Here is a 122,141-nt window from a genome sequence, read left to right on the forward strand (position 1 = left end):
TAGGCCCAGAACAGTTCTCAATTTCATGCGCCTGTTATCACCGACATTGTGGCTAACCAACCAAGCTGTAAGTTTACTGAAACTTACAGCTTGGTTGGTTATACAGCTTGGTTGGTTCTTATATATGACATACAAACATACAGTTGGGAGCATCTTTAGTCATGCACAAATGAAACCAAAACAAGAAATGGTAAAGCAGAACACCTTTTGCAAGTACTAAATCGAGAGCGTGATTTCATGCTGCTATTTCATTATCATCACCAGCCTATATTCATGTCCGCTGAAGGACTAAGGCCTCCGCCTGCGACCTCCAATTACCCCTGTCGTGCGCTATTTATATGGTTGCCAAAGATGGTATAAGCCCCCAGTAGGCGTAGAAACCATAATCATATTACATGTATTGCTGAAATTATAAACAAAAGAATGCGCCCAAGCTAGCCCTAGCTTATTCGTATTTCAACTGTCTATGACTGTACATGTAGAGTTGTTTCAAGCATAACTTTCTGTTTTTCGCAACTTTCATAACCAAGCAATGCACATGATAGCTTGCAGCATCGGCGCATAATCGTTAGACAACTAAAGCTCGGTCAAACTACGACTTCAATGGCAATTAACTGGCTAGAAGGGAGAAGTTTCTCAGTATGTACTTTTCCTTCATGTTGTGTTAACATTTTACTAATATGTAAAATGTTATTCAGCAACACTAGCCGCTTCACTGCAGAACATTAGCTGCTTCACCCATCACCTACCATTACACATTTCACGCAAAGGTGTGGCGTGCATTTGCTAGGCTTCAGTATCTCCTCCCAAAAAAGTGCTCGCCTATCTAGATTACACCGTTATGTGATGTTAGTTTGTAATTCAGATGTAATTGCTTCTGTGAAAGGAGGATCTTGTTAGTGTATGTATACACATATCACAGGGCTGCATCAGAATATGTTGCAAATCAGTGCTTGTCCTGGAACCTTCTTCACCTTCGTTTTTTATCTGTTTGTGCTGTTATACTTCATAATCCTCCATAGATACCTGTAGGTAATTTTGGTGATCATTGAGGATGTCACGAAGGATTACAAATGCATTCACCACTGGGGTAATCTCGAACAGGAATCTATTCGAATATGTACTCACTATTAGTGATATCATTTTACTGTAACATTTCTGTAGCTGTGGAGAAGTCTTGAGTAATAAGCATGTATTCTTCCCTTACTTGACATAAGTATGTTAATGGAGGTGTAATATGCTGAATTGTATTAAATATGCATGTCAAAGTTACTGAAACCAGCATTGGAGTATCTTAAAGCCACCCACCCATTTCTGCAGCTTAATATACAATTAACGTCTCATGATGCACTGCAATCCATATACAGGGTGTTTCAGCGAACACTTTGAAAATTTAGTTAAGGTTGCCTGTGGCAGATAGCCCAATTCTACTTAATGAGCAGGTCTACTCGAAGAGGCGGACATTACTTGCACAAAAAATTGAAATGCATAATCGACTAATAAACAAACATTTACTAATTAAGTTTTTAACTAAATACCTGATGGCCCATATTGCAATTTACAAATTGTAGCCGTGGAGTTCGCAAGGCGGATCCACTTGGAATGAATTCTGAGGATGACACCAGTTTCGAGATATTAATTCCCGAACTTTGCAGAGAAATGCATTGGCATTCCAGTGAATTGTTTGCTTCAATGTAAAAAGCGACGTTTTGTTAAGAATCTTACTATATATATATATATATATATATATATATAAGCGTGTTACGTACCGTACATATATATTTAAATAAAATAAACAAGCACATTTAAATTATCCTGCGACAGTATTGTGCAAAGGGCCTATAGCACAGAAGCCCAATGCTCTGACCATTAAACCACATATGCTTGCCTCAGCTAGTGAAATAGCACACTGTAAAAATTTCCCTCGTGCATGAGATGTTTCGTAGCTGCCAGGGCACGATTCATTTTACCCAACATGAGTTGCCTTGTATGCTGTGTCGTGCCAATGTGTCGCTGCATATATTTTGAACACAATTTCGGGAATTGTTGCACATCACTGTCAATGCTTTGCCCTTGAAGCAAACCTGCCAGTTTTTCTAACTTGCCATGTATATTACAAACGCACTGTACTGTCAGCCTATGGTTCAGCACTTCGCATGGATGCTGCCTGCCACACATTTTGGTCTTGTACAAACCACTCTTGAACACAGGCACTCAGCAGACTGATGGTGCCATCTGGTTCTAGCTGCAGACTGCTTGTTGAAAAGTATCCATAGCATAAAAGATAAGTGGTTGGAGAATTTCATTTGGACTTCAGCATGAACAGATACACACAACACAAGCTGACAGAAAGACTAGATGAAAGGACTTAGGTGTTCCGATTCATAACATTTGCCTTGGAGGTAGAATATGTTGTCTTCAGTCATAATTTGCATTCCAAAACACAGATTGGAACTTTTGCAGATACTCACTGAAACTTTGCATTACCTTTTGAAATGCTGTGATCAGTAGATGGTCTGTCAACCTTTGCTACATTATTTCGTGCAGCTGTAATCCATCTCCATTCAGCTTGCAGCACGTGAAAGTGACAGAGCAGCTGGCAAGCAGAAGGCCAGCTTTCATGCAGAGCATCCTTCTCTGGGCGCGAATTATCAGCCATGAAAGCTGATGGTGCCTGCATGTAAGAGAAGCGTTATTAGGTTATCGCGTACTGTAATTTTCGAAACTGTCTAAGCTCTAAGCTGCCCGTGCTTGTAAGCCCATTAGAAAGGAAAGCATCCATATGAAATGCTTTATAATTCTAGGATGTTGCACTAGTTATCAGTCCGATTCATATTTTCCCAAGATGAAATTTATGCAATCGTTGTAGAAGTAACTAAAGAGACTATGGCAAATCAGTTCTGCGGAATCCCGCAAGATGGAGAAAGTGTCATGAAAGGGAAAACCTTTGGTCATCCACCCGAATTTAACAAGAAGCTACAAAGGAAACTCGTACGGGTTTCTTCTAAGAACGCTTCACAGTTGAGGAAAAATTCGTCCTGGTCCGGGATTCGAACTCGCCTGCCCAGGGCGGTCACTCTACCATCTAAGCTAACCAGGAAGCTAGCAGACTGCAGTGCGAAGGAGAATTAGTCGACAACTCGAAGCAAAAGAATACAGAATATGGCAAATCAGTTCTGAAGAATCTCGCAAGGTGGAGGAAGTATCATGAAAAGGAGAAATTGTCATCCACCCGAATCTAGCACGAAGCTACAAAGGAAACCTGTGCGGGTTTCTTGGAAAGGAAGCTTTGCAGTTGAAACATTTTTCCTGTTTGTTAGTGTTTCTTTTTTTTTTCATAACTGCCTCCTTTCTTTTAATGAGTGAAAGAAGTTAATGTATAACATTCTTTTCTGTCAGACACAGCATAACATCATTTACGGTAACTGTCAATTACTTTGCTATGTGTGATAGTTTTGTTATATTAAAATAAATGCATAATAATGACATAAGCAGTTTATTTGTGCATGAAATTATCATAATCACCTTGAGCAACCTTCATGTATTTATAGAAGCAACCCAAGAAAAATTTTCATGCAGTTCAAATCTCCCGAACAAATTTTGCTTTGCATGTCCTGTTGTCTACACTTTTTCGGCTTTCTCTTTCACGGCAGCTTCGTCTGAAAATTTTGAGTGTTGCTTCACGGCAGTGCAACTCCTATTGCAAAAAAAGCGCACTATATCCTTTTCTGTCATAATTTTATAGCTGAAATTGGTAAACTATGTTTTGTGCATTTGTATTACAAAAGATGGGAGGGAAATTCTCACTGCAATTTTTGGCAGCATATCTAAGGCTTTTCTCTAGGGTTGTGCGAATAAGGAAATTTTAAATTGAATACAAATAGAAAAATAAACTGGCTTCGAATATCAAATATTTGAAATTTTTGAACAGTGGGAAGTATAAAAACTAAATGTAATCTGTTTGACGACAAAAGATTTATTTGCAATATTTGATACCTGTAATATGCCGTTATCAACTGGACTGTAGCTGATTTGAAAAGCTTGTAAATGAGAACAAAGGAAATGTGACTGTATCTGGTGCACTATGACAATGACGGTCATTAAACAAAAAGCACATCAGCAGATGCCTGTAGGACTGCAGTGCTCATTGAAAGAACAAACCGCATTACCATACCGTACAGCACATAATTTTTAAGACTTGTGACCATTACAGGAAAAAAGTAACTGATTACAATTACTTCTTTCAAAAATGCATTTGACTAGTTACCAGTTACTGGCCCACGAAAGCAATTGAGCAGTTACTACAAAGTAATCGATTACATTACCTACACTTTCCTCCCTACCTTTATTATCATTGCACGAAAATAGTAAATAGAATGAGTTGACCTAGCTTTATAGTATGTCCTCTGCAGCACTTCATACAGGGTGTTTCAGCGAACATTTTTCAAGATTTTTAAAGTTGCCTGTGGTAGATAGCACAATTCTGGTCCACAAGCTGGTCTACTCGAAAAGGCGGATATTACTTGCACAAGAAATTGAAATGTATAATCGACTAATTAACAAAAAATCACTAATTAAGTTTTAAACTTAATGATCCCATATTGCAATCTACAAATTCTAGCTGTGGAGTTTGCAAGGCAGATCCACTTGGAACAAATTCTCAGGATAACACCAGTTTCGAGATATCAATTCCCGAACTTTGCAGAGAAATGCACTGGTGTTCCAGTTACTTTCTTACAAAAACGTCGTTGCATTGAAGCATAAAAGCAACTTCCTGTTGGGTTTTATGTTGGAGCAACCGAAGCTTTCTTGCGCTGTTGTGCATGGCACTGTGCTCTTAAATATTCGTCTGCGTTACAAGTGTGCTTAGTACCTTCAGAAAAAATCGGGCATCGATATTTAATTCGCGATGTACTCTTCATACCTGAAGGTAAGCGAATTGCCACGGCGTCATGCGTGAACTTTCCGCAGCCTGCGTAGCGAGGTGAATATTTATTGCATATAAGTTTACATGCTTTATTGGTATACAGCTGCATATGGCCATCGTTATCCTTGCTTCCAGGCTTGATGAAAAGTGAAATTGAGACCACAGCATGGGTATCCCAACCACAACTTGCGACGTTATGTGCTGCAGTTATCGCTATATTTTTAAACGGTGTCGCATTTGTTGCTTCTCAATAACAGCCCATAGCATATTGGATTTGCCTGGTTTGTTCAATACTTCGCCATTGGAGAAGCCCGCGTAGGCGTGCACTGATTTCGCTGTCCGTTAGCTACAAAAGTTCTGGAATTTCGCGGATGACGTCAAGTGTTTTATTGAATAACGCGGAGCTGAGAAGTGCAATCTCACAGCGAAGTTTCAGTGAAAACAAACTTTGCGGGCTCGGTTGCTGCATGTAGCAATCTGTCCGGTTGTAATATGACCCAGTCATGTGGCAAATATGGTTGAGCTGCTTGTTGCAGTCGAGAAAAATCATCTCTCTGACTGAAATAATATTTGCGTATGTTCACCTCTTTTAAAGTCGGTGGCTACGCAGTTTCAGGAAGCTGGCACTGAGATTACTAACATTTTAGTAGCGAGATTCAAGGTACTAGCTGAGACATTGTCAAGAGGACTTCAAGGTATCACTGTGTTGAGCTTCATAGCTCTGCGTCTCGCACATCTGTCACTAAAATGAAAGAACTAAAGTGTTGCTACTATCTGTGAAACAGAGCAAGCTTGCCCTATGTGAAACATTCAGCTGCCCTGAATGGTGCTGTCATGTGCACTGACGCTGTCAGGTGCTGTCACGCGAAGCATGTGGCATGCAAGGCAACCCATAATATTTTATAAACACAATGTATAACCGCAGTAATCCAGAACGGCATTCATGAATTCTTTTGTTCGTTTTTTTTTTCTTTCACCACGCAGCTGTATAGAAAGCAAACATGCTAGCTTTTTTGATATTGCATTTTGCGAAGTTCGAGGGAAATTGGTTGCAAACAGTAACTCATCTGTTACCACTTCATGCACTTGGGGACCACTCTTGTTCCGATGTCGTGTTCTCATTGTGATCCATCCCTGCTGGTGCATGTATCTAGACTTTATATTACGATCAAGCAGTCCGACTACATTTTGCATGCCTAGTGTTTTAAACAAGGTGAAAGCTTTTCACTCTTTTTTGCTAGTGCAACACAAGTAGTAGTAGTCTCACTGCCACATTTACTGTGAACATGATTGTGCTCAGAACAAATGTGAATTTATAGCATATCAAGGGAAGTTGTAAAAAGAAGAAATGTATCCAGTCTGTGTTCTGAAACTAAAACAGGGTCTTGAAATGTTGGTCTCAGAAGAAAAAGAACATGTATTTTCCAGAAAATTAGATTATGATGGAGTCAACCGTGGTGCAGTGCTTACACATGAGTATGTTGAAGGCATCGTCAGCTATGCCTTTCAACATGTGGCCAACCTTGTCCGCCTCTGGCATGACTTTGTCAATTGTGCGGCACCTACCGTGGTTGCTTAATGGCTATGATGTTGGGCTGCGAACCACGAGGTCGTGGGATTGAGTCCCGGCCACGGCGGCCGCATTTCAGTGGGGGCGAAATGTGAAAAGACCTGTGTACTTCGATTTAGGTGCACGTTAAAGAACCCCAGGTTGTCTAAAATATTCTGGAGTCCCCCACTACGGTGTGCCTCATAATCAGATCGTGGTTTTGGCACGTAAAACCCCATAATTTTTTTAAATTGCGCGGAACAAGGCTAGCACATCTTGGATGTATGCGACATTCGATTTCGTGGACGTCTGAGCTCTGGCCGCCAGCTTGTGCCGGGCTGTCATTTGTTGCGCGGCCGATCGGCCAAACAGTGCGCGCATCTTCTCCTTGCATACGTGCCAACTTGTCACTTTTTCGTGCGTGTTAAACCACACGCGAGCTGGGCCCCGTAGGTAGAAAATGACATTGGCGAGCATTAGCGTCTCCTTGTCGTGCTTGCTGACTGCACTCGTACAATAGGAGCCAATCGTCGACGTCATTGTTGTCCATGCTGCAAAACGTGCCAGGGTCGAGGGGATGTGAAAAGACCACGGTTGCCGGGGCCGCGGGTGCAGGCTGCGATGACTGCGGACTATCATCTTCTGCCATGGAGGCGGGAGAAGCGTGGCGGCCGCTCCGAAAATCCAGGGTCGGGAGGAATAGAACCCGCAACCTCCACCAAAAAGATGTTACGGGGAGTGTTTACCGAATAGCAAATGGCTAGCGCTTGTCTAGTCAAGACTGCACAGAGCGCACAGGTTCCAGCAGGTTTTTAGTCCGACAGGAGGGCCTCTGACCCAGCCCCACTACGTCTGTCTTCGCCATTGCTTGTGACAATATATACAGGACTCCTAACTTTATTGTGGGAATAAGTCCTTGATTTTCAAGTGGCATGATGATGTCAGTGCTGTGTGCCGCGAACTTGTTTTTGGTCAACGTTCAATTCATTGCATCTGTTCATCTGGCCTTCATCTGTTCATCTGTCTAACCAAACTGAAGATAAACTGTTATTTTCAGCTGAACCGAACCAAAACCTGTCAGAGGAACTGTTCCCAACTGGTTTGACCAACAGGGTCAGCCCAGGGTCATCAGTGCTAAAATTATAACTGTGCATGCTGCTAAGATGATAGCACTTTAGCATCAGTCTTGTGCAGTGCACTGAGTACTGCCTTGGAAACAGTTATGTGTGTGATGTGTGAAGTGCGCAACACGGTGCAGTGGATTGACAGTCAAGAAGCAGACGACAAGGATGCGCGTGCGGACACGAATTCCGTGCTGGTTGAAAGACGACAACGTCAAAAACCGTCCGGCACGGGAACATGCGGCGCAAGAAAAGAAACAAAAGAAAAATCGGGCATCTAATTGCAAGAGACCACGGAGCTTCGAGCGGCCAATGAGCAAACAGCGAATCGGCCAGAGCGGCAGAAAACTGAGGCGCGCTGGCAGGAGACTGAGAGTTCCAGGAAGCGACGCCAGGAGAAGGTCGGCCACCGGACTGGGAGTTGAAGACGGGCCATCGTGTTCCAGACCCGAGCCACCAGGACTTCACCCGACAGGGGCCTCCTGCCAACTCGTTCCTGGGCATCGCCACTCTACCCTATCGTGAACTGCTGCCCGAGGCCAGAGAGCTTCTGCGCCCGTGGGCAGAATGTGAGCAGTCGGGCTACGGGCCCGAGTTCCATGCCCAGTTGCCTGGCCAGAATGCCGCCGCCATCTGCCCGTGCCGCCAAGCCGCCTGCCTTCTCTCTCCAAGCCAGAACAGCCACGCTCTGATAGCCTGGCCAACGGTCCAAAACGCCGACCTTTGGTGAGACGAACGCCACGTCTTTTAGTCGCTTCACCATCTCCCATCCTCTGCGAACTAGTACGTGCCCTAACGCATTACCTCAGCCCAAACTTTGTGTGCTATTAATACCATGAGTGTGCTGGGTGTTTTTCTTTTTTTTTTTTTGCCGGGATATTTCTTTATAATGGTTACTTTTCGTTTTCAGTTATATTACACTTTGTTTAATATAACTGAAGAAAAGAACCTGCATCATAATGTGGTTTGCCACTGTGATCTCATAGGCTCACTAAATCCCCGGATTTTAATTTACTGAGTTCACGTCATTTGATTGCGATTGTATGTTGCTTTAGTTGATGTGCAGTTTCATCACGGTTCCACATGCAATCTTGTCGACTTCGTTTGATTATCAAAGGTTTTGTCTGGGCTTACATTACGTGAAGTGGCACAAGTACTGTAGTGTGTTCCAGGGTGCACCACACAAAGAGAATGTCTGTGCAGCCTGCAGCGATTCCTTCCACGCATTAACAAATTTAATGCTCTAGGCTGCATTTTGCCCGGTTTTCTTTTGGATTGTCAGGCATATCTGCGCTATAGCTACCAAAAGTGATTAAAATTGCATAGTAAAACAACTCAGAAATGAGTAAATAGTAAGTCAGTGGAAATGTCAGGACGTCTCAGCTTTTATTTCGCAGGTCTCATCAATGATTTTAGTTTTGACATTATCGCAGGTTTGCTACACAGTTGAAAGTTGTTTGCTGCCAGCGACTTCTTAGGGCAGTGGTTCTCAGCCATGGATGTGTCGGGAACCCCTTGTGGACCGGTGGAAATGATGGGGGAGCCCTTGCAATAAGCAGTGACGAGGGGGGGGAGTGCGCAGAGGTGTATTCTCTTTTTGACGAAAAAAATTTACAATTAGCACTGTGACGTCTTTCTTCATTAATTTTTTTATATCTTGTGCGGATTGCTGCCGCAGTTATGAAAGCAGGTCCTGGAACTGGGAATGAGTCAAGGCTAAAGAGCTAGATTTTTTTATATTATATATTTTTATATTATATATTATACCACATTAATGCCCGTAACCTCGATGGCATTTGACCCTGTGCTAGTCGTCACTCATCGTGCTTCCTGTCGAGCAATAAGCCCAGAATTGGGGGATGGCGTTGTGAAATTAAAAAAAAAAATAAGAAGTGCACCCTCGCTGTCCGTAACCTGTGCCCTTGCTACTGAAAGGCTGGCTTTCCCGCAATGTTTAGACGTTTAGTGGCTAAGTGTGCTTTACAGGCAAAATTTTGCCAGCAGTACGAAATTGTCACAGAATTCAGCACAATATCGTTTCAGTATTTGTAGATAGAAGCAAATGCTAAGAACCGTGTTTGCTCCCGCACAGTGAGCAATATATTCTAATATTCATATCCAACGGAATATTCGACCATTTTCAAATATTAAAAATATAATATTCGCCCATCCATATTTTACAGGCCTGCGTTTCGCAGACCGCCAAAAAAGCTTCGCGGACCTCCATTTGAGAACCACTATCTTAGGGCATGACAGTAGGCATGTTTTTCAGAGCATCACTGTGTGCACGGTCCATGCACATTGTCTTGACAGCATCACCATCGCTGCATCGTTTTGGAGGAAAGTACTTGTGCTCGAGGCATCTGCTGCATTCAGGCACAGTAGCAGAATGGTTGGCCTGTCTGATGCACATGTAGTTTTTACAGTACCATTGATGACTGCTAGCGCTTCTTCAGTGCGATTTAGGTTTCATATAAACTCTCCATGGCAAGCACAGAGTGTGACAACATATAAAGTCAGTCAGATAGGCAAGTGGACTTTGTGTCGCTGTTCTTGACTATCAGTAGGCAATATTGTGGATTTATGAAACTGTATAGGCTTTCTCTATAGCATTTGGGTGATATTCTTTTTTGATTGTGAGGCAACTTACGTGTGCACTTCAGAAAAAGCCACGATGCTACATGTACGAGGTGTGTTCAAAAAGAAACTGAACTTTTGCTGTAACATCTTTATTGCTTATTGTACAACATTTTAAGCACTGCCCCCCTCAAAGTAGTCCCATATACTGGCAATACACTGTTCCCATCGTTTCATCCATTTTTGGAAAGCCTCCTGGAACGCACTTTCTGGGATGGCATGCAGGCCTCTTGTCGCATTGTTCTAAATCTCATCTATGATTTGAAACGACGTCCTTTCAACATTTTAGGTTTGGGAAACAGGAAAAAGTCTGCTGGGAGTAGGTCCGGAGAATACAGTGGATGGGGTACAACGGGAGTGTGTTGTTTTGCTAGATAGAGATAGCTGCGGACAAGGAGCAACGCTTGATGCAACATCCAAGTTTAGTTTTCCCACAATTCAGGCGTCTTATAGCGCACAGCATCCCTCAAACACGCTACAATTCCCTGGTAGACTTCCTTGTTTACCATTTGACCAGCGTGGTACAAATTTCTGATAGACAATGCCTTTGCAGTCAAAAAACACAGCCGACGTCATCTTGATATTTGACGGACTCATGGGTGCTTTTTTTGGACGAGGAGACCTTCGCCCCACCCACTGCGACGACTGCACCTTCATTTCAATATCATAGCCATAAACACATGTTTCATTACCTGTTATGATCTTACGGAAGTTTTCATTGTCATTGGCAGTGGCAAGCAGTTCCTGGCTGATTCTGATCCTCAGTCAACAAACGTGGCACAAATTTTGCACTGTCACCCAAACTTTGATGGCATGATCCTATGCTGATGCCCTCTTCGCCAGCTACTTCTCGAACTGTTAGACGACGATTTCCACGAATCGCACTATGGACTCTCTTTACATGGTCATCATCTGTTGATGTGGAAGGTCGTCCAGGCTTGGGATTGTCACTGACCGACATTCTGCCATTTTCAAAACACTTAAACCACTCATAGCACTGTGTGCGACTCATACAGTCCTCCCTGTATGCTCGGCTAAGCAATTGAAATGTCTGTGAAATTTTTGCCATGTTTGTAGCAATATTTTCCGCACGCAAATTCTTCGACCTCATTCATTGGCACTTTAGCACTAATCTGACGGACAGCTTGTGTGCGCACTCAGTTGACATGCTGTAGCTCACCAACTAATAGAGCGAAATGCGGAAAATGGCAGTTTGTTGTCTAAACCTAGTATAACATGCGCTCAATAGCCACAGCGCACTCCCTCTGCCAGTTGGCACACTATTTCAAAAGTTCGCTTTCTTTTTAACACACCTGGTATTGTTTAAAAAATGACAAAGGTTCAGTTTGTCCTAGATCTACATTCATGTGGCTAAATATATCAAAGTGTGAACAGACTTCTATGCCACATTTTAGTTGCACTTACCTGATTTTAGTCGACATTGGAATCTGTAAACAAGTTTTTAAGTTATTGTCTATTCTTTGCCTTTTTTCCACTGCTATGGACTTCAGTTAAAATGCTAAATATTTGTTCAGTGCTTTCGCTATGTTAGTCAATTATTCCCCGAGGGAACAAATCATGTAGTGAAAGCCTTTTTGGGTGCAGGGCTGCAGGGCTATAAAATAATTGATCTCTGTCAAATTTTAGCAGTCCACTAGGGTTGCCATCATTTCATCATTCTGCATAAGCTCTTCATAATTTTCTGTATTGTGTATGCTTCTACACGTCCACAGTGGTACCACATATTTATTTAAAAATGTCTTACAGACTACCTGCAGAGCATTGAGTAAGGGGGGCATCAAAGAGGGAAAAAGAATGCAACTGAAAGACAATTAATGCTGAGTATCAGTAAATACAGAAGTACACCGAAATGCAAGAACTCGTTAAAATGAGTGGGAAACATGATTGCAAAACAGGTTTACAACGAACAAAAAGTACTAAGAACATATAAAACATTAGATAATTTTAGCATATACATTGCTTGCACACATAACATGACAACGTAGAGAAAGTGCAGGTTAAACACACAAACAAAAAAAGCCAGCATCACATTACATGGTGATACATAGCACGGCATACAGAATAACACAATCTTGAGACCAAGAATACAGGGTCAGGAGTTCTCTAAATTTATCTTTGCTTGTGCGGCTGTGCTGTGACGAAGGGAATTGAACAAGCGAATGACTTGTGGCAATGTAGAGAAATTAAATGCACCTGCCAACATACAGATTAAGTACTCATGATGTACAGACCAAATCGAGGATGCAAATTCGAGGTGCGAGTGGACAAATCTTAGGAATGCTAATTTGCGGAGTTACGCAAGTTGCGATGAATGTTACCTAGCAATTTTGAAGTATTCGCACATATGGTTGGGATAAGAGAGACCCGTATTGTACCGTGCATTTCAAGACAAAGATGTTAGAGATGTACTGTGGGAACACAGTATGCCACGCTTATTTCACTTAATAGGTTATATGCTTTGTATTTATTGAGGCCAAATGATTACTTTCTTGGACATAATTGAAGGCATAAGTGTAGGCATGTATATGCTTGATACACCAAACACGAAACAGCAATCTGGAGGGTTATTCTGTAAGAGTCCACCTAGTGGACTGTCCACTTTGGCTGTCGCGACTGGCTCCAGCAGCACAAGCGAGAAGGAGACTGGCTGGCTCCTTCTCTTTCCGAGTCTCCTTCTCGCTCGTGCTGCTGGAGCCAATCGTGACAGCCGAAGTGGGTAGTCCACTAGGTGGACTCTCACAGAATAACTCCCCTGGTCACTATTTCATTGGGAGGTAGGTAGTGCTTTTCTCGGTAAACTGAAACATCCCTTTGCTATGATATGGCACTTTTACATGTAGGCCTTAGGGCGCTGATGTGCATGCTGCCAAAAAACCGCTTTCACTTGTGCAGGTGATGTGTAGCCCTTGTTTTTGTGGTTGTATAATTAAATAAGAGCTGTGTTCCAACATCTCATCCATCATCGTGGTCCTTAGAATTCCCCATTTATTTGTCCTTTTCATCACTTGACAGTTGTGCATTTGATGCATCCCTGCTGTGATATTGCACAATCCTGGTTTGACCTGTACAGCAGAGGCTTGGCAAACTTGTTTGCACATTTTCTTACCAAGTTGATGCAACTTTCCATGATGCACATTTGTGTTAATGCCTATGTCTGCACCTTGGCTGAGTGCTGCAAATGTCTTTCAGGCCGCTCCTCTCTGAACAAGGTTGTGCCAGTGTATGTATGCTACTCTTTTTACACGAATGCATCTGTTTCCTTTGACACATTGCTTGTGCAGCTTGTAGATGTAGTGCACGGGTATTTCTGATGGTGCTGCAACAATCCTAACTTATTGTGGTTCCAGTTGTACATATCAAAAAAGGTCTTTTGACATGCTCACCATTTCACTCATTAAGCTGTACATTGCTTGTTCATTGCCTCCAAAATGCCAATAAAAGTTGCCATGCAGGAAATTTGTCTGTTGTTTTATTTGAACACGACATAATTCTAAGCACATGTCTGGTCTGGACCGGTTAATATAGTTATTGACCCAGCATATCTTTTGAAATAAAAGGCTGTATACTAGGTGCACTAGATGTCTGAGAACAAAATGACAACTTCACAATTAGCAGTGAAGCAATTAGTAGCTTCACAATAGCCTTATTCAAAGGCTATTGAATAAGGCAATCTCCTGCATCAATTGACCGGTTTTATTTAGGTTTGATACTGGCAACATGCTCTTGTCACATGGTGCATGTTAATGTTGGGCAGTGCCTCCACAATAGAAGCTTCTAGCAAGTATTTGACCATGTGTGGCTGCTAGTTTGTCTACCTTTTCATGGCAGTGCCCATACATAGCAGTGTAGTGGGTTTTTATTAGGAACTAGGTATATGCCACATTGAGGTTGACAGCCACAAATGTTCAGAGCCAGCCACTCATAGATTGTGCAGGCACTCTTGGAGCCATCAAATAATTACTTGGAAGTGGTGCATAATGAGTGTGCACAGAAAACTTGGCTGTTGATTCTGCTGCTTGAAGCTGCTCAGCAATGGCGATAATTGTCCTCTCACTCACCATGGCCTCCACTTTCTGGAGAAACTCAGCTGGCTGAATGGCATCTTGACATCTGCCAGTGCTCATTTCTCTGACTCAGATGATCATTGGCCATCAGTGGTTGTCTCATGACAAAAAAAGAAAGGCTTTGGACATATTAAAGAAAGTAGCAATCTCTAAGTCACTTTGGCTTGCATGTAAGGCAGCTAGGACAGCGTATGGCTGCATCTACAGTGTCGAACTGAAAGCTGATATTTTGAAGTGTGCTAGGAAGGTGACAGAGGGGTTAGTGACGATGAAAGTTAGCTGCCTAGATAGATATAATAATGTTGATGTCTATGGAAACTTGAAGCTGAATTCTCAAATACCTCACGCTAGCAGTATACTGTACTGGCTATACTACAACCTGCATGTCACTCTTGCAGGTCCTCGGACCAATGTGATGTATTGGCAACAGGACGGGCTGTGTGCAGCTGTCAAATTATCCAGCCTTTGGTGTGGCCAGCTTGTATTAGTGATGCTTTAATGTATATCCTGAAAGCATAAACACTACTGTGATGCGATAGCGATTTCTTTGTATGGATGTGCCATAAACTTAGTGCGTGTTATAGTTCATGTGCATGATGAATGATGTTGAATGTCCTGAGAAGTACAGCCTATGCAAGCACAGTCGGAACACCTTCCTAGAGAACAAGTAACATTTGTGCACCAATTTTTTTTTACCTCGGGCACCTTTTCTTTCTCCAAGAACCTGCAGGGACAAAAAGAAAGACCTAAAGTTTTTGCATAAAAGTGGCTGTTTTCCCTTCACTCTTCCATAGTAATCCAGAATATGAAAAAGTACACTGTTAAGCCACACACGAAGTTGCATTTGGTAGACTGGAATGGTGTTGACTTTCAGTGCTTCTGCATTTGCTGGTGCAAAAGGAGAGGCCTGATTATGTAATCAGGAGGGACTAAAACTGCACACACACACCAAATTCACTGGTTTAGCCTTCATGTAATGAAAACTTGCCATGTGCGGCATAGTTTCATAATGCAAGAGGAAGCAGTTATTTTGCAAGCACTAGTGTGTGACGTGCTCAGTGTCTGTGCCAAGGTAAATCGTCAATGGTTCTGGAACTCCCAGTAAGTGGGACTACTTACCCATTTTGCAATTACAGGAGCTGTGTCCGCCAGAGCACCTATGCATAATGTGACCAGATTCCTCCAACGTCAAAGTGGGACAGAAAATGAGTTGGGGGGGGGGGGTACTTCAGAGATCAAAACAAGATTCTGCATTTATTCCAAGTTTTGTTTGTGTGAAAGGAAACTCTTTTCCAAGCTGTTTAGCGAATTTTCACCTTGCATTGTGGCATTCCATGTGCTTCCAATACTACATGCATGACAAGCAAGACGGCATAAAGCACTTTAGCTTCTACCGCTCGTTAGCCAATGCAGTCATAAGTGGTAGTGCATTCTTGGAAGGGTGAATTCTTAACAGCTCAGAAGGTTTGCCCCTTATGTTTGCTACATAGCAGCAGTGTTACATGAGAGCTCTACCTGTTGTGCTGAAGGCCAGTCAGAATGCTGCCTGCATGTGCAGATTTTTAAAAGGTAGACATTTTTTTTAATCGCTCATTTCTTAAAAACTGCATGAAGCGTAAAAACAGGAAATTCTTGTTAAAGGCCTGCTTAGCAGCTTAGTGCTAAATTCACAAGGACTTGGAGAGAATTTTTATCAGATGCACAATGCAAGAATACAATGGACATAATGACTTGGCTGCCACAAGTATGCTAAGTTTTAAATTCTGAGGTTTTACATGCCAAAACCACAATCTGATAATGAGGCACGCAGTAGCGGGGGGCTCCGGAATAATTTTGACCACCTGGGGTTCTTTGTGCACCCAATGCATGACACATTAGAGTTTTTGCACTTTTCCCCCATTGAGATGCGGCCGCTGCGGCTGGGATTCGATCCCACACCATCGGGCTTAGTAGTGCAACACCATAGCCACTATGGGGCGGGTCACAAGTATGTTGACTTAAAAAGGATATGCACCCTCAGTTTTACGTTATTGGCCCGTGTATAGAAATTATGTTGACGAATATTGAGAAATTTTACGATATTAAAGCAATCAAGATAACAGCATTTCTTAAAAAGCTGGAGATTTAATGCAATTGCTAAAGCGAAATAGTGATTTCATTGCAACAGCTGTCGCCAGCACACTCCCCTAATCACTGTGATGTTTGTCACAGGAATCCAGTGTTTTATGAAAAGCATACAAGAAAATGATTAAAACCCGCAGTGTCCCAGAAGTTAACTCTGCAGCGCCAGATTGCCTGTGCAAGTTTTTTTTTTTTTTGCTGCCTGTTTGATGCAGCACAAGGACATTTTTCAAAATCACTGATCACAAAAAAGAAAGAAAACAGATTCAACATAGATAAGTATTATTTTTTTTAATTCTGCCATCGCTTGGCTCGTTTTTCCAAATTAAAATTCTTTCGAAGTTACTTTCATTACGGTAAAAACTATGTGCCAGGGCAGATGACACGAAAGTAGATCTCAGTAGCTCTGCCAATGCTACAGCAGAAAATACTGCACATGGAAGGCCCGGTGGCATCTATTATAGGCTAATCCCATGTTCTGTCGTGTTCATACATATGTAGAGCATTTGCAGAAGGGTGAAGTTGTGAAAGTTGCAAGGCACACTTCAGCGTTCGAGCGAGATAAAGGAGTGGGGCACTACAGGGCTTGATGTGAACTGTTGGAGTACTCGTACGCGTTAGCAGTCGTAGAGGGGCATGGCAGCGAAACTGTGGGTGGATGCGGAGTAATGAGTTGTATTGATTGACCCATGGAGATGGTTGTGGAGCCTCGAGGAGAGGTGTCAAGCACTCAAGGCAGAGCAGTAGGCACGGTGTCAAGGGCTATGGCATCGGGCACTATAGCGAACAGCAGCAAGGTTCAGAAAGTGGTCGGAAGAGATTGAGCCTTTAGTTCTGAAAGGCAGACTGGCAGCCAGCACAAGATCCCAACCAAGTGAATGTGACAGCAAGGCCACTGTAGTGTTGTATAGCAGCAGCAGGAGGTTAAGTGCATCAAACTTGCAGGATGGTTGCCCACAGGGTGTCTAATGGTCAATGTTAGAGCAGAAAGACAAGGTACAAATGTTTGTTGGCAGCATCTGCCACAGCACAGAGTGCTTTAAAGGCTGCACCACAATGCCATTGAAGTGAACTGCTGATCAAAGAAATGTGGACACCAGGGGATCTTAAATTTTCTTGATCTTCGACATAGACCCTGATACTGAAAATTGCAATTGAGACTTGGCATTCCAAACATTGCAGTGCATTCATCAATTTCATGTTACGAGTCGGAGTTCTCAAGAAATTGCTTTTTCTACAGGACACTTGGTCTGCCTAATTTTTATCACAGGTGTATGTTACAACTTCCAAGCTGTTCCAACAAAGTGTCAAAACAGCTAAGACAAAACCATGCAAGGTGAGGGCTGAAACATGGTCCAGCAAGACGTCCAAAAACATGGCTCCTGCGAGAGTGTCTGCCAAATGCTTGTGGCAGGCAAAATTGTTTCAGCTGTGCTTTCAGAATGTGTCGCAGAGGGCCAGGGTCCTCCAACAGTCCTTGGCACTGCAAGTTGTATAACTCTGCAGAACTTGGCTGCAGAGAGAAGCCATTATGTGCAAGAGCCACAACCCATTGAAGCGAACCATGTGACAACACAAGCGTCCCAGCTTTATGCTGCCTTTTTGTCTTGGCTAGAGCTGTCTTCCTAGTGCAGGGAATGCTTTTTGCATTCTGTGCAAGGATATACTGCAATGCCCAAGATTACGCTGAATACTTGACCTTTGCAGATGATTTTAATTTGGTTGCCTTACTAATATAGATTGATGATTCAATTGCATTACAGCAAGCATTTTGTGCTACAAATGTTACCAGTGCCTCTGCCTTGTTGCTGTGAATGGTAGGTGGAAGAAACAAGTTCAGTTGCCATTGAATGGCACACTTGCGGCGGCAGGATTTAACAGTACCCGGCTGGGCACACAATTGCAAGTAGCAACTTGTATTTATTTGGCATACTTTCCTGGCCAGAAGGCATTACAGAAAGGAGTGGCAAGTAAAAAAAAAGTAAACAGTACATATTTGTACAATAATAGGTCTTACAAAACGGCAGAAAATACAGTAGTCTTGAAATTGTCAATGTCAGAAATCGCAGCGATGGAGGGAGGAAGGTCATTCCAGTTGGCGCTGGTCTTGGGAATAAAAGAACGATGACACATTTTTGTTCGAAAACGTGGAACACCAACTTTAAACATGTGATCGAAACGGGATGAAATGTATGAAGGGCGAGTAATAAGATGATCCTTTAATAGCAAGTTGTGGTGATACAGTCTGTGGAAAAGACAGTCTGAAACATTTACAGTGCAATGAAAGGTCCGGTAAAGTAAGTGGATTTTTCATGGAAGCAATGCTGGCATAACGGGAATAGTTAGATAATATGAAACGTGTTGCGCGATTTTGGATGGATTCTAGTGTGTTTATCAGTGTGATTTGATAGGGATCCCATACTGTGGATGCATATTCTAGCTTTGGCCGCACTAATGTTTTGTAGAGAGTTAGCTTTATCTACATAGGCGCAGCAGAGAAATTTCAATGCAAGTATCCAAGAACCTGGTTAGCATTATTAGTGACTTGTTTGATGTGCGTATGCCATGATAAGTTACGTGAAATATGAACACCTACGTATTTGTACAAGTTGACGGATTCAAGGGAAGTATTGTGAAGTAAACACGCATGTTGTCAGTGTTAGTGTGACCCGATACATGTATTGTTTTACATTTATTAAGGTTTAGTCGCATGAGCCATTTATCACACCAGTTGGATAAGCTTGTAAGATCGTCTTGAATTTTATCAGAATCAGTGTGGTTAGTTATTTTGAGATAAATGACGCAGTCATCTACAAAAAACCTGATAGATGAATGGGAATACATTTAGGAAGGTCATTTATGTAAATCAGGAAAAACAGAGGTCCCAGTACAGATCCCTGTGGTACACCGATGTTACGGGAGTGTGATAGGATGAACATTCATTACCCGAAACGTACTGAGTTCGATTAGACAAAGCTTTTAATCCAGTTTAGTACATTAGGGTCAATGTTAAGCATGCCAAGTTTAAGAATGAGATCATATGAAACAGTGTCGAAAGCTTTCTCAAATGCCAAAAACACGCAGTCTACATTGAAGCCACTGTCAGTATGGGTAAATAGGTCATTAGTAAAACATATCAGTTGCATTTCACATGAAAATGTTTTCCTGAAACAGTGTTGTTCAGTCAAAAAGAAGAAATTGGACTCAAGGAGATCAATCAGATGAGAATGTTTAATATGCTCCAATATTTTGCATGGTACACTTGTCAGTGATGTAGGACGATAGCTATCGAGGGGAATGATTATTACCAGATTTTAGGGACTGGAACATTCTTGCAAACCCTCCAATCACTTGGAAGTAACGAGGAACCTAGAGACTGGGAAAAGAGCATCGAAAGCATAATAGAGGAATATGGTTCAGTAATTTTAAGCATTTTGCAGTTGATTGAATTTTTACCTGATTAAGATATTTTCAGGTTTTCAATCAACTTTTGTATGCCGACTCAATCTATATAAATGGAGTTCATGGGTAAATAGGAGCAATTAGTTACCGACGGTAGAGTGGTAGGAGCACATTTGTGAAAAACGGAAGCAAATACATCATTTAATATGGAACAGCACTTTTGGAGGCTGGCCTAAGCACTTAGCATTTAGCCAGCTCTTCCAGGTTGAGGAAAGAATGAATGGCAAATGAAAATATTTACAAATTCAAAACTCTAAGATTACTTTATCAAAGTTTGCTTCCAATAAAGCACCTACATCAACCAGAAGCTGCAGTAACAATGATGACAAAGTTGCAGCTAGTCCGAAGAGCAAGGACAGCAAAATCGTGCAGTCCTACCTTGACTGCAAACTTTTTTTCTTTTATGCCACATAAGTGTTGCTGATTGAGACTGATTTACTGTTTTGTGCAATGCCTTTGTCAACAGCCGAGCCCACAAATAAATCAATATGAACACGTACAACGTAGTCGAATTATACGAAAATAGGTTCGGTTTTCAACACTTGATACTTTATGTGCAGGTCCTGCGTGTGCGAGACCCATGCAAACGAGAATGTGCTCGTGCACAACCAACCATCTGCACTCAATACATGCGGAATGTAAAAGGCAAATATAGCAAAGGGGGGGGGTACATATGGCACACTTGTTCATAAGTTCACTAATGTGCACTAAACACTCTTAAAACGTCACATAACACCCACTTAACGCGTTTCAATACATCAAAATGGTAACATAGTAATCGCGAGCATGGCATTGCTGGTGCAGATCTCCGGCTGAGAATCGCAAAGTGATGCGGCACCCAAGTCTACCAGGAAGGAATGCTGACAACACACCGCAGTGTTAACCTGAAACTGTGTCAATTCGGTATGTGCTTCAGAGCATGCCGACGGCATGTCTCTTCACTTTGGGTGGCTGTGGTGTTCTCCCTTGACGTCAAGAATTATTATGGCCTCTGCTGTTAGCACTCATTTTTTATCGGTGAGGATTGACTGCACTGTAATAAAAAAGAGCCCAAGAATGAACTTAGCAAGTTTTAAAATATTTTCCTGAGCCACAAAGGCTCAAGTACGACAAGGTACGTTTAAGGCCGTGATGTAGCGGCGGTGAGTTCAGGCACGAAATTCGAAAATTCGAACTCTGACCTGTATTTTCTCTTCTGAAAATCACTTTATCAGTACAAACTGACCAAGTTGCAACTGTGATTCTACGGCTAACCCACTGGCATTGTACCCCCCATCAGCTTGCTGTGATCAGGCTATGGATATCAGCTCCTACCAGAAGCTGCACAAATGGAAATTGACAGTGTAGATTTAAATCACAAACACAGCTCAAAATTCTGCAGCATTGACTGCAGCAGGTAGATTTCTTTTCCACCAGAGGAAGTGAGCACTGAAGCCATAGAATATGCTATGAATAGCGAAGAGCCTCACTCCGCTTCATCATTTGAGAGACTGCAGAGTGCCGAAGACCCTGTTCCACGAGCATGCTTTTCATCAACCGATATAGCTACCATTCCTGCTGACTTTGAATTCGTGGAAGACGTTAGATTGTCAACATCTGCAGTAAAGGTACTCCTCTGGATCATATGAGACACTACAGCAGCAGAGCAGCGGATGCAAAAATATAGTCCCCGGACCAACACGTCTTTGATAGTGAAAAATCCAAGCAAAAAAATGCACAACGTAAACATTATTTCGGTGCTGCGGCAAATGTAGATGCCTGTTTTCACCTAATATCAATGTATTTGCCACATCTGCTTTCCTTGCCCTGGCAATAATGAAGCGCTATGCTTAATAGAAGGTGTAGACCTGAGTATTTGATATTCAAGTTGACATTCGAAGCTCGTCGTCTTTCTCCAGAATATTCATATTCAATTTTAAAATTTAATTATTGTACAATTCCAAAAGAAAAGCCTTTGATGTGCTGCCAAAAAGTGCATTGAGAATTTTCCCCCATTTTTTGTAATTCAAATGCACAAAAAAGGATTTTTTAAGTGGCTTTCCTGAAATAGGGCTTGCACTGCCATGAAGCCACACCCGAAAGGAATAGTCACATTCCAGATGAAGCTGCACTGCAACAAAAGCATAAAAAGTGTACAGAATACGACGTGGAAACCAAAATTTCTTCACAAGATTTGAATTGCATGAAAATTTTTCTTAGGCTGCTTTCATAAACACATAAAAGCTGCTCAAGGTGATTATGATCAGTTCATGTAGAAATAAACTGTTCAAGACATTCAGGAATGGTTTTGGTACACATGTATAATAAAACTTTTGCCCACAACAAAGTAATTGGCAGTTGCGGTTAATTTTGTTATGCTCTGTATGACAGAAAATAATGTTATACAGTAACTAACTTATTTCACTCACTAACAGAAAGTAGAGTTACTAATCTCTGTTCTCTTTAGCAATGAAATAGTACATAGCGACTTTTACACTGGAGATAAGTTATTTTTCCTTGAATATATTGTATGTATACTGGCATCTTGTAACACAATGTGCAAAAAGTTTGTAAATACACAGGTTATTTGCACGATCTGTACACTTGAAATCTGCACATAAAATATATCAACATATTTATTTACTCTTTATTAGCCTACTATGATGTTTCAATCGAGAAATACATTTGGCTGGTTCTTTCAGGCAAGCATTAATTGCTGTATCATATATGATGCAGCATGCACTTATGGAAAATTGGGCGAACTAGTGTTGATTCATGGCAGTGGGCAGCACGAACACATGGAAAAGCCCCCTTTAGTACTAGAAATGAATTCGAAAGAACGGAAAACTGGGAGAGTTGTGTTGATTCATGGTAACGGGCAGCGGCAATGAGTAACATCGATTGGAGAAGGTTTCCAGCAATTATAATCTGGAAGCAGTGTTTTTGTCACGCTGCAAGCTTGGTACAACTTGCTCAGCAGTAAAAGCACGTGCCCGCACCAGTGCTACCGAACAAGGCACTTGCAAAGTCAAGCACCACATGCATATTGTGCCTTGTAAAAGTGGGGTGGTATACTGTCTACCAATTTCCCGCGGTCCAATATACATAGGTCGAACTGGGAGATGTATAGATGTACAGTAGCCGACGGATTTTTCGGACTCCAAAAATTCGGACTTGTTGGATGAAGCGGACTACTTCTGGAATGTGAAAAGAAGACGAAGAAGAGAAGGGAGAAGAGGAAGAAGAGGGGTCGGCGGAGAATAATATTAAATGGCGGACAACACCCGTCTTACCGAAGTTATGTCTGGTGATTAGTTATTCTACCCGGACCGCTACATATTTTGGCGCAGCCGACGATGAACATGTGGGTTACGTTCTGCATCGACCAGACGTCGCCGCAGCATGTTGTCTTCAAGAGTTACCAAGTGCAAGGTGAGCCATCAACTGACCTTCCACGTCATGTTAGTTCAGCAGACCTCATCGACACAGTTATGAAAGAAGCCTCCATAGGACGCGAGCAACTTCTTCAAATGGAATCGGTGAAGGTGAATTTGTCACTACCGGCACTGGAACAAGTGATCCTCGAGCCAATGCAATGTGGATGCTTCACGCAAGGAACCACTGCGGAGAAGGTGAGCATCGTAATGAAAATTATTGAAGAGCAGCAGCGACAAATGACGCAACACGGTCAACTAATGAAAACTCTAGTTGAGTCACTCAGCTTAGACAAACCAGTGCAAAAGCTTGTGGAGCCGAACATTTTTGAAGGCAACCACCAAAGTCCTCACCAATGGCTATCCTTTTATGAGTACGCATCGGAAAAGAATAAGTGGATTTCTGATGTTGAAAAAATTAAAAACATGCGATTTTATCTTCATGCCACCGCCAGGAAATGGTATGATTTGCAGCTTCTTGACAAGGCAGCCCCGTGTTGGGAGAAATGGAAAGTGAGTTTCCTGGCTGCTTTCGAAATCAGTGCTGTAAAAAGATGGGATGCTGCTCTAGGTTACCAATACGCATCAGGATCTCCTCTAGAGTATGTCCTTGAGAAGCGTCGTTTGCTGCATGCCACTGAACCTAGGCTCGCCTCAACGACAGTTCTTGCCTTAGTTATGCAGGGTCTCTGTTTGGACATTCGAAATGAAGTTCAGATGAAAGCCCCGAAGACCCTAGACGAGCTTTTTCAGTGCCTCCAGAATCTGTTACCAGGACCAGAACTCGAACAGGAAGGCTCAGTGTGGAGGAGACAACTGGTTTTTAATAATCAGGACGTGAATAAGTTGAGTCGCCATAAGGAGTGCCTATCCTCGAACAGCTATGCAGGTAACTACATTCACAGTTCGGGCCAATCTGCTGATAATGCCTGGAACAGCGTCGAACACCATTCTATCAGTGCACAGGATCAAGCACCCTACCAACTACAAGCAAAACTCGGTGAAAGTCATCGGCACCACCGTAACGATCACCATGAGACGGTGTGCGTAGCGTCGTCAAGTTTACTACAGGTACCGGTCAAGATAGATGGTGTCGAAATGAAAGCCTTGGTAGACAGTGGAGCTTCAGTATCAATTATGAACAAGAATCGATTGGATATCAGTTGTTTTCACACTGGCAAAGCTGTTCGTGTACAAGGATACGATGGTTCGGTGACCTTACACGAGTGGGCGTCCATAGTAATTGAATTTCAAGGACATTCAGTCACCAGCCAAGTGTTAGCAATCCCAGATGTTACATATGACTTTCTGCTGTCTCGCCCTGACATGAAGAAACTCAAGATTAATCTTTATTGGGACGACAAAGTGCTCGTTGAAGAAGACTCAACAGTGAAGGCAAATGCTGAGGTACCTAGACCACTACGAGTAATTCAGTGCGATGAAGACATAAGAGCTATGTATCCGGAGCTCGTTTGTGTGGGAAACTACCCGCCAGCGATGAAGTCACATGCGGTTCCATTTGAAATTGCTGATAAAAAGGTGGTACGAAAAGCTCCATACAACATGTCAAGAGAAAAGAAAATATGGCTTAAAAAGGAATTGCAAGCAATGTTAGAGGCTAATATTATTCGACCTTCCGTCTCACCGTTTGCCTCACCCATAACAATTGCACCCAAAGAAGATGGCACCTTCCGTCTTTGCACTGATTATAGAGCCCTTAACCAGCAAACGGAACTGATACCTTTCCCAATGCCAAAGATAGATACCATTATTGACGAAACAGGTGGATGCCGCTGGTTTTCTCGTATCGATCTTTGTAAGGGAGGGGTTTTGGCAAATTCCGCTTACTGTGGACACAAAGAAGTACACCGCATTTGTTACGCCTTTTGACAATTTGAGTACAATCGCCTGCCGTTCGGTTGGAAGACCTCTCCGGCTTGGTTTCAAAAGATTATGAATGACATATTGGAACCGCACCTAGGTATTTTTTGTAATGTCTACATAGATGACATCATCGTTTTTTCGAAGACTAAAGAAGAACACGAGAATCATCTCTTTCAAGTCCTGAGTGCCCTCAGCGACGCCCACCTTAAAGTCAACTGCAACAAAAGCGCATTTTTTCAAGAGAAAGTTGTGTTCCTCGGCAGGGTGTTCGACGGGTCTACTAAAAGCACGAAGCACGACTCCGTTGAGAGAATTTCAAAGTTGGTGAAACCATACGATGTCCACTCTCTCCGGGTGTTTCTAGGCCTTGCTGGACATTTCAGGTCCTTCATCAAAGACTATGCGGTCAAGACCAGGTGTCTTACACATTTGATGCAAAAGGACGTGCCTTTCCAATGGGATCTGGAGTGTGAAAGGGCCTATGGTGAACTTGTCGAACTGATATCGTCAGATCCCATCCTACGCTTACCAGACTTCTCGTTGCCTTTCATGCTCAATACTGATGCGTCGCACTACGCAACGGGCGCAGTTCTATATAAGAAGCCACCACGACATTCGGATCATCAAAAGCACTACGTTGTTGGATATTACAGCTATACATTGAAGCCTGCTGAAGTCAATTATACTACCACAGAAAAAGAAGCGCTGGCAGTTTTAAAAGCTGTGCAATATTTTAGAACCTATCTAGAAGGCGCGAAATTCACTATTTTTACCGATCATCAAGCTTTGACTCATCTCCTAGGCATGGCACAACCAAAGGGTCGAATCGCGAGATGGGTTAATTACCTACAACAGTTCGACTTTGACGTATCACATCGGCCTGGCCCACTACTGACAGATGCGGACGCTATGTCTAGATTACTTGTCCACGAGGCAAGCGAGCATCCACAAGAAATAAATCACGTAAAGTTGTGGGAAGGCACTGAGGAAATGAAGTTTGTGGACGGAAGATATCACGTGCCATCGACAATGGTTCCCAAGATACTTCAACTATACCATGACAGTCCAGAGTCGGGGGGACATGATGGCTTCTGGCACACTTACAACAAACTGCTGAAAAGGTTTACTTGGCCAAGTATGAAGGACGACATCAGAAATTACATTCGCACGTGCCACCTATGTCAAGTGAACAAAGTGAAATTCAAGCAGGCGACAGATGTGATGATAACCCCAAAGCATTCAAGCATCCCATTTGAAGTCATTCACTTAGACTTCGCGGAACTTGAAAAGAAGGGAGAAGGCACAAAGAAAACTCAAGCGTTTTTACTCAGTATCGACGAATGCACAAGAATGATCACTGCCAAGGCAGGAAATGAAGACGCCAACAGTGTTATTGCTCTTCTTCAAGCTCAATGCTTCCAAAATACAAAGACGATAGTGTGTGACAATGGCCCGGCCTTTCGGAGCAAAAAGTTAGCCAACTGGACACGAGATCATGGGATAACAGTAAAATTTTGCTCACCCTACCATCCTGCAGCAAACGGCCTTGCTGAACGTGCTATAAGGGACATCAAGCAATTCATGAAGATGTACCCAAAATTCCGAGGTGGCTGGAAGTGCTGCCTGGAGGCTGCTACAAGACACCACAACCGTTCCTATACGAGTGGTTTAGGATGCAGTCCTATCTTTGCCACTCCTGGAATCGTGCCTACTCTTCCTGCGGATAGCGAACTCGGCATCCTGCAGAAGCTTACGCTTAGTGAAGCCAAGAAAAGCGAGAAACAAGAAGACGCCTACAGACAGCGCATGAAGAGGAACTTCGACAAGAGGCGGAACAGCGACATACCAGATATAGAAGTAGAAGACCACGTCCTAGTCAGGAAAGGAATTGGAAGTACCAACGCTACGTTTTACGGACCCTTCCCCGTGGTTAAAACGGCATCGCAGCACGGTGTATTGAAGACTATTTGGTACCTGGGAGTCACCGGCCAAACAGAGTGCGCCTCAATCGGCAATGTGTTCAAATATTACACCAGGAGGTGTAAACAAAAGAAGCCGGGGAGGGTGAAGCGGACTACTTCTGGAATGTGAAAAGAAGACGAAGAAGAGAAGGAAGAAGAGGGGTCGGCGGAGAATAATATTAAATGGCGGACAACACCCGTCATACCGAAGTTATGTCTGGTGATTAGTTATTCTACCCGGACCGCTACATTGGATATTCCGGACTTCATAGATGTACCGGCAGGATTTCCATAGAGGTAATGCATTTTTGCGACCGATTTTTCGGACGAATCTAGGTGCTAATGTTCGATTTTCCGGACTAAATCGCTCGCTCCGAGCCACGCTACCCGATCTTGGAGGCCGCCATGTTGGATTTTCCGCTGGCTTGGCCGGGCTTGGCTTCCAATGCCCCTCTGTATAGCCTTCAAGTTAGGTAAACTCACGCTATCCATCGTCTCCGAGGCCATGCCCGCTCTTCCATGGCCGACAAAACGTTCCAAAAAGCGGCACCTACTTTTTTTTTTTTTTTAAGTTTCGGTTGCGCCTTACGCTGTGTGCGGGTGAAAGCTTGCGAGGGTCAGCCGGCAACCGCAATTTAATCTCACGCACGCGAGAGAGGAATGCGGCCGGAGGCGCGCGCGGACTTCGTTCGCTTTCGCTCGCGGGGCACGGGGAGAAGGTGACGGAGACGGTGGGGAGTTGCATTCAGCTCGTGCGGCTACTGCCGACGGAGCTGCCGCGCAGGCACCGTATCTTGAAAGCGATCTGCTATGTGGCCGAAGTGTGCGCCCGCGATCTGCGATGGGTACAAAGGGCGTGCGCCGAGTGCCAGTAGCTTCGTATGCGCCGTTTTTTTTTTTTCGTTTTTTTTTTCGACGTTCGCGTTGAATCGCGAGAATACACAGCGCGAAGGTCAATTTGCCCGCGGTCATCGAGCGAGATTTGTTCATGTAACCTGTGCGCGCGTGACACCGTGCTTATTTCGTTAGTAAGCGCATATTTACAACTTTATACGGCAGATAAAACTAACATCCTTACTTCGTATCGCTGTCTATAAATTTGCTATCGCAATCGATGCTCCGCCTTTTGGGCGAAACTGCGACATTTTTCTTAAGCCGCTCTAAGCCTCATAATTTTTTGTAGCGTTAGCTACACTGGCCTAGCCAAGCCCGTTTCGCGCGGCACATCAAGAGCCGTGCTGCGCATGCGCAAGGATCAGTGATGTCACACGGCTTGCCTACCGGAGCCACCGGAGCCGGCACCTCTCGCGCACTCCGCCGCCGCCGCCGGTCTGCGCATTCCAGAGGAGTGACGTCGTAGCCGTGGTAGACGCACTGGCGCCGGCGCGCGCTCGCTGTGCAGTCGCCGTCTGACACTGCGCTGGAGCCGCTGCGCTTCTGACTGGCGTTTGCCAGTGTGGTATAGCCATGGAGAAGGAGAGCGCAAATGCTGCTCAACAGCGCAGAAGAACGGAGAAGCTTGACTCATAAGAATAATCTTATCTTAAGAAGAATCTTACGAATAAGCTAAGAATAATCAGCTGAACCTTTGCTAACGCTACGTATATCCTGGCATAGCCGAGCTAAGCCACTGCAACTTTTTTCTCTGGGGGGGGGGGGGGGGGCGAGTTTTCCGGATTGTTCGGTTTTTTTTTTTTGGACTGCTCGATTTTTCGGACTATTTTTCAGTCCCCGCGAAGTCCGGAAAATCGGTCGGCTATGTGCATTCCCACTTGGCCTTGCACTGCAAAAGTTGAGATTGTGCACCGACACTTAGTGAGGCTGAAGTGCTTCTCCAGCACAAAAATCGGAGGGTGCGTCAGCTGCTTGAAGCATACAACACAAAGAAAAGAGGAAGTGCGTGCATCAGCCAGGCGTCGGTATCACTTTTACAAAGTGAAGTAACCGTGTTAGAAAAGGGCTAGGCTCATGGGCAAGATTTTACAAGTGATTCCGAACTAGTGTGTCACGATTCATACCTGGTATCAACATGTAAGTTTTCTTATGCTTTTAAGTCTTTGTTATCTTTGCGCTTTATATTGTTTTTCCTTTTACTGTTGTCATGTCGTATGATAGCTGGGCTTACATAATCTTGTTTGTATTTAAAGAAGTTTTCTGTTTATAAAATGTGGTTGAAGTTCAGCACGCGTCCTGTGTGGTTCTTTTTAGTACTCATTGTTTGTGCTGCCCGTTACCATGCAGTTACAGGTTGTTTTGTGGAGGACAAAAAGATGTTTTCTCATGAAAGAATGAGCTTTGTGGCAAAATTTATTTGTTTGCATCAACTGTACTTTTTATTGGAACCATTATTGGGGCAGCATAGGTAAGAAAATGAAAATGCCAACAGTGTTAACTATGAAAATAGCTTGGGGCCTGCCATGTTCGAGAAGCTAATAACAATAGAAGTAACAAATAAAAAGTTGCAGTGGCTTAGCTCGGCTATGCCAGGATATACGTAGCGTTAGCAAAGGTTCAGCTGATTATTCTTAGCCTATTCTTAAGATTATTCTTAAGATAAGATTATTCTTATGAGTCAAGCTTCTCCGTTCTTCTGCGCTGTTGAGCAGCATTTGCGCTCTCCTTCTCCATGGCTATACCACACTGGCAAACGCCAGTCAGAAGCGCAGCGGCTCCAGCGCAGTGTCAGACGGCGACTGCACAGCGAGCGCGCGCCGGCGCCAGTGCGTCTACCACGGCTACGACGTCACTCCTCTGGAATGCGCAGACCGGCGGCGGTGAGTCGCGCGCGGCGGCGGCGGAGTGCGCGAGAGGTGCCGGCTCCGGTGGCTCCGGTGCGCAAGCCGTGTGACATCACTGATCCTTGCGCATGCGCAGCACGGCTCTTGATGTGCCGCGCGAAACGGGCTTGGCTAGGCCAGTGTAGCTAACGCTACAAAAGAGGTGTTCGTTGGGCGTGCGTCAAACTCGGACTATGCATAGCAAAAGTAAACATAAAACCCCCAGGTCTATAAATGGTCTGTAAAAACTAATAATTGAGTTAGCCACTCAAGGATCGACGACATAAAGTTTTAGAGAAACTTGCACACTGACTGGAATGAGAAATGCACTCAATCGTGTAAAGCAATGTGTCGTCATTTCAATTGGTTCTGATCTTTTTTTCAATTTTTCAGCAATTTTCTACCGAGCGTGCTGATCAGCTATCAATCCTTTGCGTGGTCTAAAAAGGAAACTTCTTTTTCTTGAAAGGCTACTGAAGGCTGACTAACTGGTTGTGCTAGCCTGATTGTGCAGCACCAGAAAACCAATCGTTGACAGCCGAGCAGCACGCTGCTTTAGATTGTTGTTAATTTATTATTTTTAGTATCACCTGCTATAACCACGAATGATTGTCATGAATTGTTCACTGCCTTGCAGGCGCATGTGCAGTTTACATGTATACTAACTCGTTCATTCAATAAATTTTACAGTTGAAACTCAGCACTTGTGTTGTCTCCACATCTTCCATCTTCGCTTTCAGTGCGCTGTTGCTTATTTGCCATGAATCAAATGTATTTTGTATGGTCAAAAATATACCCGTAACTGCATGGTGTATATCATATGTGACAATTCTTGCTCATAAATTTTCAACTAGTCATTTCTTCATCTAGCCTTAACTAGTCACTAGTCATCTAGCCTAAACAAAGATGCGTAATCAAATGCGACAGCTTATTATGTACAAGCGCTTCGTCACTTCTACAGCTCAGTAGCTTCACCGAGCGTGTGTGTTTATCCTATTCTGCGTGTCGCGTAGAAATGCTATAGCTACTGTCAGGTTACTTCGTAAAGGCAGAATCTCGAAATGCATTTATACGCGAAACTCGCAGTGTTAGATTCACAATATCGCTTCACAGCGTGCAAATCTCCAGCGAGACAAGCAATGCTTCGGCACCAAAGTCAACCTGAAATACTGATACCGCGTCGTTAATTTGAAAAGTTTTACTCACCACTTTGCGATTATCGAGTTTTCATATGCCCCCATCGCGACCGAGAAAACACGTTTTACGACCGCAGAGCACGGCAGTGCAACCAATGCAGCAGGGCGTGACTTCTTCGCGGCGCTGTTTTAAGTTGTGCAGCCAGCGTAGCTAGGGACGAAGCGGTCGAGGGACCAGCTGGCCTGGAAAATTAAAAATTAAATTATGAGGTTTTACGTGCCAAAAGCACGATCTGATTATGAGGCACGCCGTAGTGGGCAACTCCGGAAATTTCGACCACCTGGGGTTCTTTAACGTGCACCTAAATCTAAGTACACGGGTGCTTTCGCATGCCCTGGAAAATGAATTACGCGTAAGCGGCATGACAGCAATGCGGCTACTCTCCAAGCGCGTCATCGTGATGAGCGAGGTAAGGTTACAAACATTTCAAAAATATATTTGTAAATCCGTACCGCTGGAATAACGCGGTTACCCGCCGTGGTTGCTCAGTGGCTATGGTGTTGGGCTGCTGAGCACGAGATCGAATCCCGGCCACGGCAACCGCATTTCGATGGAGGCGAAATGCGAAAACACCCGTGTACTTAGATTTAGGTGCACGTTAAAGAAGTGGTCCAAATTTCCGGAGTCCCCCTCTACGGCGTGCCTCATAATCAGGTCGTGGTTTTGGCACGTAAAACCCCATTTTTAATTTTAATTATTAATAACGCGGTTAACACGGTACCCATTTGCATGAACTCGTTCGTTAGCTGTTCATTACGACACCGTGCTGCTCACTGCTCCAAATGCTCGACGCTGCCAGGCATTGTGTACGACGCAACATACCTTATTTCGTTATTCGCTTACCTAAATGCGGCCTTCTGTAACTCTGGTTAAATGTAGGCGTAAAAAGTAGGTTCTTTACATCTTTCTGTTTATGCGAGTGAGCCAGAGACGCCGACGCTCCTCCGACAACACTATCGTGCGCTCGCATTACCGAGTTCTAACTTTCGGCAAGCCCGGTTCCTGGCTCCGTGTTCGTTTTCTGTGCGGCAGACTGCTTCTCGCACTGAAGCCGATCATGGCACACATCGGCATTGCGACGCTGTACCGTATTAGAACACGCATAGCGCGAAAGTATCGCACCCGGCACACGCAGCAAAGGCCAGCGCCACGGCAGTAGTTGTCCGTAATGGCGGCCACCTACTCGATCCATACGCCCCGGTTGTGACGTCCGTGAAAACTATGTATATACATAGTGTTCAATAGCCGCACGCAGAACGATGGGCGTGAACCGGGCAGGTAAAGTTTAGCGGTCACACGCAAGTACAGTCGCTTGAAAGCAATAACTGTCCAGCAACTTGCCTCGCACAAGCGGGTGTTCTTCGAGGGCGCGAAGTTTTTGCGGCCAATTCTGTGGAGCCACGCAGAAGTCGTTACCGTCGTCCTTTCCACACGGAATACAGAAAAATGCCGTCCCGGACTCCGTTCAGTTGCTACACCCGAAGGCGCTAAAGTTCTTATATAGGGACTTTAGAAGGCGCAGCAACCAGGCATGATGATGGGTTATTTCTGACGCCTGTGTTCGCAAGCGCCACGCAAGCGTTGAACGAAACGGCCAAGTGCTCTCCGTGCGCGGTGCGTACGCTACGGGTTCGACGTGGAAACTGAAAGGGTTTGAAAGGAATATAGCCAGGGGGGTGAATCTTGGTTCTTTTATAGCAGACGCTTTGTCGAAGCTAGCGCCAAGGCGCACTTCAGTTAGGCCCTAGCGGATGGATGACGGTACTACAGTGGCGAAAAAAGAAAAACAAAGAAAAGTGGCGCGATTTTTTCCCTCCCCCTTTCGCTATGGAACTTTTTTTCTTCCTTTTTTTATGATAACGTTGTTCCGCTCTTTTCTCCTTTCCCTCTTGACTTTCCTACTCCTCCTCGCAAGCCTCCCCTCATGCCACGCGCAATGCTCTTTTTTTATTTCTTTAGCTGTCCGCGGCGCGCTTTTTTTTTTGTCGCGGGCGGTAGTTAGTTAGCTCCTAGACGAATCGGCCTCAAAGTCCAACCAAAGACTAGCTATGGACAGGATTCTGCACGAAGCCAGACGGGTAGGCTCCACCGTGCAGGACATTATCCAATCGTTGGCCGACAGATATCTACCCACAGGCCCCTCGGGCGACGCGGACTATCCCCGCTACCGGGGTCTCCAGCGGGAGGACCTGGACGCTCATTTCTCTAAAAAACGAGGTTAGGGAAGCGCTTTTTACCCTGAACGGCCGATCGGCCCCGGGGCCGGACGGAATTTCGAACAGGCTTCTTCGAAATTTGGACGAAAATGGCATCTCCACGTTAACGGACGAGATCAATCGCGTGTGGGATTCGGGTGACGTCCCGGACGATTGGAAGCTCGCGTCGGTAGTTCTGATTCCAAAACCAGGTCGAACTCCCGGACTAAACCTGCGACCAATCTCGCTCACTTCGTGCGTGGGAAAGGTCGCGGAACACGTCATTCACAACCGGATATCTAGGTACATTGAGGAACGCGAACTCTTCCCATACAACATGGTGGGCTTTCGTCCGTCCCTGTCATCTCAAGACGTGATGAAACTCATTAAACACCAGATCATCGATAGGGACACCAGAGACGTCAGGGGTATCCTAGCACTGGATCTTGAAAAGGCCTTCGATAAAATTTCCCATAGGCACATCCTTGATTCCGTTACGGAGATGGACCTTGGATCCAAGTTTCACGGGTTCGTCAGTTCGTTCCTTCGGGGCAGGCACGCCACTCTCAAGGTGGGCGAGGTAAAGTCTGATCCCTTCGAGCTGGGGGCAAGGGGCACCCCTCAGGGGTCGGTCATCTCGCCACTTCTCTTCAGTGTCGCCATGCGCGGTCTCTCAGCTCGTCTGTCCGAAGTGGATGGCGTTAATCACGCTCTTTACGCCGACGACATCACGGTGTGGTGCGATGGCGGCAGTGAAGGCAGAGTCGAGGAATCCCTACAGGCAGCCCTGAGCTGCACGGAGGATTTCTTGGCGGGCACGGGGCTCCGGCTCTCCCCGTCCAAGTCCGAACTCCTTTTGTATCAACCGACCAGGAGGGGGCGCATCCCCAAGGGTCAGGTGCCTCTGGAAAAGGTTGACATCTCCATTCGCACGGCCATCGGGCAGGTCATTCCCAAGGTGCAGGTCATCCGCGTACTCGGTATGCTCATCGAGGCAAATGGTTGTAATGGACAGACGATCGCTCGTATCGCCACCAAAACGGATAACATGGTCAGGCTCATCACTAGGGTCTCCAACAGTCGCGCATGGCTGGGGGAGGACAACCTCCTCAGGTTGTACCACGCCTTCCTAATGAGCCACATCACGTACGTGGCCGCCGCGCATCGCTGGCACGGATACGAGAGGACAAAGCTCGAAGCGCTGATGCGCAAGAGCATCAAAAAGGTGCTCGGCATCCCCATGGCCGCCAGCACGGAGAAGCTCATGCAGCGGGGAGTCCACAACACTCTCGACGAGGTTGTCGAGGCACAGCAGACGGCCCAGGTCGTCAGGCTCTCTTCCTCGCCTGCGGGGAGGCGGATCTTGGAGGCGCTGGGCTGCAATCCCACTGCCGTCAGGGAGAGGCGGTGCGCGCTCGACGCGGATACGCGGGAGGCCATCACGGTCTCGCCGTTCCCGCGCAACGTGCACCCGCAACACAATATAGGCAGACGCAGGGCCCGGGCGGCCGCACTTCTCAGATCCGTCGCTGGCGATCCGCGATCGGTAGCGTTCGTCGACGCCGCCCAATACGGTTCATCCGACCGATTCGTGGCGGCCGTGGTAGATCACAGGGGCAACCTCCTTAACGCTGCGTCGGTGCGGGGCTCGTCTCCGGCACTGGCGGAGCAGGTCGCGGTGGCCCTCGCCCTCCGGGACGGGAGCAGGCCGCAGATCTACACGAATTCCCGGGCGGCGGTCAGGGCCTTCGCCACGGGTTCGGTCTCGAGAGAAGCGGCCTCCCTGCTTTGCGGCAGGAGCGTCTCCCCCCACGTCATCACTTGGTTCCCGGCCCACATGGGACCTCAGGTCTCCACCGTCGTTCCCAACGCCAACGAGCTGGCCCACGCCCGCGCGCGCGAACTCACCCACCGCGCCGGGGAAACGCCGCTCGAGGGCGCGGACGCGGGATTCCACAAGGACTCACTCCACACGTTTAACGAGATTTCAAAGCACTATCAGCTCGGCAGGAGGGTCTATCCCCCGCCTCACGCCAAGCTCTCCAGGCCTCAGTCTTCCACCCTTCGCATGCTGCAGACCGGGTCCTATCCCAGTCTAGCCAGGGTCAGTAGGTACGCGGACTCGTTCGAGCCCGATTGTCCGGATTGCGGCGATCCCTTCTGCACTTTAGAACACATGCTCTGGCGGTGTCCCTCGTTACGGGACCACGATAATCTCACCACGGAAGAAGAGTGGGTGGAGGCGCTCAAGAGCTCCGACCTCACCGCTCAGCTACGGGCTGTCCAGAGGGCCCACGACGCGGCGGTCAGGCACGGCCTGCCCGTCCCAACGTGGGAGCGGCCCGCGGTGGCTCCTCCCCCGTAAGGGGTTCTCGGAGTCGCTCCTCAGGACTTAAAATAAAGTTCACTGCCTGCCTGCCTGCGGGCGTTAGTAGTAGTAAGTGGTTCGTATGGAAAGGAAAGGTAGACGCTATCTTCTGCAGCCCTTGAGGGAGCACGGCTCAGCGCCAAAGGGCGTTATCAGACGCACCACCGGACCGAAGCGCGTCCTCCGCGCTCCTCTCCTGTCCGGCCGTGCCATTCGTGCATTCGAGCTGCGTGCTTGTGCGCAGTGGATTCTTTTTGCGTTTTCATGCACGCAGTCCCGTTCATTATTAGTATCAAGCAATCATGTGCCCAAATTATATTTAAAAAATAACAGTTCTTTGGACTCACTTTATTGTGTTCGTTTGCGAAAACCAGAATTGGAGCAGACAGTGCAACACACTATAGTATGCAACGCAACACGGATGGTGTTCCATGTACGCACATGTGAAAAACATTTATTGTAATTGATCTAATGGCCAATGCGCAGAATAGCTTCTCACGGCCTGCTTCTCGCTCGGTCCATAAAATCCACCTCCGTGAAGTGCACCGAGCATATTCTGCGGTTGTTGACCTTCTCTCTGGGCAAACCCATTAGCTCCATCCTTCCAGCGTATATAGGCTAAAAACGCTTCCATCCTGAAGAACAGTGAAGATCATAAATTATAACATCGCAGTTGGAACATACAAAACAGAACTCGTTTCGATCGCGGCAGAGTACTAGTTGTGATATGTCAACCTTAATTCTCCGAAGCGCATTTTTAAACGATCTCGACTAATTAGATAGAAATAAGTGCAAAGCGCACACCTACACACGTGTAATTCCTTGCGATACGCGCACAGGTGGTACTATATTTATCAGGAGATTTATGTTCGCTGCTTGTTGGCATAACGATTTACTGCATCGTTGTGGTGTTTTCAAATCAGCCAACTGCTGCCTCACCACCGGACAGCCATGTACGACTGCGCAGAATTACTATCACAAATAAAAACCGGGAAGTAAACAGCACGGTGCTCACCTGTTGTTTTTAGGGATGCGGTAGAATTTCACGTCGCATGGCTCACTTCGTCTTGATGTGTTCGTACACCACTGAACCACACACGAACAGCGACAGCTGCGAGACATGGCGGAAAAAAAGCCGACAAACGTGCAACGGTAGGCTACCACAGGGACCACACTGCTAGCACGGAAGGCGAAAAACTGACCGTATAATCATAGCGAAATAAATTCAACTCTTTTCTCTATGGTATAATGCCAGAAAAATTTTTTCTGCCGTTTCGGCCGTTATCAGCACGGCCGACGATGAGCGCGGACCGCGCCGCCGATAGTTGAAGGCGAGAAACGACAAAGTTGAGAGAGGGTTGACAAGAAAAAAAAAGAAAAGCGATTTTGGTTCCGCATCCATCTCATGGATGGAGCTGCAATTCGCGTGGACATAGGGTGCCTCGATGCCCAGCGCCGCCGTCCAGGGTGGAGACAACCCCGCTGGCGCCGCCATATTGAGTCACACGAGCCGACACTCAGCTATGCTTGCGTTCATAAATAGTGTTACTCGCGGCGCACTTCCAAGTGCTTTGCCTTGATGAGGATTTTTTTATCGGTATCGCATCTGCACATCTTTATAACCAATAGCCGTTAACTCGTCGAAGGTCCAAGACGTAAATGTATGGCGCCGGGAACATGCCCCAAGTTGCCTAATTCAATTTACATTTAATATGCCGTGTGTATGTTTGAAATACGCACTATTTTTTTGCGCTTCGATGCTTGGTATATAAGGTTTGCGACACCCTGTGTGTGGAAGTTTTTCTTTTTCGCTGTTGTATTTTGGTTTACACGTCACGCCTCCTTTACCGTAGCCAGCCACTCGGCCGCGGCGGTTAGTTTCCCTTGTGTTTCGCGTGCTCTTCGCGTTCGTTGCAATTATTTGACGATATCTACGCGCAATTTTGCTTTTTTTGCCACAAAACTGTGTGCTGACAGGATTAAGCTGGTGTAAAAATAACTGCGATGTGAAAAAAAGGTTTTGTTAGAGCTGTAGAGAAAAATGTAACGCAACTTGTCTGTGTCAATCTTGCGTAGTACACACAAGAAACCAAACGATGCACAAAATACATTTACTTATAATGTCTAGTACAATCAATCATGAAAGAGATATGTACATGAAAAATATATGTACTGTGTGGCGCCTGAAGGTTATGTTGAAAGACGAGATAAAAAAAAATTCGCAAGGTAGGCTCGACACACAATTCGGGATAGTGAGAGTTTTTTTTTTAATTTATTCATTACATGGGGGGGGGGTTCAAGTGAGTACGTCAACCTTATTACACACAATATAAATCGAAAACAAGAATGCAAACTAGAAAACGCAACCGTGGGTAATATTAATCAAGATATCCAGCCAGAATACATCAGCTACCATCGAATACGTCGCATCAGCCAAACACATCGATGGCGAGTACACAACATTTTATAAATAACCATTAGAACACTGATAACTACATTGAAAAAATAAACAACACTGCTGTGACGTGTTTTGTTGTCACTGATCTCGGGGGCGTGCAGGTGTTATGAGAGATGGATAGGGAAGAGGCATGGCGACACAGCAAGCAGATATTTAATCACACTCGAAACCAAAAAACCTCAAACTAAAAACAATCTACAACAAATACACAACTTAATAAAGCGATAAACATGCCCTAAATTCCTATCCACGATAGTTCTGGGCGTTTCCTACACCAAAGTCTGGCATCACTGGCCTACTGTTGTGGCGATGCAAGAATGGAACGCTCTTACTGAGTTCGTCACTGTTGTTCTCGTTGCTCGTTTCTTCCCGGCGGCAATCTCGTTGATCCTTTCTCAATGTCGTTGTCTTTTCGCCAACCGTCGCATGAACCTTGCTGCGTTGAAGTCGGTTCGTTCACCCGCTCATCTTCAGAGCCTGTTTGACCCGGTCGCTGTTGCGGACGTGGCCGGGAGAGGTGACGGGTTAGGCCTAGCCATGTGCTCGGCCGCCGCTTCCGTCCAGCTTCTTTCCCGAGTGCCGACGTGGCGTTCCGGGGATCATCGAACGTGCCGGTCTGCCGTGGAAGAGGGGTCCTTTCTGGGGTGCCCGGTCCTGCCGTGAGAGGCTGCAGCCGGTCCAGGAGCCTCACTCGAACTTGCCGAGGTCGACGGCCACACCATGGACGGCCAACGTCACGGACTCGGCCAGACCCCCCAAGTCTCCCGTCGCCAGAGCGGAGCTGGCGATGCGACCTTCCTGGCCCGGAGCCACGTCGATAATGCTCGCTCAGCCTTGCTTCTCCCCCGATGACAGCTCGGATCACGCGCCTCGCGCGCTCGCGCCGTTCGGAACGCTCCGATCACATCGTCCTTGTCTTTTATGGCGCCGCCGGCGTCTTACTCATGACATGGCTCCCCTTTTTAAGAGTTTTTTTCCAAAAAACTGCTTTCTCTTGTCCTTAATTTTCCTACTGGACTCTTCTTCTGAGACTTGCACACTTCACTTGTGCTCGCGGCTCGCTTGTCACCACAACATCTACGCGCACATTTCACCTTTCACCGCACAATACACTGCATTCAATAGTTCATAATGTTCATTTTCCCAAACACTTTATAAGAATAAACTTGGTATCTACACATATTTTACAGTACTCCAAACACAATATACATAGGTACTGTTTCAATGCTTTCTCTCAATCCGCATTTCTGAACACTGAAATCTTCCGTATGCCATTCCTAAACGGTATTCCTTTCGTATCCTACCGGTTATACTGCTCTATTTTTTCCGCCTTTTTCGGAACTCCCACGCTTCTCTACGTGCCACCTGTCTCCTTCGCTTTCTTGCTCTGGCACATTTCTCGTGCATCTTGGAGTGGCTCTGCCTTAACTGTGGCTTCATCAACTTTCTCATTGACGCACATATCTCATGCGCACGCGTTTTCTTACGCTGCTTTTCTTTACATCTCCTTTGACTCTTCTTCCTACCCGTACGTGTTACACGTCTAGGACGATTAGGGTATCTACCAGCTTTATTCTTTTTCTTTCTCCTCGACCCGCTCATCTTCTCATGCACACGCGGTTTCTTACGCCGCCGTGTCTTCAACCTCCTAGGAATCCTTCTACCGTGCATTGCGTTTTTTAGGTGGCTAGGGCGTCTATCGTCCTTCTCATTTCCCTCTGAGGTTGGCTGACTTATCGATTCTGATGCTTGGCTATCCTTGAAATCGTTTTCCATTACAAACCCCATGTCGTTACGAGGTGAAGCTACTTCTTCCTCTACAACCCTCGGCTCCTTGGTTACGCAAAACTCGGTCGGGATGTCGCCCATCCTCATGTCATAGTCCTTACTCAAGGGTTCTCTAGTCAAGAGCCTTTCCTCTACGCCATCACGGGCGCTATCTACTCTTTCTGCGTCTTCTGACGTCCCTCTGCTTTCTCAGGCTGCTCTATTACGCTAGTGAGCCTAATCTCTATCTTTAACTCGGACTCACTCTCTTTCATTTTCGATGCTCGTGCTCTTTCTTGCAGCATCTTGGTCTCTTTCTCTAGGAACTGTTTCCTCTCTTCGTAAGCTTTCGTAATTGCAGCAAGTTCTGATAATCGAGCGGCCTCTACGCGCTTCCTTTCCTCCTCGATTAATTTGAGGCCCTGCTCCTTGTTGAGCTTCTGTTCGCGAATAGTGGCCGATATCGCCTCCCAATCCATCTCTGCAACTCCTGAGTATCAGTGACTGGGCTGGATAGAATCCGGGAACGGATCCTGGCAAGCTCGCCAATTGTGATGTGTTTTTGTCACCGATCTCGGGGGCGTGCAGGTGTTATGAGAGATGGATAGGGAAGAGGCATGGCGACACAGCAAGCAGATATTTAATCACACTCGAAACCAAAAAACTTCAAACTAAAAACAATCTACAACAAATACACAACTTAATAAAGCGATAAACATGCCCTAAATTCCTATCCACGATAGTTCTGGGCGTTTCCTACACCAAAGTCTGGCATCACTGGCCTACTGTTGTGGCGATGCAAGAATGGAACGCTCTTACTGAGTTCGTCACTGTTGTTCTGGTTGCTCGTTTCTTCCCGGCGGCAATCTCGTTGATCCTTTCTCAATGTCGTTGTCTTTTCGCCGACCGTCGCATGAACCTTGCTGCGTTGAAGTCGGTTCGTTCACCCGCTCATCTTCAGAGCCTGTTTGACCCGGTCGCTGTTGCTGACGTGGCCGGGAGAGGTGAGGGGTTAGGCCTAGCGATGTGCTCGGCCGCCGCTTCCGTCCAGCTTCTTTCCCGAGTGCCGACGTGGCGTTCCGGGGATCATCGAACGTGCCGGTCTGCCGTGGAAGAGGGGTCCTTTCTGGGGTGCCCGGTCCTGCCGTGAGAGGCTGCAGCCGGTCCAGGAGCCTCACTCGAACTTGCCGATGTCGACGGCCACACCATGGACGGCCAACGTCACGGACTCGGCCAAACCCCCAAGTCTCCCGTCGCCAGAGCGGAGCTGGCGATGCGACCTTCCTGGCCCGGAGCCACGTCGATAATGCTCGCTCAGCCTTGCTTCTCCCCCGATGACAGCTCGGATCACGCGCCTCGCGCGCTCGCGCCGTTCGGAACGCTCCGATCACATCGTCCTTGTCTTTTATGGCGCCGCCGGCGTCTTACTCATGACAACTGCGTACATATCGCGTACAAAAACCGTAAATGAAACTAAGACAGTCAAATACAGATTAGCAATGTTTTTCACTTCGAAAATATAGTCCAAGATGATGTAGGGCTGTTGACTTTAACAGACGGCGCCCATCCTGTCGATTTCCCTCGTACTGGTCCTCTTCAAAGTGTTTCTAAGTACAAGTAAAACAACAAAAGGGATTATTGATATGAAAAGTTGCCTTGTAAATACAGAGAACCCATTACAGTGCTTAAAAATAAATTTTCGCGGAAGTAATGCTGTATTACCTCGCTTCACACGTTTCGAAGAAATGCACAGGCTACAACTAACACCATGCCAGAAAGCGCCGAAACATTTTGGTCCCATGATGCCCCTTAACTCTACTACACCTGGGCATACCGTGCACAGGCATTCAAAGACCGCCACAATACCCACTACGATCGAGAATGAGCACGAATGACCATCGGCTTACGAGCACCACGCTACAAATATATTCGTCTAAAAAATCACCTATATCACGTAACAACCTAAGATCCGCAAGATATCTGCTGAGAATAGAGAAAATCACAATGCTTCGCTTGCCACGTACACAACAGCCGCTCTCCCCAGAAGAAGCACTGCGTTCTTTAGTCCCAAATAACGAGTAGCGAAAAAAGAAACTGAGGAAAAAAAAAAGAAACAAGAGACACACGATGTGTGCTTCCCGTGAAAAAGTAAAATAGGTGGTTTACATGACGATTTGTAGCTAATGTAAGGCTATTTCGCGGCGAAGCATTTTCGTCAGTTCTTAAAAAAATGTCGCAGTTTCGCCCGAAAGGCGAAGCATCAATTGCGATAGCAAATTGGTAGAGAGCTATTCGGAGTAGGGATAGTAGAATAGTTTTATCGGCCGCATAAACTTGGACACATTCGCTTTCTAACTGAATTGACAAGCGTGGTGTCATCGCGCACAAGCAAACATGAATAGATCACACTGAATGACCGCAGACAATGACTGTCAAAACGCTGGCGCGGCCGCTGCAGCGGGCGAAGAATCGTGCGGTCTATCGCTTCAACGGAAACTGAGCGGCGAATGGACAGCGGATAAAGGTCAGAGCCGTGTGGAAACACGGCCGGGCTCGACTGGCGCGCGCGCTCGCTCGCTTCTTAAGAAGCGAGTGCGCGCGCCAGTCGAGCCCGGCCATGGTGGAGATAAAGAGACGGTGCGGGCGACGGCACCACAGCCAGTGCAAGCGTATTTGTTGGCAGAGTAGAAGCTGCCTCCCCCTGTCCCTCCCGCGCTGCCTCCCCGCTTTTTTTTTTTTTTTTTGCTTTCGCGTGGGAGATTGCGTTGCCAGTTCTCCTTGCGCTGGGTTGCAAGATAAGCATTTGGTGCCGTAGCACAGCGTCGCCCCGCCTCCCTCCCCCCCATACCCCCACGGCCTTTTGGGCGACAATCGCGTTTGCTTTCCGCCGTGCGTTGGCTCTCCGTGATAGCGCGCGTACCCCGCGCGCTTTTACTCGTACGGCGCGCGGCGACGATTTTATCGCCCTTGGAATCTATACAGAACCTGACGCGACGACGACACCGACGGCAAAAATCCCGTAGAAGTGTCCATATAATTGCTATCGCAATAATAAGGGTACTCGCATAGACTGCGCCGATCAAAACTGCAAAAGCCTATGCGACGCGCGCTCGCAAACCATAGGCTACTCAGCATCGGTGCAGTGCTTAGTGCTTAGTGAGCGAACGTAGGTACGCGAGCGAGGATAAGAGAATACTTTCTTATTTAAATGAAAAACACGATGCGATAGTCTAAACTTTCTAAAACCCGGACCAGGACGAATTTTTCTCCAACTGCGAAGCTTTCTTTCGGGGAACCCGGTTGGGTTTCCATTGTAGCAAATTGCGACATTTGGGTGGATGTCTCAGTTTCCCTTTAATTACTTATCTCCACCTAGCGGATTTCCGCTGATCTATTACGTCATATACTTGCCTTTGCTTCGAGTGGTCGACAAATTCGACTTCGCCCTGCCATCTGCTAGCCGCCTGGTTAGCTCAGATGGTAGAGCGGCTGCCCCGGAAAGGCGGTGGTCCCGGGTTCGAGTCCCGGACCCGGACGAATTTTTCTTCAACTGCGAAGCTTTCTTTCGAGGAACCCGGTTGGGTTTCCATTGTAGCAAATTGCTACATTTGGGTGGATGTCTCAGTTTCCCTTTAATTACTTATCTCCACCTAGCGGATTTCCGCTGAACTATTACGTCACTAAGCGAACTTACGCACAAATTGTGGCTCAAGAAAATTTTACGAAAAAAGCGTATTCACAAAGCTAAAAGTGCTCGTAAGATCAGCAATCTTGCGATGCCCGCAAGCTTGCTTGTAAAAAAGCGTGTATACGTAATGGCAGCACAGGTGCGAACTTCTGTGCGTGGGCCAATAGTAGGCGTAAGTCGATTCACAAAAACTAAGCAGCCGTCGCAGCTGACGACATAAGAAATTTATACGATGGGGTTATACGGTAGCAGTCTTACGAACATAATTATGTCTACCTGAGCCGCTCGAGCAGACGCGGGTAAGCGTCGGAACGCGCTGTTGTGGCCGATTGGCCAGAGGCCACAACTCTACTCACCACTTACACGGACATCCTCCAGTACTACCGACTCGGAAGATGCATATATCCTCCCGCACACCGTGATCTAACAAGGCGCGAGGCCGTTCAATGGCGCAAACTACCAACAGGCAGCTTCCCACACCCCCTCTTATACAGTAAAATCTTTCCGCAACAAATAACGCCTCGGTGCAAACACTGCTCAGCTCCCGCCACTCTCATACACATGGCGTGGGCTTGTACGCATTACAACACAGACAAAACAAACACCCCAGAGTCGTGGGAGTCCCTCCTGCGTAGCTCCGAGCCAGCAGACAAGCGCCGGCTCATCCAGCGTGCGGTGGAGGCCGCGGAATCCCAAGGGATCCCCGCCGACCTCCTCTCAGTCAGCGCAACCGGTCCTTGGACTGGTCCCCTCTTTTTGGGCGAAATAAAGAATTCACCACCACCACCAGAGGCCACAACCGATAACCACCGATGGCACTGTGATGAGCAGGTTCTTTTGTGTTAATGTTTGACGGTTCTATGAGGCGAAGCCTCCCAGAACCCAATCGAGGACAAAGCCGTTGGTTGGGAAACACACAAACTTTTAATAAAACTAGAAACGAAAATTAACCCATAAAAACGAACACACAAAGATAACATGAAAACACGTAGCTGGAACGCTAATGTTATGAGGCAAGTTCGGGCAGGCTGCGGGTGTGCGTATGCACTACAGTCTCGACGCGGAGCAGCGGAGACGAGACGACGAGATAAGCGGTGTTGGTCTCACCAAAAGTCGTGTCGGAACGTCGTACAGGCTACCAGAGCGTGGCAGCTCTGGCTCGGTGGGAGAAGACAGGCGGCTCGGCAGCACGAGCCGATGATGGTGGCGTTCTGGTCGGGCAGCCGATCGTGGCACTCGGGCTCGCAGACGCAGACGCTCACCGGCCTCGGGCAGCAGTAGTAGATTATCGGGCAGGGTGGCGATTCCCGGGAAGGCAGGCGGCTTGGCAGCAGGGGTTGACGGCGGCGGCGTTCTGGCCGGGCAGCTGGCCGTGGAGCTCGGGCCCGTAGCCCGACAGCTCTCGTTCTGCCCACGGACGCAGACGCTTGCCGGCCTCGGTCAGCGGTTGACGATCAGGAGGAGTGGCGACTCCCAGGAACGGGTTGGCAGGAGGCCCCGGCCGGGTGAAGTCCTGGTGGCTCGGGTCCGGAACCCGACGGCCGTCTTCAACTCCCGATCCGGTGTCCGACCTTGTCCTGGTGCCGCTTCTGGAACTCCTCCTCCCCTACTGCCAGCGCGGCTCCTTTTTCTGCTGCCCTGGTCGATTCGTCGACTTCTCATTGGCTGCTCGAGGCTCCGTGTTCTTTTGTGATTGGGTTCGCTTTCTTTTGGTGTTTTTCTTGTGCCGCGTGTTCACGCGCCGGACGGTCTTCGGCGTCGTCGTTTTCGGCGCGGCGCGGTACAGCGGCGCGCGCTCTCCTTGTCGTCTGCTTCTTGTTTGAAATGCACCGAACCTTGTCGCACACTACACATATCACAGTCTCCTGCCACCGCACCGTGTCGCGCACTACACATCACAGGCACGTACTTATATCTTTGTGGCGCTCTCTGATTTGTCATCTCAAAGGGCATTGAGCAGTTTAGGGGTATAATTGTATTGTGCGTGGCCTACTGTGGAAGGCAGTAAGTAACATTAATGCTGGGCTGCGCACTCCTGCCTAATGCTTGATAGGCTATTTCTTTATGCGCGCAATAATAGCCTAACGTTTCATACTGGTCATGACACTCCGTTGGGTGTTAGCAAATAGAAGTGCAGTCTCCGTGCCTGACAGCCGTCAGGTTTGTCACTGATGTGTTTTGAGCACTTCTGTCGTTCTTGTTATTCAGCGAAGCTGTCTATGGCTTGGATCCGGGATATTATGGCGTTCGCGCGGAAAAACTCTCCTCTAAAAAGGGAGAGTGAAAGAGCCAACAACAAAAACAAACGTATATCGCCGCTCGCGTCGGAGCTCGGTTTAACCCCCTGTTGTCTAAAACGATGTGTATCTGTGAATGTATGACGTAGTGCGTGACGTAGTGTGCGCTTGATAAGGCGGCCAAGGGGAAAGGGTAGGCGCCCCTCGGAGCGACCGCGCGAACGCGCTCGTGCTACTGCTCACGCGTTCGTCGTCTTCCACAGTGGCTCCGTTGCCGCTCAACATTCCAGCGTGGAATTTCACTTCTGCTGTCGTCGTAATGGGGAGGCCGCGTTTACGGGGGTATGAGCCATTGCTTAAAGGGGTATGTCCGTCTTACGTGACGGACAGATTTAATAACCGAGGTGATACGCGAATGCGTGTGGGTATTTATCGTCACGATGTCCACCGATCAGGACAATAAATGTGTTCGTACCTTTGGTCAAAATTCTGTGTCACCTCTGTGCCGTGCGCTAAACAGCTTCGCTGGTCATCCACCTTCACAGAGTGGAATGACACCTGATTTTTTGGGTATTTAGTTTGAACTTTCGCTTACTGATAGTATGGTTTCTCTTACGGTGGTTATCTTGTCGAACGCTTGTTAAAATTCTGCATGCGAGATTGAACAACGAAAATACGACTAAACGTTTCTAATTGTCTTGCGTGCAGTGCACGCACGCACGCACGCACGCACGCACATTTATATCCGCAATGACGGGTATCACGCCTCATTGGGCGAAATGACTTCACTAACATCTTTGCGACGGTTCGTGCAATGTTCTTTCTATAATTTCCTCTTCTCATTTAAGAAACCCTTCATAGGCGTTTGTAAATTCGGCACAAGTCTTTTCTTCCAGCCGGCGACAGGCTTACGTTGCACTGCGCCTGCTGCGCCCTAATCAGGTCAACATGATGGCATCAAAAAGCCGGCCACAGTGGCTTGGTATCGTGATTTGAACGATCTGAAGCGTGAACGACGCTAATCACTAAAACGCGTCGTATAAGCAAGATTAACATTTCCTCGCTCGAATTATGCTGTCTTCTGTGCCCTCCCGGCGGCGCACAGTTCGATCACCTAATTCAGTGTGTTTGGACGAAGCTACGACAATTGTGTGCAGTTAACGGTAGAAATGCATATCGTATGGAGAGACTGAACGATCTTCACATCAAGGCCCTGGTGCTTGCAGCATTCGACTGACAACTTAAAAATTATTTCATTTACGTGCAACTTCCATATTTAGGTTCAGCTACAGCGCAAGTATCCGCAACTCCTCAGGTTTCGACTCTGCCTCAGTGATACTTCCGGTTTCACATGTCTTAATTATCCGCAAGAAAAGTGGACAAATACTTATCGATGGAGGAGGAGAAAACAACTTTATTTTGTTAATTTGCTTAGTGAGGGGTGGCTACCAGGTGGTGCCTTACAGCCACCTCCTCAGCTCTTTTGATGGCCCAAAGTTGAACCTCCAGGTTCGGGTTCATGAGTATCGCTTCCCAGTCTAACAGCTTGAATATATTTTCTTCTAAGCATGCAGTGAATATCATTGGAGAGACTGTGTCTCCCTGCCGGGCCGCTTTCTACTTATCGATGGAGAAAGCGGCCCGGCAGGGAGACACAGTCTCTCCAATGATATTCACTGCATGCTTAGAAGAAAATATATTCAAGCTGTTAGACTGGGAAGGATTAGGAACGACGACCAACGGCGAATATCTCAACAACCTTCAGCTTGACGGTAGCATTGTCCTATTCAGCAACGATGGGGGCACATTGCAACAATTGATTGAGTGCCTTAACCGAGAAGGTGTAAGCGTAGGTTGAATATTATTATGCAGAAAACAAAGATAACTAGCTCCACGAACCCCCCCCTCCCCGTTAACGCGGAACAGTTTATCTGAGCCTGCCAATACTTCAATGAAAACAGAAATGGTCCACTTGAGGCTTCGCACAGAAGACAATTTCCTCATGAGTGTGCGTCATAGGCGGAAAGTTTTCATTTTTCCGAAGGGGGGGGGGGGGGGGCTGGGGCCCGACCAGCTTTCCGAAACCTACGCATATATATACCCTCTGCTAACAATGTTTTATTTATAGCTTTATGGCGACTGCAATTATATCGAAATTCAAGGCAAGTTTTCGCGGTTGTCGTAGCCGTCATGTTCCGCATTAAATCCAAACGCCATATAAATGGCGCGCCCAAACCCTGTGGGTGCGAGAAAAAGCACGTAACAGTGAGCCGAAAAGGATGGCGGTTTGATGGCATTATTTCCCATGCGCTCAATATTCGGGTTAGTTGTAGGTCACGTAATCAAACGCGAATGGGCAGGACGGCACGCGTCTTCTCCTCTAGCCCTGCCGTAGCTGTGAATGACTGTGCGCGGCTGACGCTTATGGGGCCCGCGTGCCATAATTGCTGGTAATCATTGGTGGGCGCAATGATAAAGGGCGACCAGGGATGGCTGCTAACTTCATGCGCGCTGTCTTCCTTTTCGGGCTCTCTTTCTGCGCCCCTAGTGTTGCAGAGCTAAGAGACAGGGGTCATCGCAGATAACTCACAGAGGTCGTCAGTAGTGGACATAAAAATAGGCAGATAATGATGATGAATCTAATTTTCAGACTTGCGCTGAATCGCGCGGCTGTACGAACCGTTCGCCCCCGCTACCGGCGTTCTTCACAATGCTTGCGTTGTGAAAGCGATTGCTCTAGGTCATCCAGTGAGGTATTTACAGGTTTACATGGTCCGTGCTTACTATGTCCACTATGCTTACTATTTTAATTTTATGTGAATGTCTACTACAATTTATATGGCCACTATAACTAACGTATAGACTCATGTAAGGGCCACACTTTTCTGTCGCGATTTTGACGAGCCTTTCATGGGACCGGGCTATTTGACCTCATTTTTCCAACTACGAGTAACAAATCCGCCGTAAACCTCCGCGATCGCCTCCTCTCGACAACCAGTTGCGACGCGCGAAAGTACGCTGCGCGCGACAATTCGCTGTTGAGCCCGATCAGAATCAGTGCATGGAACGCGATTGCTTCTCGGTTGGATGTCTTTGTTTTTAATATTGGCTGTGAATTTATGGGTGCGGCCCTTACACTGGTGCGATCCTTACACGGATTTACACGTTAAGAAACTTCCTTCGTGTAATTGTCTTCTACTTCGCTATCACTAATACTGCTTCGCATTCCCGGCCAAACTGCACTCTTTATTTTTTCAGTACTTCGGGTCCGAGTATAAGCGCTGCTGCGCATAACTTCTAGATTTCTATTTATTCGGCTTTTGAGTGAATCTGGCTTGGCATCATTTCGGTTACTGAGAGAATTCTACTAATACAAGGTGTTTCAGCGAACAGTTTCCAAAATTTTTAACGGTGGCCTGTGTCAGATAGTACAATTCTAGTTCATGAGCTCGTCTACTCGAAGAGGCGGACATTACTTGCATAAAAAATTGAAATGCATAATCGACTAATTAACAAAATTAACCAATGAGGTTTTTAGCTTATGGCCCATGGTCATAAGCTTATGGCCCATGTTGGCCCATGTTGGCACACCTTAGGGCCCATGTGGCAATTTGCAAATTCTAGCTGTGGAGTGCGGATCCACTTTGAACTAAATCTCAGGCTGACACCAGTGTCGAGATTAGTTCTCTAACTTTGCGGAGAAATACATTGGCGTGCCAGTCACTTTCTCAACAAAACGTCGTTTTATGCATCAAAGCAAAAAAAGTATGAAAAGAGCAAATTATGGGATTTTTTACGTGCCAAAACCATGATCTGATTATGAGGCACGCCGTAGTGGAGGACTCTGGAATATTTAGACCACCTGCGGTTCTTTGCCGTGACCTAAATCTATAGGTATACGGGTGTTCTAGCATTTCGCCCCATCGAAATGCAGCCGCCGTGGCCGTGATTTGATCCCGGGACCTCATGCTTAGCAGTCCAACACCACAGCCACTAAACAACCACGGCGGGTAAGCGCAAAAGTAACTGGAACGCCAATGCATTTCCTCCGCAATGTTCGGGAATTAATATCTCGAAACTGGTGCCATCCTGAGAATTACTTCCTAGTGCATCCACCTTGCGAATTCCACGGCTAGAATTTGTAAATTGCAACACAGGCCACAAGTTAATATGTTAAAAACCTAAGGTGATTTCTTTTATTTAGTCGATTATGCATTTCAATTTTTTGTGCAAGTAATGTCCACCCCTTCGAGTAAACCAGCTCATGAATTAGAATTGTGCTATCTGCCACAGGCAACCTTTAAAAAAAATTTGAAAGTGTTTGCTGAAACACCCCGTATTTATGGCCTTAATTGCACGCAAGATGCGATATTTCCATCCCTAATGCGTAAATGTTGTAAATAATTAGAAGAGCTTTTTTTTTCTTTTGTTTTGTCGCCAGTCGTTAGCATTGCCTACTGGAAAGAGAATCAATATTGAGACACATACATTGACGTGCTTTTCACACGCCGTAGATAGAAGACTCTGCCGAAGGGGTCACTGAAGTCCGCAGGTTTTTTTCAGGGTCAAAAAAGCACGCAAAGTAATTTGAAGTGAGGGGAACATACATCAACATATTTTAGTCTCTAGGTATAGGCTATCCATTTAGTTGGCTACCTCCTTCTCTTTAAAAAATATTATGAACTTTGTCCTGTGTATATATTTAAAGAGATTGTGTCTGTGCGTGGTGGAAATTAAAAAAAATATGTTAAAATGAGGATGAAGTAGCCGCCGCTGGTGCTTCTAATGCGCTTGTCCTCCTATTGTCAGGATTTGCCGAAATAAAGCGAAAGTATAAATTAAAAGCCGTGCACGTCCGCGCCAACAATGGTGCCGTAAGCTTTTAGCCACAAGAAAAGGGAAAATGTGGAGGCAACGCAAGAGATTCCTCAAATTATGTGGGTAACAGAACTCTGGTAATGACAGTTTAGGGGCGGGGGTCGGCTACGGATCTCCGGGGGGGGGGGGGGGGCTCAGGCATCCCGGGAAAATTCCGGAGCTGGCTCGAACCCCGGAGCCCCCCCCCCCCCCCCCCCCCCCGTAGTCGACGCCTATGGTGTGCGGAACAGGTAATGTTTCCCAAAGCACATCAGTTTCTAAGAGAGGAAGTGTCGCGCCTCTTTCGAGCTGTTCAACTCCTTTTTTAAACAGGTGGTAGAAGAGAGCAATCACTGGCACTATCTGCCAGATAACCCGCCTCTAACCAACACCATCGCCACTCCCACCCACGACCGCATATTAGGTTATATAGTGACGTTTCCGACGGAGTCATGGCGAGTACGCAATTTTTAGAGACATTTACCTGCCGTAAATTCTGTTGCTTGTGTACATGCACAGGGAGTTCACCGTTAAATCTGCAGCGAACAAGGAAATACAAACCTACATTAACAGAATGAACAAATTAATTGCGCTGCAAGCTACGCACACTGTTGTTAAATAAAATGAGCTATGTAAAAGTTGCTCTGTGTACGTATCTTTACTAACATTCATGTGAATGAGTATTGTACTAAACGGTATTTTATGCATAAGTATTAACCATCAGGGTAAAATTACCCTTGTGTCCCACTCATGGTCAAGTTTAGGCAAGTCAGAGGCTAATACACGTTCTTTTTACCGCGAAGTCCCCATATCTTAGCACCTTGCTGCATCCCGGCGAAGCTCTCAGTTCTACCACATATATTGTCATTCAAAACAAAAAAAATGCAACAAGTTTTTTTAATATTCTTTTTCCAGTGTCTATGAACAGCTGTTTACGAAATTTCGAAAAAAATAAACGATGTGTTTTTTTATTTTGATTTTTAAATAGTGCTCATTTTCGTCAAAAACTTCACATTTGAGGCAAATTGTAAAACATGGTAATTTGCGCTACAGGAACAATATTAAGCACAGTCGTTAAACAGGCAAAGGTCTCATAGCCCACCAAATTTCGAAATTTCGAAAGGCTACATGCATTGGTTTAGTGGATAAAAATTCGTAAATATAGCAAATTTCGAAAAGTAGCAAACTAAGATGTTTTTCTAAAACACTTCCGTTTTGCACAGAAGCCTCAAACCATGCTTGCTGACTCTTTACATGTACGTTTTACACAAAAAATTCAATTCTTTGTAGTCGTAATATTTTGCATTTCACATAGTTGAGAACTTGCGAAAATGCTCAGTGCATGAAAATGGCGCCTGCACCCTGAAGAATTTCGATATTTTTTTCCTCCTAAACTATACATTTGGCAAAGAAGGCAAGTTCACTTTCGTGCTACTGAGAGATATGCGCACAAAACAAAATATTCAATGGAATTTAAAATATGAATTTTTGGACCCGCGTTGATCTCTCTTGTGTAAGAACTTTATTATAACGTGAAATGAATAATGTGGTTGGGGCCCTTAGCCCAGAGCCCTAATGGCTGCCGCCACCGCTCTTGCTCGTCGTATCACGGCCAGCCAGACCTGAGGCTCAGAGCAACGGAGGATCGCCTCCCACTGCGCATATGTTGGTTGGGGGGAGTTTAGAATGGCGATATCGGTGGGTAGTTTTTGGCACTCCATCGTGACGTGGAAAGTCGTCGGTGGTGCACCGCAGCCTGGGCAGGTAGTGGGGTACAAGGTTGGGGAGAACTTGTTAAGAAGGAGGAGGTTAGGATACGAGACGGCTTCATTCCGGGAGAAGGATTCGTGTGAAAGAGAAGTTTATTTCAACGCAAGATTCTCGATAATACATAGGCACTTGATTTTGTGTATAAAATACGTTCAATTAACAATGAGAGCGACACATATACATAATCAACAGCGTGCGCTAAGAAAACTGGGAAAACGATACAGTACTGCTTTCAAACCATTTTGTGAGACTCAGCACTACTTTGAAGTCATACTAAGGTACCTCATTACCTGCGCTAAGTAGTAATCTCTATTTCGATCAAATATTTCTTTCGCGCTTGCCATAATTGTTAGTTTTAAGCAGCATTCCCAACAAGTGTCCTATTGGGCATGTTTCTTTTTACGTAATTATGTTTGAGTTCCTGTTGGAGACAAGATTTCTAACAAAGTAACCGATTTTTAACGCGAAATTTAGCGCAGCTCTATGCGTGTTTCCATTTCGGGATATATTGGCTGGCGTGGACAATCTGTCTCGTGCGGAACGTTGCAAACGGAGCGAAGTGTGGAGCATGGTGTGAGATATTTAATCTGTTAAAAAAAACGTAAAATTACAGAAACATCCTACAGGCCCACAGCCGCGCGAACCAACGTTGGCGCGAACGCCGTAGCTTCCGCGTCCTGGGCTTCAACGGCTCCGAACCCGTTTGACAACGTAATATTGTTTTGGTGTATGATAAGTAGTTATGTGTATTGTGACTGATGTGGTGAGTACCGTTATTGTCTGCGATTGCCAGGAGGCTCATCCTATATGCGTTTCGGTAATGCAGCATTAAAGCTTCAATCGAACTAACTTCTTGCTCGGAATTTGCGCGCCGACGCCCGACGACACCACGGCGCGGAAGAACACCGTCAGGCTCACGCAGGCCCAAGCTCTGTCGCGGTTGCAAATTTGCGAGCCGCGGCGGCTGTGTCCCGGCGGCAACTTTCATTTACGGCGTTTTTCGCTGCTGTAAGTTGCAACCAGCGGTGTGGACTCTACGGCTCCTCTGTCAAAGGATTGCACGGTAAGTTCAAATGAACTTGAAATCTTTGTTGATTCGGAAAGCTGTTCATCTGCGAATCACCGATGCACCGCCCGCACGTCCGCCTACCGTTCTACACGCTTCCTTGCTATAGGTTAATTTTCGATACCTCATACGAGTGCTTTTGTGACGTTCAGTCGTAGACATTCTTTATGGGCATGCAACAGCTTGCGCTATCGCCCTGTAATTTAAAATGTGTCGCCGAATCATCGGCAAGTGCTGCTCAGTACGAGCTGCAACGCGCGATGGCTTTGCCACGCGCTTGAGCGTAGTAGCTCATACTGAGCGCGATAGTAGAGACTTTTAGTATTGCGGAAAATGCTTGCGTTAGCGTTAGCGTGTTACGCACGCTAAATCTTTGCGGAACGCTGTTCGATAGAGTTTTAGTATAGCGTAAGACAACGATGCGCCGCTAAGCGCAGAACCATCTAGCTGCGAGTAGTCAAAGCAGCAAACTGAGCAGCTCGACAACCAAACTAGCCGTGTGGATCCACGCCAAGCCTTGAAACGAGCCGGCATGTCAAGCACTCGGGCCGAGGGTGCCACCATGTTAGCGAGCGTTTAGCGTCTCCGCTATTGACCCTTCTCGCGGCGATCCCGTGGGCGCTGCCATATTTGATCACGTGGTGACGCGTCCATTGCTTGCCTCAACTGCCTCCGTTGCCTCCTTGTTTACAATGGAAGTGTATGGCGCCGGCGCGGCTTAGAAAACCTCTGTTTTCGGAGATATCATAGACGGTGACTAGATGGACGACACGAAGCTTTGATCACAGCTTCAGAGAACACGCAAAAGCGCTTTCGGAGCTGATTAAGCTATGTCCAAATGTCATAAGCAGCGTATACGGTGCTTGTTCTAAAATCGGTGCTAAATATGTATTCCAAGCTGTCCGATTATGAATTCAGTGAAGATCAGTGTGTTTTACTCTTTGTTCTTTATTCGGCAAATATTTTGAAGCAGTGGCTTGTCAGTTTCTGACTCAGTGAAGTTCCTCGGTGCGGCCACTATCTGATTATTTTCTGCCTAGTCACTCGCGGGTGTGCTCAGTTCCGAATACGATAGATTTGTTCTTGCTGCGCACAAGGCTTGAAACGTAGCTGTTTTGTACATTGTAATACCTTGTAGCAAATATATATTACAGCTAGTAACTTGCTTACTCTTGTGGACCATCACGAAACATTCAGCTTCGACCATTGGTGCGCCATAGGTGTAGTCCGCCATTTATTGTGTGTATACAGTGCCCATATATTCAAGTGTGAGTCCATTCACTTATTCAATTAATACGTCGGCGATAGAGTGGGCGTAAGTTTTCCTGCCATTTTGACAGATGTGTATAGATAACGTGCGCGAAACTTACTATGACAGGAAGCGGCGCTACTCCCTTTGTCATTGTTTAACGAGTGGTACTCATTCTTGCCGACGTTCTGGGGATGAAGCCCTTTCTTTGAAGGTTAGCGATACAAGGCTGGAGGATGAGCAAATTTCTGCATCCTCGATGAAAGCCGTACATCACGAAGTGCCGGTAACACGTTCGGACAGTTGCAGCAGCGGTCCGAGAACTTCGCCACACAGATTCATTCTGTTCCTTAACATGCCAGTCACTATTTTTGCAGCCAACTACTGCACACGTCTTCAATCCACATTATTCAATCTAGCATGATTGGAGCACAGTGTGTTAGCGAAAACTCAGTTGCATTTCCGACAGCTGATCGGACAGAAGCAATGTAGAAGCGGTAATGGTTTCGTATTCGTGCGCGGTCGCTGAGGAGAGGTATGGCGCGCCGCCGTGAGCGCCATCTCGTTTCTCTAAAACAAACTGCTCCGCGAAAAGGGTCAATATTTGAAAAATAGCGGACGCACGCTACCCGCAAAACTGAATTAGCGTTCTGAGCATGCGCAGTCTGACCCCGCTATTTTATTGCGTTTAGCGTGGTGCCATTTCCGCAATACTAAAACTGTCTAATATGTAGTTGATGTGCCTGTGGCTCTGTGCGGTGATGATTTACATAGTGTGTCGTTGCACGAGTTTGTATCGCCAATGACGGCGTGCTCATGTCTCCCTCGTATAGCTCGCAACTGCTAATAATGCGCGCCGGCGTTAGATTACGTGCCGCTGCTCAGGACGCGTTCGACTAACGCTGGAAATAAATTCGCAGGTCAGCTGCGGTCATCACAGCACGATTATCTTTTGTTGAGGCATCGCTCACCGTTTCCAACGCTGGCGGCAAACTGGAATCGCCATCGCGAAGATGACCCGGTGAATTCCTTTCGGGCGTGGGTCGAACAGGCTCAGAGCAGCGGGGCGCCCGACGCGTGCTCTCTAAAGCCCATATATATTTATATATAGGGGCTTTAGTCTTCTCGATTACAACACCGGCGCTCCAGTAAACAGCGCGTATGAAAACGGGTATGGCATCTCCGGCCACTCGCTCGCATGCTGTTAACGGATCTGATGTCTGTAATTCTGCATTCTAGAGAGGAACTGCCCAAGTCGTGGCGTTGGACAACCTTGTTACCTGATGCCCTGCAAAGAAATTGTAGATAATGGGTCACAATTCCAGTGGCAGTGAGTTTACGTGCCACCATGAGCTAGAGGCAGTGATGAGAAAGAGTTCTCATAAGTGAGGGCCAGTTAGCGGGTCGACCTGAGTGAACGCCAGTGAGCGTGAGTGCATGTGATTTCAACTGTGAATGGAGTGTCTGAGGGAATTCAAGTGTGAGCGATAGTCTAACTGTTCGAGAGCTAGTTAAATGTGATGGCGACTGTTACTGAGTGTCCTTGAGTGTGAGTAAACTATGTGTAGTGCTGGTCAGATGGCTGCAGACTTGTGCATGAATGAGTATCTGTTTTTGAGAGTGTGAGTCACTGTGATCTGGTGTTGAAAAGTGCGAGTCAATGTCATTTTTCCAACAAGTTTGCGTCGTCGGAAGTAGGAGTGGATATGACATGACAAGAACTTTGAATCCTAAGGAACTTAGAGTGGATATGTCTGTGAAATAATTTTGAGACTCCCTGAGTTAAAGTGAACACTGCTGAATGTGCATTTGTGAGCATGATAGGAACATGAAACTCGTCTTTAAGAAAAACATAAAAAGATGTATACTACAATATGATTTTCTGAAAACTGGCATACAGTTTCCTTCATTGCACCAAGCACTTTGCAGGTATAGCTGTACTCTGTGCTTTGATCTAATTTGATGAGGAATAATTTAAATATGCACTCTTATTGAACATTTTGTGTGAAACATGTGCATTTAAGTGCTATAAAGCCTCCCAAGTATACTTTGGGTGTTTCTTTTTATAGTGCTCGAGTAGGTACTATTGGCGTCAACTGAAACGCGAACAGCGGAGCGCCTAACGGAAGGTATAGTGCGCGTTGTCCAGTCATCCCAATTGACAGGCGCGAACAACCGGTTTGACCGCACTGCGCGATGATGCTCCCCCTCATCGTTTCTTTTTGGCTCTCCTTTATTTTAAAGCGAGAAACGAAAATTAGAGAAAACAGAAGGTAAAATATCACAGCAAGTATTATCCCCAAACGGGGCGAAACTGTACATTCTATCAGCGACAAATGAAACTCGAACAGCGGTGCGTATGGTACAGTTTGCACAGTCACCATTACTGTGCCATCATCTTTTGTCGCTTTCAAATAAAAGACAACCAGAACGGAAACGAAAATATCGCAGTATTGGGGGGGGGGGGGGGGCAAAAACATCACGCAGTGCAGTCAAACCAGATGTGCGCTTCTGTCAATAGTGACGACTGGACTATACGCACTATACGGTCCGATAGGCGCTCCGCTGTTCGCGTTTCATTTGATGCCGATAGTACATAGACATGAGTATTAGCCTGATGGAGTTGAGCGAGCACATGCCTCAACATTGTCCCCATTTCATAAGATGCTTAGCCACTATAACGGAATGCCTGCACTCATCGCTTGTGTTGTTCATCATTACTTAAAAAACACTGTTAACTCTCCGAAACAGGGTATCATAGTCCCAAATTATCGTGCCAATGGAAAAAGATGTCTTAGTAGAAAGTATAGAAATGCCTTTTTTTTCTTTCTGGGCACGTTTTATAAATATGAACATTTCATTACTGGTTTAAGTGATGGTTTACCCGTACGTTTCAAATAAATAAATAGGACTGGTAATAACAATGAATATGCTGTACCTAAAAAAATGTTTTCATAACACCCTTCACTGTGGGGTTATGAGGATATCGATAATGTAGTAATGACCTTAAAATGTGCAATACCTCTGTATGATCGATGAGACACCACTAAGGTGCAATAAAATTTTCCGGTCATTGGAAGCGTTCTTCGAGCACACCTTGTACCATGAGGCATCATCAAGAGGTGTAGAATGCAGTGTACCTGACTGTGAGGCTGCATTAAAAAATTACAACACAATGCGAAGCCATATCACAAGGTGTCATTCTCGACTGCCACCCCGTAGCCAAATCAACTTTCAAGCTTCAACCAAGCCATGCTCTGTTGAGGGCTGTGGGAAAAAATGGGCAGTAAAGCAGCTTTAATGCAGCACCTTAAGGAACACCTGACCGGGAGCTGGCAGACTGCTGTTTGTTGCCCAATTGATGGATGCTGTAGCTAACTGAGTACGTGGACTGCACAGAAAAACCATCTTTCCCTATATGACAGGGAAAAAAAACCGCAACGAAGTAGATGCAGCAAACATGCCTGAAAAGGAATTTGCTACGTCCCCTTGTTTTAGAATCTGAGATGTTTTAGAATCTGAGTTCAGTGTTTTCAGCCATGAGTTTTTTCTTGACAGCCTAGCAATGTTTGAGCCAAAGTATCTGATTCCCAGTTCAGCTGTCCAGGATATAGTTGAAGACACGAAGAGCAGCACAGAATTTTACAGGAGCAGTTGAAGACGCAGTTAATGCTTTCAAATTTTGCAGAAGTAGATAGGGCACTAGAACTTTCCTTTAAGAACAGCAGCCTGTCTACAGCATGGTCCTCGGATGGTGCTTTAAGCTATATGAGGAATCTGTATTATACCCAGAAGCTTTATCACAACAGGTCGGTGGAAATACCTCTGGGGTTAGACTCTCACAACGGCATGCGGCATTACAATTATGTGCCAGTCAAGGAGACTCTTCGTTCCTTGCTGTCTCACCCTGACATAATGTTGCAGCTATCCTTCATTGTGCAGACAAACAAGAACAGGGTGTATCGTAAGTTCACAGATGGCCGTGCTTTTCAGAATCGCATAACTTCAAATGAAAATGTTGTTCACATTATTCTGTACCAGGATGCATTTGAATTCAAGATTAATTTATTTCTCCAAGAGAAAAAGCTGCCTTGAAGCAGCTTGCCGGGGTCTAGAGCCCAGTTACAAAATAGCTGCAGTAAAGGGAAAAAATACAATTTCACATACATGAATCAAGAAACCGTACACTATGCAGAATTACAATTAAACTTAATGTAAGACAAGTAAAATTCAAATCTACAATGCACTGAGAAGCAAAAAAAGGAAAAGCAAAAAACAATGGTACAGCAGAAACAGAAGGTTTAAAACATAATTTGAAATTGTTAACCCCTTTGGATCTGGCCCGTGGAAAGTTCAAAATGCCTGTTGTCTACCTAACACTTGGAAACCTACCGTCTTTCTGAAGAAATTGTTGATTCCCAGCAGTTAGTCTTATTGTGCCGTGAGGCAGATTTCAAGCACTTCGCGCCTTGGGCACGACCTTTTTGAAGGCATTGTTGACTATGACCTTGCATTATGATCAAGCACTTTGTGAAGACATTGAATTGGTTTTCCTACGACCACCTTCATCAACAATAGAGTCAAAATTTAAGTACAATCCGTGTCACCGAACAAACAAGCGAGCACCAGTGAACTTGGAAGTGCACAAGGCTTGGAGGTCAGGCAATGCAAAATTGCACACTTCTGTAACTTTTTCCAAAAATGCTTGGTGAAGAGGTGCTGGATGCAGGCAATGAAGTGTGGTACACTTCTTTGTGTACTGGAGGAGGGCAGTCAGCCTCCTCTTGGCCATCCAGGAAATTGTTAAACTTGTAATGGCCACTGCTATTTCTGATGATCAGTTGTCATATCTGAGCCTTCTCATCAGTGATTCTTTACAATAGAAGAAGGTTGTTACCTACAGTTTCACTCCGCCCAAAGCACCATTATTTATCTCATTACTCTGAGCTAACTAGGCAGTTTTGACCACTTGTGAAGGTGTGGTCCTTTCGATTTGAAAGCAAACACAGCTACTTCAAGCGTTGCACAAGAGCATCTGGCAACCACATTAACGTCACAAATCACTAGCACAGAAGCACCAGCTGTTCCAGACGTATTTGCTAAAGGATGGCCTTTATGGTCCCTCTGTACAGTTCAGTGACCTAAGTCCTGCCTCGCAGATTGCCACTTGGGACAGAAGTTTGCAGAGCACCATCCAAAGCAGCTTGAAATGTGACCTTCAAGCCCTTTTGAGTGCTACATCAGTGACTGTGTGGCACACTTTACAAACTAGGCTGTTACCTCGTCCTTGGTGGAGACCAGTACAACCTCAATTTTCGCAAGCTGTTGCACATAGTCGTTAAACGTGGCCATCATCAGCAATGGCTCGAGCGTTGTCTTCTTCCGCAGCTGGCTTCATTGTGCAAGAAACTATCATCAGCAATGGCTCGAGCGTCGTCTTCTTCCACAGCTGGCTCCATTGTGCAAGAAACTATCATCAGCAATTGCTCGAGCGTTGTCTTCTTCCGCAGCTGGCTCCATTGCCGCTCATCATTCCAGAGTAGAATTTCACTTCTTTCGTCCTAATGGGGAGGCCGCATTTACGGGTGTATGAAGCTGGTATGAGCCTTTCATTGTCTTGCGTGACGGACAGATTTAATAACAGAGGTGATACGCTAATGTGTGTGTGTACCTATCGTCACGATGACCACCGATCAGGGCAATAAATGTGTTCGTACCTTTGTTCAAAATTCTGTCACCTCTGTGTCATGCGCTAAACACCTTTGCTGGTCATCCACCTCCACAGTGTGGAATGGTTCACAATTTTGTTTTGGGCAGTGGATTAGCCATAAGCCCACTTCTGTTTTTGGCAGTGCAGCTGTAATTATGCAGCTTAATTCAGGGGCATGAAGAAGGCATTCAAGTAGACTGTTGCAATTTCACAGTGCAATGAGTTGAAATATCAATGATCATATGTGGTCCAGTTGTACAGCTAGTTCCATAATTAAATAGAAATAAGATAACTTTTCATTCTTAACAAGATGCTACAAAAGAAACCCATACGGCTTCCTCGATAGTGGAGCTTTGTAGTTGAGGAAAAATTTGCAAGGTGGAGGTGTACACCTACAAAGTTAAGAGAAGTAACACACCTTTCCATGTTGTTGGTTTCGGGAAATTTTTTTTGTCAAGTCTTTGCCGTTGTTTTGAGACTTTGATGAGTTCGACTTAGTGTTGCCATCTGCTATCCGCCTAGTTTAAACAGTGAAGTGGCTGCCCCGGAAAGAAAGTAGGTAGTTCTTAGTTTGAGTCCCAGAGCAGGACGAGTTTTTCCTCATCTGCGAAGTTTTACTTTCGAGGAACCCGTAAGGGTCTCCTTTGTAGCAATTTCCTATAATTGGGTGCATGTCTCATTTCCGCTTCAAAATTTACTTCTCATCTTTGCAGGTTTCACAGAACTTCTCTGTCAAGTTCAATTTTTGTTTGACCAATTTAATGGTCTTTTGACTGTACATTTCTGTACGGACTGTCACGCTGACATTGCATTCATAAACAAGCAGCTATGTATGTGCCTCTTTGTTTAGTTTTTTTCAGATGGTTGTGAAGCTATGGAGCAGTGAGAAGACCATCAAGAAACTTGCAGTTTTCAGCACGCTTGATGCCGTAAAAAGGAAAGCTGTGGAATTTGGAATGTGTCGCAATGAGGACATGAAGATTTGTAAATGTACTTTGAGTTTATGTTTACAACTTTTAGTATATTCTTAATTCAATGTCAAACTAGGAGATGTAGGAAATGCATAGTAACTTTGCTTTTCGTATTTTTGGGCTGTTGTTTCCTCCTGCGAGTGTAGTTGGTGTAGCTGGACTCATTGTTGCTTGCAGCTGTTGAGGATGGCAAGGCATGCCTTTTTTCTTCATACTGTGGCTTGGATAAGCAGCACTGTAATTTTGCTGTAATCCAATACAAGACATGTTACATGAAGAGTTGTGCCGAGTATAGATTAGTAGGAATTTATAGCACTAGGTGGCAGTCGGAAGTGGTTAGCTGAAGGTACTAAATGATGGCGAGTTTGGGATGGCCGGACATGGGGCTACTGTTCATCTGTAGAAGCATTGCATGTCGGATGTGGCTGCTCCTAATAAATGTACTTGGTGTTAATGTTAGTTTGTGTTAGGTTTGTTTATAATTTAGTGTTTGGTATACAAAGTGCAGACTACAAATGCGAATGATTTCATTTGAGCTCTCAGGGCTGTGCGCTTTGTGTTTTTTTGTGCAGGATAAGGAGCTTCATGTGTTCACCCCTTCGTAGATTTCTGAATGAAGCTAGAACTCACCTGTGGCAAAGCCTGAAAATTGTGTGCATTTCATTTCTCTGCACAAGGGAATAAATACTCTCTGCTGATTGCAGGTCCATCTACTTGATGGAGCAGAGGTTGATGAAGAGGCTTTTGGCTGCTTGGCTGAATTCGTTGACAGTGGCACTCATGCTTTCACTGTGTGCAATGGTGACTGGATTTCAGGCAAGTCTATTCAAACATCGCTACTTTTACTGAAAAGGCACACATGCTAATTTCAGGTACACTTTGTATACCAGATGTTGTGGTGATGTTGTGGTGCCATTGTGGTCTGTGTTGGTCTAAAGGAATAGTTGAAGGCTATGCTTCATGCATCAGCCAGGATGTGCTGGATGCCTTAGACAAAGGTGCATCTCTTCAGCCACCAGAAAAACAGGAAGTAGTGAGAATGTTCAGCTGCATTCTGAAAAGTGAAGGACCGACCTTTTGCGAAAGAAATCGGTAACATCGCAAACTATGCTGTCAGCACATTCCCACATTCACTTGGGGACCCTAACTCCAGCTCAAACACGGGTTTCCTCGGTGGGCCTAGCCTACAAGAATAAAACAAGAATTGAGAACACCCGCAGAGGCTGTAAGCGTTTCACAGAGGCACTCTCTGGTAGCACAAAGACAAAAAAACAAACCTCGAACTCTTCGTATGACTGCATAGATTGACAGCCTGCTACTGTCACAATAATGCCTGATGAGCGTATCGTCAAAGACCGCTTTGGCTGAGCAAGCATCGAAAGCACCATGTGAAAAGGACATCCCCCTCCAGAGGAAGGCAACGGGAGAATGCTACCCTGTGATCAGAGACTATATAAATTCTTCAGAGCCAGTACACTCCACCAAGGAAATTAAGGAGATGTGGCCATTAGTGTTTCAGAAGGAACTTCTTCTCGACCATTTCCAAAGGTATATGCTTTATGGAGCTATTAGGGACTTTTATTCATATTCTTTAACAGTAGCGCACCCAGGATCTCCGGCAGGGGGAGGGGTGTAATTTTCGTGGTGGTGGGGGGGTGGGAATCAAGCACTTTGCATAATATGCAATTTCCTTGCTTTAGCCAGATGAATCCAACAGCAAATAAAATCCCTCATAATTATAATAATATTGTGATGGAAGCGAGATGGAGGTGAAGGATATATTTACAAAATATATACAGAGGAGGCTAGGGCAAGAGATGTCCGATCCGGTCCAAATGCAAGCGTCTTCTTCGTCGTCTTTGTCGCTCTGCCAAGCATCGCATTGATCCATGTATGGATCCTTGGATCTATTATATTAGGTTATAGTGGCTATGTACAGCTGGCGTCTGCGTCTCCTTCGGGTCTTGTAGCGTCCCCTTGTTGGGCTCGGTGGTGGGCGGCTGGCATAGTTACCGAAATTATTGTTACCCTATGGCTTTATCGTCATTCCACCGACTCCCTGATCGCTCTCACAAACGAGGGTGCACCGAAGATATTTTTCAATTCCAAGCCAACAGATTGCAAAACTTCCCCCGATTTCATGTCATCCACTCTGATAAGCCTGAAAAGATAGTGAAAATGATCTCGCCCTTCCTTGTCTCGAAGTCTCTGACTGAAGTTCTTGGCCAAGGTTACAAAGCATCGAAAATGGCAAGCGGTGATCTGCTTCTGGAGCTCCGCGATCAGATACAATACGAAAAACTCCCAAAATTAGTGTCATTTGGGGACATCCCAATAACACTGACCCAACACCGTACTATGAACACCACTCGCGGCGTTGTTTCAGATGATGATTTAATGGAGCTAACCGAGGCTGAACTCTTGGAGGGCTTCAGTGAGCAGAATGTAATAAACGTTAAAAGAATTAAGATGGGGGGGGGGGGAGTGCGACGGGAAAGTAATCAAGACTAAGCACCTGGTGCTCACTTTCGGCTCAAGTGTCCTGCCCGAGTCCATCGAGGCCGGATACATCAAACTTCGTGTCAGGGCATACGTTCCAAATCCTCTCAGATGCTTTAAATGCCAGCGATTCGGCCACAGTTCTCAGAATTGCCGAGGCCGGCAAACATGCGCGAAATGCAGTGCTCATGCACACTCATCTGAGTCTCGTGAAAACTCGCTACATTGTGTGAACTGTGATGGGGAGCACGCTGCATACTCGCGGTCGTGCTCATCCTGGAAAAAAGAAAAGGAAATTGTAACGGATTAAAGTGAAGGAAAATCTAACGTTCAAGGAGGCACGCAGGCGGGTATCCTACCTGCCAAAGAACACCTTTGCCGAAGTGGCGCGTCAGGGGGCAGTGTCGCAACGGCTTCCGGCGGCTGTCCGGCCCACACATAGTGAGCCGGCAGTGACGCCATCCGCCCCCCCGGTGGCTGCAGCTAGCGCTGCTCCGCCAACTCACAAGAAGAGGCCATTGACCTCCGGGCTGGTGGCCTCAAGGGCCTCGTCCCTCGAAACGAGGCCTTCCCATCAAACGAACCGCTCGCAAGAGCGCGTGTCCAGCACCTTGCAAGAGGCGATGGTCACAACAACCGGCCAGACGGCGCCTCAAGCGCCAAAGGAGCCGCGAGAATCTCGCGATCGCTCCAAAAAAGAAAAAGCTCGCATCACAGGGCCCGACAAGGGCTCTGTAAGTTAAGTTAGTCTCTTTAACACACAGCACAAAAACACTTTCAACATGAATACACAAATAATACAATGGAACGTCAGAGGACTCCTACACAACCTCGATGACGTCAAACAAATCCTACACAGGTTTAATCCTAAGGTGCTGTGTGTTCAAGAGACACACCTTAAATCCACACAATCCAACTTTCTCCGGCAATACGCCATTTTCCGGAAAGACCGAGACGACGCTCTTGCGTCGTCTGGTGGTGTAGCAATAGTTGTAGACCAGTCTGTAGCTTGTCAACGTGTACCCCTTCAGACGGCCCTTGAGGCAGTGTCAATTCGGGCAATTCTTTTTAATAAATTGGTCACTGTATGTTCTATATACATACCCCCGAACTATATTCTGATTTTTAAACCTCATTGACCAGCTTCCCGAACCTTATGTTCTCGTGGGAGATTATAACGCTCACAACACGTGGAAAGACTCGCGATGCGACGTGAGAGTTCGACTCATAGAAAATTTTCTCCTGACCTCTGGTGCCTGCCTTTTTAATAAGAAGGAGCCGACCTACCATAGCGCCCAACACGATTCGTACTCATCGATAGATCTAGCAATTGGATCTGCTTCTCTTATGCCTGACCTTGAATGGAATGTCATTAACAATCCTTTTGGAAGTGACCACTTCCCCGTAACTTTAAACTTAACAACACAGCATGATAACCCTCCCAATATTCCTCGATGGAAATTAGCATCGGCTGACTGGGAGCATTTTAAGGAATCAACTTTTTTGCCACTAGATTTTATAAACAATTTTAGTATCGACGATGCTGTTGCATATTTTACCGCTTTTATTATTAATGCTGCTGAAAAGTGTATCCCACAAACGAATGGTGGTTCACTTAAAAGACGTGTTCCCTTGTGGAACAAAGACTGCAGAGAGGCACGAAAGAGACATAATAAGGCATGGGGCACATTGCGTAGATCGCCAAATGCAGAAAATCTTATTCAATTTAAACTCATTAAATCGCAGGGAAGGCGGACACGACGTCAGGCAAAGAGAGAAAGCTGGGTGAGGTTTCTATCGGGTATAAATTCATACACACAGGAGGCAAAAGTGTGGAACGGCGTAAGGAAGCTAAAGGGGCAACAAATCCATCCGTTGCCTCTGGTGAATGACCAAGGGAATACCTTGCAGGACCAGGTAGACTGTCTTGGGGAGCACTTTGAGCGTGTTTCAAGCTCAATCCATTATTCGCACCCCTTTATTAAATATAAACAGAGAGAAGAATGTAAGCCATTCCTACGCAAATGTCGACAGAACGAACCATATAACCTTCTTTTCAGTATTGCCGAGTTGAGAGCTGCCTTGAACGCATGTAAGAGCTCTGCAGCGGGACCCGACAGAGTCATGTATGACGTGATTAAGAACGTACACCCTGATACACAACTGACACTACTCGCACTTTTCAACACTATTTGGGCTGCCGGATACCTTCCGTCCGCATGGAAAGAAGCGATTGTGGTGCCTGTATTGAAGCAAGGTAAAGATCCTTCCTCGGTGGCAAGTTACCGTCCCATAGCTCTCACAAGTTGCGTATGTAAGCTATTTGAAAAAATGGTTAATCGACGACTCATATTTTTCCTTGAACTGAACAAAATGCTTGATCCCTATCAGTGTGGCTTTAGAGAAGGCCGATCCACAACTGATCATCTTGTGCGCATTGAAGGAAATATTCAGGACGCATTTGTACATAAACAGTTTTTCTTATCTATATTCCTCGATATAAAGAAGGCGTACGACAAAATGTGGCGTTACGGAATCTTGAGAGACTTGTCGCGAATGGGCATCCATGGCAATATGCTAAGCCTAATAGAAAGCTATTTGTCTAATCGTACCTTCCGCGTCAAAATCGGCAATGTGTTGTCACGTCCATTTATACAGGAAACTGGTGTACCCCAGGGAGGCGTGCTCAGTTGCACACTCTTTGTCCTTAAGATGAACACACTCCGTGCCTCATTACCACCGGCAATTTTTTATTCCGTCTACGTGGACGACATACAAATAGGCTTCAAGTCTTGTAACCTCGCAGTGTGCGAGAGACAGGTGCAGCATGGCTTGAACAAGGTATCCAAGTGGGCAGATGAAAACGGGTTTAAAGTTAACCCCCACAAAAGTTCTTGTGTTCTTTTCACGAGAAAGAGAGGCCTGATACCAGATCCCTGTGTAGAACTGTATGGACAGCAAATACCTGTGAACAAAGAACACAAGTTTTTAGGCATCATACTTGGCTCTAAGCTTACCTCCATTCCCCAGATAAAGTATCTCAAGGCAAAGTGCCTAAAAACCGTGAACCTAATGAAGATTATATCTCACACAACCTGGGGCAGCGACAGGAAGTGTCTATTGAACCTTTATAAGAGTCTGATTCGTTCGCGACTAGGTTATGGGGCTGTAGTATATCACTCTGCCGCCCCAAGCGCACTAAAGATGCTAGATCCCGTTCACCATCTAGGTATCCGCCTGGCCACCGGCGCTTTCAGAACAAGCCCTATTGAAAGCTTATACATAGAATCGAATGAATGGTCACTCCATCTGCAGAGAACATACATCAGCTTCACGTATTTCCTCAAAGTCCACTCTAATCATGAACATCCGTGTTAAAAAACTGTTAACGATTTGTCATGTACTACACTTTTTCATAACCGACCCTCTATGAGACGTCCTTTCTCACTGCACGTGAGAGAACTTAGTGAAGAAATGGATGTCCCACTTCTCGAACACTGTCTAATGCCTCCAGTTAAGCAGTTACCGCCCTGGGAGTGGCAGGCGATAGAATGTGATATATCATTTGTAGAGGTCACAAGGCACGCTCCTGAACTCGAAATTGCAATGCATTTCTGTGAACTCCAATCGAAATACTCTTGCTCTGAATTCTACACCGACGCGTCAAAGTCGCATGTGGCGTATCTTACGCGGCTGTCGGTCCATCTTTCTCTGAGTCAGAACCCATATACAAGTATCTTCTCTGCAGAAGCCTATGCAGTACTGTGTGCGGTTAAACACATCACGAAATTAAAACTACAGAAGGCAATAATATTCACGGATTCCTTAAGTGTCATAAAGGCACTAATGTCTTTAAGCAAACACAAAAATCCTGTTTTTATTGAACTTTACTCATATTTGTGCAATATCTACTCGTCTGGTAGACAAGTGATAATAGGCTGGGTTCCTGGTCATAGATCCATTGAAGGTAATGTGCTAGCAGACCAAATGGCCACATCAATTACATCTGAAGCTACTAATCTTAGCAGTACTATTGCCGTCACAGATCTCAAGCCTTTTTTGCGAACGAAACTGCGAAGCCACTGGCAACGCATGTGGGACAGTGAAACAAATAAGCTCCACTTGATTAAGCCACAGATAGGTTTGTGGCCCTGTACAACTAAAACACGACGAACTGATGTCCTATTCTGCCGTCTCAGAATAGGACACGCATATGAAACTCACAATTTTCTGTTGACTGGTAATGAGCCTCTGTGATGCAACGTGACTGCAGACGGTTCTTCAATTGGGGAACAACCCCATTAAGGGCAAAAGCCCAATCGGGGACAAAGCCGTTTGTTGAGAAACACACAAACTTTTAATAATTAAAACTAGAACGAAAAGAACTATAAACCAAACACACAAAGATAATATGAAAACATGTAGCTAGAACGCTTAATGATATCGGGCAAGTTCAGGCAGGAAGCGGGCATGTGCGCGTGCTATAGTCTCGACGCGGAGCAGCGGAGACGAGACGACGAGATAAGCGGTGTTGGTCTCACCAAAAGTCGTGTCGGAACGTCGTACAGGCTACCAGAGCGTGGCAGCTCTGGCTCGGTGGGAGAAGACAGGCGGCTCGGCAGCACGAGCCGACGGTGGTGGCGTTCTGGTCGGGCAGCTGATCGTGGCACTCCGACAGCTCAGGTTCTGCCCACGGACGCAGACGCTCACCGGCCTCGGGCAGCAGCATTTGATTATCGGGCAGGATGGCGATGCCCGGGAAGGCAGGCGGCTTGGCAGCAGGGGTTGACGGCGGCGGCGTTCTGGCCGGGCAGCTGGTCGTGGAGCTCGGGCCCGTAGCCCGACAGCTCTCGTTCTGCCCACGGGCGCAGACGCTTGCCGGCCTGGGGCAGCAGTTCTCGAACGGATGGAGTGGCGGCGGCCAGGAATGGGTTGGCAGGAGGCCCCGGCCGGGTGAAGTCCTGGTGGCTCGGGTCCGGAACCCGACGGCCGTCTTCAACTCCCGATCCGGTGGCCGTCCTTGTCCTGGTGCCGCTTCTGGAACTCCTCCCCCTACTGCCAGCGCGGCTCCTTTTTCTGCTGCTCTGGTCGACTCGTCGATTTCTCATTGGCTGCTCGAGGCTCCGTGTTCTTTTGCGATTGGATTGGTTTTCTTTTGTTGTTTTCCTTGTGACGCGTGTTCACGTGCTGGCCGCTCTTCGGCGTCCTCGTTTTCGGCGTGGCGCGGTAGAGCGGCGCGCGCTCTCCTTGTCGTCTGCTTCTTGTTTGAAATGCACCGCACCTTGTCGTACACGACAAATATCACCGTAGCGCACCACATATCACAGCCTCCAACCTGTGGTTGATGTGGTGAGAGGCTGACCGTCCTCCATGTCCTCCTGGAGTGCCGGGAAGCCAAAACAGAGAGAAGGAAACATTTTCCTCTTGCATACCGCTACCATATCCCTCTCCATCCCAGTATGTTTCTTGGCAAAGAACCGCTTTTTAATACCAAAGCAGTCCTAGGTTTCTTGAATGACGTGGTACTACATGTAATTAGCCCTAGATATTCGTAGCACATCCTCCCGCCAGAGGATGTTGTTGCAATAGTGTTTAGTATAGCACTTGCCTGCAGGCCTTTATGTTCAAGGGCTCTGTTGAGGCAATAGTGCTTCACGCCAATTTTCGCATTGGACATATTTTGCAAATAGTAACATTTATTTGTAATGCATATTTAATGCTCATAGCACACGCCATTAGTCATTCCCATAATCTTATTACCTGTAGATTTTATGCACTTTACAGCGACTATTTTTAGGCCCCTTTACAGCCACGTCATATCCACCACTCGTAATCCATTGCTTCAATTATAACTCATTAACACTGGCCTGGCGCTCTTTGGCCATTATTGGCCCTTGCGCCATTAAACCCCATATATCATCATCATCCGTAACATCACTCTCCGGTGGCTGAAGCGCCGTCCTGGCTCTTGCTATGAAGGTGAGGAGCTGGAAGAGCAGTATGGCTTCAACCGGGAAACGGGAACAACTTCAGTTGGCAGCGATGAGGTCGAAGAAGCAGGATCCAGGAGTACAATTTCGTAATTTACGTCACTGAGTTGACGAAGAACCTTGTAGGGCCCGGTGTAACGTGAGAGGAGCTTCTCTGGGCCAGTGCGGCGGCATGGCGACCATAGGACTAGAGAGCCAGGCGTGAAGTGCACGTTTCTGTGTCGGCTATCGTAACAGGACTTCTGGGCTGCTTGCGAAGCAGAAAGTCGACCGTCGGCAAGTTGACGAGCTGCACGGGCTCGAGCTGCGATGTCACTGGCGTATTCAGTAGGCGAGTGAGGAGCCGAAGGAAGGAGAGTCTCGAAGGGCAATGCAGGATGTCGGCCAAACAGCAGATAACACGGTGAATATCCAGCGGTGTCATGCCGCGAGGAATTGTAAGCAGAGGTAACAAAGGGTAACGTGCAGTCCCAGTCACGGTGATCTGGTGAAACATAGATGGCCAGCATCTCGGTTAGCGTTCGGTTCAGGTGCTCGGTTAATCCATTCGTCTGTGGATGATAAGCGGTGGTGAGCTTATGTTCAGTGGAGCAAGCACAAAGGATGTCATCTACCACTCTTGATAGGAAGTACCTCCCGCGATCGGTGAGGAGCTGCCGAGGGGTGCCATGATGTAGAATTACGTCGTGTAAGAGAAAGTCAGCGACGTCTGTAGAACAGCTTGTCGGTAAAGCCCTGGTGATTGTGAAGCGCGTGGCGTAGTCTGTGGCGACCGCAACCCATTTGTTTCCTGACATGGACGTAGGGAAAGGGCCTAGAAGGTCAAGGCCGACGCGGAAGAATGGCTCTGCAGGGATATCAATAGGTTGTAGCTGGCCTGCAGGCAGCGCTGAAGGGCGCTTGCGGCGTTGGCAGCATTCCCAAGCAGTGACGTAGCGGAGCACAGAAAGGTACATGCCAGGGCAGAAAAACCGGCGTCGGATGCGGGCGTAAGTACGCAACACACCTAGGTGACCGGCAGTTGGTACGTCGTGAAGCTGGTGAAGAACACTGGAGCGAAGATGGCGAGATAGGACAAGCAGAAGCTCTGGGTCATCTGAGCCGAGATTACGACGATACAGAACGTTGTCGTGTAGCTCAAACAGGAGAACAGAATGGTCTGGTGATGGAGAGGTAAGACAGTCGATGATGAGCCGTAAGGACGCGTCTCATCGCTGTTCGATGGGGATATCATCCAAAGCAAGGATGGACAGTACACAGGCGTCGGAGTCGGGGTCAATGAGGTCGGGAGCATCGACAGGGTGATGGGATAAGCAATCAGCGTCCTGGTGCAATCTTCCAGACTTGTAGTGCACAGCAAACGAGTATTCTTGAAGCCGCAATGCCCAGCGGCTGAGACGTCCAGACGGATCCTTCAGCGATGAAAGCCAGCAAAGAGCATGATAGTCTGTAATTACAGAAAAAGTTCGGCCAAACAAGTAAGGTCTGAATTTGGTGACAGCCCACACTAAAGCCAGGCACTCGCGTTCAGTGATGGAAATGTTTCTTTCGAACGAGGACAGAAGACGACTGGCGTAGGCGATGACACGTTCCTTGCCGTGCTGTGTTTGGCCAAGGACAGCCCCAATTCCATGACCACTGGCATCAGTGTGAAGTTCTGTAGGCGATGAGGGGTCCCAGTATTGGTGGTGTAGTGAGTAGGCGGACGAGGGCAGAAAACGAAGCTGCTTGTTCGGGTCCCCACACGAAAGGAACGTCCTTCAAGAGTTCGGTAAGAGCGCGGGCAATGTCCGCGAAGTTCCGGACAAAGCGACGAAAGTAGGAACATAATCCTACAAAACTGTGGACGTCTTTGGCTGAACGCGGCACGGGAAATTGTTGCACTGCTCGCACCTTGTCGGGGTCTGGTTGAACACCGGCAGCACTGACAAAGTGACTGAGCATAGTTATCTCGCGCAGCCCGAAACGGCACTTGGCGTAGTTCAGCTTAAGGGTGGTTCTTTGGAAGACGGCAAGAATGGCCGATAAACGGGTGAGGTGGCTCTCAAACGTAGGCTAGTAGACAATCATAGACAGATGGACAAGCATAGACAGATGGACCACATATATTCCCGCAGCAGAGAGTCCATCATACGTTCGAAAGTTGCTGGGGCATTACACAGTCCGAACGGCATGACCTTGAATTGGTATAGGCCATCGGGCGTTATAAAGGCAGTTTTTTCGCGGTCCATAGGGTCGACTGAAATCTGCCAATAGCCAAACCGAAGGTCGATGGAATTAAAATATTGGGCTCCACGAAGGCAGTCGAGGGCGTCATCGATACGAGGCAAAGGGTAGACGTCTTTATGAGTGACTTTGTTCAAATACCGATAATCGACGCAGAAATGCCAGCTGCCATCCTTCTTTTTTACGAGAACGATAGGGGAGGCCCACGGGCTAGATGAAGGTTCTATGACGTCTTTTGTAATCTTTTCGTCGACCTCGTTCTGGATGACTTGACGTTCGTGATGTGATACGCGATATGGATGTCGGCATATGGAGTGGCGTCAATAGTGTCTATTCGATGAGGCACGACTGATGTTTGGCCTAGAGGGCGGCCGTCAAAATCAATGATGTCACGATAGGACGCCAGGACCCGGTAGAGATCTTGGGCTTGCGCCTGGGTCAGATCGGGAGCAATCATCTTGTTAATGTCGTCGAGTGACGAAGGGGCGAAGTTTGCGGAGCAAGAAGGCGGCGAAACATCGGCATCCAAAGCGGCAATCTTGAAGGGGTCAAGCGCGGAAATGGTGGCCAGCGACATGCCTTGCGTGATAACCTGAGTGAACAGGCTGATGTTGAGAAGCGGCACGACCACTGTATTGTCAGCAATGGAAACAATGGTGTGAGCCAGGGCGACATCGCGGGCTAACAGGACATCGATAATCGGAGACAAGACTTAGTCGCCATCGAGAATGTCGCGTGAAGATGTCAAAGTAACGTATGTAGCAGCTTGATGCGGCAAAGGAGCGTGGTGGCAAGAGCATAAGCGTGGCGTTATGTCGGGAGGATGGGGCAGCTCAAGCTGAAGAGCACCGGTCGCGCAATCAATGAGGGCAGAATGAGTGGACAAAAAATCTAAGCCGAGGATAAGGTCATGGGGGCACTTCTCGATGACGGCAAATTCGACGGAAGTGGGATGACCAGCAATGCAGACGCGGGCGGTGCACATCCCAAGAACGGCAGGAGTCCCTCCATCAGCGATGCGGAGCGTGCGAGAGTCGGCAGGCGTGAGCACTTTTTGAAGGCGTCGACGAAAATCTGCACTCATTACAGAGATGTGCGCTCCAGTATCTATGAGTGCAGAAACAGTTACGCCATCAACATCAAGATCTAACAAGCTTCGTCTTGTCGGCAGCGTCAGAAAAGGATTTGTGGTGGCAGTCGTCAATGCAGCGTCACCTCCGGATGCTCCATTGTTTAGTTTTCCTGATAGGCACGAGCATGGCTAAAGGGGGACGACGGGCGGCGAGTCTGTGGTGAGCGAGACGATGGGTGACGGCCTGGAGGCAAGCGTGACTGGTGACCATGCGGCGACGGGGAGCGGCTACTTATCCTGGGGGAAACATCGGCGTTGGGGAAATATGACTGGGTTGAAGGCGGAAAGCGGGTGCTCTCGTGACGGTGGTAAGGGGTAGACAGCGTTCAAGGCGCCGAGGACCAGCGGGTGGCGCAATAACAGGCAACGTGTCCGATACGGTGACAAGTAAAACATATCGGTCGATCGTCAGGGGTTCGCCACGCAGCAGGTTCGCGATATCGAGTAGCGAATCGCTGCTCTTGATAGAAAGAGGGCGGACGCCACGAAGTTTGTGTTGGGCTGGTAATGGTGCACACAGAGTGAATGCCCATGTTGGCGAGCTCCTGCCGGACAATGGCTTGAATGAATGGAGCTGTAATCAAGCTCGAGTCACTGGCATGAACAGGAGCAGGGGTCATGGCCTCAAGTTCGCGACGTACGATACGTGTCAGCTCATCTGGTGGAACTGACAGTTGTGCAGCCGTGCAGTCTTCACAAGAGGACGTTGCTGCCGTGTTGGGAAGCCAGGCAAATGAGTGGCCAATGCGCCAACTTTTAGCCTGATCAAAGCACCGGCACTCCTTGATAATAGCTTCGACTGTAGAACAATTTCTACACATTAAAAGGTTGAAGGCGTCGTCGGCAATCCCTTTCAAGATATGCCCAACCTTGTCGTCCTCCGGCATCTTGGCGTTGGCCTTTCGGCATAGCGCTAATACATCTATGTACGTGACGTAAGACTTAGTAGCCGTCCGTGCACGTGACGCGAGCATCTTTGTCGCGGCGATCTTCCGGTTAATGGGCTTCCCAAACAATTCTTGGAGTTTTTCTTTGCAGGTGTCCCAGCTCCCAATCTCAGCTTCGTGATTATCAACCATACCTTCGCAGTGTGCCTGTCAGGTAGAAGATTACATTTGCCAACATCATGGTAGGGCCCCATCGGTTCTTACTCGTGCATTCGTACTCCGTCAGCCAGTGTTCAACATCTGCGTCACCGGAGAACATGCCAGGATCCCGGGGTTGCACAAGCACGACCGTTGAAGTGGCGGGCGCTGATGAAAACGCCGTGTCTTCTGCCATTGCAGACAGATGTCCGAAACGACGGCCGCTGCGAAGTGCCGTTGCGAGGTGAGACGTACACCGCACCTCCACCAAAGTGTGACGGAAGCGAGATGGAGGCGAAGGATATATTTACAAAATATTGCTACATGCATATTGCGTGTTTCTTCTGGACAATGCGCGCAGGCGCCTAGACGAAGAAGACGAAATGCTCTGGGCTCTCGAGCTATCGGCTGATCTGGCCAGCGCTGCAGCTACCTTTTGTAAATATACTTGTAAATAGTCTCCCGTACTTAATCCTTCGTTCGCGTAACATTTTGGTGGAGCGTGCCGTTCCCGTCCTCACCACGGAGCTCCGCAGCGGCCGCACCGTCCAGCTTTCCGCCATGGCTCCCGGTGACGACCCCTTGTCTGCTGCTACTACTGCAACTCCAACCACAACATACGTCACGGTTGCCACTCCCCGCGATCCTTGCATATTCTCTGGCCAAGATAATGTCGACGTTGATGACTGGCTACGCATGTATGAGCTTGTTAGCCGCAACAACCACTGGGACCCTACCATATTGCTAGCTAATGTGCTCTTCTACTTGGGCGGAACACCTCGTGTCTGGTTCCGGACACACGAGGAGGAGATCTCTAGCTGGGACGCTTTCAAGGAAAAGCTCTGCGACCTCTTTGGAAATCCGACCGGTTGGCAGCAGGTTGCAAGAAAAGAGCTTGCTACCCGAGTACAGTCTTCCACTGAATCGTATGTCTCGTATATACAAGACTTGCTAGCTCTTTGCCGGAAAGTCGACGAGAACATGGTCGAAGTTGACAAGGTTGGCCACGTTCTCAAAGGGATCGCGGACGACGCGTTCAACTTGTTGATCTTCAACAATGTGTCTACCATCGACGTCATTGTCAAGGTACGCCGCCGCTTTGAGCTCGCCAAAAGCCGCCGTGTCATTCCACAATTTTCCCGGCTCCCTAACATGGCTGTGACGTCGTTCTGCGTCACCCTTAGCGCTTCACCCCCCTCCAATGAGACCGTCACGCGTATTGTTCGCTGCAAGCTCGAGGCTGCCAGTCCTGCCACGTTCCATCAGCGCCCAATTGACCCCACCATTGATTAACCAGCCCCAGCGATCTCCCTCATTCAGGAGGTTGTGCGGCAAGAGTTTGCCAGCCTCGGTTTTCCTGCTGCCTGCTCCATCTCCCGACCTGATGCCCGACTGGTGCCGACAGCTGCGCCTCGCTGCGATCTGTATTACCCTCCCAGATACCGCAACCCTACAGAGTGGAGAACTCCGGACGACAAGCCCATTTGCTTTCGTTGCCACCGCATTGCCCACGTCGCTCGCCACTGCCGCACCTCCTGGACATCGCCGTATTCGAGCTACTTTTCCCCGTCTCCTCGCCCATATGCCGACCCTCGCTGCTACTCGCCTCGCCGTATGCCTTCTAGCTCTCACGTATCCGTCGATGACAGTCGTCCCACTCGCTCGCTGTCACCTCAGCGCCGTCGGTCCCCGTCGCCCCAGCCACGCCGCTATTCGTCGCCGACCAATTATGGACCCTCCCGGACGGAAAACTAGACCATGCAGCTCCTGGGGGTAACGCTGCATTATCTTCGTCGTGTCAAAATCCTCCATTGACGCTCCCAACGCACCACAACTTACTTGATGTCCACGTCGACGGTGTCCCTTTGATGGCGTTAATAGATACTGGAGCCCATGTGTCCATAATGAGTAATAACCTCCGTCGTCGACTGAAGAAGGTCCTCACGCCTGCTACTAGCCGAGCCGTACGCGTCGCCGATGGCAGCACTGTTGCCGTCACTTGAATGTGTACTTCCCGGATAAGTATCGCCGACCGCCACGTTCCAGTTCTTTTTACAGTGCTGACCAATTGTCCCCATGGCCTAATCCTTGGACTAGACTTTCTTACGGCGCATTCAGCTTTGACTGTTCTACCGGTACCCTTTGCCTCGAACTTCCTCTACTCGCGCATATTCGTGCTGAACAGCCGAACAGCTTTAGTACGACCGCCTTCGTCCGCCTGCCGCCTAAAAACCTTGACTTTCGTCGATTTGCTTTCATCTTTCCCTGTGCCCGATGGTGATTACGTCGCTTCACCTGTTCCTGATGTCCTTTTGATGCACGATGTCACTGTGCCCCACTCTGTTGTAACCGTCGCCGATAACCGGACATGCCTCCCCGTCGTCAATTTTGGCCTTACAAAGCAAGTTCTACCCCAAGGCATATCGGTTGCAACGCTGCGTGCTGTACGAGATGACCACGTCACGGTGTTTTCAGTGGACGGCTGCTCCAATTCTTCACCATTTCCGCAGGATGCTATTTGCCTTGACGCAACCTTTAGTCCCATGATTGCTGCGGACCTATTGCCTGAACAAGCAGCAGATCTGTGTCGCCTTTTGGTTTCTTACCAAGACATCTTCGACCTCAACAATCGACAATTGGGCCAGACTTCAATTGTTAAGCATCACATAAATACTGGTGATGCCAGTCCCATTCATCGTCGGCCATATCGAGTTTCGGTTTCAGAGCGTAAAGTTATTCAAGATGAAGTGCACAAGATGCTTGCCAAAGGCATTGTTGAACCCTCGTCGAGCCCTTGGGCGTCACCCGTTGTGCTTGTTAAAAAGAAAGATGGCACGTGGCGCTTCTGCGTCGATTATCGTCATCTAAACCGAATTGCCAAAAAAGAGGTCTACCCCTTGCCTCGCATTGACGACGCCCTCGATTGTCTCCACGGTGCCAACTACTTCTCATCAATAGACCTTCGGTCTGGTTATTGGCAAATTTCTGTAGATGAAAGGGACCGAGAGAAGACCGCGTTTGTCACCCCTGATGGTGTATATCAATTCAAAGTTATGCCATTCGGTCTATGCAACGCCCCAGCCACATTCAAGCGCATGATGGACTCTTTGCTCCAGGGGTTCAAATGGTCAACATGCCTTTGCTACCTAGACGATGTTCTCGTATTTTTGCCTACGTTTGAGACACCTTGAGCGCTTATCAGCTATTCTTCAAGTCTTCCGCGAGGCTGGGCTCTAACTAAATTCCTCGAAGTGTCACTTCGGTCGTCGGCAGTGCTGGGCCACCTCGTCGACGCATCCGGTATTCAACCAGACCAGGAGAAAATTCGGGCTGTCACGTCTTTTTCTGTACCTCAGTCTGTAAAAGATGTACTAAGTTTTGTAGAACTCTGCTCCTACTTCCGACGATTCGTTCAAGACTTCGCAGCGATTGCCCGACCACTTACTGATCTTCTGAAGAAGGACGTGCCGTTTACGTGGGGTCCCGCTCAAACTGCGGCGTTTGCCCACCTGACCAACATTCTCACCACACCGCCTATTCTGGCCCACTTTGACCCGTCCTGCCCTACAGAGGTCCATACCGATGCCAGTGGTCACGGTATCGGAGCCGTTTTAGCCCAATGCCAACAGGCACGCGATCGTGTTATCGCCTACGCTAGCCGACTCCTCACAGCAGCGGAGCGCAACTATTCGATTACAGACCGCGAATGCCTGGCCCTCGTCTGGGCGGTTTCTTAATTCCGCCCGTACTTGTATGGCACGCATTTCTCTGTAATCACGGACCACCACGCGCTCTGCTGGCATTCCTCACTCAAGGATCCTACCGGCCGGCCTGGTCGCTGGGCTCTGCGGCTACAAGAACATTCCTATGCGGTAGTCTGCAAGTCGGGCCGCCTACATCAAGACGCAGACTGCTTACCACGCTATCCAGTGGACAAACCACCCGCCGACCCTGACACCGATGCCGACGCTTGCGTTTTCTCGGTTTCTCGGCTGCCACAAGTCGCCGACGAGCAACGCCGTGATGCCACCTTGCGCGCCATCATTGATCGTTTGGAATCTTTGCCTTCTGATTCGTCCCTTCATTTGTCTGCTCTCCGGGATGGTGTATTATACCGCCACAACGTCCGCCCCGACGGTCCTGCCCTACTCCTCGTCATTCCTCGGCATCTCCGGTCAGCTGTTCTCCAAAAACTTCACGACTTACCAACGGCAGGTCACCTCGGCGTATCCCACACCTACGACCGGATTCGCCGACGCTTCTTTTGGCCAGGCCTTGCCCGCTCCGTCCGGAAATACGTTGCGGCGTGTGATAAATGCCAGCGCCGAAAAACACCATCGACGCTCCCTGCGGGGTGCCTTCAACCACTCGACATTCCTTCGGAGCCGTTCTTTCGCGTTGGCTTGGACTTGGCCCTTTCCCTCTATCAACGTCTGGCAACAGGTGGGTCGCTGTGGCGACAGATTACGCCACGCGCTACGCCATCACCAGAGCCCTTCCAACAAGCTGCGCCACAGATGTCGCCGATTTTCTTTTACGCGACGTGATTCTGCAGCATGGAGCTCCACGCCAACTACTCACTGACCGTGGTCGGACTTTTTTCTAAAGTCATCGCCGACATCCTGCAGTCCTGCTCAACCAGGCACAAGCTGACTACGTCTTGCCATCCACAGACGAATGGTCTCACGGAGCGTCTCAATCCAACCCTGACAGACATGCTTGCAAAGTATGTCTCGTCTGACAATACTGATTGGGACATTGTCCTACCATATGTCACATTTGCTTATAACTCTTCGCGTCACGACACTGCCGGCTATTCCCCGTTCTTTCTGTTGTTTGGCCGAGAACCCACATTGCCACTGGACACATCCCTTCCATCCGCCGCAGCAGAGACCAGCGAATGTGCACTTGACGCCATCACCGGGGCAGCCCAAACTCGCGATATTGCCCGCGCTCGCCTCCTGACCTCCCAAGAGAACCAACGGCGTTTGTACGATCGACATCACAGAGACGTTCACTTTTCGCCTGGATCCCTGGTACTCCTATGGTCACTGACTCGTCACGTTGGCCTGTCTGAAAAACTCCTGTCTCGGTACACAGGCCCATATCGAGTGCTGCGTGCCGTGACTCCAGTTAAGTATGAAATTGCCCCAGTCAGTACCAGTGCCTCGTCTGCCCCGCCTTCCACTGACGTTGTGCATGTAGCACGCCTAAAACCGTACTACCCTCCTGTTTCCACTGATATTTAGACGCACCGAGATGGTGCTTCTGCCGCCAGGGATTATGCTACATGCATATTGCATGTTTCTTCTGGACGATGCGCGCGGGCGCCTAGACGAAGAAGACGAACTGCTCTGAGCTCTCGAGCTATTGGCTTTGGCTGATCTGGCCAGTGCTGCAGCTCCTGTACTTAATCCTTTGTTCGCGTAACAATATATACAAAGCAGGCTAGGGTAAGAGATGTCCGATCTGGCCCAAGTGCTAGCGTCTTCTTCGTCGTCTTTGTCGCTCTGCCAAGCATCGCGTTGATCCATGTATGGATCGCTCCGTAACAATATAATGACACCAAGGATGATGACTGTTTATTTCTTCAGCGTTTTACTGAAAGTAATTTAAAAGTGAATGAATAAATACAAGACAGTAATAAAGTGTTTATGTTAATCAGGAAAATTGGACTTCAAGCCACCTTCTGAATTGTAATGACAATGTGAACATAGCTTTGAAGGTATACATTGGACTGGTGGGGTTGGACTCGTTTGGTTGGGGGGGGGTTAATTGGCCTCAGGGGGAGCTTACACCACCCGACCCCCCCTCCCCCCCTCATCTGTGCGGCACTGTTGTGTATAGTAGGATAAGCAGCGGAAAGGAGAAGCTGAAATGGTTGCTAAAATTGAACAAAATAAATTGAAAACTTGGGGAAGTTGGTAGTGAGTGATTTCACCAATAGTCTCTGATTTTTGTGGTCTCAGCTTGAGAATACACCATTCTTAACAGCTCCCCATGTGAGTTCCAGAAGAAAAGTGGAAGTGATGAGCTGAGTGAGAAAGTAGGTGGAAGCATGTCACCATCACTTCCAGCAGAATTGCAATTGCCTTTCAGCCTCTCTTCCTGTGTTTGCTTCACACTAGCAGTGCCCACAGTGACCTTTGTGATTTCAAGCCTCAGTATCTTGAAGTAGTGCAGAGGCAATCTGTCAAGGCTGTTTGTGGGGCAGTGACTGCCCTAACTGCTGTAAGATATATCTGCAGTAGACTTCAGCAACGTCGACTACAATAGTACTCTTATTTTCCATATCTTATTGTGAACGGCATTTGAAGCAACTGCATTTGAAGCTGGGGCGAGCTTTTAGCTTTAATATAGCTGGAAGCAGCTCGAGAGCACCTTTATTAACAAAATAGCAGCAAAGAGGAATTTGCCTTGTGTTTTGGGCATGGCGACAATATTTCATAGCAGGCAAAGAAGTTTAAGTGCACTTCAGCAACATGCAGACAGAGGCTGTAATACAATTAAGCTAAAGAATTTCAGGTTTTCTGTAACGTATATCAATTCGAAATTTTTTGTACACATGCATACTTGAAAAGAAAGAAGCCTGTGAAATGAGGCAGTAGAAGTTGTAGGGTGAAAATTGCCCCGTGCATTAGTGTATGCAAAACCACATATATATCAATGTTTATGCAGCACAGTTAAAGCATGCTGAAGCATACAGAGTTTGGAAGCTGTTGGGTAAAGAGAAAGCCACTTAGGTCTCGATAACGCAAGAATATAGGTTATGTAGACCCACAGTCTGCAAACCTGCCCTCTAGCTTGTGAATTGGTCAGTGATAGCAGGACTGGACTGTTTGGGTTTTTGTAGGAAATAGAATGGGGGGGGGGGGGGCATATAACAGCACGAGAGGAAGGAGGAAGGACAGTTGCATACCTGCCAACTCTCCCGAATTGTTTGGGAGCCTCCCGAATTTTTCTCGCATCTCCCGATTGTACGAATGCGACCTCAAATCTCCCGAAAAGTGGCCGCCACTTTTTTTTTCTTTACGGCATGTAATATATCCATGCAGAAAAGCGGCGCGGGAGCAGTTCGTCACCAGCATGCACCGTGAATCGTGGTAGCGGCCGCGAGCACCACCGCGAACGCGAGCAGCCGACAGGCGGTGCCATATTGGATTTTTCGGATTGGCTCGTCTCAGGCTGGGTCGAGTGTTTTTAGCAATCCAGTCGTTATATGACCGTTAGTGCACTAGGCTTCAGTTGGCTTTGTCAGGTTGTTGAGTGAAGTGCGAATGCCGAACTACTCTTTGTTTCCCCGAGTTTAGTTCGAACGATCGATGGCACTTTCAAAACCCAAGAATAAGTACCGTATTTTCCGGTCTATAATTTGCACGTTTGTATAAGACGCACCCCTCTCAAAACGGCAGTTTTTCCGGAAAAAGACGTATATAAGTCACACCGGTGTATAAGACACAGCTGTTCGTTCGGTAAGCGATCTTTAAAAAAAATTACAGTGACGTTTCACTCGGTGAACGCGGGTCACGCGCAAGCGTATGAGTGGCATATATTGTTACTCCAGGCGCATTTGTGCCGTCGTGGCTGCCGTGATGTTCCGTATAAAGTCCAAGGGCGATAACATTGTCCCCGCGCACCGTATGCTGTATGTGCAAGTGAAAGCCTGCGACTGTTAGCTGAATGGCGCACAAGGGAGGAAAGCGGGAAGGCGCGCAAGCGCCTTCCCGCTAAGAGTGGGGGGGGGGCGCTTGTACTCGGGGAACAACTGCGTAGTTTGCGCAGCGGCGCGTGCTGTATCTTGATAGCGATCTGCATATGCGACGACTTTGAGGTCGGTTGACTCCCGGTCGTCCTGGCGCTGCTTGCGTTGCTGCTCTGTCCTTCTCGCACGGCGCTTGGGAACTTGATCACGAAAAGAACCCGGCACCTCGATATCGTGCACAGACGCCGGAGCAGTTAAGTCAACCAGCGCGCTTCGCTTGTCCATAAAATTGAATCCAATTTTGACGGAAGTTTTTCCAGAAAAAAAAAACAAACTTAGATATGTCGCACCGTTCTATAAGACGCACCGACGAAGAATTCAGAAAAAAAATTGCGTCTTATACAGCAAAAAATATGGTGCTTGCAAGTATTTCTGAGATCATACACGACTGAGTTTCTGTACTTTATCACTTCGCGGAGTCGTGACAGGTATGGACTTTGTACCACGTGCGCCGTTTCGCACAGCGGCAAACAAAAAAATTTTTTTGTGTGGGGGGTGGGTGAAAACTTTTTTTACACCCCTACCCTAGTGCGGCGCAGTATCCCACATTATTATGTTGCGAGGTTGGCAGGTATGCAGTTGGAAATATGCACAGGTGCTGACTTTCAACTAAACATTCAACCATGGATTGAACACAATGCAGCAAAATCATGTGTTGATGCAGATGATAACACAGGTGGGCTAAAAGATCAAGAAATATAACAGGCTTATGCCTCTACAAGTATTTCTATGATGCACCAATGTGCCCTGCTCTTTATTCTTCCATTTGTATGAAATATATGGGTACATAATCACATTTTATTCTCTGCACCACTTTTTTTAATATTTGCAGGGGTGCAATTGGATGGAAAGCTGAGCAACGTACTGAGAGATGTAGTGCTGCTGCTTACATCGTTCTTACACTCAAACACGGGGAATGACGCAGTGCTCGAGTGGAGTTTGAAGATAACGCAAGCAGAGACCAGTTTCGGTGACAAGGATGCTGCATCGGTCGGTCTTATACCCCTTGTGGTGTCCTACTTCAAAGATGACCTCAGCCAACTTGTACAAGTACATGAGGTAAGAGCCGGTGTTAACGTGCATGCATTGTATGCAAGTCACATGTGTGCAAGTTTTAGTCAGTCCTTGGGGTGTAATGTCGGCAGATAGTGTTAGGTTAGTGGTCATTCTTTGATTTCTGCTGCATAAGTGAAAGATTATCTTCGCTTTTTTTTACAGTTGTGTGTGGCTGTACCTTGAACTTACAGCACAATGTGTAGCCTGTAGTTATGTTTTGCAGTATTTTCAAATATATAGCACACGCAATAACAAACTTACGATGCGCACTACAATGACGTAATGCGCACGAAAGGAGCCTACCCTCCCAGAGCATGCGCGCAGATATTGTGGCTGCCGTCTGACGGCGCTGGTGATATAAAAAGTCACGTGCGCCCGTGTTTACCCTCAAAAAGATTGCGACTCTACGCCCGGGTCGGGCTCGGGCTTTGTATTACGGGCCCGAGCTGGGCTCGGGCCTCGTAAAGTGGACAGGCTCGGGCCGAAAAATCAGGCCCGTGCAGTGCTCTAATGCCTTCTACTCGCACTCAAGACAAATGCGTGGGTGCAAAGCCTGTTTTCAGTCCTATAGATGACGGAATTTTTGAATTACAAGTTTTTGATATGTTCCTCGGCATTATCTTTCGCGCGTTCTGCCGGCGCCAGCAACACTCTCCCATGTTATCACTCTTGGCAATCGCCCATCGCGTTTTCGACAAGCGTGAATACCGAAAGAAGGGATATGTTATTGCGGGGCCACAAAAAACGTCACAAACTTGTCCCTCTAAGATTCATTACACGGCAAACTAACTTTGTCACCACGGCCGAGCTGCTTATCGATAACTGTGTCACAGCGCGCTGTGCGGCCAGTGTGCCTCAACATAACCGAAATAAGTTACAGTAATCCCCTAGGAAGCGTCGGAAACATGTCTCAGCACGATTCATTAACTCAAATTAACTGCGCCAGGATGGCCGAGCTGTTTTTCGCTAACTGTGTCTTAAGTCTCGGTCTCGTGCCGTAAGCCTAATTGTGTCGTAGACTGAAACAAGATTTCTCACCTTGCCGTAGTCCAATAGTGCAGTGGTGTCTTGTCCCAGTGCAGAAGGAACGCAAGAACACGCCGAGAGCCCAAGAAACCAGGATACATTAAAAAAAAATTAGATGGACGGGTCGCCGCGGCCGAGCGCTCAAACGCGCCCGCAACCGCCCCGGCCACTCGCTTCGGGGAAGTGTCTGGCGGATGACGCATGCATCTGGCGTGTCATTGGCCTGTCGCTAGGTAAGGCAAGGAAAATAAGTCGCAAAGCTTAAGTTCATTTATACGCAAAACGTTTTAGTTTTCGCGGCAAAGCATTTGAAAAATAAATCAATGTCTGTAAACTTAATTTCACTTTTTTTTGGATGCAACCTTTGGCATCAATACTATAGCATTGAGAAAGAAATTAAACAAGAGGGGACACTCGGCAAAAACTGGCAACAGGAAACGCGTCACCATACGTCACGCTATAGTATTTATGCCGAATGTTAGCTGCCGCGAGCATCGAAAAAAAAAGAAAGTGAAATTAAGTTAACAGACATTGTAGAGCACTGCACGGGCCCGGCCCGGCCCGCAGGCCGGCCGTCCGAAGCGTTTGTCGGCGGGCCCGGGCCGGGCTCGGGCTTGAAGCCACGGGCCCGGGCCAGACTTGGGCCCGCTCATTGAAGGGCCTGAGTAGGCCTTCGAGCACACGCGACCGTGATGCATTGCATGATTCAATGCATTCAGTGCCAAGCTGAAGTGACACGTGCAAGGTGACTGTCAGCATTATCTTCTTCTTTCTGGGGTTTTACGTGCCAAAACCAGTTCTGATTATGAGGCACGCCGTAGTGGAGGGCTCCGGATTAATTTTGACCACCTGGGGTTCTTTAACGTGCACTACAACGCAAGCACACGGGCGTTTTTGCATTTCGCCTCCATCGAAATGCGGCCGCCGGGGCCGGGATTCGATCCCGCGACCTCGTGCTCAGCAGCGCAACGCCTTAGCTGACTGAGCCACCCCGGCGGGTCTGTCAGCATTATCATCAGCCTATATTTATGTCCACTGCAGGACGAAGGCCTCTCCCTGCGATCTCCAATTAACCCTGTTTTGCGCTAGTTGATTCCAATTTGCGCCTGCGAATTTCCTAACTTCATCACCCCACCTAGTTTTCTGCTGTCCTGGACTGCGCTTCCCTTCTCTCAGTATCCATTCTGTAGCTCTAATGGTCCATCGGTTATCAGTCCTACGCATTACATGGCCTGCCCAGCTCCATTTTTCCCGCTTAATGTCAACTAGAATATCGGTTATCCCCGTTTGTTCTCAGATCCACACCGCTCTCTTGACTGTATATCTTATCAGATGACTATCTTATCAAAGAAAATAGTAAAACAGATGAAGTTTTCATTTTTAACAGCGGAGCTGTTTCAGCCGGGCCTAATGTATCCGCTGAATCCAAAAATGTGGGCCGATCCTGGCAGCAGTGCAGAAAGGGTCCAAGCGCAATGGCACATACACCTGTGAACTAGCGAAGCTGAGCCTGGATAAGTCTAGCTAAGAATGGTGGGGACTAATTGCCTATCGATAGACAATTAATAGCCAATCAATAGCTAGTCGATAATCGATCAATAATCAATAAATTCTCGAAAATGCTGGGGATGACTTGGTAGTGCTTAGCCTAGCCCAAATACGTGGCCAATACCTTACGATAGCCAATCGACAGCCAATCAATAGCTAATCTATAATGGATCAATAATCAATAAATTCGGATAACTTTGTAGTGCTTAGCCTATCCCAAATACGTGGCCAATATCTTGCAATAGACAATAAATAGCCAATCAATAGCTAATCGATAATCAATCAATAATAAATAAATTCCGGGATATGCTGGGGATGACTTGGTAGTACTTAGTCTAGCCCAAAAGCCAGGACTAGCTAGGTGCCGATCATCTCCGCTGTCACTTTAGCACTGCGCCGCCAGTGCAAGCTGCGCTAATTTTTTTTCTTTTCCGCAAAAACGAACATTGTTTCCGCGTAAGGACAAATAAATTATACAAAGAACCACTCCTCAAACCATGTCCATGTTACCGCTTTTGCGATCGCACTATTACCAGTGTCGATACTATGGCATTATTTTAGCGCTAAGGCCAGTTACTTTTGTGCTTCAATGCATAAAACAGCGTTTTCCTCAAAAAGTGAAATGGAACGCCCATGCATTTCGTCGGACACTTTGAAAATTAATATCTCGAAACTGGTTCAGTCCTGAGAATTCGTTCCAAGTGTATCGCCTTGTGAACTCAGCGGCTATAATTCGTAGATTGAAAGATGTGCCATAAAAAATGAATTAAAAAGTTAATTCGCGTAATTATGGTAAATGTTCAATTACGCGTTTTGACCATCCATTAGGCCATCCATGTCAGAATTAGCTTGGAACTACATAAAACAATTAGCCTCCTTAGAGCGTCGTCGCATTAATGCGAACACAAGAAATCCTGAGATATGGTCAGTTCCATACTTCAGAACACTCTATAAGCATCAGTCTTTAATACATAACCTACCATTCACTTTGAACAGATACAAAAATGGCGGTAATTTCAGTAAGAAAGAACTCAGCTGACACTTTGGTCGCTGGTAGTGTATCATTATTCTGCCTTTGTGTATGGTTCTGAGTATATAATGTAAATCCTGTTTCGTTTTCTTAGCAAATGTTGATCTTGTAAAATTCAGTCTCATGCTATGTTGTATAGCTGGTGTTGCATTGTTTTGTATAGCTAGTATTGTTATTGTAGTGTTGTTTAAAATGCATTCTGTTAAAACTTTTTCCAATTCTGTTAACTCGCCGTGACGCAAATATTCTTTGTCTTTACGTTCATAGCTATTTCGTCTATGAGGAATTCCAGCGACAGCTGGAAATATATGTGAATTATTGTGCCTGTGTGCACACTCTTTGCTGTACTATTGCCTTGCCTGGTCTTTTGGGTCACGTCAAGCTACATATGTAGCTTTTAGTCCAAAATGACCGTCCAGCGTGTAAACTGGACAATAAATTGATTTGATTTGATTGATTTCGTCGGAAACTTTGAAAATTATCTCGAAACTGGTTTAGTCCTGAGAATTCGTTCCAAGTGGATACGCCTTGCGAACTCGGTGGCTATAATTCGCAGATTGAAAGATGTGCATTAAAATAACTAATTAAACGTTCATTAGCGTAATTATGTTAATTCTTCAATTGGGCGTTCTGATTTCTCGTGGAAGTAATGGCCGCCTCATCGAGTAGTTTAGATCAAGGATTATAACTGTGCTATCTGCCACAGGTAATCTTTAAAAATTTGGTCCAATGAAATGCTCTGTATGTTTGCATGCTAAATGACATCATAGAACCATATCGTACAAATCAAGGTAAGTGCATGCGCACCACCAGAAGAATAGTAGCACAGGCAATGGGCCGGATTACTGATGTTCCCGTGGGAGAAACAAAGATTTCGGCCTTTTATTGCTTGTATACTGCAGCTGATCAAACCTCGAGAAGGTGAGGCTGACAGATACGGTACAATCTGTAACTAAAAAAAAAAGATTTTTTTTCTTACAGGCTGGGCGTGGTCATGCGCACGGGCCCGTAACTAAGCTTAGTAATGAACGCCCGGGCCCGGGCCGGGTCCGGGCTCAGTAACACGGGCCCGGGTCGGGCCCGGGCTTGGAACCACGGGCCCGGGCCGGGCCGGGCCCGGGCTGGTCTCGGTCATGTACGCCTGGGCCGGGCTCGGGCTTTGTATTACGGGCCCGGGCTGGGCTCGGGCCTCGTAAAGCGGGCCCGGGCCGGGCTCGGGCCGAAAAATCAGGCTCGTGCAGTGCTTTAAGACATTGATTTATTTTTTAAACTCTTTAAACTAAAACGTTTTGCGTATAAATGAACTTAAACTTTGCGACTCATTTTTCGTGCCTTACATAGCGACAGGCCAGTGACGCGCCAGATGCATGCGTCATCCGCCAGACACTCCCCCGAAGCCAGCGAGGACGGCTGCGCGCGCGTTTGAGCGCTCGCGCGCAGCGACCTGTCTGTATCCTTTTTTTTTTTAATATAACCTGGTTTATTGGGCTCTCGGCATATTCTTGTGTTCCTTCTGCACTGGGACAAGACACCACTGCACTATTAGACTACGGCAAGTTGAGAAATCTTGTTTCACAGTTTACGACGCAATTAGGCTTACGGCACGGACCGAGACTTAAGACGCAGTTAGCGAAAAACAGCTCGGCCGTGGTGATAAAGTTAGTTTGGCGTGTAATGAATCTTATGGCATCTTCGAATGGTCGTTTCAGAGCGCTCTGGTCGTGCTACAAAAGTGGTGAAAAACGACTTTAAAGCTGTATTACGACAATAACCGGGTATGGAAGGGATGATCCTGCTTCGTTATCAACAGAGGGACCCTTTTCTGCAAATAGTAACGCTTAGTAACCGTTTTACATGACCTTTGTAGCGCTACCAGAGCGCTCTAAGACGGCTAGCCGAATATGACATAAGAGGGACAAGTTTGTGACGTTTTTTGTGGCCCCGCAACAACATATACCTTCTTTCGGTACTCACGCCTGTTGAAAACGCGATGGGCGATTGCCAAGAGTGATAACATATGGGAAGTAAAGTCACTATATAAGAAAAGTACCGCCATCTACTCTTTCCTCCGCCGCCTCCTCTCCTATAGCGCATGCTTTTTTCTTTACTTTTTGCTTGCGAAAGGCAAGTCGATGGTAGCGCCCCTAGAAAGTCTACGTTGAAGCTTTCAGGCCGAGCGCGCGCCGCTGCCAGTGACTGCGGCTGCGCAGAGGACTTTCGACATGGCTCTGAGGTGGAAAAAAACAAAATATAAAGAAAAGAAAAGCGCGCGCTATCATTGTCCAATCGGAGATACAGGAGAGAGAGAAGCGGCGTTGATCAAAGGATGGCGGTACTTTTCTTATATAGGGACTTTAATGGGAGGGTGTTGCTGGCGCCGGATGAGCGCGCAAAAGATAACGCCGAGGAACATATCAGAAACTTGTCATTCGAAAATTCCGTCTTCTAAAGGACTGAAAACAGGCTTTGCAGCCACGCATTTGTCGCGTGTGAATAGAAGACATTCTGCGAACGTCTAGCATGGTCCGGCTGGGAGCCTCTGTTGCGTCCGTCTGTGTAAGTAGCGTATACCGTCGCGTCGCCCGAGGCCAAGTTTTGGAAACGCGAAGTCGCCCGTGTATTTGTGCGGCCAAAGTGCAGGAAATAATGGCCGGAAATGGGGGAACGCTTGGAAATCAGATGTTTTCATATTTTATGGTATTGTTTGGGTTGAGTTGGATATTTTCTACGCCATGTATGTAAAAGCGAATTTCTTTTGTTTGTAATGCCGCCCATTGACCGCTTTCGCACATTTCGCCTCTACACACAGTATTCCTATGTCTAAATACCAAAATGACACATGCTTGTAACATGCTGTTACGTGCTTGTAAATGTAACATGCTTGTAATTTACTTTTTTTTCAGCTGGTGCCGTCCGGTGTAGCTTCATACGGGAACTACTGCTTACCTGGGGTCACAATGTTGGATGAACGCACAAACTGCAGAACGAGCTTTTATATAGAGCAAAATAAATATTTCCACATTTCACAAAAGGTAGAAAAGAAATTGTGGGGTTTTACGTGCCAAAACCAGTTCTGATTATGAGGCACGCCGTAGTGGGGGACTCCGGAAATTTGGACCACCTGGGGTTCTTTAACGTGCACCTAAATCTAAGTACACGGGTGTTTTCGCATTTCGCCCCCATCGAAATGCGGCCGCCGTGGCCGGGATTCGATCCCGCGACCTCGTGCTCAGCAGCCCAACACCATAGCCACTGAGCAACCGCGGCGGGTATTTTTCACAAAAGGTCTTGCGTCTACTTTGTGAAATCGCACGTGGCACAGATTCGATGGGACTTGACGAGACCGTTCGCAATCATTTTTACCAAATAAACCGATTCCGCACGAAGAGCAAAAAAAAAAGGGGGGGGGGGGCAGCCAGCGTGCTAGCTTGCATTCAAAATGCGCGCGCCCGAAACCGAAACCGGAAGTGATTTATGCCCACCGCTTGGCGTGCTGCAGTCAATTGAACCGCTGGGCTCAATGGGAGTGTCCCCTCTTGTTGAAATTCTTTCTCTATGACTATATCGTGACGTATGGTGAAGCATTTCCTGTTGCCAGTTTTTGCTGAGTGTCCCCTCTTGAATTTCTTTATGCCCAAAGGAAGAAAGCGGACAGGCAGCGTGGGAGGGAGGTGTGCGGCTTGTACTCGTAGCAACTGCGTTGTTTGCGCAGCGGCGCGCCGTATATTAACAATCTGCAGCAGATGCAGCAGCAGAGCAATCTTCATATGCGACGAATGCGGGGTCGCCCAACTCGCAGTCGGCCTGCGTGCCGCCGCTTGCGTTGCTGCTCCGTTCTTCTCGCACAGCGCTCGGGAACTCGATCACGAGAAGAACGTACCCGCCACCTCGATTGCGTGCACAGAACCCGTAGCTGCAGTTAAGTCAACCAGCGCGCATCGTGTGGCCATAACATTGAATCCGATTTTGATGGCAGCTTTTCCGGAAAACAAAAAAAGAGCGTACATAAGTCGCACCATTCTACAAGACGCACCTACGAAAAATTCAGAAAAAAAAACGCATCTTATACACCGGAAAGTACAGTATTTGAATTTACCAAAGTAAATTGCGTCAGAGAGTTCGTGAAGTACGACTTACACAAAAGCTGTAGACATGCATGATAGCTACGAATTGTAATTTGAATATTGTCACGTGTACTTATCTTTCACCGACTAACAAATGTTAAACGTTATCACTCGGCGCAGGACGCGCCTGAATGTATCGGAAGTTTCTTGAACGTAATCGATGCTTCTATCAGTTGTCTGTTGTCACCGACCCTTATGTAATCTGATTGTATTAGCGACGCGAATTGTCTAAAGTACTTTCTGGAAGACACGCGGGCACCAGGGATTACTCTGGAACCTTCGTTTACTCATGTATAAAAGCCAATGCGTTTCGCCGCTGATCAGATTTCGATGGTCGCCGACTGAGTTTGCCGCTATTATTCTGCTTCGAGTGTAACTTGCTTTTCTGGGCAAAGGTTCGCCCAATAAAAAGTCTGTTTCGTCATTCATAGTTTTGCGACGGTTTTCTTCACCGTCACGACCACGTGACATTATACGAGAAAACATATTCCTGTTACGCGGAAGCGCAACGACAAAGCCCTTTTTCAGCTGCCGTTTGAAGTTTGTCCGAGTGGCCGCGGCCGCTAAGAGGAGGTACTGTTTTTGGACAGTGTTCGCCACAATGTCGATTACAGTCGCAGCACACCCTGTTCGACAGATGCAATGGACAGAGCGCCCACGCATCAATGCCAGACACATACGTGCCACATGTGCGGAAGTGCAGCATGCATCGTTCATCTCCTAGGACATCCGCAAAGCGCAAGTGCGTTATTCAGCTAACTGAATATCTCGGAGTAAATAGCGTGAGAGAATTCGTAAAGCGTGACTTATACACAAGCTGCAGAAATGTTATCTTCGGATTGTAATTCGTTATCGTCTGGCGACGTAATCTGATGACGTCATCACGTAAAACGTGACGTCGCGCGATGACGTCTTCGTCAAGTGTTGATGTCAACTGATGGGCTCATGTGATGCCTCTTGGAGAAGCAGCACACTGAGCGCTTCTTTGTTACTGTCTCCGGGATCGGCCCACATTTTTTGTGTGAGAGAGAGCCGCGCACGCGGACACGAAAAATCCCGACCAACTAGAGGCTAGCAGCTTCGCTGTAAAAGAAGGGTCGGGTTGGATATGCTATCTTGTCTGGCGCGAGGCAATTTCGTGGGTATATAAAAACGCATCAATAAGTTTTGTTTCAGTTTCTTGACATCAGCTCCTGCCACCGGCTCAGATTTCTTGCTATGTGCACGCTGATGTTATCAGTAAGGAACGCAGAATCAGACGTGGAGTGGGGGTGACTTCAGGCGATTAATTGGTTTGTCGATCGAAGATACCGACGTATAAAGTCCATCCATAATCTAAGGACAGCCCGGCGCACGCAAAAGGAGATACAGCGTCGCATTGATTAACTGAAGTCTCAAGGGTGGACTCAGTATTGTGAATCCCTAAACTACCTCAAACCTCTGTGTCATATAAGAACGGTGCGAGGCGTATACGTGTATTTGACGAACAGCACCTTCCTTACAAAGCCTTGGCGCTTTTCCTAGCCGGAACTAACCTATACGATATGTTGTGCGGCCGAGGGGATGAGGCAGGTTGGAACATCGACAGGATATTGAAGTAGCACAATATTTATACGGAACTGCCACCACAGTGTGGCTGCACTGAAAAGGAGAAAGACGACCTGTTCGCGATTGATATAGGGTCGCCGTCTTGGCCACCGTTGACCTACGTGTAAATATATTGCAAATAGCCGTGTGCATCACCTGCACGTAACATTATTGGTGGAGGTGCGGGATATTTCTGTGCGAGGATTGCCGGCCAATCTACTTGCACAAGCTTCTTCGCTACTAATAGCATTCCACATTGACGGGATTCACGCATGGACCTGGCTTTCACCACTGAGGAGCCCCATGTGACTCTTGCATTGTGTTATCGGTCGAACCAGATGGCAAATCGCCCCGCGTCTTGTGCCACCTCGGCGAAAGGGGTGCGAAATGCTGGACATATTAAACGTATCCTGGAGGGGTGGAAACGTTCCTCATAAATGGAAGGAAGACCAGCCACCTGGTATACCACTCCTCAAACCTGGCAAGTCTGGTTTAGAGCTCACGTCATACCGCCCAATCGCGCTTGCTAGTTGCGTAGGGATGTTGGAGCGAATGAAGCTCGTTAGACTGGAGTGGTACCTGGAACGTCTACAACGTTTATCCAACTCCTATGGGCGAACTTTGACGTCTCCGTTGCTCCATTGACAAAACATCAAAAGATAAGTAAACTGTTTTCCGTCGCCATATTTCTTGATGTAAAAGGAACTTAACACCATGTGTCTCATGACGCCATACCTGATGCTCTTGAATCGGTTGGCCTTGGTGGTCGAGTGTATCACTGGGCCAGCAGCTACTTACACATGAGGTCTTCGTTTTTGTACACCGATCACAGCCCGACCTCTCTACAGTACACACATCGGAGTGTTTCCCAAGGTGGCGTCTTGAGCCCTGCACTATTCAACCTTGTTCGGATCAGCCTCGTGGAACGCATATCAAGTAATGTCCAGGTATAAATGTACGCAGACGACATCTGTACGCCACGTCAGGTGTAAAACGTCTTAATTAATTCAGAAGGGCGCGATGCTTCAAAGAGCAGCGACTTCGATCTCAGCGTACCTTAAAGGTGCATTCACACGACCAGACGGAGGAGAAATTTTCGCAGCGGATGGCGTATCACCTGACGCGCGCGTCATCAAAACGTGCCGCCTTCGCCTAGTCCGGCCTCCTCCGCTCGTGGTCCGGATGGTTGTTGTTGTTGTTGGAACGTTTATTAAAATAATCATAAAAAGTTTCCGCCCCCAGGAAATGAATCCATCAGGGCGGGGGGAGGGATAAAGGAGGAGGTTCATATGTTATTCATCATTTTTGACTCTTGTAAAAATTAAAGTAACGACTGGAATATGAGGCGCCGTCTCTCGGGGGGGACCAGTGGGAAGGCGCCAGGCGTCCGAATCCTGAGACCTCAGAGTAGGAGGTAGGGTGGCTATCGCTCTTCTCCGGTGCTCGGCGAGATCCGAGCAGCCCCAGAGTATGTGATTCTGATCCAGCAGCTGGTTCCCTGGACAGGAGCGGCAAGTGGCTGATTGCCAGGTCTGGAGGCGCATCATGGCGCGGCGGGCTGGTGTCACTGCTGTCTCCGTGACGATGCGTCGCAGGCGTGTGGCTTCAGCACGGGTAAACTTCCCCGGCAGGGGCGTAGGATTTTCCGGGAGGATGTTCCGGAGCGCGGCCCTTCGAGCAGCCTTCGCCTCCGCCAGGACCGTGTCCGGGTCGATGGGGTATGGGTCGTCAGGCACTTGTGGACGCGTCTTTGAGGGGCAGGAAAGAAGCTCCCTTGCCAGAGAGTCGGCCATTTGGTTGCCAGCGACCCCAGCGTGACCTGGTACCCATGCGAGGCGGACAGTGTGGCCAGCCTCGTCGGCGATTCGGATCGCCCGGTGTATTGAGTGAACAGCACCATCGCGCGAGTCCAGCCGGGCGCAGGCCTTAATGGAGGCCTGTGAGTCTGTGTACACAGTGTGATGAGTAAAGGCTGCGAAAGGAGGCTTGAGGACGGCGTCGCATACAGCGGATATCGCAGCCAGTTCTGCCGTTAATGGGTCGTTGCAGGCAGGACGACAGGAGGAGTAGGCCGTGGCGGTGCGTGGGCAATAGTAGGCTATGGCTGAAGCTTCGTCACTGAGGGCGGCGTCGGTGTAGACAGCGTGGTGATGGGGAGGAGCGTCGCGAACTTTTGCCTCATGCCGCCTTGCGTAAGACAACTGCCTCTCTGCGTGATTGGCATTCACGTTTTGGGGAATCGGTGCAAAGTCCCCGGTCAGGGGATGGTCCCACGGAGCAGGGAAGGAGGGCAGAGGCGCTGAGGGGACTGGCAGATGAAGAAGCGAAAGGATGCTGCGACCGGATATCGTGGCTCTTAGTCGGGACTGTTGTGAATGCCTCGCAGCCTCGGCTATTGCCTCGATCGGATTCATCTGGGCCATTTGGGCAAGGCGGTGTAAGGGTGTGAAACGCGGCAGGCCGGTGACAACCCTCATGGCTTCGTGGTTGAGAGATTCCAGTTTTTTTTCGTTGCTTTTGGGTGAGACTGTAGAAGTTATAGCCATATACAGCACGTGAGATTAGTAGAGCAGTCACGAGACGACGGAGAGATCGCTCCTCACTGCCCCAGTTCTTGGACGCGATGCGGCGGATTAGGTGGAGTATTTGATGCCAGGTCCGAGTGATGTTGCGAAGCCATGTTGTTGCACCACCATCTGCATCGATGTAGATGCCTAGAACTCGAACAGTGTCTTGCTGAGTTATTTGCTCACCATCAAAGGTGAACGAAAATTTCGAGGCAGAACGGGCTGCCTTCGTGCCCAGTACTACGAAGTTAGTTTTGTCGGAAGAAGGTGTGAGTCCGACATCCTTCAGAAATTGAAAATGCTCGCCGGTACCGTATCGCCGGTATTTCCATCCGTCCGTTTGGCGGTCGTCTGGCGTCAATTTAGTGTAGTCAGCGTCAAATCTCTCAACATTGCACAGATTGGCGTGGCTACGATGGCGGGTTGTCGGCGTGAAGCCACGTGTGTTGTTCTTGTGCAGCAGTGATGGCACGTGCTTTTGCTGTGGTGCAGCGAGAAAGGCGAGTCATGGTTGCGCGCGCATTTCTATTTACTCAGACCGCGCAGCCTGCGTGACCTCAACATGAGTGAGGTGCGCAAGAAAACGACAAGTGACGAGGCAACCGTCACTTTTTTGGCTCTTGTTGAGGGATTCACAGCGCTATGGAATAGAGAGCACGCCGAGTATGCAAACGTGCAGCTGCTAATAAGCGTTGGAGTCGAGAGTGAGTACGCGGATTCCGCAAACGCCGCTCCTGCTGTGGAATGCGACCTAAAGGCTGTTTCACATGGCGCGATTGGGGCGAAAAAAATCGTTCTGCCGCGCACGTCGCAGAGCGATTTTCGCTGAGAGCTTTCACATGCGTCTGTGACAGCGCGATTTCCGTCGCAGCGACGCCGAAGGTCACCCCCTGCTCACGAAGCATCCAAGCCTCCATCGCTCAATAAAAACAACGTGGAAACTAGCCATATATTAACATTTTTTATTAATATTTGAAAATAGAATGAGTACACTATTTTTAAAGTTTAAAAGCGTTGAGACTTTACGAACGCTTAGTCTGCAACCGCGGCGAGTGAAAACGCTGCACAACACAGCAAGTATGAGCGTGCGGCTAGTGCGGCGCGGTTTCGTTTATTACCCGTTGTTGCGGGTAATATATCGAAGCCACAAATCTTCTCCTGGAGGAGTATATGCTTCTGCAGAAGAAGCGACCATTGAGTGTGTAAGCACCTGGCACAATTTGTAGCGATAAGAGGTTCACGACGGTGACGATCAAGTGGGTACTGCCGTATGTTGAAGGCGGCGTCTGCTCCTGACCTGGATTGCGTGCAGCTTCTCATTTTAAACAAATTGTGTGAGCTAGAGAAAACAAAAATTGTACATGAAGCTCCTGAGCCACAGGCGCTGGTGGATACGCTCTGTTAAAACATCATTGAAACTGGTGCGCGATATTGCTCCGCTGAGCTTCCAACACGCAGTAAAACAATAAAGCGCCTATTTCGACGGCGCTTTCTGTTACGTCACGTTGCTCCGCCCACATCGCGCCGATCGCTGCGACTCAGCGACGGAAATTCCAACATGTTGGAATCCCGTCGCGGAGAGCCCGCGGCGTCGCGGCGGTCGCTGAGCGACGGAATTCGCTGTGTCGCTGTGTGAAAATCACGCCATGTGAAACGGCCTTAACACGGCTGCGCCGGATTCAAGTGATCACGTGACTGTTTGGCCCGCGGAGAGCAGGCTGGATTTTGCCCTCGCGTGTGTATCCGCCTTAAAGATGCATTCACACGACCGGGCGGAGGAAGAATTTTCGCAGCGGATGGCGTATCACGTGACGTGCGCGTCATCAAAACGTGCCGCCCTCGCCCATTCCGGCCTCCTCCGCTCGCGGTCGGGATTGAAAATCCTCGCCGGTATTTCCATCCGTCCGTTTTGGCGGTCGTCGGACGTCAATTTAGCGTAGTCAGCGTCAAATCTGTCCACATTGGACAGATTGACGGGGCTACGATGGCGTTGTTGTCGGCTTGAAGCCACGTGTGTTGTTGTGCAGCAGTGACCGCACGTGCTTTTGCTGTGGTGCAGCGAGAAAGGCGAGTCATGGTTGCGCGCGCATTTCTATTTACTCAGACCGCGCAGCCTGCGTGACCGCAACACTAGTGAGGTGCATAAGAAAATGCTAAGTGACGAGACAACCGTCACTTTTTCGGCTCTTGTTGAGGGATTCACAGCGCTATGGAATATAGAGCACGCCGAGTATGCAAACGCGCAGCTGCTAATAAGCGTTCGAGTCGAGAGTAAGCACGCGGATTCCGCAAACGGCGCTCCGGTTGTGGGAATGCGACCTAACTCGGCTGCGCCGGATTCAAGTGATCACGTGACTGTTTGGCCCGCGGAGCAGGCGGGATTTTGCCCTCGCGTGTGTATCCACCTTTAGTGGACACGGGGCGTAATTCACTAAGCGAACTTACGCACAAATTGTGGCGCAAGAAAATTTTACGAAAAAAGCGTATTCACAAAGCTAAAGTGTTCGTAAGATGAGCAAGCTTGCGATGCCTGCAAGCTTGCTTGTAAAAAAGCGTGTATAAGTAATGGTAGCACAGGTGCGAACTTCTGTGCGTGGGCCAATAGTAGGCGTAAGTCGATTCACAAAAACTAAGCAGCCGTCGCAGCTGGCGACATAAGAAGAAATTTCTACGATAAGGTGGTAGCAGTGTTACGAACATAATTATGCATATCTGAGCCGCTCGAGCAGACGCGGGTAAGCGTTGGAACGCGCTGTTGTGGCCGATTGGCCAGAGGCCACAACCGATAACCACCTATTTCACGTACTTATATCTTTGTGGCGCTCTCTGATTTGTCATCTCAAAGTGCATTGAGCAGTTTAGGGGTATAATTGTATTGGGTGTGGGCTGCTGTGGAAGGCTGTAACATTAATGCTGGGCTGCGCACTTCTGCCTAATGCCGACGGCCAGCCGATCCCCAGAGTGGACACTATAAGAATCCTGGGGCTGCTAATTGAGGCTAAAGGCGGTAACACGCAAATGGTCATGAAACTCACGTCCAAAACGGAGAACATGCTCCGGCTGATCCCCAGGGTGACCAACCGCAGGGGAGGGCTCAGCGAGAGCAATCTCATCAGACTTTACCACGCCTTCCTCATGAGTCACGTAAATTACGTAGCCTCGGCGCTAAAATGGACCAAGAGAGACGCGGCCAAGATAGAGACACTGATGCGCAAGAGCATCAAAAGGGTGCTAGGTCTTCCGATCACTACAAGCACAGAGCGGCTCGATCAGCTAGGGGTCCACAACTCGCAAGCAGAAATCATCGAAGCACAGACCAAGGCACAGGTCGTGCGGCTGTCGACCACCAGGGCCGGCAGACGCATCCTAGAAGAAGCAGGCATAAATGCAGAGGCAGAGTGCAACGCACGCAAGGTCGCGCTCAGCGCGGCGGTCAGGGGCACTTTCAAGGTAGAACCGCTTCCGAGAAACGTCCACCCGCAATTCAACGAGGGGGCGCCGAAAGGCGAGGGCCCGAGCACTACTGAAATCGACCGCCAACTGCCCGGGACTGGCGGCATTTGTAGACGCGGCCCAGTATGGGCGCAGCGACCGGTACGCGGCCGTCTCGATACGCTGGGATGGGACGATCATTAACGCGGCATCAGTCAAGGGGGGTAACGTCCGAAGTGGCCGAACAAGTGGCAATAGTCATGGCAATCAGGGACCCCGAACGTCCTTACGTGTACACAGATTCGCGATCGGCGGCCAGAGCATTCGCCTCGGGCTCCATATCGCGGGAAGCGGCGGCCGTCCTCGGCCACGAGGGACTTTACCAACGCCAACGAGCTGGCGCACGACCGCGCGCGAGGACTCACGCACCGCGGCGATCGTGGCGAGCGAAGTAGCGGGGAGGGAGGGGAGCACCGAGACCCGCTGCTTACCTTCAACGAAATAACAACGCACTATCAGCTGTCGAGGAGGGCCCTCCCGCTCCCCCACGCTAAACTCAATAGACCACAGTCATCGATATTCAGAATGCTTCAGACAGGGTCGTTCCCCTTGAGAGGCAGACTGAGCCTTTATTCACCAGAGGTAGAGCCGCAATGTCCGGATTGTGGCGAATCATACTGCTCGCTAGCGCACATGCTCTGGCAATGCTTCGCGTTAAGCGGCACCATGTTCAGTAAAGAAGAAGACTGGGCGGACGCCCTCCGAAGCGATGACCACCAGACCCAGCTCCGGGCTGTCCAGAGGGCTCACGAAAGGGAGGAGGCTCACGGGCTTCCCGTCCCAACGTGGGTGCGGCCCGCGACCCCTGCCGACTACTGCCGACCACTAAACCAAGAGTGGGTGGGGAGAGGTTCCTCAGGGACACAATAAAGTTATTTCCTCCTCCTTGATAGGCTGTTTCTTTATGCGCGCAATAATAGCCTAACTTTTCATACTGGTCATGGCACTCTGTTGGGTGTAGCAAATAGAAGTGCAGTCTCCGTGCCTGACAGCCGTCAAGTTTGTCACTGATGTGTTTTGAGCACTTCTGTCGTTCTTGTTTTTCAGCGAAGCTGTCTATGGCTTGGATCCGGGATATTATGGCGTTCGCGCGGAAAAAGTAAAAGAGCCAACACCAAAAACAAACGTATATCGCCGCTCGCGTCGGAGCTCGATTTAACCCCCTGTTGTCTAAAACGATGTGTATTTGCGAATGTATGACGTAGTGCGTGACGTGGTGTGCGCTTGATAAGGCGGCCAAGGGGAAAGGGTAGGCGCCCCTCGGAGCGACCGCGCGAACGCGCTCGTGCTACTGCTCACGCGTTCGTCGTCTTCCACAGTGGCTCCGTTGCCGCTCAACATTTCAGCGTGGAATTTCACTTCTGGGGTGCTATGCAGGATGCGCCGAGTTTCTCGTTCGCACGAGTTTTACCCGAGTTTGCTCGATGGCAGTCAGTGAACGGAGATAGCAAGGAAAGCGCAAGAACAACGGGCCAAAAAGAAATGTCGAGATAAAGACGCGTATGACAACATGAGCGCACCCTGCGCGGCGTTTCAAGCATAGTAGACTGCACAACGAAACGCGCCAGCGCCGCGTATTGTTATCAACGTATTATCGCAATTTAGCAATACCGTGACTGTCCCGCTGTCTATCTGCACACTTGTCGTGAGCCGCTTGCCACGCCTTTCTTGGGCGCGTCAAGGGCGTGCCTCCTCTTTCGGGCATTATCTTTCTATCCTCCGTCGAATGCGAACAGGGCACATGCTGTGCATTCTTACACCTACACTTTCCTTCAATCGAATACTTTAACAGACAATAAATAAAATAACGAACAATTTATTTCCTAACGTATCGGTTTTTCGTTTCGAATGCTATAAATTTTTTATGACAAACGGAGATCGAGCGAATTATTGGGTTTTGCACTTTTTTGCCGTGAGTGGCGACAGTGAGGCGACAGCTTACAAGCGGATACATTCTAGAGGGTCGCACGCACGAGGGAGTTCATACGGTGAGAAGTCGCCAGGGGCGCTGCAGTGCTATTCTCGATTAAGTCAGTCATGACAATGATCTGACCATTCCCTGTCTATTACGGGAAGGGCAACGCATCGCCGCGGCATGGCTGTTCACCGCAGGCGCTTCATTGAGACTATTAAGACCGCCGCTTTACCAACGGAAAACGAGACTCTAGCCATAGAAAGAGGAGCAACGGATGTCGCTGCAAATGGCTTTACGGTACCATGTTTATTTCTGTGCGCGAAGCTTCCGTGATGCATTGTGAAGAAGCAGCGACCGGCCCAGCGTCACAATTAATTGCTTTTCATCGCTTGCCCAGTGAAGGTGCCTCTGTGCGCACATACGCAGTATATTGAGTGTACTGTGCACTCCAAAGTGCTTGCCGATTGTTTCTGCTGGAGCTAACAGCGATCGCAGATGAATATCGTAACGACACCGAAACAATCGCATTTTGGCAGGTGAGGGCTCTAGTTTTGCAGTTATGAAATGAGACTTCGAACGCAGGAAGGAGTTGCAACTGTTTAGTGTGCAGTGCTTGTGATGTAGAAATGTCATCGTAATGGGTCTAGAAAAGCGGGGTGACCATGTTAACGACACTACCGCTCCGATACATATATTAGCCGATGACAAATCAGTCATCTCAAATGACTGCTGCGATACGTTGTCGTTAGAAAACACTACGCACACCCCAGCATCGTCGTCCACCACGGTGCATCGACACTTTGCAAGTAGCTACAGTGACGTTCCGATAATTGTTTGCTGTTTGCTACGTCGCCACAGTGCAGGCAATGAAACCATGTTGTGGAGCCATCACAGCCCGAGAAGATATACGCCTATGTATAAGCCAGCGATAGTCGGTGCTCAGTACATCGCCGATGACAGTGCGTTGTGCGTGTTTTATCTCGGCGGTCAAGATTGTTGATGCCTCTCTACTCAGTACCGCGTCGCTGAAGCCGAACAATAAGTTGGGCGTGGCTCAACTGTGGTGGGTGCGCGCACAAGTTACATGCCTCGCGTGGGGCGTGACCTATAGTTTTATTGACAGGCGAACTCGTGCCAAACTCGTACATCGCGACCCCCCCCCCCGAGTTGAACTCGGGAGCATGGCAGCGGCAGCAGCAGCCTGTGTGATCCCATCCAGCGACAGCAAGCGTAAATATACCGCCTGGAGCCGTTCATCTACATGACCGACGTAGAGTTTCAACGTCATTTTCGCCTTTCCAATACGTCAGTGCGCTGGCTGTGTAGCGAGTTAGGCGAAATCTCTCGTCTGCGGAGACAGCGTGGCGGGCAAATTATGCTTTCGGAGCACAGATTGGTGTGACTAGGCTGCAGAGGAAGAGTTCGTGCGATCGCTTCGGCTCTCTCCGGCTTCAAGCGCCGTGCGTCCACCGTGTCCCAGCGCTAGGCCAGGTCCGGCGGCGTCATCGGAGTACTGGGGCACCTGCAAGCACCTAGGGTTCCAACCCGACCAGCCAACCTGTGGTTGGTTTGTCCCATTGTAGTGGTCACATTGTATAGGAAGACTCAGAATGGACGCCAGGCTGCCTTCCGGTGCAACAGATGCCGAAAGCAGTCTTTGCAGTTACACGGTACCGCTGCACTGTATGGGCAGAGAGGCGAAGGAAGTTACTTCGACAACACAGACCGCCTCTGCCGTTCGAACGTCCACCTCTTTAGGCGGGGAGTGATTTGGCTCACGTACTGCGTGAGCAATGGCGTAGATGTGTGGCTGGTGAAGGAGATGACTAGCGACTTGTTTCCTTTATCGACGCATGCCATCGCCGACTGGAAGAACTACGCCCGTGAGGTCATGATGGACGAGCTGCTGGCGCGACCTCCACTCGGGTCTCCCGGGAAGATAGTGCAATTTGACGAGTGCCTTCTTCGGGGCAAGCGAAAGTACAATCGAGGCCGCCTGATCGCCGACTGGAAGAACTACGCCCGTGAGGTCATGATGGACAAGCTGCTGGCGCGACCTCCACTCGGGGGTCCCGGGAAGATAGCGCAATTTGACGAGTGCCTTCGGGGCAAGCGAAAGTACAATCGAGGCCGCCTGATGCAGGGCGACAACGTTCCACCGAGCCGCCAAAATTTCGGCGATGTTGAAAGATCGTGCACCATGGGTCTTCGGCATGGTCTGCGCTACCACAGAAGTGCTGCGACTTTTCAAGGTTGACCGACGAGACCAAGCCATTATTGCAGCCAGTGTCCAACCGGGGGCCTTTATTCGCAGTAACGCATGGCTCGCATAGAACTGTGTTCCAAATTTAGTGGATGCTGACGAGGCGAGCCTCAATCTGCATTGGGAGACAGTCAACCACAGCGTGAAGTTTGTGGACCCCATCACGAGCGTTCAAACGCAAAAAAATTAAATTTATTGTCAAAAAGAGAATCACCACCTCGTCAGCGGTGGTGACAGGGTAACTGCACCGCTGCTGGAGTCATTTCTGGCATAGATGTGGCGGTAATCAATTAACCGCCACGTACGCTGCAAAGACCATTTCTTGCGTTTGTTAGAAGCCACGGATCGCTCGGGCTACCCAGTACAAAGACTCTTTCCTGCGGTTGTTAGAAGCCATCGCTCGGCGCTAACCCGTATGAAGGTGCATCACAAAGTAAAGGAAAATAAAGTGTAGTTTTCTGACCCTTGTATGAGTGCTTTCCGGCATTCGTGAGTGCTTACATGGTAAGCGCGTGGCAAACCACTACTGCACTAGCAGACGCTCATTCGTCTCGCAGCCTTACTTTAGAGCAAGCAACGAGAGATCTGTTGAAAGCACAATGTGAAAACCAGGCGCACACCAATCTGTGCTCGGAAATGGGGAGCGCAAGTAGGTAGCGAGCCGCACCAATTCAATACAGAGGAATTACAAGGAGCAACGAGCGATCTGTTGAAAGCCTAGTGCGAAAACCAGCGCACACCGATCTGTGCTCGGAAATGCTAGCGCAAGCACGTAGCGATCGCCGCGCCAATCCTATCCAGAGGAAGAAAGAGGAGGGCGAGCGTCCCCTCGTGGTATAACGCGAAACGTATTAAACGGCAAATTAGTCTAATACACATTCAGTGCACATCTTGTAAACTTTAAAATGCTTATAACCCACATTAATGTGAGTAATATTATCGTACTAAATACATTTATTTTATAACTTGCTTGTGCCTATAATGCACTGGGTGGAACAACAAACAAGTGAAAGAAGGTACGACCACGCACCGACCGTATGATCACGTGAGCCCCAGTTTGTTGACCGCCCATATGGCAACGCCCAAGAGATGATAGCCACCCAGAGTGAATCTAGATAAACCAATGAACTGGAGGTGCCGACGGACAAACTTTGTCTTGTTACCATTAGTTCTTTCATCTTGGGGCGTCGCCAGAGCTCGTGAAGATCCCGAGTTTCGCCAAACTCGGGGCATCCTGCATAGCACCCCTGCCTAAAGAAACCGGCTTAGTGCAGACAGCAATGTGATCGCTTTGAAATGTTTCTAAAGGTCTACGGCGTTGCCGACTGTAATTATGAGAGCAATTGGGTGGAAGATATGTTTAAAATAAATCTGATGCTCTTCGTCGGCAATTACGTATTGAGTTTAAAGGTTGAAATAGAAGCATTCACTGAAGCAATTGAGAAAGTTGGAATGCTATATTGAAAGTGCGACATTGGAATGGCGAGGAACAGAAAAGCTTAACTAAGCCGTGTGAATGAACTTTCATTTACTGTGATACTTAGAAATATCATACTGAGAATGGCCTAATTTTAAAGGCACAGCTAAACAAAGTGTATTAGTGCGTTCTGAACTATCAGCGGTCGCAACTTCTACGGTAGTTAGCTCTAGTTCTTTCTGTGGTGCTCCATGAAAAAAAGAAAAGAAAACCATCGGACGCGAGTAAAAATACGGACGGGACATAAAGCCTAAAAAAAGAAATAAGAAAGGAAAAAGCATGAAAACATCAAATTTTCTTAAGGAATTGACAACTGAAACGCAATATTACAAATTTATCTGGTGTTTCCGAGACCTAGGTTCTCAGCAGCGACAAATCTTATATCATAATAAATGCTGCCAAAGTCTTCGTGTAGTGGTATCCTATTTTAATTGTTGCGCTGTTTTAGAATCATAAGCATAGTAAATACATTCTTAGTCGAGTCAGCTAAAATGCTGCAATTTCACTACACTACACTGTCGAAGTGGTTCACTGCATTCTTAGTGAATGCCTTTCGAGCTGAATTCTAAACAATAACAGTTTTTGGAGCAGCTCCCTTGCGTTTTTCTCGGAGTTTTACATAGCAAGATAGGTGAACGTCTGCTTCTTCTAAAAACGAAGCTTTTCTCTGCGAACATAGCCGGGTTTTTGTTACTGTGGATGCTGCGGCGTGGCTGCTTTCTTGCCGAATAGGCCAACCAATCACAGCAGAGGAACGCGCGCGACGTCGCCGCCGCTGGGGTCCTTGAATATAGTGAACTCTCTTATGCGAAAGCAGGGGAGGAGGGTATTCTGTAAATGTCCATCCAGTGGATTGTCCATGTCGGCCACCGCTGATTGGCCGTAACTGAACCAGTGAGGAGGGGACTGGCAGTGGGCTCTTGTTTCCTTATCGCTGTACCTCAGCCCAGCCAACCAGCACTATACCAGCAGACGAAATGGACATGTCTCCTAAGTGAACTTTTTCAGGAACCCCCCCCCCCCCCCCCCCCCACCATCCCCCAGCTATCTTTATTATCGGCCCGTCAATCTGTCAAAGCAAGCGAATTAATTATTGGTATGTGCAGGTTGCGGTGTTCAGGTGTTGAAGGATGTAGAAAAGCTGACCGAAACTTTGAAACACAGTGATGACGCCAAACGCTACAGCCTACGCTGTCCCACGCGGATGCACATCATGATATATGCTTCTGTACAGTGGGCAGCCTACTATCGAGCGACTTATTCGCGCGTACCAACACAGCGTAATAGAAATTGAAAAAAGGCACCGAGAATGGGCAAATTTATCAATGTGCTATTTACTTCTGCGCTCTTGTTTCAGAGCCGAAACCGATATGGCGTGTTTGATGCACAAGAACACGCCAGTAAGAAATGCTGAAACAGAAATAAAGAAACACAAGCAAACATGTTTTTGCTACATCCGACTACGAAGGGATTTGGGTTGTTTGAAGCCTGGTGTGGGAAGAAACGCACTTGCCCTTTTATTATCCATTATATCGCGCTGCCATAGACACGACAGAGCTTCGTCTTCTTTTGATTTTCATTTCGTTACTGTTCCCAAACAAGTCATATCATCTTTCTTTCCAACCTGCAAACACATGAAAAAAGAAATAAAAAAATATAGTGATTCCTAGAAGTGATGCCCGCGGATCATAAAACGACGATTGTTTGTTTATCCTCCAATATTCAAAGTTTCCGTGGGTTTGCTTTTTTGCCTGCAGTTTGCTGTACGAGTTGCGAAAGGTATCTTGTTGGGTGGCATTACTGATTCCAGGATGGCTACATGAGGGATCCCTGCGGAAATTGAGTTTTACGTACGTGCTGTGCAGACAAATGCTTTCGAAAAATTTGAAAGCTTCGTGAGCTGAAAAGTTTTGATTGTTATCAGACATTGTCTTGTTGTAATAATTTGGAACTGTGAACACATGGTGATTGTCCCACACAGCCTTTAGAATTTTACGCTTGCGTGTCGAGCCTGTCCGTGGCAGCTTGCAATGTTGGTTGCTTTAGAGCTTTCCGCACCTTTGACAGTTATTTTTTGTGCTTCATTGTCACAGATATGATAATTAAAGAGCCTTTACAATTGTGGGTGCCATAAACAGGCGGCTAAAGCGTTTTAACCACTGCAGCAGTAGATAACAAAGGCCCGGATCGAAGACAGGTAATTTCCGTACGAAAAGGAAGCTCATTTATTCATTCATTTATTCAATATTGTATGAGAACAGCGGTTACTACCTCAAACTTCGACAGTTTTTTTTTACAAATCATAGTCTATCTGGTCTCTATGCAGACATATCAGCTGACCGAACTGCCTAAAGTAGTGATCATTTTCCCTTCTTCATATTATTATGTATTATCTCGTTAGTCTCTTGCGAAAGTGCTAGGGGACAAATGCTTTACTTTTTTTTTCTCTTAAATTTAATCCAACGCTTTCATTGTGTTCCTAATTTCAAAGCTCCATCTCGTTCTTTTCTAGTTGCTACAATATGGCAAACCTGGTGCTCCAACAATGACTTCGAAAAGTGACTGTGGCTGTACTCGCCTCCCACTGAGCTGAAAAATAAAATAAAAGCACGGGCTTAACCCCTTCAGTCACAGCGTACACATTTGTGTGCGCGACTTATTTTCGCAATTTCTCTGCAGTGGTGGATCACGAACATTAAGCTTATAGTAACTTGAAAATTTCGCTTACCTAATGCACCTCCATTTTATTTCTGAGTGCAATGTGTCACTATAGACGACCGCTTTGGTGAAGACACTACCGTGTTTGACGGGCTGTTCGACGTGAAGCGGTTTGGTAGCAGCTGTGAAATAACTTTTTTTCCTTTCTAGTAATGCTTGCAGCGAATAATTAAATTGTGTATGTAATTCGAGCGGTTTACTAAATTTATTTTATGAAGAAACGTGGTATGACTGACTGATCACTAAGCAGATATTGGAGAACTCTATAATTATAATGAGTCATCATAATTTTCACAAGGAGTCCTTCCACTACCTAGATTTGCTTTCAATAGAGCATGCAGTACCTTGGCATAAATATTAGTAAATTTCATACATTTATCGAAAGTCTATCATAATTCGTGACTGAAGGGAAGGGTACAATCGAAGCACATGCTAAACCTAAGTCCCTTATCTAGTGAAGCGTAAAGGCGCGCGCGTTAGGCATAACGTAGCTCGAAGCAACATAAGTTAATCGCTGTAACTATTGACCGCTTGAAGAAAGGTAACATTAGAGAGGTAACATGAGACGCTGCAAAGGTAACATGGCTTTACAATAAAAAACTGTGATGTTTCGGTTACCTAGTAGCAGTAGTAGTAGTAAAAAAAACTTTATTATATACACTTTATTATATACACTACTCCCCCAGAGGGGGTAGGAGGAATTATCACTTGTACAAAAGAAAAGATGAAAATACATTTTATGCAATTTAGAGCTGCACTCTCAGAGACATCTATAAAGAGAAGGCATCGCATGCTCCTTTAGTTTCTTCGTGACTGATCGTTTGTGGCCGACAAGAGTTATATTTAGCCCGCCGCGTAGTCTCGCTTAACCGACAATCGTCAATAACCGCACACATCAGTCACTCGAATACAAACGATAGCCGCCCTATTTTTTCTCTCGTCATTGCAGTGGCGTCTAGCCTTCACATCCTGCACCTGTCGGTGCCCAAATGGGTGCAGAACGGCACCGAGGACTCGGTGGTTCTGGACTGCGTGTACAACGCGAACCGCGAGGACGAGCACCTGGTGATCAAGTGGTTCCTCAACGACGACCCGCAGCCCATCTACCAGTGGATCCCCGAGCTGAACAAGCGATTCGTGTCGAGTCGCCTCAAGGACCGCATCAACCTGGACTACTCGCTCACCAACGGTAACAGCTTCACCAAGTTCCGCGCGCTCAACCTGGTGCGGCCCACCACCGAGCTGAGCGGCCGGTACTCCTGCCACGTCATGTCACTCGCGGGACAAGACTCCGAGTCCAAGCTCATGACCGTCTACGGTAGGTGGAGGCTGCGACGCAATGTGGCTTGTCTTGGCTGTCAAGCGCTTTTTACAGCGAAGCTTTGTATGGCTAGGTACTGACCAAAAGTGCGTGCGTCGACAGGGTGTGTAGAAAAAAGGCCCGTCGACAGAGAAAAGAGTGGGCCGATCGCGAAGATAGTGCAATACCGGGTCGACCCGCGGCGGAGGTAGTCTACCCATCAATCCACCAATTAAAGTGGATGAAGAAGGATTGAGGTGGATTAGGGTGAATTAAGTGTGAATAAATTGATTAAGGTGGATTAAGGTGTATAAAAGATGATTAGGGTTGATTAAGGTAGATTAGGGTGCATTAAGGTGGAATAAGGTCGACTAATGTGGATTAAGGTGGCTGAAGGAGATTTAATGTGGATTAAGGAGGACTAGGGTGGGTTAAGGTGGATCAAGGTCGATGATGGTTGATGAAGGAGGATAAGGTAGAATAAGGTGGACTAAGGATTAGAGTTGATTAAGGTGATTTAGGGTGTATTAAGGTGGATTAAGGTCGACTAGGTGGATTAAGGTAAATCGAGGGGGATTAAAGTGGATTAGGGCGTATTAAAGTCGATTAAGGTGGATGAAGGAGGATTAAGGTGGATCAGGGCGTCTTTGTTTTGATGTTTAATTGCATGCATATAGTGATACATACATGATTTCGTCATTTTAGAAGAACACATAACAGCTTCGCTGGTAGTCCTTCTTCATAGAGGGGAAGGACACTAAGTTTCTTTAGAAGCCCAAAGTTATCAAGCAGTAGGCGTGCGTCACTGAGCATCGGTTTATGATTTGCGTACTCGAGTGAGCTAGTCTGTCATGCCACCTAGCTAACAAGCGAGGTTGCATCAGTGACACTTACTTATCATTGATTAAAATATCGACGAATTAATTTCATGTTTTGAGCACCTGCGCATGAGACGCCAGGTGCGAAATGTTGACTTGCGACTTGTTTTATGGTGGCTCGTGTTTCACGAAAGACGCCCAGGGCCTTAAGCGGGTATATCAAGGCCGAACACGTTTGTGAGGGTCATTATCGTTATTATGGTCGTTATTATTGTCATGTGCGGTCATTATTTGTTATGGTCATTATTACAACAACACTGCCACAGACGAAAAAAGTTCCAATGACGTTTCGTGACTTCGTGAACGCGGGTGACGCGCAAGGGTATGGGTGATATAGCGCACACGAAACTTTAGGCCCTCGGTGTTCCTCGACGTCTAGACTGTCTGCATAGCAGGTCACTTTCAAGATAGGGCTCGTGCAGCCGCGCGAGGCAGTTATCTCAAAATGAGAGTACAAAAACAAGGAAAATATTGTCATGACAACGCGCACAGAGATTTCGCACGGAAGATATCAGAAAACACAATAAATAAATTTGACCAATATCAGGTTAAGTAGTGGAAGGAGAAGGTAACATCGGAAGGCCTTATTTATCACTTGAGGATGTATTGTTGCGCGTAGCAGAGGAAGTAAATTCATTAAGGTTGAAGTTTTGTGCATCAAAAGCGTTCAGCAAGCTGGCAAGTAGGTGACGAGCCATTTGTCCTCCATAATTTGTGGGTCTGTGGGGCACAAGACATTGTTCGGGGTGCGGGCGTTATAGGTTACAGGGCGTCTCTCAAGGTTTGCAAAAGCAGATAGAAACGTTGTGTTTTGTTTTAATGCTTTTATATAGGCGAGAGCTAGCTGATAAGAAAATCTGTGAATTTCTGAGTACCAAGTTCCTTGGATTGTGGTTTTAAAGGGATAATAAGCGCACGTCGGAAATGAGGCGAGCAATTTTTTTTCTATAAAAGAAAGAAATGGTTAGTGTTAGTGGCAGATGTAATGTCCCAAACAAGAAAGTAATAACTGAGGTGAGTGATAAAGAAATTGTTATAGATAAGAATCTCGAGAAGTGCCTCCGGCAGAGTCGGCACCATCGTTAGACAACACAAGTAATCCTTTGTAGGTATCGCGCTTCTGTGGTGTTACCCACTTTTCGGCAGCTTCCTTTACCGCCAAAACCTTTCACAAGTCAAAGCAGATTAAAAGAAGTTTGTAGCAACATCAACTTTATATTGCAAGCTACGCATGTGTCGCACTACAAGGCATGTTGCCAACGAAATTTTGTTTAGAACAGAACGTCTGCATCTGACAAATGCAAAATATGAAAGAAATCTCTACAAATCGTTGCTTACTTTCTTGAAATGATTCATATAACGAAAAAAGAGAAGCGAATAACATGTCTGCCGAATGCATCTCGTTTACGGTGATTAAGAATTGTTGCAGCAAACAAGAATGCATTGTCGGTGTAGTTTGTTTTGCGTTTCAGATGATGAAAATTAGCGCAGCACAAGGACAACGCACACAGCCTTCCCTTCCTGCGTGCGTTGCCTTTTTGTTGCGTTAATTTTCCTCATCAGTGACGTAGTAAGGCACTGAATAATATTGTATTTTCAAATGCAGGCCTAGTAGTTTGTTAGAGAAGCCTACGTGGTCACAATTTATACAAGCAACTTCGCGAGCATGCAACGATGCTCGAAACAAATGTTGAAAGGACAAAATGAATGCTTGAGAGCTTTACGCTGGGCTAGTTGTTCTAAGTTCAACATGCAAACAGAGCAAACGACGGGACAAGTGATACCAGCAGGACCGATGCGCTGACTATCGACTAAATTATTTTCGGAGTCGTACAAACATGAAAAGACAGATAAGCGACATACTATTAGTTCCTGATATACTGTAAGACTGTTAATAACATCTTTTGGCAGTCAGCGCTTCTGTCCTTTTCGTATCACTTGTTCCGTCGTAAGCACTGTTTGTCATTTTGAAGACGAACGTCTCTGTTGACCAAGCACGTCGACGCCGCAGAAACAATCTCTCCTGATCTTCTCAGTGGTCTCCCGAATGAGTGGGGACCACAATTTTTCACGTCTCCACGAGAGGCAAGAACGCGGGCTGCGACTCGGATGTGTCGCCGCGAAATGTGTGCAAGCTGTTTGCGAAATCAACGTGGGCGGACCAGAAAAGAACGTTGCATCGGAAATGAGCCTATGCGGCAACGACAGTGGCTGCAAGCCGTGTAGGTGCTACAAGAGTAGTGCTAGAGGGGACGTGTTATCATGTTGCTGCACAAACGCGGCCGCCCCGTGGTTGGAAACGGCGTCCATTACTCATTGTTGCTCCATTAGAGACATCATCAGCGTTCGCGAAACCGGGACACGCAAATCGAGCATGATTTATATATCCCCGGCTCGCTGTGAGCTACCGCAGAGCGTCATTCGAGGAGTACGCGGGGACCTATTACGTTGGAGGTGACACTTGGGTCTGGAAAAAAAGAAGAAAGAAATTAAACAAAAACGAAAAGGAAACAAGAAGACCAGGGCTTTTCTGTTGCCTTTTTTTTCTTCCTGTGGAGAGGAAATCCCTATAAAAGTTTGTATCACTCTTCGCGTCCTAATTGTGCGTCTCCGGTGTTTTGCCATGGAGTTGCCAGGACACATGTTGAAATTTGTTCGTAGGCTTCTTGGGAATATTCGCCTGCTTTAACGATGTTGCTGAAGGGTCGTCTATTTATGCAAGGAACATGCAGTGATGAACACTTGCAGGCTTTGTTGCGCGGACATCTTGTCGGTACTGGTGCGTAAACGCTCCTCTTCGCCCTTGCTAGTTTCCGAATGCGTAACAAAACTGGGATGTCCTTCAACTGACGGGAAGAGAATTGGTGTAGTCCAAAAAAAAAAAAAAAGGGAAGGTCACTACTCCGCGCACAAGAACTCTCACTTATTCTTGTCTAGCTGCCTTTTCTGACAAAAGGGTAATTGAAAAAAATGGCATTTTGTAATTCTACCGGAATTTTCAGCGGAATACGTCATCATATCATATTTTTGTTTGTCGGGCACGTCATATGGAGCAGCAGTACCTGGAAGTAAGTTATGTGAAGGGAAATTCCGAACGAACTCTTTAATGTTGAGTGTTTCGACGTTGTCGCTGTTGGGAAATTATTAGCTGGTGAATACGTATAAGTAAAAAATAATTGTGTTCGCACCATAATGTTTTTACAGAACTTATGGTGTTACTTATTATCAATGCGACCCGCAAAGGGTGAAAACAGTTGCACATAATTGTAGTGCATTTTAATCTACCGATGTTACCACCATGACACGTGAATCACATTCTATCTTAGAAAAGCGTAACGAGCAGCCATAGGCTCCTCGTCTATATCCGCTTCATTAGTCCTAACTTCGAAATACCAAGAAAATACAAACGCTCATCGCGTACTTCATTTACCTGCGCCCTTCTAACTTCAGATGCTACTTTGAGTAAGCTTGAGCGCCGATCCTCCGTTGCACTCCCTGCCCAAATAAGTTTCTCACGGGTGAAGCTTTGCTCTTTCTGTCGCATTCGGCTCCCTTTCGACTCGAAAAGTGCGTACCTATGGACAGTGCAGCGCTTACTGCCATGCGGCTAGCGCGCGTTTCCCCCTATCCTCTCCCGCCGGTGGCATGCGCGAAATGGCGTTCAGAGTAATTAGCAGCAGGAGCCAGGTATTCATTAAAGAAGCGCCGTTCGGTGGTGCAGCAGCTCCGGCTGCTGATTCCCAATGGCTTATTAGCAATGCGTTCAAAGTCCAGGAGAGCGGTGAAGGAAAGAAGGCGCCCTGCGCAAAATCGAGCTGGCCTCATTGCGTCTCTTTACGCAAAGTACCAGCCTCAAAACGTAAGGGGGGGGGGGGGGGGGGGGCGGAGTGGAGCAAAAAGCAGGGGAAGGTAAAGGGTGGATGGAGGAGTCATCTGCTCACATACGTAGAACGCCCAGCGCATGGTGCGAATGCATTGAATAACCTTCGATGCACCTGGCAGTACTAATCCAGGAACGTAATGAACTTCTAACGACATTGCGTATGGCTTAGCAGCGCTGCGTCCAAGCGTTAGAGAGGGAAGGCTGAAGGGCGCCAAGTCTCCGAACTTTGCTAACTGTCTTTAACTCATTAAATATCAGTGATTTACGTATAAATGATGGAGAATTTGGGAACCTTTTTATTGCTGTACCCTACGAAGGGGGATGGTAAAGTCGATCCCTGAAGCTGAGGTTTTCTAATAAAAGAAAATGTTAGATTGAAATGGGGGCCGAAGTGGGATAAGCCCGGAGCTTGATCAGTAAGAACCATTACGTAGCAGGGGATAGTACGGTAAGCAATCATCCTCCATTGAGAAATAAGCCGTCAGGGAGCTGCTTCATTTCAGAACATAAACCATCTATCAGATTAGCGAGCACCATGTTGAGGAAAAGATCGGCTACGTTCGTTGCTTCCTGAAGACTCCGTATTTTTCTACACAGCTACAACTATTGCGTAAGATTAACGGCGCCGTACTTTATGCCTGCAGGCACTGTGCTTCTATAGCTACTACGCGCTGCGCTGGGTAGTGGTGAAGTCTAGTGGATCGTTAAACGCGAATAAATTATGTTTGGACGCAAGAAGATCAGTGACCTGCCGTGGTAGCGCAGTGGCTTTGGTTTGGCCCTTATTAGCTAAGCCCGAGTGCGCGGGATCGAATCCAGGCCGTGGCGACTGGATTTTGATGGGGGCGATATGCAAAAGCGTTTGTGTACCGTGCATTTGGTGCTTTTACAAGAACCAGAGGTAGTCAAAATTATTCCGGAGTCCCCCACTACTGTGTAATCACAAGCTGGTTTTGGCACGTAAAATCCCAGAAATATTTTTTAAAGATCTATGGTCATATTGTTACGGGGATAACGTACCAGAAAAGGTTCCCGCGTCTTGTGGGTGCAAAAGAATCACAGGAGCCGGTGGCTGCTGCACCGTCGGCACTTCACTGGTCATCGCAGAGCAACCAAGACGGCGACCGCTTCGAAGTTCCGTGCTTGGTTGATGGAGCCGGCACGTTGACAGGTTTACCCAGCACCTCCACCAAAAGATGTTACGGGGATAACGTTTATTTAGGGAGTATTGCTATATCCAGGGTTTGGACAAGCAGCGGCGACGGATGCAAGGCTGTCGCGCGCCTCTGGCCACTTCGTCGCCGTCGTCTTCGTCCGACCGACAGTAGCAGCCCCTTCACTGTCTCGTGGCACTATTCACAAAACACCTGAATTATAATTGGAATATGACTTTGGCGAATGCCTTAGAAATCATTTGGTGATGTTTATTTTTAATGATACAGCTGGGGTGGCACTTGTGAATCGCAAAATCAGCGAATAAGAAAAATATGAAGGAAGTTTTCCGAGCCAGGGTTTGTATTTACAATGTGACATTATCCGATGAGATAGTACAAAGAAATAAAAATAAAGACATTCTGCATTCGTAATAACGCATGGCTATGACAGCATAGGATATGGCAAACTTCAAGCCGTCTTGACGGAAGCAGCGCACTGTGACTCCGACATTTGCCATATTGTTACCTTTCCGAAGTATTCCTTATCTGTGAACCAACTAATTTGTGTTTAGCGGGCTACTTTTCAGCTACTTGATTCATGTAATTTTTGGTAGAACAGTCGATTGGTTTCAGACCACCATGAATAGAAAAAAAAGCATGACGCAGCAGGCTCGAGAAACAAAAAGGCGTAGCTCTAGCGAACAAGGATACAGCAAAGCGGGATAGCAGGTTCCTGAGCTATAGCAAGCGGATCGCGGCTTGGGCTAAACAGCGAAAGCCTACGCAAATGTTGCACGAAGAAGGTCGTACGACAACATACGAGTTGTTTTGTTGGCGTAGCGTTCCGCTGTTCTTCTATTTTACCCAAGAAGCCACGCTTGAGCGTCCTTCAGCGTTCAACCTCCGCGCTCACACTTCACTGAAACACTTTGGGTATTTTGTTTTCAACCGCAGCTCCTCCCAAGAGGTTCGACTTCACTTTCGAGCGGGTGTCAGCGCATGTGACGAACCTGTCGTGCGAAGTGGATGGCGTGTTCCCGCAACCGACGTTGTTCCTGTACCAGAGCAGCGGCCGGGACCCCGTGTCGCGACCCGTGGCCTCGGCACCAGCGAGACTGGCTCCTCCAACCCCCGCCGAAGGCGCTGCCGGCTACCACGTGCGCCTGACGTATGCGCTGGACAGCCGCACGCTGGACGCGTCCGGTCACGTGGAGTACGTGTTCGAGTGTGTGCTTGCCATTCCGGAGACCAACTTTAGGCAGCAGCGGCGGCTAGAGTTTGAACCCGGTAAGGAATGCACTGTAAGAAACAAGGAATATTCGAGTAATAACTCCACAACAGAGATTGCGGAACCATCAACGATGCAACATGCTTTCTCCATGGGGCCACGTCCTAAATAGAGCCCAGTCATAGGGGCTTATTATGCTAAATAAAGCGGGTGAAATTACGAGTATTGTCATAAATGGTTATAGCACATTATTCCACTAGTTTTCTACCGTGTGAGAAAAAGCACAGGAAAATTTATGCACTAACATCGCTCGCGACTTTGTCAGATGCAGAGGCAACCGCTTATGCCTATTTGTATTGCTTGTGCTGTAGATTTAAACTTAATTCAAATTCCTTTGAGGGCTGTCTTAACGCAAATGGGGAAGGGGTTTTAATGAGTTTAGCATTCGTTAAAAAGCTAACTGCGATTTATTGTCACTGTCTAACTGTTTTCGTCGGCCGATCCCGATGTTTGTGGAGTGAAACACAGCGGTAAACGCCGCGTGGTGGTACGGTGCCCCTAGGCGGGGGTACCGATGGTACCACTAGAACTGGTGGTAAGGGGTGCGTTCTCGCATTATTCCCTCTTGAAAACTAGCGTTCTGAGACGCTGTCGTCAGCAGCCTAGACAAATCGCTAGCTAGCTAGCCATATAGACAGATAGATAGAAAGTAGTTTAAGTAGGCTAAGAATCCTAATCGCATTAAAGCGAAAGCACGTATTCTTTTGCAGACTCCGTGTTCCAGCAACTCGAATCACGCAATTTTCGCGGACCTAATGACGCAAATCTATGGCTCCTCCTGAAATGTTGCCATTTTTCACACGTGGAGTAATGGTGAGGTTATGGTTCAGTGCCGCAAATATCTACAGGCATAGTGCCACCAATGAGATATTACGTTTTGCATGACGTGTAGGTATAGAGAACAGATAAATGAGGCGCAGGAAGTTTACCTAGCCCTGTGTACGATTGGCTACCGTAAATTGGAGGAGGGGGGGGGAAGCAAAATGTGAAGAGGAGGAGAAGCGACAGACTTCAGGTACGCTGGAGACGCAAAATAACTGCAATGTTCATCACTGACTCGCAGAGGGTCACTCAGTCTTGTTGACTTGAGAAAACTGCAGAAAGGCTCTTATGGCATGCGTCTCCAAATACTTAGTTGTCATTATTCATGGAAGTGTAACTGCACATGTTGAAGTTCGAAGCAGCACTATAACATACTTCATTATAATACGAAAACCCGCTCTAAAAAGTTCGTGTTACTTTTCATTTCCATCCTAACAGCACGAAGTGAAGTATTTATTATCTAAAAATGTATTATTAAAAAAGAAAAATCGAACCAGAGAGGGCTCACGTGCATGGTATAAAGTGAGTGAAAGAGGATTGATGAGGGAAAGGGTTCAACCTGAAAGTAAATATTTGTGTTGCGAGAGAAGTAGGAGCCATCTGACGTGCTTTTCAACTCGGCTGCTGTGCTTAAGTATAAATGAAAAAACTGGCAGCCCTTGACAAATACATGTTAGTATTTTTTTGTATAATTGCGCTGTAGCTTGCTTCTGATACAACAAGAGCAACGAAAACATGGTTGTTAACAGCCCTGAAGAAGCTTGAGGACAGGATCTAACAACTCGTCCAAGTGTTTTTGCACCAGTATATTTGCTATTTATTTGTAGGGCCACGTCCCCATTGCCAAAGGTGCCGCTTCTTGTTTGAGCAAGCGGCGCAGTACTTTTAAAAAGAGAAATAAAAAAAATTGACCCACCATCACGGCCCGGCGAAAGTGGATGTCCAGCGAAACTTTTGCAAAACCACCACTAACACTGCTGCACGGAATGCGTAATTTATGGTTCGGATGCTTGTTTTGAACTTGCTGTATGGGTGATTTAAATGAATGTGTGCACTGTTTGCTTAACTTCGTTGAGCGCTTGTAGCGTATGCCTTACAGCAGTATGAGCAATTACATGTTTTGCTTGGTAATGGTGGTATGAGTCATAGCTTATGGGTGTAGGAGCCATTGCTGATGATGACAGATGGTTGTTTTGAGCGTGTTGTTTATTGAAACGTACGCTGTTCTGTACGTAGTATGTGTGATTCCAATTATTGTATGCACTGTCCGCTTCAATTTACTGAGTGCTTGTAGCCTCTGGATAATGAGGGGGATGAGCGATTGCATTTTTCGCATGCTTAGGGGGTATTAGCCATTGCTGATGATGATGACTTCTGCTAAAGTACGGAGTCGAAAAATGCCAACCACTGAGGGGCTAACAGCTTCGCTGTAAAAGAAATACTGACGATAATTCGCCTTCCTTCGGTTTTGGGGACATGTTCAGGGGTTAGAGAAATGAAAATGAAAGCGCCAACTTTTTTTCTCGGGTCACCGAAAGGAGCGCGGCTTTCTTCATTATCAATTTTTGTTGTAGGTGAGCACAAATAATGCTCGGGTCTTTGTTTTGTGTCTGTGCGCACGCGTTCGCATTCGACAGGCTTTGAAGCAGGAGGCTAAATTTGAGAGACGCCACACGCGCAAGGCGCCTTGCTACAGGGCATAACACTGGAATCGAGGAATTTTAGGAGCGCAGTGAACGAGTAACCGAGTGCGAAATACCGGAGGCTGTATCGCAAAGCGTGAGCGCGAGCAGCCGAGAGAAGCGATATCAACCGGCAAACAGCGCATACAAATGCAGCAGACCCGCGAGAACACGTGGCCTACAAAAGAGAGAGAGGCGTGGATTTCCACAGATTCGCAGGGACCAAACCGTTTCAGCGTTATTTCGTCACGTACGGTGACAATGACAGAATGAATGCGAAGAGGCGGCAAGTGGGAGAGGGTGAAAGGTTTGGTCTGAGGCGCGGTTTCTGGCGTGCCACGTCTTTCGATGGGAAAAAGCTCGCGCACAGGCTGAATGCCGACATGGAGCAATCCTGCTGTGTCGTTTTTTTTTGTTGTTGTTGTTTTCGTTTTTGTCAGCAATGTCCTCAGCTCTGCTACCATATTGTCCGGGAAACATATGGCCTCTTTCTCTTCTAGAAAGCCTCGGGCGCGGAACTGTTTCATCTGCATGCCGAATTCGCGCACGCGGTGTCTGCTGCGAAGAATCTCGAGGAGGATTGCGGCGGCTTCTCAAGAAGCTTAAAGCAACCGTTCTTGCAATGCACGCTCACGACAAGCGTATTCGCTCCTGCTGCGGGGTTTCCTTACTGCCATCGATATTTGAAACTTTCGCCGTCGTCATTTTCCGCCGGGTTTCAAATGCGAAGCATTTCTTGGCGAACATTTGCCACTTTGACAGTATCTATCTATCTATCTATCTATCTATCTATCTATCTATCTATCTATCTATCTATCTATCTATCTATCTATCTATCTATCTATCTATCTATCTATCTATCTATCTATCTATCTATCTATCTATCTATCTATCTCTATCTATCTATCTATCTATCTATCTACTATCTATCTATCTATCTATCTATCTAGCCTTTCATGCTCGTTTCGTTAACTTGATATTTACCGAAATTGGCATAGTATGACACGAGTGTATGATGAACATAAAGAAAGGTCATGACATGAATATCAGACATGTGTGTCATGTAGGTCATGAAACAGCTGCTACGTCTTGGTGCTCTCTTAGTTTTGTTAACTTGGTTGTACCAATTGCCATAGTATACCAAAGTACATGACGAACATAAATAATAGGTCATGACATTAATGTCATGATGCGTGTCATGTAGTCATGAAACAGCCGCCTACAATTACAATGATCCAACAAAAAACATTACACTAAAAAACCACTGAAAGGTTTGGACTTGGGAACTAAGGGAAGGAGACGAAAGGATGATGGTAGAAGTCATAGTCATGACATGCTGCAAAAATGACATGACGCGGTAAAAAAAGTTTAACATTCACAAACCACTGAAATTGGGTTTGGCAACTGAGTACTAGGGAAGGAAACACTAAAGGATGATGGCAGAAGTCATAGTCATGAGCATGACTCAGCAAAAATGCAATGACTCAGCGAAAAAAATTAACACTGAAAAGCCACTGAATGGGTTCTGACGGGTACTAAGTGAAGGCAAAGGCTAAAGATGATGGTAGAAGTCATCTTCAACATGACTAAGGCTTTCGCCTTAAGTCTCTTAGTCGAGCTAAAGGGACTCCTGAGGAATCTGACCGAATGTCATGACATGCGGTCATGTAGATCATGAAACAGCCGTCTACGTCTTGGTGCTCTCATGGTCGTTTTCGTTAACTTGGTAGGCTCCCCGGACACTGCGGCTCGCTTACATCGATTCCCACAGGCGTGGGATCTGCCGGTCTTTTTTCACCCACGGCGAAGGCGTGCCTGTCATTCGCAGAGTCGCCTTCGTTACCCTGGTAACTGGCCAGTACTTAAGCCTTCTGCTCATTGTTGATGTTGACATGGATTGCTACTCTTTGGTCTCTCTGCACTGTAGAGATCCTCGACTTCAGTGCGCATTTCATCGCTAGCGCTGCACGAATTTGTGTAACTATTTAAAGCGAATAACTCTGTATTCACAAAATTTATTTGCCCTCGTGTGGCCTGAATTGGTACAAGAAATTTGCGAGCGAAACTAACTTAAGATCATACAACGTTCATTTCGGTTAGCGTTGTTGCGTTACGAGACTTGTTATTTCTTATTATATTGTTGAAACGACCGCTGTCTAATGCATCGCAAGCCAAATGCATTCAGTATAGTTTCGTTGATGTAGATCAGGTTTGTGACATCTTTCTCTGGCTAACGCAAACAAATGATCAATCTCTGTTATTTTCTAGAATTCATGTATACTCTGATGAGCTCGCGTCACGCGACTGTCATGCTGACATGATATCGACTGCGCATGCGCGGCCTGTGCGTGGAGATGTTGAATACAGCACCTCCTTGAATAAAAATGAGTCATTCCCCAACATACTACTACTGAAAGTTACTATTAATGCGTGTATTTATGGTAATGGCAAAAACACAATGATAACATCAGCTGATGTTTAAGTACGTCAGAGCTGATTTACTTACAAAGTTCTTCTTTGGTATGATATTTCCATTAGCTACCGCATTCGCTAATAATCAGTCCAGAACGAAAATGGCTGAAAATTTTATTACGAACAATTCTAGTGTAGAGAGTTTCTGATACTGCCTCAGTCTTATTGACGCTACATTGCTCTCGCTTTTCAGAGCTCAGGGAGCCTAAGTCTTTTATTACGGCTCGTTGTCATCTGTTTCAGTGAGCCCTTTCGTCAGGAGCGCATAGCAACGTCGACGAATGGTTCGTAACGGGAGTGGGTTTTGTGCGCTTTTGTCGTCTGCTAGCTCGGTACGTTAGGTATGGCTAAACCATTAGCTCACGGCCGAGGTTGAGGGGTACCTTTCAACAGCATCTCGCTTGGAGCTCGAACGAGGTTGACCATCGTAGAGGTTCGCAGGGAGATGAGGCGACGTATGACTAACGACGTTTAAACATGTTTATGGTGAGCGGTGTGCTCCAAAGAACAACGTACAAGAAAAGTGTTCTTCACACTGGCTGCTGGCTGGCCTTCTCATACCCTCCACCATCCGTGCACTTTATCCCTCGTTCTCTCCCCTAATGCAGGCTAGACACCAAAGTTACATAAATGGTAGGAGAACCAGAGCCCGGTGAACGTCCTTTGGGGAGCAAGGTTAGCATAAATGGTAGGAGACCCTACCTGGTGAACGTCCTTGGTGGTGGGCAAGGCTAGCATAAATGGTATAGACTGGAGCCGGGTGAACGTCCTCTGCGGAGGAGCACGTTAGGACTCAGCGCAATTTTTTTCTCTGACCCTCACGACTGACCGTCTATTCATGTTGACTAGCGAGATCGTTAGGCACGCCGATCACCATGTGCCTGCACCGTCGGAGCATGGTTGCTCAACGTGAATCGGAATTCACTATATATATCATATACACGTGTCCGGGCATCGCAGCTTTAAGTGAATCGTACAGCGACAAATCTCTTTGCCTTGTTTGACGAAACGATCTGAACGGTCCCCCGGCGTCGATGGCGCGCTGGGCTTGTAATGTCTCTCTGCACAGCAGTCTGCTGAGCCGATGATGCCTGTTGTACCGCGCACGTAGCTCAACGATTCGCTTCTTCAGCAACGCTTCGTACCTTGCGAGGAGACACTATAACGTGTGCTGAAGAGGTATCCAGAATACGTGGCGCACATCTCACATCCCTTGACCCGTGGGCACGGTACGTTGTTGTTGACGATGATGATCATGATTGTTTATTGAAATCTTCAAAACGGGGCGTGACAAATAGTCACCTAGCCTGCTTGAGTTTAACTAGGTCTAGTTACATGCAGCATGCAATTGCTGTATGCACTTACATGTTGGGAACGCTGCGTTGGAGGCACCTTAACTGATGGGCCCACCATACTGGCGGAGGCTCGTGATCGCGCGCCTCGTCTGAATCGCAATCTGGTCGTCTGCGAATGCGCACGCTGCGTAGCATGCGCCTTACTATATGGCCGCCACTACTGCAGTCAACGTGATCCCGCGTTGACTGCGTGCTTCGTCTGAATCGCATATCGTCGTATGCGCCTGTGGCCCTGCCTAGGGCGATAATAGGCAGTTTTATACGCTACCTGATAGCAAGACTTGCGTTGCTCAGTGGTAAAGTATCCGACTCCCGCACATCGGGCCTGGCGCGATCCGGC

General features: G+C 47.2%; 1 protein-coding gene and 1 pseudogene across 1 annotated transcript; both read left to right on the top strand.

Annotated features, from left to right (window-relative positions):
* The first annotated feature begins 62,371 nt into the window (after positions 1-62,371).
* Positions 62,372-94,117, top strand: LOC125943357 (uncharacterized; annotated as a pseudogene).
* A 138-nt stretch (positions 94,118-94,255) lies between these two features.
* On the top strand, positions 94,256-115,582 carry LOC119444661 (uncharacterized). Its single transcript, XM_049662636.1, has 3 exons — positions 94,256-94,377; positions 107,888-108,285; positions 115,137-115,582. The coding sequence occupies exons 1-3, from the start codon at positions 94,256-94,258 to the stop codon at positions 115,580-115,582; spliced, it is 966 nt and encodes a 321-aa protein (XP_049518593.1).
* The last annotated feature ends 6,559 nt before the right edge of the window (positions 115,583-122,141 follow it).

This window comes from Dermacentor silvarum, chromosome 1 (assembly GCF_013339745.2).
Source record: "Dermacentor silvarum isolate Dsil-2018 chromosome 1, BIME_Dsil_1.4, whole genome shotgun sequence".
Taxonomy (NCBI): Eukaryota; Metazoa; Arthropoda; class Arachnida; order Ixodida; family Ixodidae; genus Dermacentor; species Dermacentor silvarum.

Bases quoted from the DNA above. Each gene is read 5' to 3' on its own strand.
- LOC119444661 (XM_049662636.1), top strand. From the start codon at position 94,256: ATGGGTCGTCAGGCACTTGTGGACGCGTCTTTGAGGGGCAGGAAAGAA. The intron at 94,378-107,887 runs GTGTGGCCAGCC...TACAAACGATAG, and splicing joins GTACCCATGCGAGGCGGACA to CCGCCCTATTTTTTCTCTCG. The intron at 108,286-115,136 runs GTAGGTGGAGGC...TTTCAACCGCAG, and splicing joins CAAGCTCATGACCGTCTACG to CTCCTCCCAAGAGGTTCGAC.